Source organism: Rhineura floridana, chromosome 4, assembly GCF_030035675.1.
Source record: "Rhineura floridana isolate rRhiFlo1 chromosome 4, rRhiFlo1.hap2, whole genome shotgun sequence".
NCBI classification, from domain to species: Eukaryota; Metazoa; Chordata; class Lepidosauria; order Squamata; family Rhineuridae; genus Rhineura; species Rhineura floridana.
This window is the reverse complement of record NC_084483.1, coordinates 105,277,430-105,388,826: the sequence shown is the minus strand read 5'-3', so window position 1 is coordinate 105,388,826 and position 111,397 is coordinate 105,277,430. Positions and strand designations below refer to the sequence as shown.

Sequence of the window (111,397 nt, the reverse complement as noted above, 5' to 3'; positions counted from 1 at the left end):
ATTCTTTAATAAAATACTATTCATGCCTTCAAAGTTTGTTTAAGAAATCTGTTGTAGTGTTAGCACTAGAGCATAGTATATACCAGTGGTTCTCAAACTTTTTCCCCACATACCACTTGAAAATTGCTGAGGGTCTTGACGGAACAATTCATGAACTTTCTGCCTGCTTCAGCCATTTTAATGTGCTGTGAAAGATGCTGTATGATTTTTAAATGCATTTTTACAGACATGCTGTGGACCATGTGAATAAAGCTTGCAGACCACCAGTGGCCCATGGAAACCCCTGGTATATACAGTGCCTTCTGTTCAGGGCTAGTGCCAGTGGACTGCCAGGTAGGGCACTGACCAAGGGTCCCTGCGGCCCAGAAGCACCTGTAAGGGCCCCTCCTTAGGCTGTGAGGGTAGAGCTCCTGTTCAACGCAGGGCCCAGTGACCCAATGCTGCCGTGGATCATGGAGAGGAAGTTCCATCCTCCCAGAAAACAGCCCCAGGTAGGCAGCACAGATCTAAATAGGCCCGCCCATCCCATATACACCCCATGTTGCTTCATCAGCCATCACCCAAGATGGCAGCGGAGGCGCCTCTAAGGAGTTGATGCCTCTGCCACCATCTTGGGTGATGGCAGGGGTGAGGATGCAGCGTATTAGTGCTCTGATGCAGTGATGCAGGAGGTAGGTGAGGCATGTGGGCCTATTTAACCCTGCTTTGGGCAGTGGTGTTGGGGAGCATGATTACATGGGCCCGGGGCAGTTGGGTGAACTTCTATCAATGAAAGAGATGTATAGCACAACAGCTTGCACACACCTAAATAAACAATTTTGGGTAACTTGTAAATTTGCATGTTTCAACAACTTGAGCTGGTCTAATAAAATTACCATTTTAGTAGTTGCTTGCGGGTTCTATGTATGTTAAAGGAAGAAATATAAATACAGGCTGTATTTTTTAAATAAAAATAGAAGTTGTATTCTTACTTATAACAAGGAAAGCAACTGGGATTTGTTGGTGAAGAATCTCTGCTTCAGGCAGCTAACTTAAACACTTTTGGGGGCTAAGCAAAAATCTGGGAAATATTTAAAAATAAATATTATAATTATTTGCTATGCCAAAATGCATTCTTTGGGGATTAGTTGATTGGTTTCTTTCTTCAGAGTCACAATGAGTCTTCGTGTAAATTTTGTCCCAGTTAGAATGATGTTCATGTTACTGTAAGTAAAGATTTCCTCTTCTCAGGTGCTAGTGGCCAGACGACATAGATTACCTCTTTTGAAACAGATGAACTTATATAGGAAGGAAGATTGATATGCATATGACCTATCCAATTATATTAGTAGAAAATGTGATGTATAGAATATATGTTTGGGATGTTCCTCACTATACCTCTTCAGAGCCAAAACTAAATGCACCTCAAGCTATATAATATAGTTCATAGTTATTCACTGCTACATTTTAATAAGCAATTTTATGTCTGGTGTGTGTGTGTGTTCCGTCTCTCACACTATAGTCTTAAATGTGATGGCAATCAGATAAGAGTAATCAAAGAAGGAAATAGGATGTTGACAGAGCTTTACAATCCAGGTGTTCCTAGAGAGCAAAGCTTCCTTGAGCTGCCATACTTTTTTTCGGATTTTCACATTTGGATTCTGAATGGCAGTGAAGATGCTTGCTCTGTGACAGCTCAACTCAACTTCCTGTCAGATCAGCATGGACAGCTGTGGCTTTCAACAATGAGAGGCATTGTTAAATCCTGAAAGTTAATGTGATTATGCAAATCATGTACTAACTACCAGGGCTCTCTTATACCGTTCACAAATGAGCACATTGTCCCATTTTGTTATGTGCATCCAGTCCTACTGGTTTGGTGGTATTATTATATCTGTTGGAAATGGTCCATGTCAAGGCTGTTCATTGCTGATACTAGGCTGAGCAAACCAACTGTGACCCACAAACAAGAATTTTTGGAGGACAGCTTGAATAATTCTCTCCATTAGTTCTGACTGACTTCAGAAGACCAAGAGCAGTAGAAGGAACTTTATTTCTTTATTAAATGTATATCCCGCCCTTCCTCCCAGAAGGAGCCCAGGGTGGCAAACAAGTAATAAAACACTAGAAACATGCTTTAAAACATCCTGAAAAACAAAACATATTTAAATGGCTGAATCTGGTCCAAATATAGACTCTGAACAGTTACTGGTTCCTGAAAATGTATATATGTGGAAAGATTTCCTTCATTTGCACATTTCCTCATTTGCACCATTCTATTAATAGGAGCTGAATTCCTGGATAGCTGTGCTTCAACAGTTTGATCGCTGACGAGCAAGTTCCATGGCTGGCCTTTTCTGACAGATTTTTCGTCACATGTTTGCAACCTCGGGAATGACTCCATAGAATTATTCCACAAATGTAAAATACCCTGTTGGAACACATTGTTACTTCCTAAGAGCTAAACATTCCACTGAAAACCAGTATTCAGTGCCACTTCTGGCGGCGCAGGGTTGAAAACTGTTTCACATGCTTGATGGAGGTAAGGGAAGAATGTTGGCATTGTTACATTTTATTTACATAGCACTATCAATGCACATCATGTTCTACAAAGTATAAGAGGATGAGTCACTGTCCTGAAGAGCTTACAGTATAAAATTCTAAAATTTGACATGGAAGAAACATGGAAAAGACGGAAACAGAGATGGGACAAGCAGGGGAAGCATATGCATTTGTTTCAGTTATACATACTAAGGCTTAGAGCAGAATCCTCAAGCAGCTGGAAGGTTGGCTGAGGGGCTGTTGAAGGTGTCTTAAATGCTGCTCCATACCAGAACCTTCCCCCCAGTATGTTTGCAGAAAGTTCAGTGGCCATAGATGTCCTTCTGCCAATATTTCACCAGGAGAGAGAGAGAGAGAGAGAGAGGGTGCTGGAAGGGCATGTTTGGGGCAGCCAGGGATCCACAGGTTCCTAAGCCCCCTTGTTCCCCCATCATTTACCCCAATCCTGGGGTCAGTGTACTTAATTCTCTCATTCATGATGCTTCTGAAACTCACAATGGTCAGTTCATTGGTCGAATTTGTTAGGTTTGAAAATGCCTAGATGTGTGCTGAGCCCTGTTCTCCAACAAACTTAAATATACTTGAAATTCAAGCTGAGATTGGTGACAAATTAATTTGTCGTTTCTGCACATGCGTGTTCTGCATGACTAAGCATCAGTCATTGCCATCTTTGCTGAAAAGTTGCTGTAACCCTTTACTAGCTTAAGGAACTGTAAAAGTCCCTTTTCAGATGCACATGCATGTACTTATTTTACTTCTTCCTGCTGGTTCACTATTGCTGCCTTCAATTGCTCTAGCAGTTCAAGTTGCAGGCAACCCTGTAGTGGAGGGGCACTGCCCCCCTCAGAGCTATGCACCCCCTAGAATTTTTTGGGGGAAGTTGCCTTTTTAATTTGTGACATGACCGACAATGACAGCCCCATTAAAGAATCGCAGCTTGTTTTAAGAACAGGAGCAATTTAAAAATTTAAAAACAGGACCCTCTGAAAAATTAAGTGAATAAGGCAGGGCAAGTGACAACTAAACAATGGGCCACAGACTGGAAGCATTCAATATATATCCCAATTCCAAAGAAAGGGGATCCGAGCGAATGCAATAATTATCAAACTATTGCCTTAATATCCCATGCAAGTAAAGTAATGCAAAAGATTCTACAACAAAGGCTCTTACCATATATGGAAGGAGAAATGCCAGACGTCCAAGCTGGATTTAGAAAAGGAAGAGGTACCAGAGATCATATCACAAACATATGCTGGATAATGGAACGGACCAAGGAATTTCAAAAGGAAATTACCCTGTGTGTTATAGATAACTAAAACTATGGAATGCTTTAAAAGAAATGGGGGTGCCACAGCATCTGATTGTCCTCAGGCACAATCTATACTCTGGACAAGAGGCTACTGTAAGGACAGAATATGGAGAAACTGATTGGTTCCCAATCAGAAAGGGTGTGAGACGGAGTTTATTTTATCACCTTACTTGTTTAATCTATACACAGAACACAGCATACAGAAAGTGGGATTGGACCAAGGTGACAGAGGTGTGAAAATTGGAGGGAGAAATATCAATAAGATATGCAGATGATACCATACTATGGGCAGAAACCAGTAATGATTTGAAATGAATGCAGTTGAAAGTAAAAAAGGAAAGCAAAAAAGCAGGACTACAGCTGAATGTCAAAAAGACTAAAGTAATGACAACAGACAATTTATGTAACTTTACCGTTGACAATGAGGACATTGAACTTGTCAAGGATTATCAATACCTTGGCACAGTCATTAACCAAAATTGAGATGATAGTCAAGAAATTAGAAGATGGCTAGGACTGGGGAGGGCAGCTATGAGAGAACTAGAAAAGGTCCTCAAATGCAACAATGTATCACTGAACACTAAAGTCAAGATCATTCAGACCATCATATTCCCCATTTCTATGTACGGTTGTGAAAGCTGGACAGTGAAAAAAGCAGATAAGAGTAAAATCAACTCATTTGAAATGTGGTGTTGGAGGAGAGCTTTGTGGATACCATGGACCGTGAAAAAGACAAATAATTGGGTGTTAGAACAAATTAAACTAGAACTAAAATTAGAAGCTAAAATAATGACTACTGAGGTTATCATACTTTGGACACATAATGAGAATCCATGATTCACTAAAAAATACAATAATGCTGGGGAAAACAGAAGGGAGTAGAAAAAGAGGAAGGCCAAACAAGAGATGGATTGATTCCATAAAGGAAGCCCCAGACCTGAACTTACAAGATCTGAACAGGATGGTTTATAACAGATGCTATTGGAGATCACTGATTCATAGGGTCGCAATAAGTTGTAATTGACTTGAAGGTGCATAACAACAACAAAGTCACAACAAAAGCCTCATCTGGAAGGGCCCCCCAAGTCTGCTTACTCAAGACTTTCCCTGACTGAGGGTGGATTTTTCATTATCTCAATCCCCTTAAGTGATCCTGAAAAAAACCACTCTCTTATAGTAACATGATGCTTGAAGAGTTACATATTAGAACTTTGCATTATGGGCAGAGCTTGGAAGTAACTCGTTATTTTTAACGAGTTACTTGTAATTAGTTACAATTTTAAATAACGAGTGGGTAATTCCATTACATTTGGCAAGTAACGGAACGACTAGTAATTTCCCTACTTTTCAGCTGCAACTTTAACATTTCCACGTTAGGTTGGACGTTACTTGGGGGCGGGAACAAGGGGAAGTCAGCTCCTGGCTGTGATTGGTTAACACAAGACATGTGCCTCACACTGATTGGACCTCTGCGCAGACTGTCTCTTCCCTCGTGATCTGTGTTAGGAGGCACGAGGGAAGAGGTGAATAGGCAGGGCCTGCTAGCATCTGAGAGGACAAAATGGACGCCGGAGGAAAAAGCCAGGGCAAGGACAACGGAGGAGAAGGCAGCAGCAGAATGGCGAAGAGCTGTGGAGGTGAGTGACGATGATTTGTGTGTGTGTGTGTGTGTGTGTGCGTGTGTGTGCCCCCCCACGGCCCCTTCCGCCCCCGTGGCATTTTTGCCCCCCCACCCCCCGCAGCCCCTTCTGCCCCTTCTGCCCCTCCCACTGCCTCTCCTTGCCTTGCTGCCACCCCCCCCATCAATCACAAGGCATTTCTGAAACTTCGGCCTACTCAGAGCTTGGAAAAGTTACTTTTTTGAACTACAACTCCCATCAGCCCTAGGCAACATGGCCACTGGATTAGGCTGATGGGAGCTGTAGTTCAAAAAAGTAACTTTTCCAAGCTCTGGCTAATTCTCTTCCTTCTCCCCCTTTTTGAACTCTCCCCCTTGTTCCTATGCATACCTGTGTGCTGTATTTATCCAGACAGAGCACTCCTGCCTTTTAAAATGCCGGCTAGCTTTTTATTGTATATTTATTTGAACTCCATCTTTCTTTTTATTTGTATTTTTGTCCTGTTTAATCACAAGACTGAATTGTATGTGGGACAAAAACTGTCTCAGTAATAATAATAATAATAATAAAAATAAAAAATCATTAGGCGTATAATAAATGGCTTAAGGCTGATTTTTTTGTTCTTGGCAGAGATGAGGTGAGAAGTAGGGTCCTTGCAGCTCCTCCTCTCAGTCCCCCAGCTCTCAAACTCATGCTCTGTGAGAAAGAGAGAGATTCCCAGTCCCAGAGAGAGATAGACTGTTGACAATCTCTGCTAATATCTATACAAATGCACATAACATGCATCACCTGAACTCACATGATCTAGAGTTACCTTAGATCTTGCAAGATTTGCAAATGAGAAGCAATAGGGTTTTATATTAGTTCTGATTGTCTATTGGGCTATCATAGGTTATATGTTTTTTTCATTTTCTATGGCAAAAACTCCAACTTCAGTGGAATTTATGTGATGTGTTCTAATCATTTGAATTTGGCTAATGAATGCTTTATTCTTTCATCAGAACTTTAGCAGTAGTACTAAAATATTAATAAAAAAGAAGAGGGAAAGAAAAAATACTTTACATACATCATTCAGCTGTATTGCTAATTATAGATATAGATATAAAAGATAAACGGCATTTTGTCAAAAGTATTTTTGTCTACATTTTATACCTCATCCTTGGTTTTCCAAGCTTGGCATGGAATGCTTCTCATACAGAATTAATTTGAAATGCTGCATATTTATTATCATAATCATCATATTCAAAATAAAAAATATGTGTACCGCCTTCAAGTTGATTCCAATTTATGGTGACCCTATGAATAGGGTTTTCATGAGGCTGAGAGGCAGTGACTGGCCCAAGGTCACCCAGTGAGCTTCATGGCTATGTGGGGATTTGAACCCTAGTCTCATTTTGTTCTCACAACAACCCTGTGAGATAGTAGGTTAGACTGGCCCAGGCAGGGTTATTCAGTGAGCAAATAGAATCTCTTTTAATTGTGCTATCGACCTGCTTACTTCCACTCTGACTGGGGGATCTTGCAGCATGGGGAAGAGATGGGGGCACATCACAGCTGAAGTTCACCCATATAGGAGCATTATCTCTTGTTTCTTACAGAGACGCCTGTTGCAGGTTTTGCTGCTGAGAGCAGCAGTCAGTTAGTGCGGCCACTTGAGTCACAGCTTGTTGATCCTGAGGAGGCAAAACTAGAAAGTGAGGTTCAGAAAGAAGGCCCTGTGCATGAGGAGGAGGAGGGCATGAAGCAGTGCCAGTTGCCCACAGCCACATCTGCAGAACAGCAAGTACCATGGTTTGGCTTTGAGAAAGCTTGTACATTTGTGAGCCAGAGTGGGGAAAATGTTGTTGTACGATGCAATTACTGCCTTCCAAGGATCAAAAATCTGAGACCAGCTGTTTCCTCCTCATCCAATGTGAAGAAACCTTTTGAGGTAAGCCTTTGTCATGCTGGTCCTCAAAGAGTGTCCATTGTCTATTTATGTTTCAATTGTGAAGTTCCTCTTCCATTTTTTCTTGGATTCATGCTTTGTTCTTCTTCCTCAGAGGGCACACCCTGAGAAGCTGAGAACAATTGAAGAAGCAATAAAGGCAAGGAGACGTGGCCTTCCTGAACCAATGCATGACACCCCTCCTCCCAAAATGCTGAAGCAGCAGCAGACAACCCTTGAGAGGTGGGGATCTGGCAGGGAGCCTGTCACCCAGAGCAATCTCGACAGGAGAATCAACTGATTTCATTGTAGAGGAGACATTACCACTTCAGACTGTGGACAAACCATCATTCATTAATCTGGTTCGCATTGGACTCCCCAAAGATCTCACCATCATATGTGCCAAGACTCTGAGAGACAGAATTGAGAAGAGAGCATGCCACATGAGAGAAACTCTTGCAAACCGAATGGGTGCGGTGGTATATATAGCAACCACTGCAGATTGTTGGACCAATGGCAAGAAGAGTTACTTTGGGGTAACAGCCCACTGGATCAACCCAACTACCCTGAAACGTGAGGTCGGGGCCTTGGCTTGTATGCGTCTGAAGGGGCGCCATACATACGATGTCCTTTCAAAAGCACTGCATGATGTACATGTGCAGTACAGGATCCACAACAAAGTTATGTGCACTACTACAGACAATGGCTCCAACTTTGTGAAAGCGTTCAGAGTTTTCATGGCCAAAGAACCACTGGAAGCTGCAGGCACCAGTGACGATGATGGTGATAACCAGGAGGAGGAGGAGGCTGAGGTGGAGTTTGTGAGATCCTGGACACAGGACCTGAGGCAGAGGAAGAAGCTGCAGACTCAGGAGAGGATTTTGTTTTACCACCACACCAGAGATGTGCTAGCCACACCCTCAACCTTGTGGCAACACAAGACATAGAGGCCATGCTTTCTGACTCCTCCAAAAGTAGTCTTCTTGGTCCTTTCAAGAAACAGTTTCGTTCCTTGATGGGAAAGTGCAGCAAGTTGTGGTCCAAGCAGAACCAGTCAGCCCAGATTGCTGAGTATATCCGTGCGCAACGTGGTGTGTATCTGAAGGTACCGAATAAGACCAGGTGGAATTCCACCTTTGATGCATTGAAGCAACTACATGAGCTCCTGTCAACTGTGCCACTAAAAATGCATGCCATAATGGACCGCTGCTCCTTGTCCAGGATCACAGCTGCTGAGATTGAAGTGGTACAGGAATACACAGAGATTATGGAGCCACTAGCCCAGTCCCTAGATATTCTGCAACAGGAGAACGGCATGTTCATGGGGTATTTGCTACCAACGCTCTGCAATCTGGACCGCAAGTTAGAAGGACTGGAAAACAAACCTGAGAGGTACACATACTGTTTTCAGCTGCTGAGAGGTGTGTGCGAAGCCCTAAGAAAGCGGTTTGCAGCTATCTGGGAGGACAAGAGGCTTCTTCTGGCAGCCTGCCTACACCCTCGCTTCAAACTAGATTGGCTGGAATCGTGTCAGGCCACCACCCATACCAACAAGTAAGAACATTAGGGAAGCCCTTTGGGTGGATTACTCCAAGGGAAATGTTGTCTCAAGGGAGGCATCAGAGGGCTTAAGGTGGTAGGCAGGGGCTGGGCCTTTTCTTCCTGGGGCTCCTCATCACAACCTTGGGTTGCTGCAGGTAATCCTTAAGGGTCTGCTGTGCTGCCCCATGAGTGTGGTGACTTGGTCACCTTCCTACCTTCCATGTCATCATCCACAGGCTCAGGCTGGACCCTGAACCAGGGGACATGACAAGCATCAGGAAATGAAGAGCAGATGATGGTTTCCTAACATATATGTGTTAACATATCCTCTCTCTTTCTTAGATACACAATGGAAGCCTTGTTGAAAGCTGAAATAAAGATGGGTGTACTTAATGAGGACAGTGATCAGTCTTCAGATAAAGACCAGGAAGGAGATGACTTAGCAGATGACTTCTTTAACTTTCTGCCCCAGGGCAAGAAGTCAGCAGTGGACGCTGCTGAGGAGGAACTGGTGAGGTACCTGAGGTCTCCCAGCAGGGAAGTGACATCACTCCATGGCTTTCCACGTGTGCTGCAGTGTATTTTGCAGCACAACACAGGCATGCCTTCAAGCACCGCAGTAGAACGCCTGTTCAGTACTAGTGGCAACGTAATGACTGTAAAAAGACATTCCTTGTCTGACATGCTCTTTGAGCATCTTGTTCTTTTGAGACATAACAGAAACATATTATAAAAGCATTTCAAGTGTAAAATTTGATTTCAAGAGTTGGGGTATCTTCATTGCTTGGGGGGATGTGAGATTCTGTTATGCCATTATGTTAATCTTATGGATAATTTTTTTTATTCTACTACCCCCTGTGTGTGTGTATTTATTTTTAATATTGTTTTAGGCTTCTTAGATGTGCAGCAGCCAAGGCCAGCACCTTGTAGGAGTTTTTTTAAAAAAGTAACTGAAATGTAATTGTAGTGATTACTTTTGAGAAAAAGTAATCAGTTACTTTCAGAGCAATTGTAATTGTAACGGTAATTACTACTTTTTGGGCCAAGTAATTGTAATTGTAATTTATTACTTTTTAAAAGTAATCTTCCAAGCTTTGATTATGGGCTAGAGTTACATTCCACCCCTTGAACTTTCCTTTGCTGTGCTCTTCATTTTCAGTTTCAGTTGTGTTCTCTATCCGGCCAGCAACAAAGAAGTATGTTTGCTTGCCTGAGAGCCTGCAGTAAGAAGAGTTTGTTTATTCTGCACTTCCTATGATGGGTAGAGCAGTAATGGGTGCTTCTTCTAAAGGGTAAAATAAAGAGATAACTTAAAGTGATCTGCAAAAATATCTACTCTATGTTGCCCTTTACTCTTTTAAAGCACTCACTATACTCACAGTCACAGTGGTGATTTTTTCTTCTTTTTCTCGAATACTTGATGGCAAAGGATTAAAACAGCCCCAGAAAAATAGAAACACTGCTGTGCACGATATAGTTAGCTGGCTGGCTGACCACCTAGGCTGTAATTCAGGCCTCATTTCTGATTTTCCCAGTGTGTGCAGCTTAATATGAGACCTTTTCAGGGTTCAGTGACTCACAAGCATTTAGCAAATTTGATTTTTCTTGCATTTGAAAAAGAAAGTACAGCTAACCTTAATTTTGATAATATATATATATTACTTTAATTCTAGAAAAAAATTGAAAGCTGCAACTGTTGTAAAGTATGCTTTTTAGGTGCTATACATTTTTCTCTCTCTGAAAAGATGTACTGTGAACCTACCATTCAGAAAGCTTTCTTGCATGTTGATCAAGCATTTTTTTTAAAATTAATTTTTATTCAAATTTTCAAAAACAAAAAACAACACAAAACAAAAACAATTATACAAAAAAAAATGTTGACTTCCGATTTGTCGCAGATCAACCATAGGTCTACAATATATAACAATCCTGTCTCTAAAATTATATTACAAAATCACTTTCCTCCAGTAGATATCTTAATTAATCATCAAATCTCATAAACATTACTTTATTCTTTCCACAAAAAGTCCAAAAGAGATTTCAATTCCTTGAGAGATATATCTTTCAATTTTTCTCCAAATAAACATATCGCTTAATCCATCTGATTCAAATCTATTAGGTCCAATAATTTAAATAGCCATTCCTCCATTATCTATATTAATTCCATCTTCCATCTTCAATAATCCTGTTAAGTCCAGTAATTTCAGTAGCCATTCTTCCATTATCAGTATCCCATAATAATCTTGTTGTCATAGCCATAATCCAAATAAACATATCGATTAATCCATCTCGTCAAATCTATTAGGTCCAATAATTTCCATAACCATTCTTCCATTATCAATATTAATTCCATCTTCCATCTTCAATAGTCCTGTTAAATCCAGTGGTTTCAGTATCCATTCATCCATTATCAGTATCTCATGATGATCTTGCTGTCATAGCCATAGTCATATAACAAGAGTCTGATGGGAATTTCCCCCTTCACAAATATGTCCTTGCCATCAATTCTGAATATGTTTCTGAAATATTGTTGTAAAGTCACTTCTCTGCTCTTCTTTTTTACAAAATGCACTGGCTCATCTCTTAGGAGTTTTTCCATTGTCACATATTTGTAATTAATTCCATAGATTTTTTCTATGTCAAGCTCCATCACATCATTCCAGTCAAGAAAATTATCCAAGACGTTGATAACTTTATCACTAATATCTTCATTAGTTTCTTCAGAGACAACGTTGAATTCCAAACAGTAAACTTTATTTCTAACATCCGTAAACTCCAGATCTTTTTCCAATTCCTCATTTGTTCCAGTCTCCATGGCTTGTATCTTCCCTTTAATTTTTCTTTTCTCATCTCTAATCCCATCAAAATCCTCTTTCACAGAATCCCCTATTTTTTTAAACTCCTGCATCATTTTGCTAAGTTCAATTTTCATCTCCTGTCTGCCCTGTCTCAGGGTTTGTTTCATTATCTCAATCTCACTCATTATTTTCTGAAACATAATTTCTTCCATGGTCTCAGTCACTTTCCTGGTTGTCATTCTTAAAACCACAAAAACAAAAAATTATTTCAGCCACAATTGGGTTAATGTTTCAGGCTTGCAGACATCAATACAGCCTGCCTTATCTCTTATATATTCAGGAAAACAAAACAAGTTTAGTTCCCAGCTTCAAACAGTTAGTGGCGTCGTGAGTAAGCAGATTCGTCAAAATGAAATAGACCAAAAAAAAAAGATAGCTCCAGACATAATACTCCAAAGTTCATAAATCAAATTTATTAATTTTTTTCCCTCCTCGAAATAAAAATCGCTCTTCCGTTAATATCTTTAGAATGCACTTCCAGGCCCGCTTTTTGCAATAAAAACAAAGATAAGCTTTTTTCGATTTCTTTCCTCTTTAGTTTCGTGAGTGAAAGAGAAAATTTTTAACTCACCCAGCAGTTCTTTATAGCTGATTCATTGACAAATCTCTTTTTGGTGCAACAATTTAAACCAAGTTAAAAAAAAAATGGAAAGAAGGATGCTTGCCTGTTAGTTCGTTTTTCTTTGAAGAAAAGGTAAACGTGTCGCTTAATCAGCAAGAGCTTTGATGGAAGTCCATCCGGCATTCGCTGACTGAACTTTCTCTCATAAATTAATGAAATCCAGTCCTCCCAACAAAAACAGGCTTTGTGGTTAATCTCACGTTTCTCCCTGACCGGGAGAAAGTCTTAACCAGTCCAAAAAAAAGCATTCTGACTGATTTTAAAGCTGAAAAAGCTTCTTCTGAGACAAGGGCTTGTCTCAGAGGCAGCACAGGCTAAATCACCCTTCCCGGAAGTCACATGTTGATCAAGCATTTTTATAAGTTTACGAAGGGATGTCTATTATGCAGTAAATATAGTACAAAGGCCTCAATCTCATTGACTTCAACAATATAGTTATGCTTATGTTCTCATCACCACTCTCCCTAAATGCTTGACTATGGTTGCATTGCAATGTGCTCTTACACTATTTCTAAACCTTTTTTAGGTTTGTCATGATGCAAGACTAAAACTGAAATTTTGAGAAAACAAGCTCCATGCTAGTTTTTAACTCCTTGTTATAGCATAAACTATTTTGTTTGTCTTACACCTTTTGGTATCCCCTTGTTCACTGTATCCTTAACATCCTTTCTTCTTATGAAACAAAAAATATGCCAGCTATTTAATTCCATGGTGTTCATGGTAAATTTTCTATTAAGTCGACCTTTACATAGCCCATTATGAAAGTTAACACACTCTTTGCATGGAGGAGGAGTGAGGGAGAAGATCACTTCCTTTCCCTTCCCCCCCAGCCCTCACATGTTCTCCATTAGTGAGGGGGGCAGGAGAATTGGTTGGAGCTCTGCACCTTCCCCTCACCAACTATACCACCTAGAAATGTGGCTACCCCAACTAGAAATGTGGCTGCTCCACCTAACAAGGAAAGCTAGCAACAGGGCTGGATGCAGGCATCCCGTTCAACTCTATCGTGGTGACGCATGAATACATCACATCAGAAACTCATAACATCAGATACATTCTCAAGATGCATTTTAATGCTTATGTGCAGAAGTCTCTTACTCTAAAAAATGTATACTTATAAAACCTTTAAAAATGGAAAAGTTTCATCTGAGCTGACAGTGTGACTTTCAATAATTAACAAGAGAATTTCTCAAAGGGTAAGTTCTCCCATCCCTAGTTACGTCAAAGGTTTGTTTTGCTTTACACTAATTTTGTAACCAGACACTTTCCCCCCCTGATCTAAAATAGCAGGTATTAAGATATCAAGGTGTAGGCATTCTTGAAATGGCTGATTTTATATAATTTGTCTGCAGGTAGCTCAGGTCTCCAAATCTGCCTTTCACTGTCAAAGCAAAAACATTTGTGCAGCAGTGATTGCAGTAAATGAACAAGTAGTGACAGGTGAAAACAGCTCAAGACGACCGCCACGTGATTGCTGTAATGGTTGCTTTTGTGGAGGAAGTGGATCACTTTCCTCTTGATGGATGCAAATCTCAATAGTGTCACTTTAATAATAAAAACAAGAGTTCCAACTTCTTGTAAGTATATATGTTTTGTAAAAGGTAAGAATGCCTGAGGCAAAAAGAAAAGAAAGTAGGACACAGGTGTTTTGGGGTCATTAATTTCCCAGCACTGTGTATGAGAAGAACCCCGGCACATTCAGAGAAGGCAGCTTTGGTGTCGTGCCAGCCATCAAAAGCTGACAGGGAAAACAGGTGTACCTGGAGATGACATGCACAGCATATAATAAGAACCAGACTGTAGAAACGTTTACAGTCCTTAAAGGATCTGAAATTTTATTTTTCTTTAAAAGACTAAGTGAAGAATATACTTAACATATAGGCCATTTTCATAAATAAGCACCCTGCCCAAATGCAATAAACCTGGAAGATGGCGAAAAGGCATGAGCCTGAGATACACTGTAGCTATTTGTGTATACTAAAGAACCAAAACCCTGGCTGAAGTGTGGCACGCAGTACAAAATTGCACCCTTGTGAATAAATTTAAAAGTCCACAAAAGTTTTGTTGTTATATGACTTCAAGTCAATTACGACTTATGGCGACCCTATGAATCTTTTTTTATATATATATTCGTAGGGTTTTCATGGTAAGAGGTATTCAGAGGTGGTTTACCATTGCCTTCCTCTAAGCCTACGGCACCTGGTATTCCCAGGCAGTCTCCCATCCAAGTAATAACCAGACCTGACCCTGCTTAGCTTCTGAAATCAGATGAGATCGGGCATGTTCAGGATAGTATAGCTGTAGGGCCACAAAAGTTACTCACCTGCAAAAACAAACAAAAACCCCTAGCCTGCTGGAGACTGGCAGGGGAAAGAGAGATTTGTCCCCTGCAGCAGTTTCCTGCATTTCTACATTAGACACAGGTGCAATGCTCCACAACTCCTCTGCCAGCACACTCACTCACTCATCTGCATGTCATTCTGTCTTTCCTATGGCTACCAGGCTAGTGTTTAAACACCAGGCTCTAATATAGAGATGGAAACTAGGGTATCTAGATAAATCATGGCAGGCAGGGTGGATTTCATTGAGATACACTGAAAGCACTCGTGCGGACACATGCACAAATTGCACATGGAACAATTGGATGTGTGTGGTCCTTGTGCACATTAACAATCTGGTGTGTACACAGCCTACGTAAGGCAGAGTGAATTGCAGAACGAAAAGGCACATATAAATGTTCTTGGCCCGAGGAGACTGAGGATAGCTTGAAACTCTAAAGCAAAGCAAAAAAAAAGGCAGTATCGTGGTTCCTTGTAGCTTGTAGATGGATATTGACATAAAATTGTAGACATCTACCTCAATCAAAAGATGCATGTTTGCATCTAAGTGTGCACTACTATGGTGTCCATCTTTGAGTGGAGTTGGTAGAACTTTGCCTTTATTAACATGTTTTTGGGATGAGCATTTCAGGTATTTTGTACTGTTCATTGTTTTAATTTTTTCTGGTTTTAAATTGCTTTTATTTATGGTGTTTTATCTTGCTAAATCACTTTGAGACTTCTTTTTAATAAAGTGAAGGACAGATGTAATATAATTAATACAATAAAAAATTGCCCCATGGAGCATCCCCATTCGTTTGTGTTCACAGATCTCCCTAGACTGAAATGGAGGTGTTCCATGAGTAAGTAAATACATATGCAGACAGGCCTCTCTCTGCAAAAGCACTCTGTCTGAGAAGGGCTCTGCATGCATTGGAAGCATTGCGTCTGAAACAGATCGCTGAATTGGGACATTTATGTATATATTTATTTGTGCAATAATTTGCAAACACATCCATGGTTTTTATGTGAATGTCAGTCACATGGACACAATGCTGAATAAATCTGAAGATGGAGCTACTTGATTTCTGTGTCACAGATATGTTACATTTATTTATTTATTTATTTATTTATTTATTTATTTATTTATTTATTTATTTACAGTATGTATATGGCCAATAACAACTGCAGTACATGATTGGGCTAGCCTCAAAATGGCTTAATATTGTGAGTTCTCCAGGGCAGCTGAAACATTTAGGGATTAAAAACTGCAGATTTAATACTAGGAGCATAAGCACATATTTCATTGGGAGCTCTGTAAAAGCATGTCTGATGAAGATTAATGATCACACATAGATATGGAAAGTAATGACATCACTCTCCGCACATGCTCTAATTCTCATAGGCATAGATCCTCAAAAGGTTACATGAAACCACCTAGATGATTCATCATGAACTAAGAGAACAAGCACCTCCTTTATTGCATGTTAACTTTTTTGCTGTTGGTAGTTTTGCAGTTGTGAATTGGACTAGAACTGTTTTACAAAGGACCTATAAGTAAATGTATCCAGCTCACCTACTGTACTGCTCTTATGGTCTTGTGTTAATCTTTGCAGGTCCAGGACCCACCTTTAGTCCAAACATGCATTTTGGGACCCACTTTTCAGTTTTTAACCATGTATTTGTTTGATGGTAGTCCTGTTGTCGTGACCCATCTTAGGTCATGCTGCATGGTAGTGAGTCCTGGCCCACCTGTTGAAGACCATTGCTCTTGTCTATTGTTGGCACTAAGGGCCATTGTTGGACGCATCCAGTCATATATTCTGGGACATTTCTACTTACTTAAAAGGCTCAGGGCACAAGACCATAAAATAAAGTTGTGTGGCATTTGCATGCATATTTAGGTCTCTGAGCAAATTAAGATGGAGGGTGTCTAGGGTCTTGCCAACATGTGACTTTGCATCATGCCAGCAGCTATGTAAGCAAAGTGTGTATGTGTGTGTGTGTGTGTGTGTGTGTGTGATATTGTGGAGGGGCAGGAGATATGGGGCCCAGTACAAAAGACCAGCAGCTTAGGCCTCTCCCTAATAATGCCCTTGCATAGAATCATAAAGCTGGAAGGAACCTCAAAGGTTCTCAGTCCAGCTGCCTGCCAGTGCATAGCATCCTGATAGTTTGCCATCCGGTCTCTGATTAAAAACCGCAATGAAGAAGAGCACCTTCTGAGGCCATCTGTAGCACTCTCAACGGATGGCATGTACTTAGTAAGTTCTTAATATTTCATCTACATTCTTTTATGTGTAATTATGGAACTGTTCCCCTAGTTATAATTTCTAGATTTTTGATATGTTCAATATATTGCTTGTACTAATTAAATAAGAGAGGGTTGGTTTCTTTGGCAATTCGTTTTACAGTAAACAATATTACAACTGGAGTAATTTATGGAATATCCTTAGAAACTAGTCTGGTGCTTGTGTTATGGACCTTTAGGTACTAGGTGAAGGCATTTTTTATTTTCTCAAGCCTTTCAACTTACACTAGGTATATATGTTTGGTGTTTTTAAAATACTTGCACTAGTTTATTGTCCCCTTGCAAGATCAAGATGGCGGCCGGAGGCATAACCAGGCTCTAATTTCTCCCGGCCGACCGAGTGTTTAACCAGCTATCCAGCTCTTTTTCACTGGACTGTTCACCTGTTTAATCCAATTATTTTTTTGAGGATCTAAGGCTTCCAAGGAATTTATCTGCTACTCATTTGCTAACCTTGTGAATCTTAAAAGCTTTGAAAGGCCTAATCTCTCCAGCGTCTCCGGCGACTTTCCTTATCAGCAGCTGTGCGTGGGAAGCCGAACGGCCTTAACTTACAAGCGGTTATTGGCAGTGAAAGGAGCATTATCCATCTTAAACAGGACATGAACAACATTATCAAGGTAAAACCAAAACCAAGAAAATGATTCTACTTTGAAGAACAATGCCACATAGATGTGTCTCTCTTTGCATCTGTAGTTTGGCGACAGCAATAAAGAAATGTAAAACAAGATCATCATCCCTCCCTGTTGGATTGGTCGCCTCATTTCAGAAAGGATATTATAGAGTTGGAAAAGGTTCAGAAGAGGGCAACCAGAATGATCAAGGGGATGGAGCGACTCCCTTACGAGGAAAGGTTGCAGCATTTGGGGCTTTTTAGTTTAGAGAAAAGGCGGGTCAGAGGAGACATGATAGAAGTGTATAAAATTATGCATGGCATTGAGAAAGTGGATAGAGAAAAGTTCTTCTCCCTCTCTCATAATACTAGAACTCGTGGACATTCAAAGAAGCTGAATGTTGGAAGATTCAGGACAGACAAAAGGAAGTACTTCTTTACTCAGCGCATAGTTAAACTATGGAATTTGCTCCCACAAGATGCAGTAATGGCCACCAGCTTGGATAGCTTTAAAAGAAGATTAGACAAATTCATGGAGGACAGGGCTATCAATGGCTACTAGCCATGATGGCTGTGCTCTGCCACCCTAGTCAGAGGCAGCATGCTTCTGAAAACCAGTTGCCGGAAGCCTCAGGAGGGGAGAGTGTTCTTGCACTCGGGTCCTGCTTGCGGGCTTCCCCCAGGCACCTGGTAGGCCACTGTGAGAACAGGATGCTGGACTAGATGGGCCACTGGCCTGATCCAGCAGGCTCTTCTTATGTTCTTATGTTCTTATGATTTGCACTATATCCTGCAGGATTGGGTCCCAGGAACCTTAGCCAGCCGTGGTTTATTTTTTCCATCTACCCTTTGGAGGGATATGTTGACTGCGGACTGAGGGACGTGTGGAGACCTTTTTGCCTACAGGAAGAGGAACATTGTTGTTGCTTAGAGAAAGAGAGCAGCTGTGGCTGCTACTTTGGTTCTTACATACAGCATTTGTTCCAGCTGCCCAGGGAGTGAGAGCTATTATTGCTGTTTGCTCCTGTCTTCTTTTGATTGTCATCATTGCTGCGCTTCTCATTGAACTGCTTGTACTGGGAAGATCTGCTGCTGGGCATAATGAAGATGGCGGCGTAAGAGCTCGCTACGGCTGGAGCTCCGCCACCATATGTTTCTTTTAACACCTTTTAATCACCTTTTAGCGTTATTTTTGGGATCAGGAACGCCTCCCCTCCGTTTTATAACTTGCAATAAGTTTGGCTGTATTTTAATTTGTTTGTTTGTTTGTCTGTCTGTTGTTGTGTGAATGAGATTGAGTGAATGTGTGTTTGTGTTTATGTTGTTTAAGTGTTTTGCTGTATTAGATTTATTTTAAGATGTGCCTGGGAGAACATGCCTTGGGCCTCGCAGGGAGATTTTCGGGGGCCCCAATTAACGTTGTGACGGGTAATGGGAGGTATGGCGTTGGGAGGAGAACATGCCAGGTAAGGGGAACTCGTCCCAGACAAGTTGTGTCTGTGTCTTCTTCCGGTTCTCCTCCTATCCACAGGACTGTTGGTTGTACTGTCAGCCAGCTCTCGGATCTCCAGGTGCTGCTTTTAAATGCTAGGTCGGTCGTTAATAAAAAACCCCTTATCCACGATTTGATTGTGGAGAAGGGTGCCGACCTTGTGTGTATTACCGAAACCTGGGTGGGTGAGCAGGGACGAGTTGCTCTTTCCCAGCTTTGCCCACCTGGGTATTCGGTGCAGCACTGTGGTAGATCTGAGGGCCGGGGAGGCGGGGTTGCTGTGGTCTATCAGAGTTCTTTCTCTCTCACTAAGCACCCTGTCCAGACGGCGACTGGTTTGGAGTGTCTTCGTCTTGTGCTGGGCCAAGGAGACAGATTGGGAATACTATTGGTGTACCGCCCACCTTGCTGCCCAATGGCTTCCCTAGCTGAGCTGATGGAGATAGTCTTGGAGGTATTGTTGAGATCCCCCAGACTTGTGGTACTGGGGGATGTCAACATTCATGCCGAGGCTGTCTTGTTCGGGGCAGCTCAGGACTTCATGGCCTCCATGACAACCATGGGGCTGTCTCAAGTTGCTACTGGCCCGACGCATGTATCAGGACATACTCTTGATTTGATCTTCGCCACTGGTCATGGAGATGGTGATCTGAGGGTGGGGTATTTTTCATCTACTCCATTGTCATGGACAGATCACCGCTTGCTGAGCTTTAGACTCACGGCAACCCTTTCCCTCTGCAGAGGTGGGGGACCTATTAAGTTGGTCCGCTCCCGGAGGCTTATGGATCCTGTTGCTTTCCAGAGCGCTCTGGGAGTTTTTCCAGCTGATAGCACTGGCGCTCCTGTCGAGGCCATGGTCGATCTGTGGAATGCGGAGATGACCCGGGCCATTGACATGATCGCTCCCGCGCGCCCCCTTTGGTGCAGAACTCAAACAGCACCGTGGTATACCCCGGAGCTGAGAGTGATGAAGCAAGAGAGAAGGAGGCTAGAGTGCAGGTGGAGGCGAACTCCTGACGGATGTAGTCATTCTTTGGTGAGTGCTTCCACTAAGTTGTATGTAAAAGCGGTTAGGGCGGCAAAAAAGTCATATTTTGCTGCCACCATTAGATCATCTCTTTGCCGCCCAGCGGAGCTTTTTAGGGTGGTACGAGGGCTTTTACATTCTGGCCCTCCTGATACTAAGGAAACATCGGAAGCTCGCTGCAATGAATTTGCGGAGCACTTCCAGGATAAAATTGCTTGCATCCGTCGGGACTTAGACTCTGATGTTATGACAGATGACTCCATTGAAGTGTCCAGAGCGCGGTCTTGTCCTTCATTGTTGGATGAGTTTCAGTTGGTGCAGCTCGAGGAAGTGGACAAGGTGCTTGGAATGGTGCGGGCGACCACGTCTGCCCTTGATCCTTGCCCATCTTGGCTGGTGAAGGCCAGCAGGGCTGTAACCACCGGCTGGGCCAAAGAGGTGATAAACGCCTCCTTGAGAGAGGGAGTAGTCCCTGGTAGTCTCAAGGAGGCAGTAGTGAGACCTCTTCTAAAGAAACCTTCTTTGGACCCAGATATTTTGAACAACTATAGACCGGTGGCGAATGTCCCTTTTTTGGGCAACGTCCTGGAGCGGGTGGTCGCCGGCCAGCTCCAGGCGCTCTTGGATGAAACCGATTATCTGGATCCGTTTCAATCCGGTTTTAGGCCTGGTTTTGGCACTGAAACAGCCTTGGTCGCCCTGTATGATGACCTTTGTCGGGAGAGGGACAGGGGGAGTGTGACCCTGTTGATTCTCCTTGATCTCTCAGCGGCGTTTGATACCATCGACCATGGTATCCTTCTGGGGAGGCTCGCGGAGTTGGGAGTTGGGGGCACTGCTTGGCAGTGGCTCTGCTCCTACTTAGCGGATCGTCGCCAGAAGGTAGTGCTTGGGGAACATTGCTCGACACCCTGGACTCTCCATTGTGGAGTCCCTCAGGGGTCGGTCTTGTCCCCCATGCTCTTTAACATCTACATGCAGCCTCTGGGTGCGGTCATCAGGAGTTTTGGAGTGCGTTGCCATCAGTACGCTGATGACACGCAACTCTACTTCTCCTTTTCACCTTCTTCAGGTGAGGCTGTTGATGTGCTGAACCGTTGCCTGACCGCGATAATGGACTGGATGAGAGCTAATAAACTGAAACTTAATCCAGACAAGACTGAGACACTGTTGGTGAGCTCTTTACCTGCCCAGATGGTGGATGTTCATCCTGTTCTAGATGGGGTTACACTCCCCTTGAAGGAGCAGGTTCGTAGCTTGGGGGTCCTTTTTGACCCTTCCTTGTCGCTTGAGGCTCAAGTGGCCTCGGTGGCAAGGAATGCGTTTTACCATCTTCGCTTAGTAGCCCAACTACGCCCCTATCTGGACAGTGACGATCTCGCCTCAGTTGTTCACGCTCTGGTAACCTCTAGACTGGACTACTGTAATGCGCTCTACGTAGGGCTGCCCTTGAAGACCATTTGGAAACTTCAGCTAGTGCAAAATGCGGCAGCCAGGTTGTTAACGAGGACCCGCTGGTCTGCGCATATAACACCTGTCCTGGCCCGCCTGCACTGGCTGCCTATTTGTTTCCGAGCCAGATTCAAGGTGCTGGTTTTGACCTATAAAGCCTTACACGGTGTGGGACCACAATACCTTGTGGAACGCCTCTCCCGCTATGAACCTACCCATTCACTTCGTTCAATATCCAAGGCCCTCCTCCGGGTACCAACTCATCAGGTTGCCCGGAGGATTGTTATTAGATCTAGGGCCTTTTCTGTGGTGGCCCCCGAACTGTGGAACAGCCTACCTGTGGACATACGCCTGGCGCCTTCGGTACTTTCTTTTAGGCGCCAGGTTAAGACCTGGCTATACTCCCAGGCATTTTAATGTTCAATGTGTTTCATTTAATTTTTTTTTCATTTAACTTGTTGCTGATTTTATTGTAATTTTATTGTAATATTGTATTTTAATCTTGTTTTGTTCACCGCCCAGAGAGCTATTCGCTATGGGCGTTTTAAAAATGAAATAAATAAATAAATGAATAAATAAATAAATAAAATTTATGATGGTTTTATATTGGATCTTATGTTGCCTTCAAGATTGGATTACTAAAGTGCACTCTATGTGGGGCTTCCCTTGTGCTTGATCTGGAAATCGCAGTTGCTGATGGAAGGATCTCTACTCAGAGATCTGACTGGTTGCTGATTTGTTACTAGGCCAAGTTCGAGGTATATAAAACACTTGACAGCCTGGGACCTGATCACTTGCGGGATCACCTTACCCCATATGTGTCGACTTGACTGTTTGAACCTGCAGAAGTGGCACTGTTACAGGTGCCACATGATACTCATTCTCTACTTGTAAAGAATTTATAATTTAGGGTGCAATCCTCTTGATAGATACAGGGCTGAGGGGATTCAGGATGCAGCATAGTTGCAGAAGAGGAAGAAGGATGATGGTGCTACCAGGCACAGCACAGCCAGGGAACTCAGCCGCCACCTGGATGCAGCCAGGGCCCAGCTGGTTCAGCCGAGACCGGTGGAAGGTCCAAAAAAAGGGATATTACAGGGGTGGCACTGAGGGGAGGGGGACTTTCGCTACATCCCAGCAGCCGATACACCAGGAAAAGGGTTGGCAGAAGGAAATGCACATTTCATTTCCTTCTGCTGCGCCTTACCAGTGCAGACAGCATCCTCCCCTCCCAGCGGCTCCCGAAAGGAGGTTGGATGTGGCAGCCCCTTCCACCAGCTCTGGTTCCACCAGCCTCTAACAAGTAGTGCGGCAGCACCTACATTTTGGAACTCCCTGCTTATTGACATCAGCCAAGCGCCTTCACTGTACTCTTTTTGGTGTCTGTTTTAAACATTCTTGTTGAGGCAAGCCTATGCAGACACATAGATGTTGACCTGTTTTAATATTTTTAGCTTACTGTTAATTTTTATTGTCTTTTTATATGATTTTAATTACTTGTTTTTAACTGTTTTATTGATAATTTAAATATTTTTTGTAAACTGCTTAGAGGTTTTGTTACAACTGAGTGGTGTACAAATTTTGTTAAATAAAAGAAAAATGTTGCTTTTGTTAATGCTAGCTTAGGGAGATAGGTCGGATGTATGCTGATTTGTATTGTGTGTATTTGGTCTTTGCTGTTTTTTTTTTAAAAATGTATCTTGTATATTTTTAATGTTTGTAAACTGCCCATGAACTGCAGCAAGCTTTTTCTTTTTTATTACATTTATCCTACAATGTATTTATTTGTTGTTGTGTCTTTTATATTTCAACGGGCTTTTGGAACAGAAGGTGCTTAGGACAGGGCCTTACGAGGTATGCTGTATTGCTCACGGTTTTAATTGCACTGTTTTAAAATTGTTTCTAAGTATCTTGAGTGTATGTTAATGTTTTAATGTTGCAAATAGTTTAATTTTAGCTTAATGCAGATTTTTGTATGTTTTTATTATATGTATCCACTTTTATCTGTAAGCCGCCTTGAGTTCCAATTCTGGAAAAAGGGCAGGGTAAAAATAAAGATAATAAATAAACAAACAAACAAATAAATAAATATTGTGTCCTGTCCTGGGAAAGCCTAATGACAAAGGGCAGATGTATAAATAATTAAATAAATGATACAGAAATTATGTGCCTATGACTAATGGTGGGAACAATAAATCCATGGATGAGGGAACTGTGCCCACTAGCTCCACAGCCCCTAGCTTCACCATGGTGATCAGCTGTTCTGCACAAAACTTTGAGCAAAGAGCTGGTACATGCAGAGGCTGTGTGCAGAGTAGCTGATCAAGAGATGGAACAGCAAATTCATTCCTCCCACCCCCTCCGTGCACTGATGATCCCATTTAGTTGTCTGCTCAGAGCTCAAGACATGCATTTATAAGCATTCACAGTAGCTTCTCCACACATATCTTTAATGTGTGTAGGGAAACAAAGTAAGTCTGACAGAAATAAGCTGGCTAGAAGTGAGTGACGTATGTAAGCATCTAAGGTTCACAAACCAGAGAAAAGGTTCTCAGATATGCATGGGCCTGAGACGAGGGATGGAAGAGAATTTGATTCAGTTTGCATTTAAAGGCAAGCCTAATACGCAGTTTCCGATATAATATATGAATGAAAACATGGTCATCCTTTGAAATTGGCACTTATCTTAATTTTGCAATGTAGTTCTGCAGCCATGCATGTTCTCGGGTAAAGCGTGCATAAAAATACATGCATTAATGAAAACAACATACAAAAAACATTAGACAAATTGCTTTTTAAAAATTTATGTTAGGCAAAATCGCATATAAAAATATGTACGAGAAGTTCGCACTAAAATGCTGATGAATATTCATAGGGATTTTTAAAAAATTCACAAACTGATGTGATATGGAGTATAGAACATAGTACCGGAAAAATGAGAAACTGAAACTTGCATATTTGCCCATCTCTACCTGAAAAGAGGTCAGGAAGTAACACCCACCTTCCATGTTCTTAAAAATAATAATAATAATAGTAAAAAGATCTGAGGGAGGACTACTTTGTCTCCTCAGGCGTTGGCAGGAGCCCCCCTTAAAGTGTCCTGTCAGGTCTAATGCTGCTTGGAAGACAAAGCAAGCAGCTCCTCCGTCACTTTGGAACAGGGACTTGACAGGCTGTGGAAAACGGCACCCCTGAACGGGATGTTACAGTACCTCAAAGCAGAAAAAGTGAAGCAACATCTCCCTGCTCCTCAGGGCACAGAAGGAAGTTGGGCAAAGCTGGAAAGGTGAGGACAGTTTTATGCTGGATGTGAAATGGAAAAGGAAATCAGTGAACTGAAATAAAGGGCAGAGAAACTTGTTAAATACCTAGTCAAGAAAATGAGGACTTTGTAGCTGTGATGCCTTTGGAGCCAATCCATGGCCTCCTCCTCCCCTCTTCACTTATGAAAAAGCTCCTACTTGCATGAAGATGAGCTTGTTTGTAACCCTAATTATTGCCATATTGGGGAGGTGGGGTTTTTTTTGGGGGGGGGAGGCACCTGCAGTGAGTTTAACCCTTCCTTCTCCATGCCCTGTGCCCTCTCAGAAAATTGCCCTCTGCATGGCAATTAAACTTAGGAAAAGCGAAAGGGACCTTTTCTTCTACCCCTAATTGCGATGAGGGGCAGGACATTTTTGGCGAGGAAGGGATGGTAGAGAGAGGATTGAAAGGGGTTGACAAAAGAAAACGAGTGGCCTATAAGTAATTCTGGCCCACCCACTTTGGGCTTCAGCCACATCCACCCTGACTCACATGATTCTCACTCTGGCCTGAAAAGATGATAAAAAGACTGAAAGTTTTGAGAGGCACATGGATTTGTAGGGGAGCTGAACTCTTTCATTTTTGCTTCTTCACTTCTTAATCACTTTCCCCTGTTGCTGGGGGAGGAAGTGGCAGGCAGAAGCAAGGTTAACCATCACAGACCTCCATTTGTCACCTTCAAATTGTGTCTCCTCTGCCCCTTTTTTTATGTTTGGCAGAGGCCTGAGTCTTTGGTGAGCATCGAGCTTTGTCCACCCCCAGGGTTGTTGCAAAGATAGTATTTATCTTTATTAAAGTATTTTGTGCAATAAAATAATTTAATACATCATACAGCTAACAGTGGCTGTATACTGTAGCCAGCATGGATTTTTCACATTCTGCCATGTTAAATTGAAAATATCCCCAATGCCATTCTGCTGCTTCCCATAAGCTAATTTCAAAGCAAAATCTTATAAAGCTTAACAACCCCCTAAGTTTTCATGGTGATACATAAAACACTCAAAGACAATCTATAGTTCAAAGTGTAAAACAAGTGAAAAAAATTCCACACCTTTCTGGACTTTTTTTCTGTCAGTGGTCTCATAATTTGTTGAAATTAATTAAAAAACAGCCATATTCACAGAGTACCTGTAATTCTATTACTGACCTTGCCCCATACTCTGACCTTCATCTTCTCTGCAGTTTAAAAGTTAAAAAAAATGCCTGGCTGATTTTTAATTAAGAAATTTAACATTGGCATCTATGATAGCACAGGCATGTTCAGTAAGAACTGTCAGTGTTCTAAAAGCCAGACTAACAGCTGTTTGGCTTGGCTAATCAGGGGACCACATCCACGCCAGACTTTTATTCCACTTTAAATAGTCATGGCTCACCCCAAAGAATTCTTCCAAGCTACACAGGAAGTGGATTGGACTGTGAAAGACCCACCCAAACACTATTTGCATTTTTACAAATTTGTAGGGCAGTACAATATCAGGTCTCCTGCTCCCCTGGTGCATTCGCTATAGCTGCCCAATTTCCCTGCTTTTTACATAGAAATAGCTGTTGGCTATAGGTATTCTTAACCTGCAAGGTTTTTTTTGCCTATTAGTGAACAATAACAATTGTAGCAGCAGGCATCTCATAGCATGTGACATTTTCTTGCAAAGTTCAGGATACCTTTGCTTGTTCAGAGGATTGTGACAGGCCAATGTGCTGAAGCTTTGACACATCTCACACTTGATTTTAATTGTAAGATGAACGGTATCAGAAAACCTTTTAGAAGCAATTTTGTGATTCAAAGTGCAGTTCAAATTATCTGGACTGATGGCAAACACTGAAGAATGTACGGAAGACCACATTTCTAAGCCTCCTTCCAGTCCCCTTCAACCTAGGTTAGCCAGTGTCTGGATGAAAGCAATGCATTTTATGATACTCATTTGACTGTTTTCCCCTCAGGTATACATGCCCAACCACAAAATGCACATGTGCCAAGTATGAAATGTACTTGGGTTAATGTTTCATTGTGTTACTCTTTAAAATGCATGTGAGGTGCTGATTGGACTTTGGCTTGTATGTATTTCACATGTGGTGCAAAATACACCCATGTGCCTTTCATACCTAACCAGGTGTATATGTATTTTGAACTATGATAAGCATACTCCACAGGATATGCATTTTTAATTTTATCTAGGAAAATTAATTGCTAGCATGTGGTCAGACATTCCTCCCTGTTGAACCAGGAGAGATGCAAGAGTACTGATCCTGGACTCAGGCACCAAGCTACATTTTGCTGTTCTGCACTGCAAGAGCCCCATCCTTTCTACACACAGACATACTCACACTGAATGGAAAAAATGGCACAGAAAGACCTTTTTGTTTAAACAAATCAACCTTAAACATCCTGATTCCCCCCCCCCATAGACTAACTCTTGAGAATCCCCCACTTGATGGGCTCCTTAGACAGCCAAGCCATAGGACAAGTTCCATTGGTTCCCATTTCTTTGCCAATGCTTGATGATGAGGGCCATATTGTTATTTTGCAAGACCTGCTCACTGAACAGATGGATGGGGCAAGATGACTTTTGTTAAAACAACATGATAAAATTCAGGCACATTTAAACAAATGAAAAGTTTTTACAAAATGACACACTTTATTTATCTACAAGGCAGTACAGTGTATTATAAAAAGTTAAGTGCAGAAAAGGCTGCACCTAATTCTGTTAAGGCAGCAAAGTCAGAATCTATTATATGAAAAAGAAGCAATCTTCTTTTAGTATTGGAGAAAGTTTGATATGGCAGTCCAAAAGACCACAAAAAATTATTGTGTGTGTGGAATCCACGCTATGGACTATCTAGACTAAACATGAGACAAAAGAAGAACAAGTAAGATTGTGATCTCCCAAACGCTTGAAGTTTGCATTCTGTGTTGTGGCAAACTCATGAGCATACATACAGATAGGCACATAAAATCTCCCAAGAACAGTGTTTTAAAGTATTGCTTGTAAAAACAAAAGGGAAGGGTAAAAAGCGATAATGTTTCAGAAGTCAGAAATGATAGTGCATAGTCAAGTTAACTACCCTCCCCCCCGCCACCCCAGGTTTCTCTTTCTTTTAAAAACCTCTATGGCCCTTTAGTAGCCCATCCACATGCTGTACATCTGTAGCACCCCCCCCCCAAAAAAAGAACAAAACCCAGTTTCCATTTGGCGTTTACAAAATTAAATTACTGAATAAAAAATATAATTTGTTCTCATAAAACTATGTTTCATACCATAATAATTTGTTTAAAGCAAGCTAATTAAAAAAACACACACGTAAACACACGTAAACAGTCTACAGCTCTAATAAGAACAGTACTTCAAATGGTGTAGCTGTGTGAGCTTTCGCAATCTAGCTGCGTCCTCGGCCTACACCTTTAGATTAGCATTTGCAGTAATGCTTTTCTTGCAGTATTTCATACCAAGACATTTGTTCAGACTTAAGCTACTGATTGAGTGCCAGCTCTTAAAAAAAAGAAAAGAACGCAACCTCGAGAAGCATCTTCACTGGTATGGGAACTCATGTGGCAACTCTTCATTGAATTAATACTGGTGCATTTTGATCTCCCAAAAAGGTTTTTGAATCATTTAAAAATCACTGTTTTTTGTTTTTAAAATCTGCATTCACATTATTAACAATTAATTGCATAAAATTCAAAACCTAATAATTTAGGTAAGCATAATCAATAAACAGAATTATTTTCTTCCTTTCTTTTAAGTTGGGTAAAACCCAACATAATATATATACATACATGCTTTTGTGACTATATGCACTTTGTGCTGCTCCCAAATGTTGTACCACAACCACAACAACAAAAAAGGCTTTTCTCCCATGTAGAGGAATTTTAAATCCTAATCATCTAGAAGTGTTTTGAAAAGAAAACATAATGCTTATTGGAAGACTCTTTTACATGACCAGAGTTCGAGTTGAGAATGCATTCATATGTTTGCGTGCAGGATCCGAGAAGGTGAGCTGATCCTCTGTCTTCCCACAGAATGCCGAGTCCCATGTGTTGCTCAAATGCTAAGAATGAAAATAAATGCAGAGGAAAATATTAGAAACACGATTTTAGAAGCTATGGCACAATCCAGTCCCTCCTGTGCTATCAGCACTCCTGCTCCTCCACTGGGCTGAAGACTTCTGTTAAGATTCAGAGTAAACCTGAGGGCAGCAAATCAGAGCTTTCCTAACTGGTTATGAGGAATAAGCAATTGCTCATTGCGAGGAATTCCAGCCACTTGAATACCCATGTACCATTCACACAAACCCCTGATGGTGCAGCATACATTCCTTGCCAGGTAAACCCCAATGTTTGTGTACACCAGTAAAGTAACAACTGCCTTCTCCCAGATGAACCTGCTTAGATATTAAGGCCTTCTGAGACTCTTTTTCAGGTCCCCAAGCTAAACAAAAGACAGCTGCAGAGATGGATATGGTTCCCAGCGCGTTAAGGCTTTTTGGTGAGCAGAAGCAGACAAGCTGTCCCAGGCAGTTTTTACTAAAAAGCATAAAAACCGTTCCCATGTTAAAGAGTTTTCCCAAAACATATTGGCCATGTTTCGATGTAACACTAAGCATAGTTAGGCAAATTAGCTTGCACACAAGTTGTGTGCTTCTGCATGCAGCCCAAAAATTCGTTGCATAGTTGAGTGGGAAAACCATGAGGCAGCTGGCTTTGACCCTCTATGGCTCATTCCCCACTCAACGAAGGAAGAAGCAAAGTGGGATCATTTGGGCTGTGTGCACCAGCTAATTTACCTAAATATTGTTTATAGCCCGCATTAGATCTGAATTCAGCAATTGGCAACAATATATACCTATAAAGCTGCGTTTTGTGTTTTTACGATGGCTGAATTTGATCCTCTACTTTTGTGCCTTCTTCAGGTTTCTCCACCTTCAGAGATGAGGTGATTGGTGATCCAAAATAGGGCCTTTTCAGTGGTTGCTCCAGTATTAGGAATCCTCTGCCTATGGGTAGACTCTTCTTTTTTTGTTTTGCACTACCAGCTGAAGATCTATTTATTTGTCCAGGCTCTTTACAGCTTGTGGGCCATATTCAGCTAAATTGTTGCACTAGAGGAAGCCAGCTCAATGATTTCTGCTAGCACACAGCAATGCCCCCCTCCTTGCAGCCCCCTAATCTGCTCCAGGAGGTCGGGAGAACCCCCAGAACACCACACTGGTGCAGGAAAGGGGAGATCATTCCACTGGGGAAGCAGAAATGCTTGCGCTGATGGAACGATCTCCTTAGTGCTATGTTGAATACAACCCTATGTGTTTAGATTTGTGCTTTTAATCCAAGTATGAGTATGCTAGTTGTTTTTCATGCCATTTTATGCTGCTCTGCTGTTTTAACATACTGGCATTTTTTAAAAAAACTACTGCTAGCCGTAGTCACCTTGGGCTAAAGAGTGGGTTATCAATATGCTAAAGGAGGGAATGAATGAATAAATAATGCTAAAAATATTCCCAAGCAACTCAATAGTAATACGCCTCATTAAGCATTATAAAAGGGATTTAACTGGCAACAACCCCTATGTCAGCAGCAGCTCACACAGTGGGGCAGAGCCACAGCAATAGCCTCTTGACAGTAGCATCATTACCACTTAGCAGGAGGAGCAGGTGAGCTCGAGACTGTGTGGGTGCCCCAGCAGGAATGCCAGACTGGGTCCATTGGTGTGTGCACACAGCCCTGAACTTGTTTGCGCCTCATAACTTCCTGGTAAGTGACAGTTGACACCGCTGCCAGGAGGCTATTGCTGCAGCTCCGCCCCACTGGGCAAGCTGTTCTTGCACTATGTAGATCAGTTGCAACCCTCTAAGATGTTGCTGGCTTCAACTCTCATAATTCTTGACTGCTGGCCATGCTGGCTGGGGCTGATGAGAGATGGAGACCTACAACTTCAGAGGGGAGCACAAGTTCCCCAGCCCTCATGTAGATAGTTGCTGGACTTGCAGGCTGCAGGTAAAACTGCTTTGCCCAACTTGCTTAGGCTAATCAGAAACGAAGATTCACACATCCTGCTCTCTGGACTCAGTTAACAAATAGCTCAGTATTTTCAGATAACTTCATTCGTACATTAGTACATAGCCAGAGGTAAATGTTCCATTGTGAAAGGTAGGGAAAAAAACAGACTGTTGACAGAAACACGTTTCTTAACCATAATTTAAGACCATTTTCTTCTTGTGGTATTTACGAAGGTTAGAAGCTCTCCTCAGCACTGTGCTGCACAGAGATAAACATATGTGTACCCAGGGCTGCATCCCAGTCATTTGCTTGTTCCCCAGACATGCAAACTATCTTTCGGTGCCTCACGCTAAAAGCAGGGCAAAAATTTCAGCACGCCTTGGAATTTGTCAATACAGATTTGTTGTCCTGTTACCCATTTTTATGTACTATATTGCTGCCAGAACAGGTAGTTTTTATACATAAACAGAACAAAGCACACAACGTCCGATTTCTTTCAAAATTCTAAATACAACGATCTCACATCATAGTTCTCAGAGTGTAAATTTACAAGGGAGTAGACAGTGAGCAAAGGGCAAAATCTTTGTGAGGGGGAAGGGGGGGACTTGTACTCAACCATTTGTCTTTGTGACGAGCTTATGCGAGTATAAAAGGAAAAAAGGAAGATCTCTGCTAGTTGGCATCCTGTGCTCACAGCAGCCCACCAGACACCTATGGGAAACCTGCATGCAGGACCTGAACGCTACAGCGCAGGATGGTGAGAGGGATGTTTTTTACAGCATGGAACTGTATTTCACATTTTATTCCCTGAATGTGGCCAACAGCTCCTCTCTTCACAATACCATCCATTTATCAAGTTTTACTATCAAGAATCATATAGAGACATTTGTGATGGGTGTTCCACACTTCTAGATCCAAGTTGTTCTGCACATTTGCCAGAGGTCTAAGCCTGAACACACTGCTTCTGCTACTGAGATTCAGATGCTAAGCTTTGGGGGCAGCGGTCATTTTGGCTGCATAGTCAAAGTGCTTGAATACCAAACATGATTGGAATGTGAGTATCTGCGAATTAGAAATGTAGGGCACCCCTTCACGGACATGCTACCACAGTGTTACTGTTTCCTCTGGTATGACTTCAATAAACAGCTTCACCCTCTTTGAGGAGCTTGGTGCAATTTCAGTCTTCACTGTAAGTCCAACAGCTCCAGCCTGCTCAGGGAGACTGCTGGGATGATGGCAGTACTTTTGCAAAAGAAGTATTAAGGCAAGAATGGCTTTTACTGACTGCTAGGCGCTGGACTGACTTGTGCTGTGTGGCAGATCTCTCATGGCCAGAAACCCAGGACAAGAAAAAGGAAAGTGTTTGCAGAATCTCTAGCTTAGCCAGCTAAAATGGCCTCCAGGGAAAGACAGCATGCTCCTCTATTTTAATAAAGAGAGCCTTGATAACTCATTAAGGGACTTCTGAGGAGACACGTTTAGGATTGTACTGTAAGTAGCCAGCATATTAACTAGTCTGAGTGGTGGGAGGAGCATGGGAGATGGGGGAGTGTCCCCCCAATCATCATTTAACATCTTAAAATGATGGAATCAACTAGCAACAGAAACAAACGTATACCAAGTCAGACACTGGTCCATCCACCTCAGTACTGTCAACTCCCAGGGTGGGGAAAACCTTTTTCAGCCTGAGGGCCATATTCCCTTTCATAGGCAACCTTCGGGGGAGGGCATATGCCCATGGTGAGTGGGGCTAGATGCAAAAAGTGGATAAAGCAACAGATGCGACTCTAGCCTTTGTACAATACGCCACATTCCAGCCACACACAAAAGTCAGAGGTTTCTACCCCCCAACCTCTCCAATGAAGCAAGCAAGAAGCCTGCTCAGTGAACAGCTGGGCCACTAAGGGGCATATATGGGGGGGGGGGAGAAAGTGTCACCTGGGGGAAAGACCACATTAGGAGGACTGGAGGGATCCATTTGGCCGCTGGGCCTGAGGTTCCCCACCCCTGGTCTATGCTGACTATCAGCAACTCTGTAGGGTTCAGGCAGGGCGCTTTCCAGCCCTACCTGGAAATGGTGGGGATTGAACCTGGCATATCTTCAACCACTGAGCTATGACATTTGCCCTAAAACTAGTCACAAATGCAGATGATATGTTTTGAAAGGTGGCTTAGAAGCCCCTTAAATAAAATAAAATAAGATAAAGCAGTTACATTTGTCTGAAGTTGCTTAAGCTCTGTGGATGTGCCTGACAAAATCTGCCTTACACTATGGGTTAAGGACAACCCTTTAACTCTTTTCAGTCTCTTATTTGTTTTGCAGATCACAGGGACTAATGAGAATGTAAGTGGCCCAGACATATATTATCTTAAATATTTTGAACAGTTTTAGTTTGACTGTTTTGCAAAAGTTTTAATGTCATGTATGTACCCTGCAGCATGCATTGGGTCCATTATTTTTGTAAAAAGGGGAGGTAGAAATTGTTCACATAAATAAACAAAATATGCTGATATAAAACAGAAAGTGATAGACAGATGCTCTTGTCTGGCTACTGCTTCTTCTCATGATAAGGGACCATAGACCATATAAACAGCGGCATGTTCCATTATCTAAAATATGCAGAAGTGGGTAGGGATCAGAATTCATTAAAAGCATACAGTGACCTGACAGTAGCCAAAGATAGTCACACCCCATTGCTCACTACAATACTCTGGGATTCTCTATGTGTGTAAACAAAGATTGTCTATGAGAACACGTCCAAAACTACTTTGGTCTAGTTTGGATGATGTTCTTCTTTACACAGTCCCTAAGTATGGTGGACTGTGATCAATCCTTCCTACCCTGCTCGAGAGCACCTCTCCTTCCTCTACACCCTCAAATGTCTGTGCATCAGCCATTATTTGAATAGGGTTATATGCATCAAATCCAAAACAAATAGACCCAAACAGCATATCTGTGTCTGGTAATACAAGAATATTGGGGGGAGAGGAGAGAATTGCATTGCCTAAAGTTAGAAGCTACCTGTGCTCTGCCAGTTTTAGAAGCTGTTTTCACAGACATACACAAATGTCCTCGGAATTCGAAAGGCCCCACTTCCATACTTGGTACATACACACAAAGACAGGCACATGCATTTCTAGACCACGATGAATAAGTTAAGTTTTCATCCTGTGCTGTTGTTTTACTGAATTATTTGTTTTATAAACTGACCTACAGAATGCCGATTGGTCACTGAAGAGCAATTTTAGAAATAAACACATCTCCCAAGATGTCATGGTATAAAAGAGAAAAGCCACATAAAAAAAGCCCAGAAGACTACTCGTGTCATGCCATCAGATTGACATCCGTGTTGTTGATGCTAAGGAAACTTTGGCTCCTACACAGAAAACAAAGCCCAACATACATATTGGAAGAAAGGACAGAACATCAAGTTCAGAATCAAACTTTACTAAAGACTGAAACAGAAGATGTAGGAAATACTAATACAATCCTCTCTCCCTTTGAAGCAGTGACCAGAGCCTGGCCTACTTGCAAGGGAAGATGGCATTTGGAAGCTGCTACTGCTACGCAGTGACCTAAGGAGGAGACCCTGTGTAATGACAAAGAAAGCTCCTTCCCACCTCTCTCCCTGAGCAAATAATCACTTTCATCGGTGCCTCAAAGGGTCTCCTTCTTAAGTTGCTTCACTTCCGACGTATCACAGCCCCTAGCAAGGACTTTTATGGGATTTGTTTCACAGGCAGGCTTGGCCAGTCAACAGAGGCATGCTTGCACAGTGCTAATCCAGATGCCCCTCTGCCTTCCCCCCTCATAATGCTCATCAGTAAGAGCAAAGGACCCTACTTCACCTAGGTTGCTACTCATCAGCAATGGCCTCTTCCGACATGCCATATCCCTCAAAAGCTGCCACTGGTCCACAGACAAAACTCACTACCATTCATGAAAAAGTGTTGCACAAAAGACCAATGTTCAACCTAGCAAGCTAGCTGTGACTCCTGTTCCATTGGTTTCAAGGGGATTTAGCTCTGGCTACTTTTTTGCTAGACTGAGTCATGGGGTTCTGAGTGCATTGCTAAGAGCACTTAGTCAAAAGCCAGCAAAAATCACTGGCTGCCTACATGTTTTGGATAAAGACGCTGAATTATATGAGACTGTGATGTCTGCTATTAATCTACTGCAAATACTGCTAAAGCAATAGTTTTGTTCTTTCACACCAGACTTCTACTACCCATTTTAAAAATGAAAATAGAAAGAAAGTCATCTTCTATATGTTTATATTAAGTTAATATATAATTATCAAGTCATGGTGTATTTTCAGCTATGTCACTCTTGGTTCATTTTGCTACATCAGTAATCCTACCAGCACATCCTTCTTCTAGCAATGCAATTATCTCACTTATCCTGTAACGTGCCTTCTGTTGCCCCAGGCAAGACTGAACAGTAAACAAATTGTCAAAGCTTTAACTGGGATATCCAGTTAAAGCACTTTAAATAAAAGTGAACCCTCTAGGGGAAACAGAGCAATAAGACAAGGCTGTGCAAAGGTGCTTTCCTCCACCCACTCACTGTAAAGACTGATTCACACATTTTGCTTCTGTGTAAGCAGGAAACACTCATGAGTGAAACAAGTGTGAATATGCAATACATGTGTTAAACTGTAGGTTTCTGCATCCCACATGTAGAATACACATATTATACAATTTATACCAGTTTTTGGGAATTCCACATTCAAAACTGGTGGCCTCCACCTGGTCTGAAATATAGGAATCACATTTTAATTAGAGTCGGATTTTACCTCAGGCCAAGATAAATACCTTACCATGATTACGGCATTGTTTTCAGTCACTCTGTACTTGAACAGATGCAATTAAGTAGAACACTGACCTGATTATTTTACAACGAAACAGGCCATTGGAAACAAAATGGCTGCCAACCAGGCCTCCTGAAATTAACAGTAAAACTATTAAAAGTTCAGGATTGCATCCATAGTGAGACCAACAGATCTCTTTTCTCTTCAATAATTGTTAAGATGGCACAAGTTACAAACCATTTATTTACTCAGGATTTGTTTTACAGTAGTGTTTAGGTGGGAAAAGCTGGCCTCTGTGCCTTCTTGTACTGTATCTGCATGGAAGCTTTAGACAGGACAGAATCCCAACAGCCCAACCCACTCCAAAATATGATCAGTTTGCTGTAACAAAGGAAACATATGGATGTTGGAACAGACCACACAAACATACGGCCAGAATCCCTCAAAACGTTTGCTGTTACATGGGAAATGCCAGTACCACCCCTAGGCACCGGGACACGGGGCAGTTGCCCCAGGCCCCGCACTTTGGGGGGGGGCACGCTTGGCGATCTGCACAGTGGCGTACCAAGGGGGGCGGGGAAGCAGGCCGCCAGGGTGCAAAAAATAAAGGGGTGCTGCCGCCAGAGGAGGAGGCAGCAGCCGCTCGACGGGGATGTGCTTGCTGCCGCCTGTCCCGCTCCTGCCACCACGGTCAGTCTTGGCTGGGCGGCGCCAGCGCTCGGGCGCTTGCTGGAAGTCCGGGGGCGCTATGCTGCAGCTGCTGTAACGTGGCGGGAGCGGCGACCTGGGAAGGAGCGTGCACACCGCGGCGGGCTGCAAATGAATAGGCGGCTCGCTGCAGGTTTCAAGACGGCTCCCTCCCTCCAGCGGGCAAGCTGAGGGGGTGTAGTTCATCGGCAAATGGAGCCCAGCTGGGCGAGGAGGGTCCTGGTGGCGGGCACCAAGCGAGCCCAGCATTGGATGGTGGGGTGACAGCCAGGCCCAAGAATCAGCAACAGAAAAGGCAAGCAAAAGCCTATATCTAAAACAGCCCCCAACAGACACCCAACCTGTAACAGAGCTTAGAAAAGTTACTTTTTTGAACTACAACTCCCATCAGCCCCAGCCAGCATGCGCTGGCTGGGGCTGATGGGAGTTGTAGTTCAAAAAAAGTAACTTTTCCAAGCTCTGCCTGTAGATAATGTACAAAAAAACCCCACAATTGTTGTTTTAAATCAAAGTGAAAAATAAGAGAGCTGGATTTAAAAAAAAAAAAAAAAGCTGAACTCTTATTAGATGTCCTTCTCCACAGAAGGAAGACATTCATATCTGCAAATCCCAAAGTCATAAAATTGCAAAATGGTTTAGTAAGTATGTAATTGCTTCCAAAGAAAATGGTAAATCTCCAATTGGTCTCCAGATGTGGGTTTATCACTTCCCTGTCCAATTCACAGAGTGGTTTTAAAAGCTATATTCTTTTTTTAAAAATGGACAGTACATATTATGCAGTTGCTTTACTAGATTTTTATATAACTCCTAATAAATAAATGAACTCCTCTTTAAATCTTTTTTATTAGTCTATTAAGGAATGCATTTAATTTATCCTTTGTTTGTTTTCCTTTGGGGTATGTACTGTATGTGTGTTCTTTACTTTGACACAATCCCTCATCTTACTTCTGTCTCATAGGTGGGCCACAATATGTTACTAAGGTCACAGGGCATGGCCTGGAATAGCACGGAGCTGAATCCTGACCCCTACTTTTATAAATGACTTTGCTTTCTCAATATGAGGCCGGGTTTTTTTCTGTCTCATTTGCAAAAGGAAGAAATTTGATGAAGAGTCAAGGAGGGGTTGGGATGATGCTTACCATGGGGTCGCCAGTAGGGATGTGGGAGGAATTTGATTCTGTTTGCATTTAAAGGCAAACCTACCTGATTCACACTTTCTAAGACAATACACAAACAATACACATTGAGGATACACTCTGCAAAACTAAAAGAGGCTTTCTCCAGCTTAAAAAGGCCTCAAAGTTTATTTAAAACACACACACACACACACTTGGAATAGCATAGTGGATCATCAGAGTGCACTGACTGATGGTGTGTAGACAATCATAGCATCCAGCCAACATCAATGTAAATTTAGGCCAATTTACACCTGGAGTGACCTGGTAGCTATTTCTGTGGTTCTTCCTCATATCTGGGTGATGTCATGGTGGGCTTTATCTATTGTTAGCTCTATTCATTGAAAATAATCAGCATGACTACATGTGGCTCATTGGTTCTATCTTGAATATACCTTAGTTGTCTAACATCCATGAGTGTCTCTGTTGTGATCACTATATTTTGTGAAGAATAGGTCTAGACAAATTTGGAGTGTGAAATTTTTCAGTCTAGTAAAGGGATTTTTTTGGGGGGGGGATGCCCCTTGAATCCTTGCCATTTCACACCTCCCCATCTGTTCACTGCCCATCTCAACAGATTGAACTTGGGCACAGTCTATCTTAAGAAAAGGTTTTTCTAGTCGGCTACATGGTCAAGCCAATCAAGGGTCATGACACCAGTGTAACCAATCAGAGTTGGTTACATGAAGGCCTATTTTTTTCTTGAAATATCTTCTCCCAGGTGTGGGCTTTGGACTCTCACTTCTTCTTTCCTCCCAGACATTATGTAGCAGAATAAAGTGGCTAGTTCTTAAGCAAATAAAAAAACACCGGGCAGCTTCATTCCTTCAAGGGATAGATAGCATATGTTGTTGTCGCCTCCCCCCCCCAAGCCAGGGCTAACTGGGGCGAATGTCTTCCACCATTTCACGCTCCTTGGGAATTTGTAGGTCAGGCTTCTGAATTTGCACCACAGACAGCTTTTTCCTTCCCAGGAATGGTCTTGAAATGATACTGTTTTGTAAGCTATTCATAGCTGTCTCTGTTACATTGAAAGAATGTGGGGGGCCCCAAACTATGCTTTTGCCCCGGGCCCCGCACATGCTAAGGGCGGGCCTGGGTAATGCCCTTGCCTACTAGAGGAAGTAGAAGGATCAACTTATGCAAGGAGAAAGTGGAAATGCCATGCCAAGGGCTAAAGTGGGAACAGTGTAACGGATATAATAATGAAAAACAGCAATCACAATCCAGAAATAAGTATCTATGCATGGATATGCAGCATAATCACAAAAGTCATGTGCCTGGAGAAGGTGGGAGGCAGAAGAAAATCAAACTTCCTCCTGACAGGTAACACTGCTTGCTACCTTTTAGGTTATGGAGGGGAAGAGCAACATGCAGAATCAAGTCCTCCCACCCCCTTCCTCTGCTCCTGTCTAGGAACAAGATGGCCTGACTGGCCTCTCTGATTGCCTCATTCAGAAGCAGAAAGGAAGGAGCGTTCTGTTAGTATAGCCATGCATAATCTTCTACTGAGGATACATATTCCTGGTGGTCTGGAATGGGAGCAAGCTCTTTCACCGACCATTTATTAGCTCTAGGTTAACAAATAAAACTCTAATGCAAAATTCAAGCTAAGGTAATAAGCCAATTCTATTTCATTTACTCAAGGAATAATTGGTCCTCTTTGCTTAAGTAGAAGTAATAAAATGCTCTACCTATTTGTTAGCTCAGCTCTATAGAAGTAGATGTGATGTAAAAAAATCTTACACACTAGGCCAGAGGGAGAATTATTAGCATATGAGCAATTGTTGTCCAATTTATCTCTACAGCTATGTAAGGAAGTGGCAAGGGACCATGCTTTATGTCTACCAAGTCACACATTAAAAATATTTCCTGGTGTATGAAACAGTATTTCATAATTTCAGACAGAGAATAGCATAATCACAAGTACTACATGAAACTCATCTCCTTAAAGTGTACCTCCAGGATCAGAGGCAGCATGCCTTAAATGGGGAACATTTTCTACGGGGAAGAAGAACTGGAAAGGGCTATTGCGCTTATGTCCTGTTTGTGGGCTTCCCATAGACTGCCGGTTGGCCACTGTGGGAAATAGAATGCCAGACTAGATGAACCTTTGATATGATCCAGGAAAGTTCTTCTTATGTTCTTATTACCAAAAACCTTTTGCATTAGTAACTAACCTTTCTTTTTTATTAAACATAGGAAGTACCCTTACACCAAGTAAAACCATTGGTCTTTCTAGCTAATAGTGTCTACGCTGCATTGGCTCTCTAGGGTTTCAGAAATGACTTTTCCAGCCCTATCTTTTTAACTGGAGATACCAGGGACTGAGCCTGGTTCTTCTGCACAGAGCACATCTTCTGCCACTGATATAAGATCCTTCTCTAGGGCTTGGCTACTTTTCCACTCTTGACTTTCCATTGAGCTATCTTGTGGAATTTAGCTGAAGTTCATACTTATAATAAAGCCAATCATGCCAAATGAACTGTCCAAGGAAACTGATATGTAGAACTAGAACAGTATGCTTCACAAGTATAAAAATATGGCCAGCAGTCGCAACAGGAGGGGAGAAATAGCCTCTTTGCCTTCCATGCTGTTTACATTTTGACAATACACCAAATATCTTTCTTTCAGGATGCAGAACAAAAGAATGCCATGTTTGAACTACTGTACAAAATGTCAGGTCAGCTATTCTGTGTTCCTTACAGATTCTTGTCTGTTGAATTTCTAGTCAGCAAATAACACTGCATTCAACAGTGATGTTCGTTTGCTTCAGTACTTAGTCGAGCACACCTCCAACATTTTATTTCTTGAATAATAAAGTAAAGCTTTCAAGTTTCATAATCAATGGACTCTGTAAACTGCAACAGATACTTCCTTGCATCTGAAAGTATTTTATATTATTGTGTAAGGAGTCATATACTGCAAATTGTTTTTTGAATTTTACCTGAAGCGGGCTGACCGATGACCTATTTCTATGTAATGCAAATAATTTATGAGTGTTGTCCTCTTCTTCTGATACAGACATCTTCAAACCACAACTGGTAAGTAGATTCTGGAGAAACAGTAAAACAAATTGTGACAATTAAAAAGGAAGAATGAATATATGTGGTGGCCCCCGAACTCTGGAACAGCTTACCTGAGGAGATACGCCTGGCGCCTATGGTACTTTCTTTTAGGCGCCAGGTTAAGACCTGGCTATACTCCCAGGCATTTTAATGTTTAATGTTTAATGTTTTCATGTTTAACGTTGTTAGTTAATTTGCTGTTATGTGTTATTGATTTTATTATACTATTGTATTTTAATCCTGTTTGTAAACCGCCCAGAGAGCTATTAGCTATGGGCGGTCTAAAAATGAAACGAAATAAATAAAATAAATAAATAAATATTGAATGAATTATTTTAATCAGCAAATAATATTTCAAGGATTCAAAAAGGTAACTTGTGTAAAAGATAATGCTGTATTTTGCCATTTACAATCTTATCCTAGCACAGTTACTTGGAAGAAAGTTCCAAATGGGATTTTTTCCTGTGTAAATTTCTGATTTGGCTGTTATGATGTCATACCACGAAATCTAATTGGCTATATAGAGCCATGGAATTACATTCACAACATGATCCTCAAAAGTGCCAGGAACAACAAGAGGCAGGCAGTTAACTGGGAAATATATGGAGCAGCTGGTGAGAGGGGCAGCAAATGCCAGTGAACAGGCAAGAAAAAAGGATGGATATTGGGGCAGGAATGATCAGGAAACATTTCACCCTTCAGAAACACTAAACCGCATGCCTTTGTTGAGCACTAAGCCCCTTTCAACTTAGTAAAACTTATTTAGGTCTGATTAAAGAAGCATAGGATGGGACTGTCAAGATTCTCAAAAGAGAAATCATAATGATATTAAATGATATATAAGGCTTATTTTCAGCAAACTATTTATGCTTAACTTAATGCTAAACACCTAAGCAGCATGCTGAATTGAAAGAATTAGAACAGGGGCATGCATACTAAACTGGGAATTTCCTTGTCCTTTGGTTGACAGTACTAACATGTAGTCTGACTCACATAGCCCAGTAAAACTGGAAACACATGAGGCTAAATCTGGTAACAGTAACTTTACTGGAACAGCAAGAAATAAAAGTAAAATAGCAGTAAATTGGCTTAAGTACAAGTATGCAGCAAAAATGACTTGCTGATTGGACTACACTGTGCTCTAATCCCATTTATATTAAAAACTACATTATGCCATTAACAAAGGATGCTGGGCAAGGAAAGTAAACATTTGATTGCCTAATAATTCTACTGACTTCAGCAAACACTTCAGTGATCCAATTATGAAAAGAACTTTGGCTCAGCTTTTTACATATCTTAAAATGTACTCTGTACCAGCACAGTGCTTTTATATATAAAATATAATGAAGAAGTGATGGTCTTTAGGGGGTTGGGGACTGTTATAGTACGATCCAGCCCAAGTTAAGCACTTTGGTGTCCTGCTGATTTTGAAGGAAGAATTAAACATGGCTTGAGTTATAAACAAAAAGATTTCAACATGCACACCTTGGGTCATGCATTTTTGTATCACCTGCATTTTAGAAGGGGGTGGGGAGCAGGTATGAGTAAGCAAGTGGCTCCATCCAAGGTCTTTTCTTTGGAAAAAGTTTCCTATCCCTTGCTGGACAGAATGCCCAGTCTGTAGGCAAGATGCCATAGTCGCATGTTAACAGGGCCAGGGGAAATGAGCCAGATGTAAGTGGCTTCTGAGCTATACCCTGCTTACCCCTGCTTGCAAATATGCAATGCTACAAAAACAGGTAAGACAAGATTCATGTTACTAATACATACCGGCACATCTTCCACAGCAGATGTATGTGTGAATAGCTGTGTATTCAACCCTTCCCCTTCCCAATGGTTTGAACAAAAGAAGTTTCCTACTTTGCCTGTTGGAGAATCCACCTGCAAGCAGAAAGTGGAGCCATCTTTCAAATGGCAACAATTGACATATTTTATGCCTGCTTAGCTGAAAATGTTTCTGGATGAGCTTGGCCTACACCAGAAATTAGCTTTGTCAATGTACATTAGTTCTTGAATAGTCCATCTCTGAATGACATAACACTAAGTTTTTGCAATCGGGATTCATTAATTCCATTTTTAAAGATAATTTAAAGAAACATTTAAGCTCCTGGAAGTATAGAAGGCAGATATGTTGTTACACTGGCCATCAGTGAAAAATAACATGAGATAGCATTGTGTAAAAAGATTTCTAAGGCTTCGTTGATTAACTTTCTGGTTCCTGAAAATTCCACTGAAAACCAATGGGTCCATTTAAGCATCCTGAGCTATATAGTGCAATATATTTTTCAAAAACTGGTTTACAAGGCTGGATGTATTTTGTTGTATGCAAATGACTACACTTCTGTAAAGGCCAAGACCATCTAATCTCATCTGACAAAACTAGGCACCAAATACATACTTTTACCATAGCAGCAAAGACCTTCTCTGAAACTGGAAGCCAGAATTATCAGTGCTGTCTCTGTGACATATTATGGTTCATCTACTTTCCTATATTGTTTTTCATGTATTTCTATGGATGCTTCATTCAATATTGTTTGCTTCCAAAAATTTAAGATTTAGGAAAGCTTTAAACAATTTGATTCAGTTCTAGATGATCTCAAAAAGTAAAGCATAGCAAGTTCTTTTCTGAAATCAATTTGCCAAAACTGGTTTCTTGCCACAGTCAGTGAATTAATTTAGAGACATTTCTGGGCAAAGTAAGTTGAGTTTAATAAAGTGGTCTTAAATAAATATGGTTTAACTTGCCTCTTGTTTGATTTTCTTCAACAAAGGAGATCCATTTTCATGTAAGCCAGATGTAATGCCAGATTCATCAGATTCTTGTTTGATAACATCCTGCAGATCATCTACAAGGTGAGCTGGTGTCTGAGGCTAAAACAGCAAGACAAATATGCACTGAAACAACATGAAACTCCTTGTAGCATCCTCTTATAAATCCCATATATATCATGGCTTTTCTCCTTACCAGCATTTTTAAAGGTCCATATTTGAATTCTTGAGCTGCAAGTGCATTTTTAAATGGTGTGGGTGTTCTTGGAGAGCTCTCCAATATTGATCTTTTGATAGCTGGAGTTCTGAAGCTGAGGCTGCAAAGGGGAAAGACAAAGAGAGAAATTAGAAAGTAGTTTGAATCTTTTTTTACTGTGATCCTGGTTTAGAATACTGCAAAGTTAAATGGCTTATTTGTGTTCTGCAAAGTCCCCAGTTCCAACCTCCCATCTATACTATGGGGATACACATCTCCTTCACCTTCAACTCTGGCCAGCACAAGCAGCAGCGCAAACACCACTCCACTGCTCTCTGGCCAGCGTATGGCTTGCTCTGCCCAAAAACTTAATATGGAAGAGTGCCATTTAAATAAGTTTTCACTAATATAGGTATTTATGGTGGATAAAGAGTGCATCTATGTTATAATAAGGTTATATGCACAGAAAGTGTTCCACTGTAAGATGGTAGCAATAAGACATATCTCTAAACAGCTGCATTGACTGTGTGGTCCCCTCACTAGCTCAAAAACTATGATGCCACCACAAAACCACCCTACTTATCTGGCCACCACATTCATGTCAATATAAGAGGCAGCTCCAAGTGTGCAAAGTGAAGCTGCCCCCCACTGAAATGAATGGGATGCTCACAGACACAGAAGCTTTATGTGCACACCAAAACCTGACAAACTCTGGATCAGGGTGAAAGAAATCAATGTGCATGCTCATAGTCAATAGTTGCTGTTCTAGTAATATGGCAAAAGTGCAAATTTTTGAAAATAAGCTAAGAGGAATTACATATTATTTTCCTTCTGCGTCTTAAATGCTTGGTCTCTGTGAAGAGGTGTGACAGCGACTTTATGAGTACAGAGGGGAGTGGAAGTTAAAGTAGGATTGTCAAGGTCCAGACTTTCTTGGCTTGATGATGTGTTCAAGAACTGCAAAGATTAAACAAAACAAAACAATGTAAAGTACAGATTTGGCTTCTTAGACAATCTTGTTGAGCAAATCCAGAAAATTTGAAAAAAAGAAATCTGAAGATAAATTAACAGGAGTGCTTCTACTGACTCACAGTGAAACTGTGTGCCTCAACAGTAGTGTCATATTGTGTGGCAGTAAGTATTTTGGTTGCAATAATCCCAAAGCAAAGTTTCGCGTTTTTAGTGCTTGGCCTATACAAATATATTCCTTACGTTTTGTTCAAAGATTATTTATAGAAACTAATATTTGTTTTACCCCACTGCACTTATTTACCTTTGCAAGGAATGTCTAATAATATGAACGAACCTTGGAGCTTGGTCAGTGAGGAATACCCACCTAAGTCAGAGTAGATCCGCTGAAATTAATGGACTTCAGTAACTTCATTGATTTCAATGGGTCTACTCAGAATATGACTTATTAGGGTATCACCCACTGAAACATGTGGCATGAAATATGGCAATTAGATTTAAAAATACACGCACAATTCCCATTTTATACAATAAAAGTGATAGTTTTTACTTTCACAGTATAGCAAGTACAGCTTTTAAAAATTATTACTTTGATGTAATGTTTAGTTTACCAAAAAGGGGCTGCTACTGAAGAATTTAGGAAATAGACTTCATTGGCTGTAAAGATTGTGATTAACGCAGTAGGCTGTTTCAGACTCTACATGTTTAAGCAGAAATCTACAAACCATTTAACTCAATACACTTGTAAATCTGCTTAGCCCATTCAACGAGATGAAGATAGCTCAAGTATATTCACTGAACTGGTTTGTAGATCACACTGTATAGTTCCACCCATACCATCAAAAATGTTTTCATATCATCATTAATCATTTAATGTTGATTTTAAAAAAATCACTTGTTAGTTTGTAGCATAATTTGGATCCCATTGTCTTAGTCTGAATTTTGGGAGAGTCAGTGTACAAAGGATTGAATAAAAGAAAGGTTACAGGAAACAGAAATGTTAAATTCTGTTAGGTGAAAGAATTAAAAGCAAGAGCAAAGCAAAGAAACCACCAACCCCTTCAAAACCACCAAGAATGAGACACATGGGAAAAAGCAAATTTATCAGTTAGATTGTTGGCAGTCTAAACTCAATGGTGAAGAGTAAGAGCTATGAGTAAATTAAAAATGGGAGTGCAATCAATGAGTGCAACAGAAATTAGTCATTTGTTCCAATGATTAGTTTCGCTATGCTGTTAACATCTTGCTGACTTTTGAGGATTAGTAACATCTGTGCAAAAATCTTGCTCTACCTGCGAGGGAGAGAATGGCAGGCTTTTGACAGGGGAGCACTTAGGAGTTGAGCTGCTGACATCAGCAAGTATGAAGGACTTATTATGGCCACTGGCTAATTGGCTGGGATGCCCTCTCTTTGTGCGCAGAATGACCAACGGAGCTGTGCCGCATTTTGAGCCAGTCAAGGACTTAGGCAACACAAGGGATTCCTGACTCAACATGGTTTTGCTCAAGTTTGAGAGAGGGTGTCCTTCGGGCCTACATGCACTGGCCTCTGTTTGATGAAGCTGTGGGGCTTTGCCTGAGAGAGCTCGGCTAGGCGAGGTATCTGCTTCTTCAGAGAATTCAAAACTGCTGAGATCACCCCATGATGAAGGATCCTAAAAACAATGGGGGAAGCCACGAATCTATGAGACAATGTATGATGCCCCCTCATAAAAAGTATAGCACTAACATAGCAGCTTTAATAAAAGGGAAACAAAGTAAAGAAAAAGCAATTTTTCTTTTAAGTCAGTTTGACCCAGTTCCGATACCCCAAAGCGTGAACATTAAAAGCAAACTATTCTAATGGTGGATTTTGAAAAGCAGCAACTCTTCTTCCCTCTCTTACCAACAGCTCAGTCAGTCTGTTAACACAGAAATGTTCTGTGTGACCCATCTACTTTAACAAGGAGTCAGGATTCTTTAGTGAAAAGGGTAAAGCAGAGTATGTGATGCTGTTATATTGAATTTGTTTCAATAAACTTTTGGCTTCACCCTATAGTGCTTAAAGATCCCTGTGTCAAACTTAGTTCTACACTAAGGTTTTAGACTCTTCAAAAATTTCTCGAAGTTTTCAGTGAAGAAAACCAATAATGCTATGAATGTTCCACAAAAAAGCAGGAATTCAGGAAGGTATATAGAAGTGTCCATAGCCACAAAAATGTACAGTTTGATTTCACTGTTTAAGGCACATATTTAGAAATAATTTTAAAATTCAATTTTAAATATGCCAGCTCATATAAAATAAATTTATTCTTTGAAGATTAACATATAAGCAACTTGAAAACTGTAACAATAATGGTTCTATACATACTTATAACAGACAAATGTTGATCTGTACTTGAAAAATACTGGAACCCACAAACAACAAGCTAGGCTAAACACCCTGGTTCTGCCATGTTTACTCAGAAATACTAGCCTATTTATTTCAACAGGACTTACTTCCAAGTAAGTATAAATATGACTAGGGTTGTATGTCTCCTTCCATTTGCTTAAAATATTGGTAAGCAGGTGGCCATGGTGAAAATTTATCCTAGATATCAGATTTTCCAGTAAAAAACAAAGAAACAAGCAAGCACACACAGACAGTACATAAGAAAACAAATTTATAAAGAAATATCATATGTCTCCAGCCCTATACCAGCCACATCTTAGAAGATGATCATACTACTTACGGAATCTATCAGCTGAAGCGTTTCTGCAAATTCTAAGAGATTCTTAACATTATCCAGGAAGTTACTCTGATGAACGATCATGCACCTTGCAGGGGATGCACTTTCTTCAGGCAAACACCCATGGTCCACTGGTGGAGATGGAATGCAATGAAGATGCTCCGCCAAAGAGGAAATGGGTGCACTGTTACCACTAGTTCTGGTACTGTCCACAAGTGTGGTGCTGTGCCATCCTGGGTAATCTGACGTGTGGTTCTGTGGCTAAAGGAGGGGGGAAGTGGGGGGAGAGGGAAGAGAGCACAAAGAAGGAAAGAGGCAGAAGGAACTTAGCAATGAAATTGCACAAGGTGTCAGATGGCTGTTGAAGGAAAAGATAAAAGTGGTTGCATCATCTAAGCACTTAATGCCTATGAAACAGTTGTCAAGATGTTTCCTTTCATCAGTGCAGCAACAGCTTGTTTGAAAGGGTAGCCAATTTATAGCTTTCATTTTGGCATTACCTCATCTTGTGCAACAACTCTGCATCCTGGATAAGTATCTATAGTATAATAAGCAATGCAGCTACGTGCATACACTGTTCCTCCTAAGTCCATAAAGTGCATGAATCTATTTTGTTGTTGTGGGAAGTAAAGAATGCAGGATTTCCCTAGCGCAAAATTCAGTCTAATCTGTACCTAAAGGATTAGAAGTCAAATTCTGCATCACATTTAAGGTCACTGGTAAATTTTCTATTGATTTTTGTGGATTTGGATAAATACCAGAGTTGCTTTTTTTGTTTTGTTTTATACCTCCCCACCTTTGTCCTATCTCTGCCTAGCACTACAGCTTACACCAATGCGAAGAAAAGGCTGTAAAATCAACGTGGTTAGGAAAACAGAAGAGCAAATTAACAGAAGTCTCTTTCCAGTACAACCATGCAAGAGAAGACATTGCAAAACGTCAACTAAAAATTAGAAGTGGCCACACTAACATGTCATGCACACAGTTGGCTTATCATTAAGTAAAAAATTAATTAATTATTAATATGAATTAATTATACATAGATGTTTCCTGCTGGCTATCACCTAGGTTTTTTCCCCCTTTTTTCTGCATTTCCCATATTAATTTATTATGTCAGCTGCTTTGCTATTTTTCATAACCAACACACTGAAATACGTAAGTGTGTGTATATATTAAGTGTATGTATGTACATATATATAAAATTCAGTAATAGCCAGCTTTGGTTTCATACATGCGGTTATAGAATAACTTTCCTCATAGAGGAACATTACCAAACATGCAAAAAAAATTCTCAACTTTACTTGGGCTGTGATTCCTAAACCACTTGGTGGGGGCAGTCGTCTCCCAAGCCAATTAAAGGTGACCTATTCCTAACTTGCAGTACATGTGCCACAAGTGGCACAGGCAGCACGGCTTTCTGAAATGAAGTAGACAGGCTTCGAGATGTGGCTAGTCCACAAAAACAGGTCTACTTCCATGCAGTAGTGCTCACAGATTTAGCAGACTGGAGACAAAACCAGTCCAAGCTTGGGGTGAGGTTGAGGGGTTGAGTATGTAGTACTCTTTTTAATGGCACTCCCTCATATTTTGGGGGGTGATTTGTGCTACATTTGCTACAATGGCTTGAGGATCACAGCCCAAGGGTGCAATAGCTGAAGGTAAGAAATACAGCAGGGGGGGGGAGTAAGAAGCAGGCACTACATTCTCATCATACGCAGTCTCTTAAAGTTCTCAGAGACAAAGATTCCCCTTCAGTATGAAATCTGGTGGGGACTATTCTTCTGAAAAGGTAATAGTGAGTGGCCACCATTACTATCAATTTGTACGTAAAAATAAATATGCTGGAAATTATGTACTACTGTAATTTGGGAATGGGAAAGAGAAACAAATGCTTATGGGGGACGATGTGATGTTTTGTCCTGTTCAAATGGAAATATAGAGCCTTGATTAGTGTCAGGAGAACAGGGCAAATACAAGAGGGAGAGGGAGAGGGAGAGGGAGAGGGAGAGAGAGAGAGAGAGAGAGAGAGAGAGAGAGAGAGAGAGAGAGAGAGAGAGAGAGAGAGAGAGAAGCACTGGGGTAAAGCTGCTATCCCTCCATCCAAGCACACAGTGACATTCTTACTGGTAATGCCTGCTGCCCTTTCAGTTCATTCTCAGTCGACATTAGTAGCAACTCTAACTCCTTTATTCGTTTTTCTTTCTCAGGGTCTTCATCATTATAGTGTCTCTGCAATTAAGAGTTAAGGGAAAAGAGAAGGTAAAGGCCTGGTTGGATGCTGAAATGACAGTGATGATGATGATGGCTTGCCACCTTGCAGAATCACAGCCAAATTAGCCCAAGAGGCTCTTCCACTGTACAAAATTCGGTATCTCTGCTGAATTGTTTGCACAGATATTTAAGTGAAGAACATGAAACCTGTTTTCTTGATGCTTCCTGTACACCAATCAGGGAATCTAAGAAATCATTCCAGACATTGGTTAATATAATTATAGTTTGCCCTGGTATCTTTTACTTAAATGAATAAACATTTCCTCCATGGTCCAATTTTTTTTCTACCAGTGCAAACATAACAGTGGGTACCTGCTAACAATGGTAAGGTAAGCAAATCAGATGCCATCCTCAGGAACGAGTGCCCCCTCCTTTTCTGGAGCAACTTCCACCCTCTCCCACTTAACTGCACTTCATCTTACCAGTGGTAACTGTGATGAAAGCTAACCCAGGTTTCTCTAAAACCAGGAACTGAAATCTACTTCAACTGTGGGCTTCCGATTTTTCTATAGGGGAAACCCTGCTTAGCTCTTATTGCTGTGAACAATGATGACAAACTGCTTAATCATCAAAGTGGGGGAGAATTTGCTCCAGGGAGTGGAAGAGCTGTGAGGGGAGAGTGTGCATTCTCAAGGCTGGCACCCAATCTGTTGGAAATGTGGTTATCCAGCATTGTTGCACAGGCCCTTCTTCATCATCTGCTATGTTCAATACATAGCTGTAGCTTTCCCTGATTTTTTTTTTGAAGGTAAGGCATTTGCATCTAACTTGCATATGAAATGTATAGCAAATTGACCCTTGAAAATATTCTTAAATTTATCTACCTGAATAGCTGCAGCAGCTGGCTGGGGAACATTAACAATATTTACATGAAGTGCTACTGGATATGGGATCTGAGCAGAGACCTAGACCAAAAGACAAAGACAGCCCAAATTATTCATGCAGTTTACATACTTCCCAATAATGTGATGGGCTTAAACATCAAACACACTATGTACTTCCTATACCAAACCTTATTTCCTTGAAATAAAATGGATATCTCATTTCAAATGTAACCATTTCAGTAACCCTTTAAAATGGGAGTTCTCAACTGACAGTGTAGTAAACATCCATTAATCAATTAAAAAACAACCCTCCACCACCTGTAACTGTTTTTATTAATTACTAATTTTTAATTTTTTGTTAATGTATTAATTTGCAGGCATTTATTGTATTAATTTTTATGGGGTTGCTTTGATTTTCTGTATTACATGAGTGACTTACTCTTTTATTATTTGAGTTTTCATTTGTATATTTTATACTCCCATAAGTCACCTTGGGACTTGCTTGAAAAACATGCCTAACAAATTTAATAAACCACAGCAACAACAAAACAGACAGATGGCATCATGACCGCTTGTGTTGGGTTGATGGCTAAACATTTCAAAGTAGAAGGAGATAAAAGGTCCACAACATGATTTTTACTTCTCCATGAAAGCAAAATAAAATAAAAATAAATCTTGTTTATGGGCTTCCCAGAAGTACCTAATGGTCACTGTTGTAAAATGGATGCTGGACTAGATGGGACTTTTGGTCTGTTCCAGCAGGCATTTAACAAGACATGTTCTCCCATCCTTTAGAACTGATTGGTGCATTGTAATGCAGACCATGACCCTTCAGACCCACCACATAGACGGTTTCCCCATACATTTAACAATGAGAGAGAACATAAGGAAAGGATGGGGAAGCTGTACATGCAGTAGATCTGATGGCTTGTGGACTGTGTTATAATCTGCCCATCAGTTCTAAAGGTTGGGGGAAATGACTAGTTAAATTATCTCACATGAAAACACAACATGTGATGCTACTTCTTATGTCTCATGTAAGAACGCTTAACTATACGTCCGCATTAGTTTCTGCTATCAAGAACAGCTAAATGGTGCTAAGAAGACACCTCAAGTGATGTAATACAAAACTAAAAGGATAAGGAACATGTGCTTAAATTTCATCCATGTTCTAATGTTTGACATTTTGTATTTACTGGCAAAATTCTGAATGGGTTCTCCCTGTATTATCAAATTTAACCATGTATCATAAGGATTACAGTATTCTGTAATAAAATAATTACATTTTACATATATTTAGATATGGGTCCTGCTGGGCTTTGGGATAATTAATACTATAAATTTCTTTAGATTCACATAATCTAATAAATGATGACCATGTATTCGTAACTACTTATAGTATATTAGCTATAACTACTTACTTGACCTGCAGCCAATTTGTAAACCACTGGAAGTCTAGAACAGGAGAATGCTACAGGTTTAGACCCCACAGAGAAATTACAAAAGCTTAATGATTACTTTCAACTTCTTGTTAAAATTAAGATATTAAAAATGCTTTCCCACAAAAATATGAGAACAGGCAAGTCTAGCTCACAGCTACATATTTACATCACTGTTATAGGAATCCAATTTTTTAAAAAATATTGAGCCAGCTTCATGGATTTAAAATTAAAAACACTGGGTGATATCCAGTGTAAAGCTATTCAAATAAATTGACTTGTACTACTTGAATTTCAGTGATTTAGTTGCATATCACCCATTGTTTAAGAAAAGGTGAAGCCAACATTATGGCTGTAATCCTAATTATGTCTACTCAGAAATAAGCCCCACTAAATTCAGTGAGGCTTACTCACAGTTAAGTAGGGTTAAGATTACAGCCATTGTGTCTCTACTGACAAATTCTAACTAGCATCCTGCCCAGCGCCAATAGGAGGTCTAGGAACAGCTGATGCTGCAAGGTGAGTAAATCTAAGCAGGTATGGTCTTGATTAGTCGCTCAGACAAGAGACCACTGGGAACCTCATGCAAAAGTAAGATATAGCATAATATAGGTATTAAAAGTAGCCTCCTTTTCTCCATTTCTGCCATGGCCATGGATGGCAGTTACAAGATCTCAGTTACTGGGAGTTCTAGCTGTCAACTGATTGAATTGTTTCTATCAGCTTACATTTTGTGTCTCAGAAATATGGTAATAGGAGTAGTCACTGGTAGCTGGGGTTGGGGTGGAGGCTGGCAGCTGCACCGAAGGTGGAGTGTGGGCAAAGCCCATCAAATGGTTATTCTTCGGAAAACTTGTGGCTACTGAAGGCTGGCTGATTTTGGAAGACTCTTGAAGATAACCTTCCTGTTCAACCTTTCGCCGCATTGTAGAATTCCAGTGGTTCTTGATAGCATTATCAGTTCTGCAGAAAAACATAGGCAAGTGAAGGGGGAAAAAATGTACAAATACAATTTTCAGGCATAATTAAGGTTAACTGGCAGGAGACAGTAGTTAACATACAACATTTCCATAATCACCTAGGAATCTCCTTTGAGCTTTAATGGAGCTTTTATTGGAATACGTCATTATGCTCACATGGCCTGAACTTCTGCTGTAAGTTCACAACAGACTGGTTCTTACTGTTGTCAAAATATGCAACTATCCACACTCCATTTCAACAGTGCTCCACTGCTTTAATTGACAACAAAAATTAAATAGGTAAAACAGTGACATACATAAAACCAAGTCTCCTTGCATTCCTGATTTCAATTTTGAAGTCAGCTCCTAGTGCCCTTCTTTTACTTATATTCCACCTGGAGAAATTAATCACTTCAGTTGTATCTCATTCCTGATCTTTGGTGTGCTAGACCCTTCAGCTTTTGAAATGCTACCGTTCCAAAAAGACTGCTGCAACATTCCACAGTTGCATGGAGACAATGCTAAAGGGTCACCCTCTAAGCAAACCTCCAAGCAATAATCTAGAAAATTGAAACCTGATACATGGTCAGTTTTGCAAACAGGTTTGCTCTTCTTAGATTCAGGCTTTGTATCTGGTTATCTCAAGATGGAGCTCATTTGAAGGCTATATGCATGAGTCCTTAATCCTAAACAGTTTGTGAGCTCTCTTTTTAAAAACACCTCAACAATAATGTGTGGAATTCTCTCCCCAACCTATGCTAGTGGATTTAACAGCTTTAGGGAGTGGAGGATTTAGATTTGGGAAAGGGCAAGAACAAGGAAGCATTAAACACTCTCTCCTAGAGCATCACTTTCCTTCAAAGCAGTTCCATAGGGCTGTTAAGTTTAAAAAGTGGGAGATCCTGATCACAAATCTCCTGTATCCAATCTAGTGTGGATCTCAGATACCTTCCAAAGTCTTGGGACGGAGCTTGTTAGGGCTTGTATGACCCTGATGTTCATACTCAGCAAAAGGAAGACTTTTTTCAAAGAATAAACAGATTATTGTTTTGCCATGTTCTTCAGAGGACTCAGATTATGATAAACATAATAATAATTTTATTCTTTTTGTAGTTATTACTTTATAATTATGCTTTCATATTATGCAAAATAAAGTTTCTGTTCATTACATGGTGCTTTGTGCATTACAAAGCAGTAAAAACAGGAAGTACTAAGTCAGTTATGATTCCTCTTTCCTCACTTCTATGGGAACATGGGTAGTGGGAGATGGCTCTCTCGATAGAGGGATCAAAGCACTCTCCACATGACAGATCAGCGAGTCCCGCACAACCCTTATTATGGTAGAAATGAGGAAGACCTGCTTCCTTCCTTCTTTGTAACATCTATGAAGTGTTCCACACGATCATCTGGTAAGATTTTCTGGGTCACCAGGGATTCACTCAGCCGTAAATAATCTGAAACAAATGTTTGCCCCGTTCCTTCAGAGAGGACCTCCAATACCTTCCTGACGCTGCATGTTTCATTGACCAGATAAAATTTAGAAAACTTCCCCTGCAATTAAAGCTAAAAGTTAATAGCTATAGCTTATTATCAACTTATAAAATACAAAACACTTTTATCTAATTAGCTTAACCCTGCACTCATATAAATTTATTTACTAGTAGCCAAAATTTGACCTTTAACATGCACTATATTTGTTCTGCTGAAGATGACAAAAGGGAAAGAGTCTCATCAATCTCCCACCTCCACCCTAGCCTCTCCTTTAAACTGCTATTCCTTGTTATTACCGTCCAGGCAGCAACTTTGCAATTTCTGCCCATCTGTTTCCCAATTTCTTGTGTGCTTGGTAAATAATTCTATCTTCTTCTTCTGTCCAGGAGGTTTTCTTAACTTCTGGATTCAAATGGTTGTGCCATCGTTCTCTGCACTGTTTCCCGATCCTTCCCTTCAAGTGCTTAGCGATGACAGACCAGCGCTTGGGGCCGTATTTCTGCACAAGCTCTATCACCTTCAGAAAAGCACAAGAAAAGCCACCTCTAGCTTTTAAGTGTTATACCAAATTGCAATTATTCTCTTTTGCTTCATAGCATTTTAGTGCTATGATGTGACTACAGAAATCATAGGTGGTTAATCATATGTTTTCACTTGATTAAGGCTGCAGTTCTAACTCAATTTACCTGGAAATAAGCCCCATTAAATTCAACAGGACTTACTTCTGAATAAACATGATTAAGATTGTACCGCAAGGTGCTGCACTTCTAAATAATACTTACTGGTGAATAAGCCCTATTGAACACAATGGGTTGTATCCAACAAAGCTATCCCATTAACAAGGACTTTTGCCTATGCAACGAGACTTCCTCTCCCTGTGCGTCTCCCTGCAATCTGTTCTGGGTTTTCCCTTAACCCTCCAGAACAGATTTGGGGGGGCAGGGTGATGGGCATGCACAGAAAGTAACAGAAGTCCCATTTGATAAGCTGAAGTCCTTGTGCTAACAGGGTAACCACACATTTATCATGAAACCCAATGAGACTAGTTTTTGAGGAACAGAGGTATGTTATAGATTTGCACATGTATAAATAATTCTGAAAGAAAAAAATGTATTTGCTTTTGGAAGACATACACATGCCATAGAAGGCATCATCTTAGAAGATGTATACCCTGCTATACAAGAGGAGGATTGTCTCTTCTAAAATGGTGTCTGTCTGTGTTTTTCAATAAAGTTTTTTAGAAAAAAAGTATTTTTAAAAAATTCAGCTGTAACTGATGCCACCTTTTTAATTGTTTCAAAGGTTTTTAACTGATAAACACTGTAGTCCTAATCAAGAGTCTCAAAAGCACTTTTCTTGAGGAGTAACAGAAATAATAATTTATTATTGGCAGTAGTAACAAATAACAATAGCACTTTCCCTAAATTCCTTAACTACTTCATATGCATCGTTTCAATAACCCTTAAAACAGCGGTTGTAAGTAGGCTTGTATCAATTGGAAAGAAAAACAGGGGTAAAAATGGGCTCAAATATTATCAGGGAAAAACAAAGGCAGTTGTGTAGAAAAAAAAGTTTCCTACTTATGTCTTAAGGCACTTCTAGACTGTCACAATTTTCAGGTGCACATCAAACCCACTAGAATCAGTCTTTTTGCGATAAGGAAAGTAAAGGGACAATACATGAGAAAGTGAAGGATAACCCTTTCATGGAGGCAAGAGCTTGAGGGAATGTTGTCTGATCTCCCCACAAACAAATAAGAATGAATTTTCAATAAATAGTCAATGTTGTCTAACCTCCTTGCAAGCAAATCAGGAACAATGCTAAATAAAGAGATCATTTGGAAGCAACCCTCGTATATTTATCCCCAAATTAATGATGGGCGGATTGGGATTGAAAGAGTTTGGCTTGCTTTTAAGGCTATCTAATGAGATAATGGTTAAGACCTAAGTCAAGGACTTCCTGGTTCATAGCTCAGTCTCTCAACCACTCTACACTACACCACTCATGTGGACAGTTCACTTTAGCATTAATTAAAGTGCTGCTGGATGACAAAAGAAATGTTAAGGGTTGTAAATATCATTTATAATCTCAGTTTATTTCCACGTTGTTGTATAATTAAGTGCAGATATTATTTCAGCACAAATGGATGTAGGTTGGCCACAGCCAACATTTAATGCTGATGGAGTAATTACATTAAAATCATTTTGTTACTTACCCGTTGATCTTCTTCTTTAGTCCATGGACCTTTAATAAGCTCTGGATTTAGTACCTTCTGCCAACGATGCTGGCACTGTACATCTGTCCGATTCTAACAGCACAAAAAAACCCCAACCAATTATTACCTAATTGTTACAGCTGCAAGAAAAATTGCAACTTTGTTAAATAATGTCTTACAGATGTACTTTTGAGTCTGTAGTTTTGCACTATAAATCAGCATACGTGCTTACAGCACAAGTAATCTTTATATTTTATTGCTTACACCACCATCACACAAAGATAACAAAGATAAGGCCACTGATAGATATAAAACTGCAATGTGGATCTTCAGAAGGAAGAGCTGGATACTTTGACTGTTTCATCTGCACCTTTTCATAAGTTATAGCATTTTAATTTTCGATTGCAGCTAGCACACAGATACAAGTATAGTTGCATCCTAACATACCCACTATTAGTTAAAAATAAATATATAATAAACTTTACCGGCTGCATATCAACAACTGCATCAAAATACTGTACATTTAATAAGCAGCAGCAACAACCATAGATCAAAGCCCGTATCTATTCTGCACTGACACTTTTTTGTTCCATTGATATATACATGATGTACCAACCATCTGTTGTACATAGAATTCCCCCCAAGGTTTTTAACATTTTTCTTTCCTCCATTTCATGAGAAGTTAAAGAAATACATTTAAATGTGAGCATACATGGTGAAGTCCTGCAAGCCTCCCAAATTGCTATAATTGTATTAAGTCCCCCTCTGTAATTCTGAAACAACCTCCTCTGCTCTCACCCACTGATAAATGTGTGGTTATAAACAGAAAATGAGGCCTACTTACAGGAAGGAAATTGGCAATAACTTTCCAATCTTCTGTGCCATTCTGCTCCACAAGTTTCTTTAGCTTTTCATCCTAAGACATTTCAAGAAAAGGCAATGTGTGTTCCAAGTTACTTGCTTTTTGTTTTTAATCAATACTATGCATTACTGATTATCACTGCCACTTTGCTATTCACAAACATGGAAAGGGAAATCTTTAAATTGGTTGTCCTACATATGTTGTACATTTTTAATGAGTTGTTAGCAGGATTTTGCAACTTCACTGAAACAGTGCATTGTTTTATATTTTGGAATTTTGAACCAAGATTGGAAGTCTTCACAATCAGCATACTGTATGCAGAAATTTGCCACAGAAGTCAAAGCAAATCTGAGTAACTGAATTCATTAGACTTCTTAAAAATCACTTCAAAGTATCTTGATACATGAGACAGCAATCCTATGCACTTACTCAGTATCACAGGCTACCTATAATAAGTTAAGCTAGAGCTTGATATCAAATGTATGACCTAATATATTATTCACGAATGCTTAGAACTGCTTAGTACACCATCAGACTGGTATAGTGTCATGATCTGTTGTGTTATAAATGAATATTGAGGTACTATCCTGGATGACATTATCATTATGTACTAATCATATACAAGAAGGGGGTATCAGCAAGTTTGTGGAAAACCTAAGGTTTGTAGAATTTAAAAAAGATTGGGGAGCAGGAACATGAGGAAAAGGGAACTCCAAAACTTCACAATAAGGACTGAGCATACTCAGTGGCAATGGAAAGCTGACTAATTGCTGAAAGGAGGTGGGGTGAAAAGAACAGAATGAAACTTGAAAGATGGCATGGCTAGCTGGCATCCTGAACAGGAATCCTCCGCACTGTAACATTTTGTTGCAGATCCCACTTGCTACCTTTATATTCCACCTCTCCTGCAAGAAGCACATGCCTGTGTGTATTTTATCCTTACAACAACCTAGCAAATTAAGTTAGGATGAGAATGACACATTATGATACATGCAGGCCTAGCAGCAACCCTGTGTTGAGTTGTCCTTTTCATTCTATGTACAGTAATGAAATTTATCTGTGGTCTAATGTCACTGCTCCCCACCCTGCATCATGGGCTAAAGGTACACCAATGCACTATGTGATAATGCCAGTGGACTGGTAACTTTTACTGAAAGTTATGAAAGCGGAGAATTCAACGTATAGGTGGTTTTGGCATCATTATCATAGCATGTAGTTTCACCCACAGTGACTTGACAAAAGCCACTCAATGCACTTCACGACTGAGCAAGGATTCAAATGCAGCTTTCACCATTCCAAGCTCAACACTCTATAGAATTGGGTCAATAGTGTTTTCAAACATTATCCCAAGCACATGGAGAACGTGCATGTAGAAACACTTTTCAGTGACCTCCACTTGCAGTTAGGGTGTAATGTTTCAACTGACCCCCTTCCTGACCACCATTATATTAAAGTACATGCGTAATTGGTTTGTTGATTGAGCAGCAAGACAGCAATCTATTTCCAAGTAGTCTTAATCTATTTCTGAATAGTCTCACTGACAACCAATTTACTAATCTAGCAAAATTGTTTGAGAACTGCTGTCTTGTCCCAAAAACCTTTATCAAAAGTTTAGGGAGCACAACACTAGGCCAAAAGGCTATTTAGGAAGGTTCAGAATACTGCAATAAACAGCCTAAGCATTTACATTTGGGAAATGACCTGCTAATGTTTACATAACAACATCAGGTCATCATGTTAATCAAGCCAAAACAGTATTATAAAAACTGGATGGAAACTAAATCTACAGTCATTAGAGTGACTTAAAATAACTGAGGCTGCAATCCTTATATCCACATACTTGGGAGTAAGCCCCACTCACTGGGAGTTAGTTCTGAGTACACATGTATAGGATTGCATTGCAAAGCACTCAAGTTCTTACATTTAGACTGCAATTCTATATACAATGTTCTACCAATAATATCTATTAAAAGCAACGAGACTCAATTCTGAGGTACAGAGCTGAACGGTATAAGATTGTACTGTTAGCTTTCCAAAAAGGAGATAACATTGAAAACAAAACTGGGTAGAGACTTCCGGGAAGGGTGACTTAGCCTGTGCCTGCTTTTGAGACGGGCTCCTGCCTCAAAAGAAGCTTATTCAGATATATCAGTCAGATTTTTTTTTTTTTGACTGATTAAACTTCTCCCGGGTAGGGAGAAACGAAGAGATTAACCTCAAAGCCTATTTTTGTTGGGACGACCAGATCTCATTAATTTATGGGACGAGGTCCAGCCGACGAAGGTGGGACGGATTTTCAACAACAAGCTCTATCTGATAAAGCGAACGTTCATCTTATCTTCTAAGAGAGAACGCACTAACAGGCAAGCACCCTTCTTTCTATATTTTTCTTTTACTTGACTTAAATTGTTGCTGTTTAAAAGAGATTTGCCAGATTGATCGGTTTTTGACATCTCACTGGGGAGCCATAACTTCTCTCTGCTACTCACTAATTAATAGCTTATCTCTGTTTTTGTTGCAAAAAGCTGTCCTGGATTTGCATTCTAAAGATATACACAGAAGAGGGATTTCTATTCCAGATTTTTATTTTGAAGAATATTATATTGTCTGAGACTACTCTCTTTTTGGTCTATTTTATTTTGACGAATCTGTTTCCTGACGACCGCCATTAATTGTTTCGATCCTGGGAACTGCATTTTGTTTACTTAAGCATGGAGAGATAAGGCTGTCTGCTCTGTTTATACTGTGATGTCACCAAGTTTGGAGTATTAACCCAATGGTTGCTGAAATAAGAAGTGGTTTTCCTATATTTTTCTTTTAAAATGGCAATTAAGAAAGTGGCTGAGAAGCTGGAAATAACTATGTTTCAGAAAATAATGGATGAGATTGAGATAACGAAACAAAACCTGCGACAGGGTTGTAAGGAGCTGAAAATTGAATTGAGTAAAATGAAGCAGGAGATTAAAGATATAGGGGTCCCTGTGAGAGAGGTGACCCTGGAAGGGGTCCCTGTGAGAGAGGAGACCCCGGAGATTGGAACAAACGTGGAACAGGAAAAAGATTTGGAGTCTATGGACTTTAGAAACAAAATCTATTGTTTGGAGACACAGGAGATTAAAGACATAGGGGTCCTTGTGAGAGAGGAGACCCTGGAGACTGGAACAGGGGTCCCTGTGAGAGAGGAGACCCTGGAGACTGGAACAGGGGTCCCTGTGAGAGAGGAGATCCCGGAGATTGGAACAAACGTGGAACAGGAACAAGATTTGGAGTCTATGGACTTTAGAAATAAAATCTATTGTTTGGAACTCAATGTTATCTCTGAAGAAATTAATGAAGATTCTAGAGATAAAGTTATCAATGGCATGGATAATCTTCTGGACTGGAATGATGTGATGGAGCCCAATATAGAGAAAATCTATGGAATTAACTGCAGCCATGTGACAATGGAAAAACTTTCAAGAGATGACCCAGTGTATTTTGAAAAAAAGAACAGAGATATGATTTTACAGCAGTATTTCAGCAACCTATTCAGAATGGATGGCAAGAAAATATTTGGGATAGAGGTAATTCCCATCAGACTCTTACTATATGACTATGGCTTTGACAGCAAGATTATTATGGAATACTGATAATGGAAGATTGGATACTGAAATTACTGGACTTAACAAGACTACTGAAGATGGAAGATGGAAAATGGAACTAATAGGGATAATAGAACAATGGCTACTGAAATTACTGAACCTAACAGATTCTGATGTGATGGATTAATTGAAATGTTTATTTTGACTATGGTTATGACAATAAGATTATCATAATTAGTAATGAGATGGATTAATCGATATGCTTATCTGGAAAAAAAATTGATAGATATATTTCTTAAAGAATTGAAACCTCTCTTTGACTTTTTGTGGAAAGAATAAAGTAATGTTTATGAGATTTGATGATTAAGTAAGATAACTACTGGAGGAAAGTGATTTTATAATATGACTTAAGAGACAGGATTGTTATATATTATAGACTTATAACTGATTTGATCTTTGACAAATGGGAAGTCAATATTTTACTCTTTATTTTTTATTTTTGTTTTTTTTTTTCTTTTTTTTCTTTTTGTTTAACTATTTTTGATTTTGTTTTTTGTCTTTGAATGTTTTATGATTTTGTCTTGTATGTTTTATGAAAATCTGAATAAAAATTATTGAAAAAAAAGAAAACAAAACTGGGTAGTAAATAAATAGTTCTTCAGTATCTTAGCTCTTCGATTTCTAAAGAGTTGCTATTCTAGAGGTGCAATTCAGTTGTTCAGAAGCAACAGTTGTTCCCACTGGTTTGGAGTATGTATTAAACAAGTGGGGCAGTATTCAACTAACTTTTTGTGCTAGCACTGGGGTTAGTGTCAGCACAGTGGGGTTCCCTCCTCCTACCCCCCATGCAGACTGTGCTGTCCCCCAGATCTACCCTAGACGGCTGGGGGAACTCCAGAGCAGATTCTGGGAGCTCGGGGGGGGGGAGATGGCTCCATTGCGCAACGGAAAAATCCTTGCACTGATGGAACAATCTGCTTAGCACTACATTGAATACAAGCCACAGTCCTGAAGTCTTTAGTAAGGAATCAACCTTACAACAGCATCTGCCTTTCTTTATAAGCGACTGATTGAATTGGGCTGCAATCCAATACACACTTACCTCGGAGGAAGTCCCATTGAACCCAATGGAGCTTACTTCTGGGTAGACAGGTATTGGATTGCAGCCTTAGTAATTTCCAACTCTTTAACTGCCTTGTATGTATCACCTTCTTATTAGACATTGCTGAAAATCAACAGAATGGAAGCAAGCCCCCTCTAGCTATTCCTACAACACTTGGAGCTTGATAGCCCATGTATAAGGGGTCAATAGTTTGTGCTCAGTCATGTGCTGCAAGATGTTGCTGTCTTTGTTCCTCATGCAGTAACCGTTAGAAACAAGAATTGGCACTAACATTAAACAAACAGAGCGAAAGTGTGACTTGTAAAATGTTCATACTTCGTCATCTTATAACCCAACCGTATGAAACACTGTAATCCATCCACAAATAAATTTATATAGCAAATAACGTTCAGTAAGGTCTTCAGTAAACTTCGGAACAGGTGGGTAACCCCAGTTTTCACACCTGTACTGCATAGCTGACCAGTTGTCACATACAGATCTTTACCTACAAATGGCTACAAATACAACCTCAGTCACAACACAATAGGAGGTGGTGGATGCATCCCGCCCAAGACCCTTTCCCTTTCCACATGAATCAATGGAGTGATTACTGCTCTGTTGACTTCAACAGAGAAAGGTCTACAATCATGGAAACCAATGGGAGATGCACATTGCCCATCATCTTTACCCCAGAAGCTGTAATCCTCAGGATCCCAGGAGTGTGTAGGGATATGAATCCATCAATGCTTCTCATACATCTTCCTCTTACTGCAGCCACTTGCACTGTTCCTGTTTCTCCCCCATCTGTTCTCATCTCCAATTCTATGCCACAGTGGCTGCACCAAAAATACCTGATGGCCATATGGGACAAGCTACTTGGTAAGCAATGAAGTTCACCAGAAAAGGCTTTCCCAGCAAGGCAGAACCTCCACAGTAACTTCCTGAAAGGTACGTCACTGCGGTTTACCAAGAGGAGGGGGGAAAGGTGAGGTGTCAGGGAGATTGATGCAGGTTGTCCAGAAGGAGCACCAGATTGGCTCCGCCAGTGTGCCTGCCTTGCAGTGACACAACAGCCAGAAAGAGAACATTGTGGCCCTATCCCATCAGGTGAGCTGCTTCTGAAGTGAACTAGTTATATCTGTCATTTTTAAAATAAGATTTCCCCTCAAAATGTGGTGTTTGGGTTATATCCAACGAAGCTTGCACAAACAATCTTTCCCTCCCGCCCCCAGCAGTCTGCTATGCCCCCCCCAGTGAATTTAATTGGGTATTTCCCTTTGTTTTTAGTGTATTTATTTATAACAAAAAACCCTCCCTTCTAGTCACAGGCCTATTCAAGGCAGCTTCTGAGAAATTTTAAAAATGTTCAGTCGCATATTTATTAGCAAGAATCAGCTTCCATTCTTGTGCTTAGGAAGTCCCTGACAAATGAGTCTAGAATTTTTATCCACACCTTTCATGAGCTCTGCTGGATCAGATCGGAGGCCCATCTAATCCAGCACCGTTCTTACAGTGGACTGATGCCTATGGGAAGCCCAAAAGCAGGACATGAGCACAATAGCACTCTCCCCCACTTGTGCTCTCCACTATTCAGAGACATGCTGCCTTTGATCCTGGAGATAATATTACCATCATGACCTGTAGCCACTGATAGCCTTATTTGCAATTAATTTTGTCTAATCCACCTTTTAAAAAATCATTCAGGTTGGTAGCCAGTGTTGCACCTTTCAGTAGTGAATTCTACAGCTTTAATTATGCACATCACTTTGTCTGTCCTAAGTTTTCAAGACATGGGCCACTGTTTACCTCTTCCCGGGTCCACCGCGTTTTTCCTAAATGACGTTTCCCACTCTTGGGCAGCAGGCCATCATAGTCATGGTCATACACCTCCAGGTCTTCATCCTCATCATCACTGCTGTATATGCTGGGCAAACAGAACACAAAGACAAAACAGGACAGAATGTGAAAGCTGTTTAGAACAACAGGAGTTACAAAAATCAAGGAAAACACAAGAATCTTTTAAAAGGTTATAAGGGTAATTGTTTGGAAACTTGCACAGCAAGATTTTGTTCTACATTCTGTTCTAGTATCCTGAACTGGTTCTGCTGTTTTTGGTATCCACAGATACAAGCAAAAGATTGGCAACTTTCTTATTACTGTGCATGTTTAGACCTGCTCATACTGTTAGATCAGTGGCAAATTACACATTTGGCAGCTGTTCAACCAATGATGGTTTCAAATTAAAATACAATGTTTACGACAATAAAGAGAACGGAGGCTGTGTCCTTGCCCAAGTACATACTCAAAATCCTTAACTTATGCCAAATCATTTGAAGAATGCTCTATGCTTTCACACAGCTGATTACGAAGCTTGCATATTCAAGTCCCAGATGATAAATGCTAAAGGGCTAGGTATTTTTAAAAGGAAATATATTCTGCACAATACTCTATCAGATTACGAAAAGACTAATAGCCTGATCCTATATACACTTATACAGAAGACCTGCTACATTCAACTTGACTGATGCCACGTAAAGCTGCATTCCTCTGCACACTTACAAGGAAATAAGTTCCATTGAATTCAGTGGCACTTGCTTCCAAACAAACATGCACAGGGTCAGGCTGCACAAACGCATAGTACTGCAGCCTAAAAATATCCGAGGGCAAAGGCTTCTCAAAACAAATGAAATGTAAGGGCATCAAGTGATCAGTTTGTTTTGTAAATGTATAGTAGTATCAACAAGCCCACAATTCATGGCCAACTACAGCTATAACTTGAAGACAAATGTACAGTCTGAAATCTTCATGGCACTGAAGTGAACAATCACATTACTTAATTATAGTTTTCTTGTTTCTAGCCCATTTGATGTATTTTCACCTGCTAACTGATTGCCCTGGGATTTCTTCAAAGACCACAATGAATAGAAACAATCACAGATATCTAGTTTAACTTACTCAGTTCAGTAAAATTAAAACAAAGTGTTTTGCAACACAAATTGCCTTACTTCAATTCTATTGTGCAATGTTTTATTTCCAACTTGAAAACATAAACATAACTTTTGAAACCTTCGCTTACTGATTGTATTTGCAGTAGAAAAGAAAATATGGATGGTTTAGGGCTAATTATGCTCATGGGGAAAACATCAAATGAAATTTAAACATTTGCTTATTAAATCAATCCTGACTAACACTGGAACAAGATCTAATGGCTGAGAGCCTCAACTAGTTACACAAATGAAGAGCCAATGGGGTCAGTGGGATTACTTAGTAGCAGTAGTTTAGGGGCTATAGGTTAGCTGCTCTACCACCACTTCAAATAAAGGTGAAATGATTTTTCACCTCTAAGGATGCACCATATGCCAAATGTTCTACAGATAAAAACTGTATTATTTTTATCTGTAGAACATCTGTCATATGGTGCTTGTCAAAGACATTATACAATTATATGCAAAAACAGCAGTTGATGTTGAAATCTACACAGATACATGTGCTGAAACTGGGAGCCCATCATAAGCTAAATGCAACTTTAGGCTACCAATTCCACTCAGAACTTAATATCTACTAGGGATGGGGTTCACTATCTGATTCCGTTCCGTTTTTCAATTAATCAAATAGGCTGCCAGTTCCTATTTGCTATAAATTGTGTTCTGCTAGTTATTGCGACTCTCAGTTCTTTTTTCTTTTTTTTTCTGAAAAATTACATAATTTTCTGTTATTCCTTGTGCTACTCTATATAATGTATACAGCAGATTACAAAATTATGTAATTCTCACCGCACTTTTAAAAAATAATAATAATAATAATACAGTGTCGCTAACAGCCGTGAATGCACGCAGAGTGGGAGCCTGTTTGATGATGAGACAAACTTGCAGATTATCCCAGAATTTGATACCAAATCCAATTTTGCGAATATTCTACACCATCCCTACTATCTACTATCACTAAACTATCATGCCATTCATCAAGTAAGCATTGCTAGGACTATGTGGTTTATGGAGAAAGGTAGACACTAGACATTCCATCTGATCCAACTTAACTTTTAAGCATGCTTCTGAAGGTGGTTTGTTAAGATTAAGAAGGATCCCAATTAATGTCTCTGCAAAAACGTGGCCTAAGGCCAAGGAGAAGTTTGGGAAGGGGTGCAGTGTGTAAGTTTGAGTCCCACACCTGACCTCTTAACTATGATTCTAGGCATCCGTCCCCATCCTGCTGGCTTCCAGATACTTTGGACTGCAACTGATTTTAGACTGTACAGTTTTTTGTACAGTTTTTATATACTATGTTATACTATATTGTGTTATTTCTTATTGTATTTTTAATGTTCACCGCCCAGAGAGCTGTTGCTAGTCGGGCGGTATATAAGCTTAAATAAATAAATAAATAAATAAACTTAGGTCACCTGAAACAAGAATTCAAGCTCAGTCATAGCACTAGAGACAAAACCTACCTCCAAAAGACTCACATCTGTTGCTAGACTGTACAATTTCAGAATTCAGATATTGTAATTATACCTCATTCAAATGTTCCTATTTCACAGGTGGGGAACCTGTGGCTCTCCAGATGTTGTTGGACTTCAACTCCCATCAGCCCCAGCCAGAATGGTGAATAGTCAAGGATGATGAGAGTTGTAGTCCAGGCAACATCTGAAGGGCCACAAGCTTCCCATAACCACTTTAAGTGCTTCCTTTTAAAGGCTGCCCTTTTAAATACTTTTAAAAATCCCTACCATGCCCTAGAAATGGTCATGGCACACCTTCTTTGTATGTGCAGTAAATAGTTATCTGGGTAAGTATTAATATTTAGTCTCCAACACTCAGGCTGAAGTGCTACATTTCAGCAATAGATGCATTTTTCAGTGCAGCTGGTCATGCAACTTGGCTGTTACTGGTGGCCTTGGGTAAGATTCCAGCTCTCCGCCTCAGCTTCCCATGTGTAAAACTGGATCAATAGTGATTCCCCCTACAGGGCTTTAAGGATTCCAAAAGTGCTATATAAGAAACTAACACCTGAGGGTACAGTCCTGCAGCTTTAAAGGCACTCCATGTTACAAAAAAACGTGATTGCATCACCATTATTTACCAGAGGTCAGAGTGGTCTGCCCTCACCAGTGCATCTCCATATTATGCATTTGTACGGATTTAATTGTAAGCTGCTTTAGGATGCAATCTTGGCTGAAAAACAGAATACAACTGTAAGAAATAAAGAAAAAGAGTAGTGACTGTGTGGTGGGGCACAGCTGCCCTCTTGACATCAGCATTACTGCAGCTGACCCGAATGGGGCTCTACAGGGTGGCAGTGAGATCAGGCTGTGCAGCAAATAGGCAGAAACACCAGATAAGTTCTGCTGGAGTGCCTGCCCAGCCTTGACCTTGCTGTCCACCACCCAGGTAAGCTGCAGCGATGCTGGTGTCAGGAGGACACCTTCATGGCTCTGCCTCACCACATGGGCCACTACAGAAAACAGATGTTCTATTGGGTTCAATTTTTAAAAAATGTAGCTTGGCAACTCCAATTGTCAGTCACACACTATAGTCCTCTTTGGACATTCAGGCTGTGACCAGTAAACACCCAAGGGAGGGTAGTGGGAAGGAGCATATCAGATCCCTGCACACTTTAGAACCATGTTTTCCAGAGCTCTAAAATACCCAGGGAGCATCTGTGAGTACAGAAGACTCCCTGGGTTGCAGAGAGTCACCCTCCACAAGTTAGAGATCAGTAATTATTATTATTATTATTATTTATTTAATTTATTAGTCGCCCATCTGGCTGGTTGTCCAGCCACTCTGGGCTACGTACAAGATAAAACAATACATTAAAACATTAAAATTTAAAACCATAACAGTAAGAAACCTAACCCACCCCAAAAGCCTGCCTGAAGAGCCAGGTCTTCAAGGCCCGGCGGAAGCGTATCATAGAAGGGGCATGGGGGTGGAGGCAAAGCTGGCATGTTTAGAGAACACTTAAAGGCCTGGTTCACACATAACACTAACTCAGGCTATGGTTAATGTTAACTATAGTTAGCAAGCCATACTTAAAAGTTGAAATATCTGGCAAACAATAGTTTAAACCTTAGTTTATTACATCCCTCTCTCTTTCAACCTTAAAGATGTACCTCTTTACTCTGGCCTTTCAGAAGAAGAAGAAAAAGAAGAAGAAAGAAGACAAAAGTCAGGAAGAACTGCTCTTCACTGCAGCTCTGTAGCTTTTGAGTAGTGATGGCTCCTTAACCATGGTTAATGAGGAAGTCCAGGTTCACACATAATACTAAGCTATGGTTAATTTTAACTGCAGTTTATAAATCAGCTATAAGCCTTGGCTAATGTACAACCTTTAACCATAATTAATAAACCGTAATTAAGCTGCTGGGCTTACACATAACACTAAGTCTTGGTTTAATAAACCATGGTGTAGAGTTACATGCAAATCAGGCCAATGGAAATGTCTGAAGACGGCTTTACTGATTTGACCACTGATCACAAGCATGTCTACTTAAAAGTCAGTCCCATTGAATTCCCACTGATAGCAATCACATTTACTAACAAGTAAATGCCACTAAAGTTATATCCTTTTGCTCCAATCCTGCTAAAGTTATCCCTATCTAAAGCAGCAATCCTTCGCACCCTTATCTTGGGGTAAATCTCATTGAACACATTGAGAATGCTCCTGAATCAACAAGCATAGGATTTTGCTGCTTGTCCCATTGAAACCAATGGAACAATTTTAGTTGTGAGTAAAGTCTCCCTGATATCAATAAGACTATCATGACTACTTTTAGCTGCATCTCGGCCTTCGGCCTTTATGATTAGGCCACTATTTGAATGTCTACTAGCCCTGTCCTATGCATGCTAAGTAGAAGTGACTCCTGCTGATTTCAGTTGGGAGCAAGCAATGAAACTTAGGGTGCTTCCACCCATGGACTTACTGTGGGATCAGTTTTCCACATGCATGCAAGGTTGCTGGGGTTTTTGGCAACACCGTTGTCACTAAAATGCCAGCCCATACTCCCCTGCCACCGCTGTTTAACCTGGATGTCAGGGGGAAACTGCTAAGTTAGAAAAGCCTGTTGCCAATGTCCCGTTTACCATACAATATCTGTATGGGGCTCTGCAGGGGACAGTGAGATTGAGCAGACTGCAATACATTATTAAGCCCCTGTCTGGAAGCACCCCTTTGGCTTTGACAGTAAGAGTGAGAGCACTGCAGTCTCCACATTTCAAACCACCTCTGTAGCCTGTTGAGCAGCCTTGCAGCTACTCTTTTCTTTTTTTCAAGTAAGTGTGGCTCCAATAACAGATCCACACCGTTTTCTTCCTTCCTTCCTGGAACCAACAGTGTGATAACTGTTCAGTGTCTCAGGCTTGAGATGACGTGTCAGGCTGAAGGAACCTAAAGGGTTAACAGCACCCCACCTGCTAAGTTTTGCACAAATACTCCACTCCTAAACGCTAGCCTTTTTGTCAAGGAAACCAAGTTGTGCAACCGATTCAAACGGGAGAGAGGGAGGGAGGAAGAGGTGGGAGGGGCGGGGAGGAAGTGATTTGTTACTGGCACTTACTACTACTATCACTGACACTGTGATTGAAGAAAAACTCCGACCCAAGGGCAGCCCCTTTCCTTGCTCTGACGCGATTCCACCTCCAGCCAGGTGCTGGAGAGCAAGCCAGCCTGAGGGGTTTCTTTTTCTTTCTCCCTCCTCTTCCTCTTCCTCCCTCCGTGCCAATAGGGGATTTTATCGCCTCCTCTTGCAATCTCCCCACCCCACCCTGGAGTTCAAGCGACCTACCCTTTCCACTTGCAGTTCCATTCTGCTTCACGCGCTAGACAATTCCTTCCCGTACAGAATGCATGATTGAAAAGGAAATGGCCTGTAATGCATGATTACCATCATTTAAAAAGAAAGCAAAAACAACTCCACACCAGATTTTTCTTTTTAACTTCGGCAGGGTTCAAACTCTTTCCACCCAAACTCCCTCAGGCTTTGCAAAAGCGAAGCTGAACTACGCCCGCAACTTTCCCGCAGAGTACCGCAGATCTGCAGGAAGCAAGCGAATGTTGGGCGGTGAAGCATGTGGCGGCGGCGGCAATGCCCTGGCACGATAGAAACGGGGCAGCCCAGAGCGCACAACTAGTTCCGCTGAAATCTCTTTTATGACCCAGGCTACAACTTCAGCAGCGGGCACAAGCATGCACGCATGCATAACCCATGCTGATTTCTCTCGTCCCCCCATTATCCTTCTTTCCCCAGAGATCCGCAATAACCGAAAGAGAAAAGGGAAACTTTAAGGTGGGACCCAAAGGTAGGACTTTGCTTTTTGTGGCAAGGCCAGCCAAGGGGAAAGGAGGAGAGCGCGGGGCAGACCACGAGGAGGAGAATAATCACTGGTCTTACACTGTGAAAGAGAAAGTCAAGTTCTGGCTCCACGTGGAGCGACTGTCCCGAGATAATTAGAAAACAATCCTGCACTGCGCCAGCGTTTCTTCAGACCACGAGGCACTGCTTTTCCTTCCAGTTTGCTGCACGCCACCCCAGCGCAGGGGGAAAGGAGCAACTCCGGTAGCTTGAGCCACCTCCACTCTTCCAAACCACAATGTTCCCTAGCCCTGGACCATTCCTTAAGGGTCCCCCCCCTTGCACAGACGGTTATCCTGCAATATATTTTTTTCTCCTAAGAAAATTCCTCCATAACACTCGCAGGCGATCCTCGCAAGATCAGGGTCAGTATTAGCAAACAAGTGACAGTTCTTGACAAGGACCCCTTCCTTACTCTCTCCTCTCATTGCATCCTCTCCTGCCAAAACTGTTCCACGCGTTGCTGCAAAGAATGCTCGAGCTCTTGCTTGTGAAGAACGGCGTGTGCGTTATAAACGCCTCATTGCACAGCACTGTTTTTGGGGCATTTTCGTTGTTGTTAAAAGAGGGGAATCGGAAGAGCGTTGGGTTTGGAGTCCCGAAAAACAATGCTGGGCAAATGCATAAGGAGGAGCTGGGTCTCCCTTCCGCGCAGCCTGTCATCCACCTGACACTCACATATTCACCGAGAATGAATGAGACGGAGAATGAATGAAAATGGGGATCGAGTACCTGCAGCCAAGCCGCTCCGACATTTTACTCCCTTTTCTTTACGTACCGTATGCCATTTGCTCGCTTCCTCCAGCCCCTGCCGACCGCGGAACCAGGACGCTCATCGCGCTCGCCGGATCGCTGCGGGTGCTCCTGGCAAGTCGCGAAACGGGCCTTCATGCGTTTATATCATTATTTAGGCCCACGCGTACAGCGTGTAGCCAAGGAGAAGAACACCCACCCACCCCGCGCGCGCGCGCACTGGACGACCTGAACGGCTTATTGCAAAGATCCGATCCTTCCAAACTCGTAAGATTTTAGACGAGCGTAAGCGGGGGAGGGGGGGATGTGGCTAGCAGAGAGGAGAAAGTAAGCTGCTAAAACTTTTACTGATGCAGCCTGGCGTTTTATTGAAATAATGCACCACTTTCATGCACGCTCTGACAGGTGTGCAAAACAACTGGCACAGCTCTCTTCCTCTTAAAAGCCTATACAGGATCTCCGAATCTCTTCCTCTCTGACACTGTAAACCGTCGTCCCCCCAATAATCCTACCGCTATGAAACAAGACAAGACGTACACACACACATAGAGAGAGACAAAAATGCATTGGAGTTGCAAAGAGCTTTGCTTGTTTTTTATTCTTTTACCTGTGCCTAGATCTCCTGGCCATCCTTGCATTAGTCACTGGGGGAAAGGCGAAAAGTGGGTGGACGGATAGGGGAGGAGAGGGCTTTATGCTGCTGGAAGAAGTGCTTGGCGTTTCTTGCCGCTTAAGAAGAGCTCCGCCGTAAAGTTCTCAGGAGCAGCAGAGGGGAGGAGGAAACAGGTTGAGATGAAAGAGTAAACTCTGTAAACAGAGATGCCATCAAACAAAGGGCTTTTTGGACACTCCCCCTCCCGCCAAATCTGGCGCCCCTGCAGTGCGCAGGCGCCTCTCCAGCCGCTGGCCGTGGGTCTTGCTGGCACTGAGGAACTCCTTCCCCCCATTCTGCTCTGTGTGTGGCTTCAAGCCCGCGCGGCTGAGGCGGCGACAGCCCGGAGCTAAACTCCAGGGGGAGAGAGAGCGGGAGAGGCGCCTTTTGCTGCGCGGCCCCGCTCAGCGGAGACGTGTCCTACTGACACACACTCGACAACCACTTCCCCGCCGAAACAGATGAACAGGGGCTAACTCGTGTGCGCACACAAGCGGGGTCTGGAGGGCTGTGAGACGCCATGCCAGGCTGCGTTCGAGGGGCCCATGTGGCGTTCCCCTCACCCACTTTGCTGTTCCCATAAGGATAATGGTTGGCTAAAACTTTCTCTGGCGCTCTGCCCGTTTGGCTTGCCAAAGAAGAAACTCTAAGCTGGAACTTACTATTTGCCAGGTCCACCTGTCTTTTTTTGGAGTGTGTGTAGGGGATAGGGTTGCCAGCTTTTCTGACGGTTTCTGTGCCTTTAACAGCTGCCTAACAGGCAGGCATCCAACAGATGCAGTGCCATTTTCCCTGTCGAGTAAACTCCCTATCGGGAGAAACCGTATGTGTAGAATTACTGTGGTACTGGTAATGCTATCGGTTATAAAGGCACAGAAATTCAGCCAGGAAGAAAGGTGGTGTCAACCCTGTTTCAGCTTAGTGAGAGGAGATTGCAGCAGGCTGTGCTTCGTATTTAGCTGCTGACAGACTGCTTCCAGTGTTTTGAAATCATACCTTCCATCCGGATTGTTACAGCCCAGAAGTGGCCTCTGCTACAGTGCACCCGTTGCACATGTGCTAGTTGTAGATGAACAGTGCAAAAGTATGTAGGTATAGAGTTTCTGCATATATCTATAATGCAAGATAGGAATTGCAAGATAATTGCACATCCATGTTTCTGCACTATATGCATACAAGTGTGACCTGTAACAAAATGTTGCAGTGTAGAATACTCATTTTCTGTTCCCCCACACTGCCAGCATTCTGTAGCCGTTAAGAATGCTGATTGGGCTGTTTGGGGGCTCTTTGCCTCCTTAGGTTCCCTCCCCCCTTAAGATTTTTTTGTACTTCTGCAAACCTTGGGGCTTCCCCAAGCATGCTGATACATTCCTCTTGTTTTTCAGTGGCCCTGTTTTGGCCGCAGCCCTGTTGGCATTTACCAGATTAATTCAGTGTTGGAGGGAAATATATGGGATGTGTGTACCCATTATGTATCCCCATGAGGCACTCCTGGCCCACGCTTTTTTGCTGCCCTGAGCAAGTAAAAATGTTACCACCACATTTGGATCTAGTCTTATTATATGCTAAGCCATATAACAATAGTATCAAGAGTAGACCAGTATACTAATGTCTTTGTGTTATTCGCTTTTAATGTTTGGCACTTGTTTACTTCCTCATATTTACAACTGTGGCCAGTGAACATCAGAAGTCTCTCAGTTGTGTCTCCTAGGGCTCATCGAGACGACTGCAAAATGTGTGACGCGCGCTATGCGTGTTTATTATTTTTCGGTCGTCCAAATGACATTGTGTGCTGTTACGCATTTTCGCGGGTTAAATCCGCTCCTTGCAATACTGGCAAAAATGCGATTTGCTGTTTAAAATCGGGAATAACCCACTTGCCTTCAGGAGCTAGGATGCAATACGGTGGACTTTACAGCTGATGGGCAGTTCTTGGGCGTTTCCCCTTGCCCCTTCTTATTCCAGCCAATCACGTATCTGCACTTTTGCACATGTGTGAGAATAAGTCCAGGAAAATTGAAGCAATCATCGCAATGGTGGGGTGCTGGGAGGGTGGGTCTGCAACTACTGCACAGATGCATTTTATTTTTTGCCAGCCGCTGTGGGTGAGATGTGCAATGCACAGCAAGTGAGAAAGGGACTGCTGGTCAGTTTCATGCCTGCCAGAAAGCTTTGTCAATTTCATTCTACTTCCTGGGTTTTTTGTTTCAAATCATTTCGCCATGTGAAGGAAAGGGAGAAGGAGGGGGGGTGTCACGTTTCTTGCTCTATGGTTTTCCAGTCTCTATGGTTCCAGGTGGCGGGGACACTGTAGCAAACCACTCATATGCAGGGCAGGGAATGCCCATTACTTTCAACGGGTAGAACTGGGGGCAGAAAAGCCCATGCATCTCAATAGGTAGACCTGGTGTCACAACAGCCAATGCTGTTAAAAAAGCTCCACTGGTTGCCAGTCTGTTTCCGGACACAATTCAAAGTGCTGGTGATGACCTATAAAGCCCTATACAGCTTAGGTCCAGGCTATTTATCAGACCATATCTCCCTGTATGAGCCTGCCCGGGCCCTGAGATCCTCAGGAGAGGCCCTTCTCTCAATACCCACATCTTCTCAAGTACGACTAGTGGGGATGCGTGAGAGGGCCTTCTCGGTGGCTGCCCCTAGGCTTTGGAATTCCCTTCCTAGGGAGGTAAGAATGACCCCCTCTTTGCAGTCCTTCCGCCGACAAGCAAAGACCTTCCTATTCCAACAAGCCTTTGGAATTGAAGGCTAAGGATAGGGCGTGAAGGGTGCTGCATTGCTAATGTCTATTATATCATTTTTAAACTAGTCTGAACTCTTTTAGCTATATGTGTGTATGGTTTTAATATTGGAAATAGTTTAATCTTATTTTAATGTAGACTTTGTATGTTTTTAATTATATGTATTTTTTATCTGGAAGCCGCCATGAGTTCCAGTTTTGGAAAAATGGCGGGGTATAAATAAAGATGATAATAATAATAATAATAATAATAATAATAATGTGTTTCAATGAGTAAACCTGGTGTCCGGAAAGTCTATGCATTTCAATGAGTAAACCTAGCATCTGGAAAATCTATGCATTTCAATGGGTAGACCTGGCGGCCCAAAGTCAATGCATTTCAATGGGTAGACCAGGCCACCAGGTCTACCCATTTGAAGCCTGCTTGCTTTCTTGTTTGTATTTGTGATATTACGCTTAAACGAACATACGCTTTTCTGCCTTTATGGATATTCTACATTGTGGGAATCACAGCACAGTCTGGTTTTTCATGGGATAGAAACATAATTTGGATGACCTGCGTTTTAACAGTATGGAAACCCCGGGAAAACTGAACCAATCATAGCCATGGGTTCTTGTTAGGTTATGCTGTGCGGAAGCGGAAATATTCATTTGTGCACACGCAGGGCGTTTCGAACCACCCATTTACCATCCAATCATGTATTTTCACTTGTGCGCATGTGCGTTAACGTGCTATGGAAACCCGGGGAAAACTGGACCAATTTGTGTAGATTTGAAAAGACAATGATGGATATACTCGTTTTTTCTCAATAGCGCAAATGCAGAAATAGACAACCACACCAAAGTATGCCAAGACATCCCACCTTAATAGCTTTCTTTGAATAAATTTCCACTATTGCTCATGAGCAGGAATGTCAGGGTGTTGCTCCAACATCCTAGACATTACACGTCTTTACTCTATTAACTTTGGTAGAGAAATCTGGTGGCTGAATGTGGGTTTTGTCACAGGGAAGGCAAACTTTCATGCTCATACGTTCAAGCGCGTGCACATTGTTGAGTGGATGACAAGGGGAGAGCGTACGTCATTTCTAGAGATGACATGTTAATTGCTTTTTTGGAGAAATAAGTGGAATTGACAGCATGTGTACCTCCTTAAATATGCATAAAGGAAGAAAAGCACACAGGCGGTTTATCGAAATATCGCAAATAGAAGCAAAAAAAAAGAACGATTGCTATATAAGTGGTTTGAAGGTTTCTTTTAGTAAAGGGAAGACTGGAACGCCTGTTTGCATTCCCTGCCCCGAGCCAAGAGCGGCTACCCACGTGTGGGGGGGGGCTGTTTGCTTCCCTCAGGGAAAGCATTTCTGTGGAGGAGCTGGGAGCCACAGATGAGCGCTGCAGAGTGGAAAGCGGAAAGGAACTCCTTCACGGACATTGGAAAATTTTCACGTGTTCAAGCGCATGTGAGATATTGGGCTTCGTTGCAAAGGAGGAGAGGAGCATATGTCATTTTTTGGCGGACCAATTGGGTGATAGGGGGTGGTTCTACAGGTGGAGCCGGGAAAAAAACGAAAAGAATGTACTGATCTTCCTGCTGCGTGTGTGGCCGCAAAAAAGCATTTTTTTCCATTGGGAAACAGCAAACAAAAAGGCAAAGTGAGGACTATCAGATGACAAACTGAATATGGAAACCGTGGATTATCCCGCTCTGTTTGGATAAGCCCCTAGTATGCAGCCAATGAGCTGTTAAGCTGTTTCTGTGTGCTTTCTCCAAAGGCACAAGCAATGGATCTTCAAGACATTTACATAGATGAGGTGGGAACCCTAGATGGAAGCCAAATTTACCTCTGTGGTTGAGCCAGCCCTGCTGTGAGATACATAAAAGTAATTGGAAAAGCCTCTTTGTGAGTTTGTAGGGTATTTTGTAGTGTAGACACTCATGCACTGTATCCATCCATGGTCATGTTCGCATGAACTGTTTACTTCCATTTTATTTTTAATTTATTATTAAATTTATATCCTACAGCTTTCAGCATGAATGCTTTCTGGGTGGCTAACAAAAAATAAAAAACAAAACAGCAGAAACCAAGATGTAGGACACAAGAAAGGAGAAACAAAAAGTGAACACTTAGCAGTGACTTTAAGAGAACAAAAAAGATGCAAAAGAAGCCTGGAAGAATAAAAAAAGGTCTTTGCCGAGTGCCAAAAATATAAAGGGAGGGTCATTCCGAAGGTGGGGTACCATGACTGAAAAGGCCTTCTTTCCTATCGCCATCCATTATATCTTAGAAGGCAGGAGTATCCAGAGAAGAGACTCAGTTGATAATTTGAATGATTGGGCAGACTGGTGAGGAGGAAGGTGTTCCAGCAAGTACACAGGACTTTAAAGATTGAACACCAGTCCCTTGAATTGAGCTCAGTAATAGAGCAAGAGCCAGTAAAGCTGTTTTAATACTAGAAAGATAATGATTCTGCCATCTGGACCCAGTTAATTGCTTAGCAGCTATGTTCTGGAATAATTGCAGCTTCTGAACTGTGTTCAAAGGTAGCCCTGTGAACAATATATTGCAGTAGTCTTAACTTCAAGATTATCAGAGAATGAATGACCATGGCCAGACATATTGCCATCCAGGATGGACTACAACTGAAACCTAAGTTGGTGAAAAATGGTCAAAGCTAGATCACTTGGGCCTCCGTGTCAATTTAAAACTCTTTATTGTTTACAATAAAAATGAATTTATAATATCAACAAAGTAATCTGGTATTACCCATATATACAGTCATTCTGTGATGTGTGATAGATAACAATTTAAGGCAGGGGGCAGGGAGGAAGCCAATAAGATTTTGATATGACTGCATCAACTGTTTTCCTAGGAAATGTTCCAACACAGTGTAGCCTGTACCTGTACCTGATTCCAGGTGGTATCCAGGTGATCTGAATTCCATTTTGGACTTTTGTGCTGGAACAGTCAGAACCTTTTTTTTTTTTAAGTTTGAACTTTCCAGCAGTATTCCAGATATCCTGAAGATCATTGTCCACCTCAAGCTGACTGCTTGTTGAAATTACTGTATAGTGTACCTTTGCAAGTAAATTTATTTGCAAGTAGGCAGACTACCTGTTTTCAGTGAAGCATCTGTTTCCCCTCATTATTCCTAGGAGGATCTTTGCATCTGTGTGCAATGTAAAGAGCAGCATGGGAACAAAGACGGCTAAAGAGAGATGACAAATCAAAATGAATGGAGAGGCAACTGAGGAGCTCTGATGCAGTCAATATCTCGATGATATAACACATTATAAGAAACAGACTGCTACTAAAAATGGCGGCCCTGTGTCAAGTTCACCACCACCACCTCTGTACAACTTGCCACATGTCCTGTAATCATTAAGCTGTGTGTTTCCCTGCTCCCATTCTACATAACAGACTGATGATGATGATGTGAGGAAATGCTTAGTGTAATGACAGGACATGGATGTACATTATACTATATAGGGGGAGAACTTCACATTCTGCAGAGTGGCTGTTTTGGCCACAGTCCTGTGTCTCATATAATGTGTATTTCTACCCTGAGATACTAAACTTAGGAAGAAATAAGAGTACAGACTGTTCTTTTTTAAAAAAAGTTCAATTCTGTGTTGTTGTGGTACCCCCATTTTGGGATGTCCTTCCTAGGGGCTGATATTATTTTTGGTGGTAGGTTAAGACCTATCAATTTGCCCAGACATTTTTGATTATTTTAGACAAAAATACCTTATTTGTTTCTTATTTTTTAGCCTGTCTTTTATCTTATTTATTATTATATTCATATATGTAAATAGTTTTATTCACTTTTGTATACCACCCTGAAATATTTTAAGAAATATTTTGAATGAATAAATTAATGGATTAAGTTTACTTGTAAAGGAATCTCACTGAATTCAATGCAACTTGCTGCCAAGCATAGTCAGAGTAGTAAGCTGCCTTATACTGAATCAAACCATTGGCCTATCTAGTTCAGTTTGTTTACACTGGCTGGCAGCAGCTCTCCAGCATTTCAGGCAGGGGTCTCTCCCAGCTTTAACTGGGAGAGAATTTAGGACCTTCTGCATGCAAAGCAAATGTTCTACCACTGAGCTAAAGCCCAATCCAACAAGTGTTCACAGGACTCCAGTCAAAATCCTGTTTGTGCGACAGAAATTGGGTGTTTCCTGCTTTTCTTTGTCCAGAGTCCTTCACATGTGATGCGTCCTTCCCTGGCTCTCCCTGTCAGGTTCCTACCTGCTCGTGGTTACTGCCTGTCTCTAGGCACCACCAGGGACTCCACCAGTCCGGACCGCACTCTCTTATGGTTTACCTATCCGCTCTAGCACAGATCTCAACAGATCCCCCTGCTAGGCAACCACCAGTAACGTCCCAATACTAGTATTCCCAGAGACTCTGAATACTGGTATTGTTATTCTCTTCACCGCTGCCACCATTTGTTACAGTTCCCCTTCAGCCTTGGTCATTACCTTACCCTCCCTTCTGGTCTGTGAAACCCCAGCCAAGGATCAGGCCTTTGGTAAACCAAATTAAGTATTTATTAAAGATAACAAAGCTAACAAGATTAACAAGATTTCTTCTTAAGGCACATAAGCATATGGTTTTACTCAATACTAATCCGAACTCCACCTCCCTCCTTCCCTCTCTCCTGGCAAACAACTCTCTCAAACCACTTTACCACTTTACTACCATACTAGGAAACAGAACCACAAAGAACTCATGACTATCCCCACTGTGCATTATCCTTCAGGAGGTAAAATAGCATGATATACTCCTGTTCTTAAAATGTGTAAACAGTGCAGAAGTAGATCATACATCTTTCAAAAACACCAAATAGTAATTTCATCTTAATTACAACATATTCTGTAGGAGCATGCACACAAGGAAACTGGTTATCCACGAACATCTTCCGGAGCTGAATCCGGAAATGTGATCACCCTCCCAAAAAAATCTAGAGGCCTCTTCTCATGTTCATTTGGGAAAATTTGTGTGGATAATCAATTTCTGTTCTATAACTTGTTCACTTGTTTGAGGTCACTTTAAGAAGTGAACCAATATTTTACATCTCAAAAGACCCTCCATGTAGATGAATAACATGCAACATTTGGAATGGGGAGATGTAATTTCTTATTTACAAGCCTGCAATGTGGGTGATGATTTTGATTTCTTACCTGCGCTTCACCTCCCCAAGGTAGGTTACAGCAAGTTAAAAATACAATATTAAAATCAATTTAAAACATAAATGTGCCTGCTGCATTTCTGTGAGGAGGAAATTCCACAGTTTAGGGGCTGTCACAGAGAATGCTCCATCCCAGGCTGCCACACACACCCCAATTTCTGAGGGTGGTAGATACCAAGAGGGCCCCCTCTGCTGATCTTAACACCCAAGAGGGTCTATAGAGAAGGAGGTAGGCTTTAGATATTTGGAGCCCAAGCTGCTGCTTATGTATCTGAGGGGTGTGTGTGCAATACATGTGTGGATTTGCAAGTAACTAAAGGTACCTACCAATGCCTTCAGCATTTTTCATATGTCCAAACTTTTATATTACATGCCAGCTTTACTTGTGTACAAGGATTTCTGTGTGTAAAATTTGTGCATGGTCAGAGCTTCTTTTTGAGTTCATACATCCTCTCATTTGGATTACTGCAATGTGTCATATATGGGGTTGCCTATGAAAATGATCCAGAAACTTCAACTGGTCCAAAATAGGGCAGCAAGATTATTGTGTACTGCCTTCAAGTCAATTCCGACTTATGGCGACCCTCTGAATAGGGTTTTCATGAGGTTGAGAGGCAGTTAATGGCCAAGGTCACCCAGTCAGCTTCATGGCTATGTGGGGATTTGAACCCTGGTCTCCCAGGTCATAGTCCAACACCTTAACCCTACATCACACTGGCTCTCTGTAGCAAGATTATCAACAGAAACTGGCTGATACCATCGTTTTACATTGGTGCTTTGCCAATTGCCTTGGCTTCCAGACTGTTTCCAGGCCAAATTCAAAGTGCTGATATTATCATTTAAAGCTCTAAACCGTTTTGGGCCAAATTACCTACAGGATTGTCTCCCCAGCATATGTATTTGCCAGGTTCTAAGATCATCATCATCAGAAGTCCTTCTCCAAGTAGCCTCACCACATGTGGCAAGGCAAGTGACTATTTAAGACAGAGCATTTCTGTGGCGACATCCTGTTTATGAAACACCCTCCCCAAAGAGCCTTGCCTACCATCAGTGTTGTTAAGACCTTTTTATTTTCCCAGGTATTTTTTTTTAAATCAGTGTTTTTTAGGCATTGAGCAACTACCAGTTTTATTCTGATTTATTCCAATGATGTTTTAACTGGTGTTTGATTTTATTACCCTGTGGTATTTTTATATTTTATGATTTAAAAGGTTTTTTGTGCGCTGTTCAGACAACTTATGGTTAATGGTTGGTATAAAAATGCTCTAGATAAGTAAAACTAATTTGAAAATGCATAACGGCTGTGCATGGTACACTTTTGTACTCACTGCTGTGGACATGTCTCTGCACATACAATAGGCTTGTGGGTATATTATCTATTATGTGTGTGCTTCTCTTTGAAACTCTGAGTAATTGCATATTAAGGTAGCCAGATGCAAAAGTAGATAAGAGCTCTGGCACCCAGGCTAGTTGGGCAGAAGAAGGCATTTCAGCAAGGTACACCTGCTGAAATTTGTTCTTTAGTGCAACTGTTGAAGGTGCAGGAGTCTCGTCTAGGGCCCTGCCATACCCAGTGTGAGGTAGCAGATTTTGGTGTTGTGAAAAGGCAGCACATTGTTAGCTACTGCTAGGGAGGGAAAAGGATGCTTGTGGGATTTTTCTGCTTTGGCTGGTTTGGGGTATTATGCACCCAGACTTGGGTGGAGAATGGGGCAACATTTGCTACTGCACCTCAGGCAGTACAGTGTCTTGGGCCAGCCCTGGTCTTGTCTGCTTTTGCATCTGGTCACCCTATGGTATAGTGCATTTTCTTCCAGGAGGTTTGCCTTTAAACAGTGCAATCTTATTCAGGAATAAGCTCCACTGAGTTCAGTGGGACTTGCTTCCACATAAACATGTATAGGACTGTTACTGCAGCCTGTGCAAGTCTGTGGTATTTGAGTAATATTTACAAGTAGAAGCCCCATAATAATCTGCACAAATATTACAGATGTTTGGCTTCAATTGTGGATCAATGGTACTCTTGTATGTAACTTTCTTACATGTTCCTACTTTGTTAGTTAGCTTGTTGTTGTTAAGTTAGAGGCTAGTAGTTAAAAACACAAGTAATTAGGAAGGGATTGTGCAGTGTTGATGAAATAAGGTATTATTTTGCTTTACTTTTTCAATAGTCTTGCTGGATTTTTACTCTTATTTTTCTCTGCTTATGACAGAAGACCTTTTGTTACTTTTGTCATAGGAGGATGTCTAATAAGATCTCAAATGGCTCAGAAAATACTTTTTAAAATACATAAATGACTCACATTTTGAAAGAAATTGGTGAAATATGCAAAGTTCTCAGTTTAAGCAGTATAGCTCAGAACACAGCACCTTTTAAGTGGTTTTAGGCTCTATTCCTAAGCATACTTGCATGAAAGTAAGTAGTTGCTCTGATAATCATTCTTCTCAGTAAATGTGTTTCTGAGGTATTCATTTCATTAAAGTCAGTGAGCATAAATGCTTTTTGTTCAAGTACACTGTCAAAAATAAGTCTTTTAAAAATATTTTGGAATTTGACTCTAGCTTGATCTCAACAACTGTATTGGTACTGATAAGAAATAATTAGGCCCATTTGATAAGAAAAGGGCTTTTCTGGTATCTCCTGTTGAAGCTTTGTAGTAATTAGAAGCTAAAGAGCAAACATAGATCCTATAGTGCAGGGATGAGGAACATCTGGCTCTCCAGATGTTGACTCCAGCTCCCATTAGTCTTAGCCAACATACCCACTTGTTAGAGATGATGGGAATTGTAGTCCCAGAGCATCCAGAGAGCCACTGACGCCCCATCCCTGTTTTCATTATTTAGTGACATTGCCTACTTCTCTTTCTGGTACATTAGGACAGCAAGACTTTGCCTAAAACAAAACAACATGGTGACAGGCATGGCATTCAGAGATATGAACATATTAAGAGCTACTTCACATGTTACACAATTCTATATGGAAGGGAGCAACATATCATCCATCTGTAAATTGTAGTGTGCAACAGTCCTACACATAGAATTTCACTGTTGGTATATGACTAGGGAAGTCATGATTGGCTGCATCATCCCAGCATGAACATTGTAGACACATGCAACAAAACCACCACATGTTGGATTGTAATACGTTACAATCATGTTACATAGGAATTTCATGGTATGGCCTGGCCAATGCCCTGAATGAAGAACACAAAATGAATGTAAGATTCAAAGACATTATTAAGAGCATGCCTCAAGCTGCAGCCCTAAGAATACGACATGGGAGTAAGTTCCACTGAAACCAGTGTGCCCTGTCAATAAGTAAGTGTGTTTAGAAATAGCATGTAGGAGTGCTTTCCAGGCTTTCACTCTAGGTACATTCACTAGAAAAGCCAGCATAGTCACCATTAGGATCATTTGGTTACAATGCCATATTGTAGTGCCTTATGTCCTGCTTTGCATCTAAATATTTGACAACTGGAAGCAAGGATTGGAGGCCACAGGTTGAATCACGGAGCAGGAAATGGAGCAAGAGCGTAACTTTGCACAACTTTGGTAGCCAGTGCTGTGGTCACAGAATGATTGCGGAGGCAGTAAGGTATTTCACGTGAACCTCCAATCCTATCCCCATCTCCGCCATTCCCCTCTCTATGGTTTGGGGAAAGGGGGTGAATTATTATACCGTTCTTACAATTTACTAGCAACTGTGCTTACAACCTACCCAGGTATTGGCTCAGTATCTCACACTGCTTGGGGCTTGAAGGTCAGATTTTGTTTCATTTATTTCTGTTAGTTGCTTTGAACATCAATGCAAGAACTTCTCCAAAGCTTGACAAAGAAGAACAGAAATGACAACTGTTTTTCTCACAACCTACAATTCTCCTGTTTTCCTGTTCAGAAACACTTTCTTTTAGATTCACCCCTTTCCCTCCATGCCTGCACTTTCTAAAATAATTCCCAGTCTTCATATCATGCATTTAGCGTGGAGCCAGTGTCGCATAAAAACTGGAATGTCAGATGAGGATCAGGGAGTCCTGGCTTCAAATCCTTCCTCAGCCATGATGCTCACTGGGTGCCCTTGGGTCAGTCGCTGTCTCTCAGCCTAATTTACCTAACAGGGTTGTTCTGAAGATAAAATGGGGGATGAGGGCCATGTGGGCCTCCTTGACATCCTTGGAGGAAAGGTGGGATGGATAAATAAGGCATCCTAACATCTGGCTCCAAAGGGGGTCATATGGCTGACAAAGAATCACAACTCTAGTTCTACATACGCAATGGCGTTTTATGTTTTTACACTAGTCAGCTACACATATGAGTAGTATTCAATCATGTCGGCTAGACCCAGCCAGCTCTAGACTTTCAGAAATACTGCAGAACACTTACACTAAGATATTGGAGTGACTAACAAATGCTTTTGCTTTATTAACCTGAGAAGTTATATTTGCAGTTATTTAATAAAGGCTCTGTGGCATGTTCCCCATTACTAATAAAAGTGAAAGGTATATATAAGTGTCTGTCTCTTGGTTGTTGACAGCCTCTCTTTCAATTTGTGCCTGCTCATCAGGGATGCAATGTTTAGCTGATCAATCAGATCTATCATTTAAAACTGTTTAATCAAGTGAAAGGTGCCCCCAATTAATTGGATCTTTATTTATTTATTTATTTATTGCATTTGTATACCATCCCATAGCCGAAGCTCTCTGGGCGGTTTACAACAATTAAAAACATTAAAAACAAATACACAAATTTAAAAATATATTTTAAAAAAGCAATTTAAAAACACACGCTGAAATGCCTGGGAGAAGAGGAAAGTTTTGACCTGGCGCCGAAAAGATAACAGTGTTGGTGCCAGGCACACCTTGTCAGGGAGATCATTCCATAATTTGGGGGCCACCACTGAGAAGGCCCCCTCTCTTGTGGCCAGACTCCCAGCTTCCCCCTGAGTAGGCACCCGGAGGAGGGCCTTGGATGTTGAGCATAGTGTACGGGTGGGTTTGTGTCGGGAGAGGCGTTCCATCAGGTATTGTGGTCCTAAGCTGTGTAAGGCTTTATAGGTTAAAGCCAGCACCTTGAATCGAGCTCAGAAACATACAGGCAGCCAACGCAAGCGGCCAGAATCAGTTTTGTATGTTCGAACCGTCTGGTCCCTGTTACCTATCTGGCCGCTGCATTTTGCACAAGCTGCAGTTTCTGAACCATCTTCAAAGGCAGCTCCATATAGAGTGCATTGCAGTAATCTAAATTGGAGATTACCAGAGCATGGACAACTGAAGCCAGGTTATCCCTGTCCAGATAGGGGCGTAGCTGGGCCACCAACCGAAGTTGGTAGAAGGCACTCTGTACCACCAAGGCTACCTGAGCCTCAAGTGACAGAGATGGTTCTAGGGGAACCCCCAAGCTACGAACCTGCTCCTTCAGGGGGAGTGCAACTCCATCCAGGACAGGTTGGACATCCACCATCCGGTCAGAAGAACCACCCACTATGGATTGAGCCTCAATTTATTAGCCCTCATCCAGTCCATTGTCGCAGCCAGGCACTGGTTCAGCACATTCACAGCCTCACCTGAAGAAGATGAAAAGGAGAAATAGAGCTGCGTGTCATCAGCATACTGATGGCAACGCACTCCAAAGCTCTGGATGACCACACCCAATGGTTTCATGTAGATGTTGAACAGCATGGGGGACAGAACTGATCCCTGCGGAACCCCATACTGGAGAGTCCAGGGTGCCGAGCAATGTTCTCCAAGCACCACCTTCTGGAGCTGACCCACCCAGTAGGAGTGGAACCACTGCCATGCAGTCCCTCCCACTCCCAACTCAGCCAGTCTTCCCAGAAGGAAACCATGGTGGGTATTGAAAGCCGCTGAGAGATCAAGGAGAATCGACAGAGTCACACTCCCCCTGTCTCTCTCCCGACAGAGGTCATCATACAGGGCGACCAAGGCTGTTTCTGTGCCAAAACCAGGCCTGAAACCGAACTGAAATGGATCCAGATAATCGGTCTCATCCAAGAGTGTCTCGTTCAAGGACCTTGCCCAAGAATGGAATATTTGCTACCAGCCCATAGTTATTAAGATTTTCTGGGTCCAGGGAGGGTCTCTTCAGGAGTGGTCTTACTATCGCCTCTTTCATGCAGCCAGGGACCACCCCCTCTTGCAGAGAGGCATTAATTACTTCCCTGGCCCAGTTGGCTATTCCAACCTTGCTAGTTTTTATTAGCCAAGAAGGGCAAGGATCCAGCACAGAAGTGGTTGCAGGAACCTGTCCAAGCACCTTGTCAACGTCCTCAAGCTGTACCAACTGAAACTCATCCAAGAAATTGGGACAAGGCTGTGCTCTGGATACCCCACTTGATTCACCTGCTATAACACTGGAGTCTAAGTCCTGGCAGATGCTAAAGATTTTATCCTGGAAGTGCCTAGCAAATTCATTACAGCAGGCCTCAGATGACTCTACCATGTCCTTGGGGCCAGTGTGTAATAGCCCGCGGACAATTCTGAAGAGCTCCACTGGGTGGCAGATTGATGATTTGATAGTGGCAGCAAAATATTGTTTTTTTGCTGCCCTCACTGCCCCTAAATACAGCTTACCATAGGCACTTACCAGTGTGTAATTGCATCCACCAAGAGTTCGTCTCCATCTGCACTCAAGCCGTCTCCTATATTGTTTCATCGCTCTCAGCTCTGGGGTGTACCCTGGAGCCGTACGAGCTCTACACAGGAGAGGGTGGTCAGGAGCAATCATGTCAACTGCCCGGGTCATTTCTGCATTCCATAGTTCAACCAGGGTTTCAACAGGAGCACCAGCCCTATCAGCCGGAAAACTCCCCAGAGCCCTTTGGAAACCATCCGGATCCATTAGTCTCTGGAGGCGGACCAACTTAATAGGTCCCCCGCCCTTGCAGAGGGGAAAAGCTGCTGTAAGTCTAAACTTCAGCAAGCAGTGATCTGTCCATGACAGAGGGACTGATGTAAGGCCCCCCACATTCAGATCACCCTCTCCATGTCCAGTTGCAAAAACCAAGTCTAGAGTATGTCCTGCTACATGTGTTGGGCCAATGGCATATTGGGACAGTCCCATGGTTGTCATGGAGACCATGAAATCCTGAGCTGCCCCAGAGAAGGTGGCCTTGGCATGGATGTTAACACCACGAGTCTGGGGGATCTCAACAGTACACCCGAGAGCACCTCCGTCAGCTCAGCTAGGGAGTCTGTTGGGCAGCAGGGTGGGTGGTACACCAACAGAATCCCCAGTTTGTCCCACTGACCCAACACAAGGTGCAAACACTCCAGACCAGTAGTCACAATGTTAAGTATTTTTAATATAGGGACCTACAAAAACTGCAGATGGCAGGCACCATCATAGAACAGGAGTATCCCCTTGTTCACATATAGGAGGGAATGTCTCTTTTACATAACTGCCTATTGTGACACACAGACAGATGACGACAATGATAACAGTAGCAACAACAACAAGAACAATAATGTATGGCTTCTTAAAAATGATTGTTAATTGATTGAAAAACATATAAAACTAATCAACCAAGGTATCCTTAACTGAGTGACAATCTTAATACATATGTTTTATCATAATCTAAGTTGAGGAACATAGTTGAGAAAAAAGATTTGGAGTTATGAAAATTAGTTTAGGCTATGCATTTCCTGACAAACCATATAGAAATATTATTCAGGGAAATACATTGTAGTTGGAATCCAGATTATGTTTGTGCTTGGAAAATCCAATCTAAACCCATGATCTGCCTGGCTGAGCGCATTTGGAATAGGTGGATCTTAAACAGTCCCAGCTGAACAGGGGCTCAGCTGGAGCTACACTGGCAAAACTCCCTCATTCTGGTTCAATTGGGTTTCAGACAGGGTTCGGGTGGTGGAAAGTAAGCTGGTGGAACTTACACCTGGGTAAGTCCCCAGAAAGGGGTGCTCTAGAGGCGTGGCTTTATTTTTTTTAAATGCACCTATTCCAAACCTCTTTCAGCTCAGTCTCATGACCTAGTAACTCGGTGGAATGTATGCCAGCAGAAAGGGTGGTATAAGTCAAACTCTGTTTTAAAGGCTTGTCTTCCCTCTGCCAGGCTCAGCCGGCAGTAGCCCCACTGTTGAATCAAGTTTGGAATGGGGGTGGTTTACACTGGCTTAATTTAAGACGACCTAAGTTCCACCAGCTTCCTATACTGAGGATTGTTCTGTAAGTTGCATTCTTAACCCCACTTACCTGGGAGCAAGCCCCATTGAATTCAATTGATCTAGCTTCTGAGTAGACAGTAGGATTGAGCTGTAAATGACTTGGAGCAGTTCCAGCTCCTGGTTTATTTCATTATTTTATTCTATTTATTTTCTCATATGTTATTTGAATCTGCCATCAGTGTTATTAGTGACTTTTCTTTGCATGAAAAAATATAAGTGGTAAAATACGAGGTGTGATTATGATCGTAAAAGATAAAATTTTGATAATGAGATTGGAGTCACTGACTGTAGAAACACCTTGGAAGATCTTCTGGCCCAACTCTCTGAACTAGAGTATGATCTGTGCAACTCAAACATTTTAAAATACCTTATTATTATTATTATTAGTAGTAGTAGTAGTAGTAGTAGTAGTAATAGTAGCAGCAGCAGCAGCAGTAGCAGAAGTAGTAGTAGTCTCAAAGAACACAACACAAAAATGTTTATTATTTACTTATTTAACAAAATGTATATACCATTTGAATGTAAAGAGCTGTAAATGGTTTACAAAAAACATTAAAATTATCAATAAAATGGTTAAAAACAAGTAATTAAAACATATTTAAAACATTTAAAACAGCTACTAACTAAAAAGATTAAAATAGATCAATATCTATGTGTCTGGAAAGACTTGCCTAAACGAAAAGTCTTAAGCAGCCACTAAAGGAATTCAGCGAAGGCACTTGCCTGATGTCAGTAGGCAGGGAGTTGCAAAGAGTAGGTGCTGCCACACTAAAAGAACAATTGCTTACAAGTGTGGAACTAGTATTATGTGGCACTGGTGACAGTGCCTGTTCCACAGGGCGAAATGCTTGAGGGAGCACATATGGGATAAGGCGGTCTCACACATAAACTGGTCCCAAGCTGTTAAGGGCTTTATATGCTAATAATAACACCTTGAACTTGGCCCAGTAATTCAGTAATGATTAAGAAAAAGTCAACTACAACAAGAAAAATTAAAGCAGACTCACAATGCAACAATATCAATAGTGTCAACACAGCAGGACATAGCCTTGAATAATAGCACAATGTCAGCAGTAAGACTCTAGTCTACATTTTACATGCCCCAAACCTGGGTGAATAGGCATGTCTTTAGTTGCTGCCTTAAACTTAACAATCTGGGGACTAGCCATATTTCCCTTGGGTGAGAGTTCCATAAATGTGGTACTACCACTGAGAAAGTCCTGTCTCTCATCACCATACCCTGGGCCATGTCTGGTGGTGGGATCACAAGCAGGGCTTCCCCACAAGATCTTAGAGCATTGATTGGTTCATACTGGGAGATCCACTCTTAAGCGGTTTAGTAGTATTAATATTTGTGTCTACACTACAAATGTAAACCAGGTTTTCACTGTTAGGTGTTTTATTCAAGAAATCTAGGGAGCAATACTTTCATGAATGGCTAAGTATACTAAAGCTGCATACACACAACATTTTATTCTAGAATGGATGGGTTGTTTTTTCTACCTAGTCCAAACACCATCCAAAACTATTGCTCAGAGGGAGTAGAGGGAGCCATAACAGGTTTTAACTGGTTTCAGATTGCTTAAATTAGCAATGCAGACAATTCCCTAAAATATTTAATTTAAATGCCATGTTCTCATTGATAATACACTGTGCCACAAAGAGAGCAGGTGCATGTTGCCAGTACTGCTTGAAGAGTTAGACATAACGATGTCACATACATGTTTGTCACTCTATAACTGTGAAGCCAAGTGACAATGTGCATGAGTGGAACAGCCCATCACAGATCAAATATCACAGCCAAACTTTTCATCACCTCAAGTGCAATATATTTCCATGTCTACCATTCATATGTTCAATTCTGAGCAATCAAGTGATAATGTCATCCAATAATGATACGGTAGGTGATGTGTATATGTGTGTGAATCAGCTGTACATGTGTGTGTAGATGAGTACAGTGCTGAGGTGACAGGCCCCACCCCATGCATGTCCACTGTAAGATCTGAAAAGATTCCTGCACATGTATGGAAGTTTGGACTTCTTGGACATGTGGAGAGAGCCCACACATGTATAGCTCTACTGATGGGAGTCTTTTCAGACCTTACAACAAAATGTGCATAGGCTGGGGGAAGCCTTGCATGAGTGAAGAATGACTGAAATGGCTAGTGTGACAGGCAAGGTGAGGTACAATTCATAGAATCATAGAATTGAAAGGGGCCTATACGACCATAGAGGCTAACCCCATGCTCAATGCAGGAATCCAGCTTAAAGCATACCCAACAGGTGGCTGTCCAGCTGCCTCTTGAATGCCTCCAGTGTTGGAGAGTCCACCACTCCCTAGGTAATTGGTTCCATTGTTGTACTGCTCTAACAGTTAGGAATTTTTTCCTGATGTTCATTTGAAATCTGGCTTCCTGTAACTTGAGCCCATTATTCCATGTCCTGCGCTCTGGGACAATCGAGAAGAGATCCTGACCCTCCTCTGTGTGGCAACCTTTCAAGTACTTGAACAGTGCTCTCATATCTCCCCTTAGTCTTCTCTTCTTAAGGCTAAACATGCCCATTTCTTTCAGTGTCTCCTCATAGAGCTTCTGTTTCTAGTCCCCTGATCATCCTCGTTACCCTCCTCTGAACCCATTCCAGTTTGTCTGCATCCTTCTTAAATTGTGGTGTCCAGAGCTGGATGTAGTACTCAAGATGAGGCCTAACCAGTGCTGAATAGAGGGGAACCAATACTTCATGTGATTTGGAAACTATATTTCTGTTATTTTGCCTTTTTTTGCAGTCGCATCACATTGTTTGCTCATATTCAGGTTGTGATCAACAACAATCCCAAGATCCTTCTCACATGTAATATTGCTGAGCCAAGTATCCCCCATCTTATAACTGTGCGTTTGGTTTCTTTTTCTTAGGTTTAGAAGTTTGCACTTATCACAGTTAAATTTTATTCTGTTGTTCTCAGCCCAATGCTCCAGCTTATCAATGCTCTTTGAATGATGCTTCTGTCTTCCAAGGTATTAGCTATCCCTCCCAATTTTGTATCATTTGCAGATTTGCTAAGCATTCCCTGCATCTTCTCATTCAAGTCATTAATAAAAATGTTGAAGAGCACTGGGACCAGGACTGAGCCCTGCAGTACCCTGCTCGTTATCTCTCCCCAGTTTGAGAAGGAACCATTGATAAGCACTCTTTGAGTATGATTCTGTAGCCAGCTGTGGATTCACCTGATTGTTGTTCCATCCAGCCTACATTTAGCTAGCTTGCTAATCAGAATATCGTGGGGCACTTTGTCAAAAGCTTTGCTGAAGTCAAGGTATATTATGCCCACAGCATTCCCACTGTCTACAGTTACCTTTGAGGTGTTGTGTTGCTCTTCTTGAACAGCCTGTAGAAGTGTCTTTATGGGTTTAGATAATACAGAATAGGTAGGTGTAACACACCAATAATGAAACTTGGGGAAATACACTTACAAGTTAATATAAAACTTGTGTGAAAATTATTTTCTCTTAAATGTATGTAATGCTGTATTTACAGTAAACCACACCATATTCACACTTCTCTGTGAGAGCCTCATTGACTCTGTAATGTTCTTTTCACTCCACTAGCTGTCCATTTAATAAATTTATGTTGATGGCTGCATTTCTGTTCTTCTGTATTGCAGATAAATGTCACTTCTGCCCCAGCTATCTGGATAGATATTGAGATTTTACTGATTGTAAGAAACGTATGCCAGGAAAGAAACAGTGTAATCAGTTCTACTCTCCCAATGGGCCTTTGAAGTTCTATTTCTCAAACAGCAGCCCCACATGCCAAATTTTAGAAACAGAGCTAAGTTTCAAAAGAACTTTGTGATGGCATCTGCTGGTCAAAGTGGAAAAGTCCAAAATTCCACAGGATGAGTTCAAGCCCTCATTTTGCTTAAAGTACCTCTTTGGACCTCAGCCAAAGTTTTCCAGTATTTCCAATGTTCCTTCAAAACGGCAAAAGAGCAAAGGAGGCCCTAACTCAGTGGTAGGGTATCTGCTCTTCATTCAGAAGGCCCCAGGTTCAATCCCTGATCTCTGCAGGTATGGTTGGGAGGAGAGGCCCTGAACTGCTGCCAGTCAGTTCAGACACTACTGAACTAGATGGACCAATGGTCCGGATCAGTATAAAGCAGCTTCCTATGTGGGAGACCTCAGAGCAGGAGCAGATGGTGCGGTGGCGTAGAGCTGCTCACCTGGCCTCTGGGCAATCAGGCTGCTGCAGCTTACCAAGAGATGGGAGGAGCAAAGAGGCAGCAACGTTGCACACCATCCATTACTGCCTCAGAGCCTGTTCTAGCTGGATGGTCTTTCCTGACCAAGGGCCAACCGACATCAACTATCCTGTGGGAAGGATCTCGATGACTTGTTATGCTTTCATATTGTTTCATTATATTTAGATTATACTTGTAAACCACCTTAGAAGAATTTGTATCCTTAGCAGGAGGAAAGAAATAATATAATGTATGAGTAAATAAATACATGATCACCCAGCTGAAGGCAGCGACAGAAATGATTTTTCTATCAGTCCATTCTATAACAGCTTGGTATTATGAATTAATTACAATTTTATTTGTAAATAAATTTTATTTAATGAATGACATTGAAATATGTGGGGGTTCAATTCAATTAAGAGACATGGACTAGATTTCAAACCTATCCCACACCATCAAGAGGAAGACTGCAATTAAGAATACTAGTTTTAAGGGCAGCAAGCAAACATTTTAAATGTGATTTCCAAACTGAGCTAGACTTTCACTAAACGTAGGATAATTAGGGTCAATTTCACTTTATAAATACTTATTTAATAAACTGGAGGAGGCTACATAGGGGTGGTATAAACCATCAATCTGCCCAACCCACCCCTTCCTTTTTCTACGAGAAGCATGTTCAGTTGACCTCTTGTCCAGTTTTCCATCTCAGTTTTTCACTGGTGGTGACAAGCATTCATCGTAGGGATGGGCAGGGGGATGAATTCACAGAACTTGAATTCAAAAGTGAACTCACCTAATTCAATCTGGATGGATCATAACCCAAGTCAGGTCATTCTACTTTAGAATCCGTAGTCCTGCTGATCTCTTTATGAGGTGGTCTGAGGGCTACAACACTGCCTTTACCTTTAATTTTTTTTCCTTTTAAAAAAACTCCAAAATAGTTCATCCAGCCACCCACAGTCTGGAGCACTTATTGCATGGGGCTCTTTGCTGCCACATGCTTTGAATTACAACAGAACAAACCCAGCTGGGAGTGATGTGATTTGATGACATTCTGTTGCTCCCCGAAGGAATTGTATGGGGGGGAAAATGAAATGTGACAGTTATTCTTTCTGTACAGTATCAAGTGGTTCCTCAAATAATGGGAGGAGGGCAGGAGAAGCACATGGCTGCCCCACGTAAAAAGGATAATTGCCTCATTTCATCATGCAATTCCAATGCACCATAAAGAGTTCTACAATCTGATTTTCCTTCAGAATAGGTTTCAAGCCTACATTTCCCTTGCATCCGAGATTGCAATGTGAGGTTTAAGGCTGCAATCCAAACCCATTTTGGGCGGGGCTGGGATGGTGATGGTGGACTGGGCAGTGGCTTCCCTTCACCTCTGTGATGCCAGTGTCACTCAGTCAGTGCAAAGCTCCCAATTCGGACCATGTGGGCAGGCAGAAGTATCTATAGCAGGATCTCTGCTGATAGTAGGTGATAGAAAGCTCCCCAAAAGGGTGTTCTGTGGATGGGGATGAGCTGGACCTACTTTCTTTACTTGACAACAGTGGGATAGATCAAGGCCTGAACGTTGTACCAGTCTGGCACAGCAATTTGCCTTCTCCTCCCGACTTCCACCCCGGGTGGCGTGAACAATGGGGCTGCAGATGCACCAGTGACTGCTGCTCTGTCAGGCCCTGCTGTGTGTGTGATATAACACACACACACACACATGTACATATACACATACGCATGTAGATATGTGTGTGTTATGTGCCTTCAAGTCAATTACGACTTATGGCGACCCTATGAATTAGCGACCTCCAATACCATTTGTTATAAACCACCCTGTTCAGATCTTGTAAGTTCAGGTCTGTGGCTTCCTTTATGGAATCAATCCATCTCTGGTTTGGTCTTCCTCTTTTTCTACTTCCTTCTGTTTTTTCCAAGCATTATTGTCTTTTCTAGTGAATCATCTGTTCTTATTATGATAACCTCAGTTTCATCATTTTAGCTTCTAGTGATAGTTCTGGTTTAATTTGTTCTAACACCCAATTTTTCCCCCCACAGTCCATAGTATCCACAAAGCTCTCCTCCAACACCACATTTCAAATGGGTTGATTTTTCTCTTATCCACTTTTTTCACTGTCCAACTTTCACATCCATACATAGTGATCGGGAATACCATGGTCTGAATGATTCTGACTTTAGTGTTCAGTGATACATCTTTGCATTTGAGGACCTTTTCTAGCTCTCTGATAGCTACCCTCCCCAGTCCTAGCCTTCTTCTGATTTCTTCACTGTTGTCTCCATTTTGGTTAATGACTGTGCCGAGGTATTGATAATCCTTGACAAGCTCAATGTCCTCATTGTCAGCTTTAAAGTTACATAAATCTTCTGTTGTCATTACTTTAGTCTTTTTGATGTTCAGCTGTAGTCCTGCTTTTGTGCTTTTCTCTTTAACTTTCATCAGCATTCGTTTCAAATCATTACTGGTTCACATGTAGATATATTAATGATAAATAAGTGATCTGGGCATGGAGCTATTTGTATATTATTCTCACTGGTGTCAGCCAAGAAAACAACTGCATTTAACAATGAAACGGAAGCAGTTTATATTTCTTGAGAGAATGCATAGTTATGGTGTAGAAGAAAACCAGGAGTGTAGCCAAAGTTTCTCTTTGTGTGCAGCTAGGCATTAGTTAGTAGGAAAATGTCCATCACTATGATGGGGTGAACTATGTGTGAGGAAGGCAATCATGTGTACTGCAAGGGTTTCTGGGGAATTCTCTCTCAGTGGATGCTGGCTCAGCCATTGCTGGGTACATTTTGTCCTTACCATAGAATTCCCAAGTCCAGCATTTGTTATCCCAGTGAAAGTGAACAGTAACCATTCAGTCATATGGGAGAAAATAAAGTCAAGACCTTTAAGAGTGAGGGCTAACCCCTGCTCCATAACTATTGAGAATAAAGCTTGCTCTTATTTGCATATTCCTCCCTCTTCAACTTCTCAGCCAGTCCTGTTCTGTTAACTGGTTCTGCTTAGAACTGGCTCTTTTATATGTTTTTATTCTGAAAATTATTATTTTGAAGACTCTTCTGAAGATATTCCCTAACTAGCCAACTATTTCCTTTGTGTTAAAAAAGAGAGCTTTGTTTTTTGTTTATTTTTTAAAAGCTAAATATTCATATTATATCAATTTTGTGCTACTGTTCCAGTTCCTTTCATTATGTCTATAATGATTTTATATTCTGGGTCATGTTGGTTTCGGTATCCGTCTTACTTAATGTTTTATGACTATGTGTTTCCCATATGTTTGAGGGAAGAAATTACCTCTTTCTTTTCCTAATCATGTTTTCACTTGTTCTCGCAAATGACTGCCAAGTTTATAATGAAAGCTGTGTGTACTCCTTTTCCTCATGGAGCTATGTAGGGTTCTTCAGGTCCTTCTTTCTGTGAAAAGTGGGCCATCTACTGTTGGCTTTGAGTATGGGCTTTAAATATGACAGGTACAGCAAAATAATCAGGTTGTGTGCATACACAAATTAAATACATAACGTATGTTATTAAAAGGAATGAGATAAACAGATCTACTGTTTTTATATATGTCCTCCCCTCTTTTTTGAAGGAGAACTTGACTTTTGTAAATTCAATAAAATCCATGAGCTGCTTTTACTATCCTAAAAGTATCCAGCTTAAAATATATTCTGGAAGGCTGCACCATAGCTTTTGGCTTTTCCTGAACATTTATTATCTAGTATCTTCCAGAATGACGTTATAGCTGTGTCCCACTCCAACGATGATAGCTCTCCTGCTATCATGGAGAACGATGGTCTCGGGGAAGGAGGGCATCCAGCTGAGGAAGAGGGAAACGATCCCTTAGAAGGGACCCATTCCTTGGGGGATGAGCAGCTATCCTCTTGTGCCGAGGATATATCTCCAGGGGGTGGAGGGATCCTTGTAGTGGGTGATTCGATCATTAGGAACATAGACAGTGGGGTGTGTGATGGGCGTGTAGACCGCAAGGTGTTTTGCCTGCCTGGTGCGAAGGTTGCGGATATCGCCCGTCGTTTAGATAGTTTGGTAGACAGTGCTGGGAAGGAGTCAGTGGTCGTGGTGCACGTTGGCACCAACGACATGGGGAAATACAGCCGTGAGGTCCTGGAAGCAAAATTTAGGTTGCTAGGTAGGATGCTGAAAGCCAGGACCTCCAAGGCGGCTTTCTCTGAAATGCTACCGGTTCCACGCGCAGGACCAGCCAGACAGGCCCAGCTTCGCAGTCTCAATGCGTGGATGAGACGATGGTGTCGGGTGGAAGGGTTTGGATTTGTTAGGCACTGGGGAACATTTTGGGACAAGCCGGGCCTGTACAGAAGGGACGGGCTCCACTTGAACCAGAATGGAACCAGACTGCTGGCACTTAAAATTAAAAAGGTGGCAGAGCAGCTTTTAAACTGACTGAGGGGGGAAACCCGACAGGAGCTGAGAAAGGTCCGGTTCGGAATAAACCTCCCCCCTGGGCTAAAAACCAAAGAAATGATGAAATTTTAAAAGGGGTAGGCCTAGAAGTAGGCATTGTGAGAACAGGGGCACAGGATATAAATTCAGAAGAGCAAAATTACCACAGGCCAAACCACAAGTGCCAAAGACACTTGAAGAGAGACACTGCTTACAAGTGCCTGTACGCTAATGCTAGGAGCCTCCGAACCAAGATGGGAGAACTGGAGTGCTTGGTCTTAGAGGAGAGCATTGATATAGTGAGCATAACGGAGACCTGGTGGAATGGAGAAAACCAGTGGGATACGGTTATCCCTGGATATAAACTATATCGGAAGGACAGGGCAGGACGTATTGGTGGCGGAGTCGCTCTATACGTGAAAGAAGGCATTGACTCCAGCAAGTTCGAAACCCCAAAAGAGGCAGATTCCTCCACAGAATCGTTGTGGGTGGTGATACCATGCCCCAGGAGGGACTTAATACTGGGAACGATCTATCGTCCCCCTGATCAAAATGCTCAGGGAGACCCTGAGATGAGATATGAAATTGAGGAAGCATCCAAACTAGGAAATGTGGTAGTAATGGGTGACTTCAACTACCCGGACATAGACTGGCTGCATATGTGTTCCAGTCATGACAAAGAAGCAAGTTTCTAGATATTCTAAATGACTATTCCCTAGACCAGTTGGTCATGGAACCGACCAGAGGGACGGCAACCCTGGACTTAATCCTCAGTGGGGACCGGGACCTGGTGCGAAATGTAAGTGTTGTTGAACCGATTGGGAGCAGTGACCACAGTGCTATTAAATTAAACATACATGTAACTGGCCAATTGCCAAGAAAATCCAACACGGTCACATTTGACTTCAAAAGAGGAAACTTCACAAAAATGAGGGGATTGGTAAAAAGAAAGCTGAAAAACCAAGTCCAGAGGGTCACATCACTCGAAAATGCTTGGAAGTTGTTTAAAAACACTATATTAGAAGCTCAACTGGAGTGCATACCGCAGATCAGAAAAGGTACCGCCAGGGCCAAGAAGATGCCAGCATGGTTAACGAGCAAAGTCAAGGAAGCTCTTAGAGGCAAAAAGTCTTCCTTCAGAAAATGGAAGTCTTGTCCGAATGAAGAAAATAAAAAAGAACACAAACTCTGGCAAAAGAAATGCAAGAAGACAATAAGGGATGCTAAAAAAGAATTTGAGGAGCACATTGCTAAGAACATAAAAACCAACAACAAAAAATTCTATAAATACATTCAAAGCAGGAGACCATCTAGGGAGACAATTGGACCCTTGGATGATAAGGGAGTCAAAGGTGTACTAAAGAACGATAAGAAATTGCAGAGAAGCTAAATGAATTCTTTGCATTTGTCTTCACAGTGGAAGATATAGGGCAGATCCCTGAACCTGAACTAACATTTCCAGGAAGGGATTCTGAGGAACTGAGACAAATAGTGGTAACGAGAAAGGAAGTTCTAGGCTTAATGGACAATATAAAAACTGACAAATCACCGGGCCCGGATGGCATCCACCTGAGAGTTCTCAAAGAACTCAAATGTGAAATTGCTGATCTGCTAACTAAAATATGCAACTTGTCCCTTGGGTCCTCCTCCGTGCCTGAGGACTGGAAAGTGGCAAATGTAACGCCAATCTTCAAAAAGGGATCCAGAGGGGATCCCGGAAATTACAGGCCAGTTAGCTTAACTTCTGTCCCTGGAAAACTGGTAGAAAGTATTATTAAAGCTAGATTAACTAAGCACATAGAAGAACAAGCCTTGCTGAAGCAGAGCCAGCATGGCTTCTGCAAGGGAAAGTCCTGTCTCAGTAACCTATTATAATTCTTTGAGAGTGTCAACAAGCATATAGATAGAGGTGATCCAGTGGACATAGTGTACTTAGACTTTCAAAAAGCGTTTGACAAGGTACCTCACCAAAGACTTCTGAGGAAGCTTAGCAGTCATGGAATAAGAGGAGAGGTCCTCTTGTGGATAAGAAATTGGTTAAGAAGCAGAAAGCAGAGAGTAGGAATAAACGGACAGTTCTCCCAATGGAGGGCTGTAGAAAGTGGAGTCCCTCAAGGATCGGTACTGGGACCTGTACTTTTCAACTTGTTCATTAATGACCTAGAATTAGGAGTGAGCAGTGAAGTGGCCAAGTTTGCTGATGACACTAAATTGTTCAGGGTTGTTAAAACAAAAAGGGATTGTGAAGAGCTCCAAAAAGACCTCTCCAAACTGAGTGAATGGGCGGAAAAATGGCAAATGCAATTCAATATAAACAAGTGTAAAATTATGCATATTGGAGCAAAAAATCTTAATTTCACATATACGCTCATGGGGTCTGAACTGGCGGTGACCGACCAGGAGAGAGACCTCGGGGTTGTAGTGGACAGCACAATGAAAATGTCGACCCAGTGTGCGGCAGGTGTGAAAAAGGCAAATTCCATGCTAGCGATAATTAGGAAAGGTATTGAAAATAAAACAGCCGGTATCATAATGCCATTGTATAAATCTATGGTGCGGCCGCACTTGGAATACTGTGTACAGTTCTGGTCGCCTCATCTCAAAAAGGATATTCTAGAGTTGGAAAAGGTTCAGAAGAGGGCAACCAGAATGATCAAGGGGATGGAGCGACTCCCTTATGAGGAAAGGTTGCAGCATTTGGGGCTTTTTAGTTTGGAGAAAAGGCGGGTCAGAGGAGACATGATAGAAGTGTATAAAATTATGCATGGCATTGAGAAAGTGGATAGAGAAAAGTTCTTCTCCCTCTCTCATAATACTAGAACTCGTGGACATTCAAAGAAGCTGAATGTTGGAAGATTCAGGACAGACAAAAGGAAGTACTTCTTTACTCAGCACATATGGAATTTGCTCCCAGAAGATGCAGTAATGGCCACCAGCTTGGATGGCTTTAAAAGAAGATTAGACAAATTCATGGAGGACAGGGCTATCAATGGCTACTAGCCGTGATGGCTGTGCTCTGCCACCCTAGTCAGAGGCAGCATGCTTCTGAAAACCAGTTGCCGGAAGCCTCAGGAGGGGAGAGTGTTCTTGCACTCGGGTCCTGCTTGCGGGCTTCCCCCAGGCACCTGGTTGGCCACTGTGAGAACAGGATGCTGGACTAGATGGGCCACTGGCCTGATCCAGCAGACTCTTCTTATGTTCTTATGTTCTTAATGTGGTAAAACTCTCCTGTTAGAACTGGCTTACATCAAGCAAGATTCAGATGGCAAAAAATGGTTACAATTAACTGTATGTTATATTCTAGTAGGTATTTTATCCTATAAATAGATACACTTGAGCATATATTAGGGATGAACGAATCTGTCGGTTTGGTTCTCTCCGTTCCTCATTTATTCAATCTTAAATTTGGTTCTCACATTTCTGCAGCAATTTACATTTAAAAAAATCTCATGAAAATTCTTCAACATTTTAATGCAAATTTCTCCTAAGAAACACATTTTTGTACATATTTTGACTAATGTACACATTTCTGCAAGCAATTTTTCCTAATTCAATGCATTTTGTGTGTTATTTTCACAAATGTATTCATTTTTATGCACACTTTCCCCTAATACATGCATTTTTGTAAACATTGCTTGGTACTTCAGATAAGTATGAATTTCAAAGGATGACTGTGTTTCATAGAATGTAGAGTGGACTCCCCCTCTTCAGATGCACACCTTAATGTGGTGAGGGGGTTTGAGTGTGTTGAAGAAGCTGAGAGCAATGCCATCAGGAGTCTAGACCAAGAGGCTAGACTCCTAGCAGGGGCACCCAAGGCGGAATGGTCAAAGCTGAAACACCAGACTAAGATGCATCCAAACTCAGAGGAAGGGAATGGTAAACCACCTCTGAATATCTCTTACCATGAAAACCCTATGAACAGAGTATCCAAAATGCAACACGAGATAGTGCTGGAAGATGAGACCCCTGGGTCAGAAGGCACTCACTGAGCTACTGGGAAGAACAAAGGACAAGTACGAGTAGCCCTGTGACTAATGACGCAGCTGGGTCAAAGCCAAAATGAAGCCCAGAGGCTGATGCACACAGATGCAAAAGGAGAGTCCGGAGTTGTACGACGCAAACAATAGGAACATGGAATGTAAGAAGCATGAACCAAGGAAAGTTAGAAATTGTCAAGCAAGAAATGGAACGCATCAACATTACAATACTTGGTGTGAGCGAACTAAAATGGACAGGAATGGGACATTTCCAATCAGGCAACTACAAAATATTTTATGAAGGAAATGAGAAATTAAGAAGAAATGGGGTTGCTTTAATAGTGAGAAGTGATGTAGCAAGAGCAATTAGGAGCTACAACGCAAGGTCTGAGCGAATGATATCAATGAGATTAAATGGGAAACCTATCAACATAACCATAATCCAAGTATATGCTCCGACGGCAAATGCAGAAGAAGAGGAATTGGAGAGATTTTACGCAGAAGTACAGGAAGAAATTGATCACACACCAAAACAAGATGTGCTGATAATCATGGGGGACTGGTATGCAAAAGTAGGGAACAGAGAAGAATTAGGAATTGTGGGGAAATGGGGCCTAGGAGACAGAAACAAAGCAGGAGAAAGACTTATTGAATTCTGTGAAGCCAATAATTTGTTTCTTGTGACCACATTTTTTGAACAACCGAAAAGACGACTATACACGTGGACATCACCAAATTGTCAATATAGGAATCAAATTGATTATATAATTGGTAGCAGAAGGTGGAGAAGTTCCATACTTTCTGCAAAAACAAGACCAGGAGCAGACTGCGGTACAGATCATGAACTGGTCATATTGAAAATCAGAGTAAAGCTAAAGAAGACCAACAAAGCAATCATAACGCCAAAATACAATTTAAATAACATCCCAGAAGAATATAAAGATCAAATAAGGAACAAGTTTGAGGCTTTAAACTTAGTTGACAGAGAATCAGAAGAACTATGGAATGAAGTCAGAGACGTTATCAGAGAAGAATGCAAAAAGACAATAATACCTCTAGTTAAAAAGAGAGAAAGACCCCAATGGATGACTGAAGAAACTCTTTAAATGGTTAAAGAGAGAAGGAAAGCAAAAGCAAAAGGAGATAGAAAAACAGTCAGAACCCTAAATGCAACAATACAGCAACTAGTACGTAGGAACAAAGAGCTATTACAATAGTTATTGTATAGAAATAGAAGAGGACAACAAAAAGGGTAAGATTAGAGAAATGAAAGGGAAATTTAAACCAAGAGTAGGGATGCTGAATAATCAACAGGGGAACACATTGACTGACCAAGATGAAATAAAAGGAAGATGGAAGCAATACACTGAAGAACTCGATAAAAGAGATGCCAGGATGACAGATTCATTCACGGAGGAACCATATGATGAAGAACCAGAAATTTTAGAATGTGAGGTGAAAGCTGCTCTTAAAATACTTGGAAGAAACATATCACCAGGAATAGATGGCATACCAACAGAGTTGCTACAAGCTACTGAGACTGAATCTGTCCAAATTTTGACAAAAATTTGTCAAGAAATATGGAAAACTAAAGAATGGCCCACAGACTGGAAGCATTCCATATACATCCCAATTCCAAAGAAAGGGGATCCCAGGGAATGCAATAATTATCGAACTATTGCCTTAATATCCCATGCAAGTAAAGTGATGCTCAAGATTCTCCACCAAAGGCTCTTACCATATATGGAGCGAGAAATGCCAGACATCCAAGCTGGATTTAGAAAGGGAAGAGGTACCAGAGATCATATCGCACACATATGTTAGATAATGGAATGGACCAAGGAATTTCAGAAGAAAATCACCCTGTGCTTTATAGATTACAGCAAAGCCTTTGACTGTGTAGATCATGAAAAACTATGGAATGCTTTAAAAGAAATGGGGGTGCCACAGCATCTGATTGTCCTGATGCGCAACCTATACTGTGGACAAGAGGCTAGTGTAAGGACAGAATATGGAGAAACCTATCGGTTCCGCATCGGAAAGGGTGTGAGACAGGGGTGTATTTTATCACCCTATTTATTTAATCTATACGCAGAACATATATGGAAAGCAGGATTGGACCAAGAAGGAGGTGTGAAAATTGGAGGGAGAAATATCAATAATTTAAGATATGCAGACGATACCATACTACTAGCAGAAACCAGTAATGATTTGAAACGAAGAAGCCACAGACCTGAACTTACAAGATCTGAACAGGGTGGTTCATGACAGATGCTCTTGGAGGTCACTGATTCATAGGGTCACCATAAGTCGTAGTCGACTTGGAGGCTCATAACAACAACAACAACAACAGAGTGGACTCCCCCAGTGAAACAAATGGAGAAAATATTCTGCATTAACCTATTGAGTTCCTGTGCCAAGAAAAGATAGCTGGATTAGGACATAGATTTGCTTTTGTTAATTTCCTCTGTGGTAGTGTCGGGAGGATGAGCTGGGCTCCTGGGGGGTTGTCAGAAGAGGATTCAAATGGCTGGCAGAGGGAGGAGGGAGGAACTTACCCTCTGTGGAGCGAAGCCGAAACAGAGGACATGCCAGAGATAGGGTCGCCTAGCAACGGGGAGCCTGAGAGCCTTGAAGTTTTAGAATCCCCCCCAGACATTCCCAGGCCCTCCCTTCTCCGCAGCTCAGAGCAAGAGGGAGGGCTGATCACAGCAGAAAGGCGGAGAGATGGTTTACCCTCAGCTCCTCCTTTATCACCCATAGGGGAATCGGACACTTCAGAAGAGGAGGAGGTGATGCCTCCCCCCTCACCACGCACACGCAGACGGTTGAAAAGACAGGAGAGAAGGGGGGGAAGGCGGGCAGTACCTGAGGGGGAGTTAAGGAGGAGCGAAAGGTTGCGCGCCCGTTTAGCCCCTTCTTAAAGAACAGGCGGGAAGCAGCCCCTTGCTCTGTCAACTTTCTCCCAATGTTGCAGGACCTGTATCCCTGTATTGCTTCATGAGAAAGCGCAGTCTTTGTTGGACATTACTCTAATAAAACACGAATTAACTACAACCTCTGGTCTGGTTCCTGAGTCGCATCCTGGGCCTGACAGCTTGACAGAGCCACCTAAATCACCCTCAACGCTCTCTTCACTTGACTGGGACAAGATGTCAAAGGGAGCAGCGGGGGGGACGAACCCCACTTCTGAGACGGAAGAAGTGAAACTCTTGAGGACTAAGGTAGCTGAATTGCAGACGGATGTCCAAGCCCTGCTAGCAGCAGTCAAGGCGCTGAAGACGGATAATCAAACCTTGAAGGCCACGATAGACCAGATGCAAACAGCCCCTCCAGCTGCCGCAGTAAAGGTTCCCATTGGATTGCCCCCAAAATACGCGGGACAAAGTGATCAGTTGGCAACTTTCGTGGCTCAATGTGAGTTATATCTGGATGTCAGGCACATGGAGTTTCCAGATGATGGGGCTAAAGTGGCCTTTGTGATTAGCCTCCTGGAGGGAGAAGCTGCAAAATGGGTGACTCCGTATCTCGTGAAAAAAGATACTGTCTTAAGAAGGTACAGAGGATTTATACAGGAGATGACCGAGATGTTCCAAGACCCGCAAAGAGCTGAAACAGTAGCGCGGCAACTAGGCGCTCTGAAGCAAGCTAAAGGGACTGTTTCCGAGTACACTAACGCTTTTAAAATTCTGTCCCAGGAAACTGGTTACAATGACGCCGCCCTGATGTTTATGTACCGGAGTGGATTAAATGCTGAAATCCTGGATGAGTTGGCCAGGACCTCCCCCCCCGCTGACCTACCAGGGCTCATCCGGCTATGCCTACAGATAGATCACCGGATGGAAGGAAGGCGCCTGGAAAGGAAGCAGGAGGTCCCGAGATACTCAGCCTCGGCATCTCGCAGCAAGACCCTTCCCTCTGCAGGAATGGCAGGTAATGCAGCTGAGGGACAGGGAGGGGCTAGGCCAAGACTGTCGGAAGAAGAAAAGGAAAGATGCCGCCGAGAACGTTTAAGCTTTTATTGTTCAAAGCCGGGCCACGTGGCCAGAGACTGTGGACTAAAAGGGGGGAAAGCTGAGCCATCGGGAAACTAGAACACCCAGTCCACGTGCAGGCTGGTGGACTGGGGGCAGCGTTGTATAAAGGCCCCCCAACGATCCAACCTCCCTCAAAGGGGGTGTTGGTCTTGCCTATTCGGATTACAACTTCCAGAGGAGTGGTGTTTAATTCCACTGCCTTAATTGACAGTGGAGCCTCCACAAATTTTATTGATGTAAAGTTAGTCAAGTGTCATGGAATTTCCCGGTGGAAACTGAACGCTCCCCTAGCTGTGGAGACTATCGATGGGAGACCCCTGAAGTCAGGAGGGGTGACACAAGCCACGGAGGAAGTGAAACTTCAAATCCCCGGGCACGAAGAGTTCATTTCGCTATACGTGTCAGATCTCTCGAACTTTGAGGTGATTCTGGGAATGCCCTGGCTAGCAAAGCATGAACCCAAAATAAGTTGGAAGGAGGCGGTGGTGTGGTTCACCTCACAGTATTGCCAGGAGAACTGTCAACCTGAAGGAATCAAGAACACCTTAGCGGGGGCAGTGCAAGAGATCGAGCAAGTGATCCTGCCGCCAAAGTATGAAGAATTCAAAGATGTGTTTGATGAAAAGGAGGCAGAGACTTTACCCCCCCACCGCCCTTACGACTGTGCGATTGATCTAGTGCCAGGAGCCAGCATTCCATCAGGGAGAATCTACTCTCTCACAGAGATTGAGAGGGAGGCCCTGAAGGAATTCCTGGATAAAAACCTGAGACGAGGATTCATACGCCCCTCACAATCCCCTGCTGGAGCGCCACTATTGTTTGTGAAAAAGAAGGGGGGGAACTCAGACCCTGTAACGACTATCGCGCATTGAACCAGATCACCATCCCCAACAGCTACCCGCTGCCCCTGATCTCAGAGTTGTTGGACCGACTGCGCTCTGCAAAAATCTTCACGAAGTTGGATTTGAGAGGAGCGTACAATCTGATCAGGATGAAGCAGGGAGATGAATGGAAAACAGGGTTCTTGACCACTTACGGACAGTATGAATACCTGGTCATGCCGTTCGGACTTTGTGGAAGTCCAGGAATTTTTCAAAAATTCATGAATGACGTGTTTAGAGACTTGTTGGACACATATGTAATCTGTTACTTAGATGATATCCTGGTGTTCTCAAAGAACCAGGATGACCACGACCAGCATGTGAAGATGGTGTTGCAGAGACTGAGAGAAAATCACCTGTATGCTAAATTAGAGAAATGTGGATTTGACCTCAAGTCTCTAGACTTCCTTGGATATCGAATCTCAGCGGAAGGCATGGAGATGGACCCAGGGAAAGTAAGCTGTATATTGGACTGGGGCCAACCTGTCACCAAAAAGGATGTACAACGGTTTTGGGGGTTTGCCAATTATTACAGAAAGTTCATTCCAGGGTTTTCCAAATTGACAGCTCCTCTGACTGACTATTTAAGGGGAAAGAAGAAGTTTCAATGGACAGAGAATGCCACCCAGGCCTTTGAGGAGCTGAAGAGAAGGTTCGCTTCCGAGCCCATTCTGCACTTTGCTGACCCGACCCGCCCTTTCATCGTGGAAGCAGATGCTTCAGATTTTGCTATCGGGGGGGTCCTTCTGCAATTAGACCAAGAAGGAAAGGAGCTGCACCCCTGTGCGTACTTCTCTCGGAAGTTAAAGCCTGCAGAGAAGAATTACACAATTTGGGAGAAGGAGCTGCTGGCCATCAAGGACTCTTTTGAAAACTGGAGACAATACCTAGAGGGGGCCCCTCATCAGATCGAAGTGCGCTCCGACCACAAGAACCTGGAAAGCCTCCAAACTGCCAGAAAGCTGAACCAGAGACAAATAAGATGGTCCCAGTTCTTCACCAGGTTTAACTTCAAGATCACTTACCAAGCCCAAGCCAAAAACCAGAGAGCTGATGCCTTATCCAGACAGCCACAGTACAAAGAAAGTGAATCCGAGGACCAGCCTCAGTACGTGATCCCGCCAGAGAAATTAATGTTGGAATCATGCCAGTCTTCGTGGGAAGAGGAACTCAAAAAGGCACAACAAGAAGATGCAGACGTACTAAAATATGGGCAGGAGACGGGACAAAGTCAAGACTCAGAAGTAACCTTTCACTGGAGGAATGGACTATTATGGTTCAAAACAGCCAGATATGTGCCAGAAGGAGAATTAAGGCTCAGAATCCTACGCCAGTGCCATGATTCCATCACAGCGGGACACTTTGGGATTTACAAGACCATTCAGAACGTGGCCAAGGACTTCTGGTGGCCTAAAATGCGTAGGGATATTGAAAGCTATGTAAAGTCCTGTTCTGTCTGTCTGCGGACAAAAACACAAACAGGAAAACCAGCAGGACTGTTACAACCGCTACCTGTCCCACATGAACCCTGGAAGGATCTCTCCATGGATTTTATAACTGATCTACCCAAATCCCAAGGAATGACAGCCGTTTTAGTCGTGGTAGATCTACTCACCAAAATGGCGCATTTCCTCCCTTGTGCAGGGGCCTTAGAGGCTAAGGAAACGGCCAAGTTATTCATCAAAGAAGTCTACCGACTGCATGGGTTGCCAAACAGTGTAGTCTCAGACCGAGGAACTCAGTTCACAGCCAAATTTTGGAGAGCAATGTGGAAACAGTTGCAGACGGAATTAAAACTCTCCTCTGCCCATCACCCCCAGACAGATGGGCAAACGGAACGCTTGAACGCCGTTTTGGAAAGATATTTAAGAAGTTATGTGTCCTATCAACAGACTGACTGGGTATCATATTTGCATTTTGCAGAGTTCGCCTACAACAATTCTCTACACTCCAGCACTCAACAAACCCCATTCTTCGCGAATTATGGATTCCATCCTAAAATCTTTCCAAGCAGCTCAGAAGGAATGCTGGTACCGGCAGCTGAGGACTTCCTAAAAGAATTGCAAGCGGCGCAACAAACACTGAAACAGCAGTTAAACGAAGCCAAAACAGAGTACAAGCGAGTTGCTGACCTGCACAGGAAGGAGGGCCCCCCCCTTCAACCAGGAGACCAGGTATGGCTGTCCACCCGTTTCCTCCAGATGCCGGGCAAATGTAGAAAATTACAAGACAAAAGGGTGGGTCCTTTTGAAATAGAAACTCAAATTAATCCCGTGGCGTACCGGCTGAAGCTACCTGACACGTTTAAAATACATCCTGTGTTTCATTGATCCCTCTTGACGAAAGCTGCCCCTCCCAGTGAGCTGCGGCCGGAGGAGCCTCCTGGGTCCCCACTCCTGATAAATGAGCAGCTTGAGTTTGAAGTTGAGGAAATCTTGGATTCCAGGATCAGACGCCACAAGCTGCAGTATTTGATTCACTGGAAGGGCTATGGAGTGGCTGACAGATCATGGGAAAATGCAGATGATGTGCATGCTCCAGAGTTAGTAAAACTTTTCCATCAATGTTTTCCTCACCGCCCCAAGCCAGACAGGGGGAGGGGGGCACAGCTTGAGAAGGGGGATGGTGTCGGGAGGATGAGCTGGGCTCCTGGGGGGTTGTCAGAAGAGGATTCAAATGGCTGGCAAAGGGAGGAGGGAGGAACTTACCCTCTGTGGAGCGAAGCCGAAACAGAGGACATGCCAGAGATAGGGTCGCCTAGCAACGGGGAGCCTGAGAGCCTTGAAGTTTTAGAATCCCCCCCAGACATTCCCAGGCCCTCCCTTCTCCGCAGCTCAGAGCAAGAGGGAGGGCTGATCACAGCAGAAAGGCGGAGAGATGGTTTACCCTCAGCTCCTCCTTTATCACCCATAGGGGAATCGGACACTTCAGAAGAGGAGGAGGTGATGCCTCCCCCCTCACCACGCACACGCAGACGGTTGAAAAGACAGGAGAGAAGGGGGGGAAGGCGGGCAGTACCTGAGGGGGAGTTAAGGAGGAGCGAAAGGTTGCGCGCCCGTTTAGCCCCTTCTTAAAGAACAGGCGGGAAGCAGCCCCTTGCTCTGTCAACTTTCTCCCAATGTTGCAGGACCTGTATCCCTGTATTGCTTCATGAGAAAGCGCAGTCTTTGTTGGACATTACTCTAATAAAACACGAATTAACTACAACCTCTGGTCTGGTTCCTGAGTCGCATCCTGGGCCTGACAGGTAGGATAAAAATCTATCTATCTATCTATCTATCTATCTATCTATCTATCTATCTATCTATCTATCTATCTATCTATCTATCTATCTATCTATCTATCTATCTATCTATCTATCTATCTATCTGTCTGTCTGTCTGTCTGTCTGTCTGTCTGTCTGTCTGTCTGTCTGTCTGTCTGAATCATGTACTCTTTTAAAAAAAACTCTCATGGCATAAGGCAAGAGATAGTTCATTTACAATTTATAGCCATTTACCTGCAGGGTCAGTTGTTTCAATTTGATTCTAAAGAGGAATATCACTTTAAAAATTGTATCTTGGAACTCTGACTCTTTCACATCTTCTGAGTCATATCTGGACAGTGAGCTGAGAAAAACATGCCTAATAATGCCAGTGCTAAACAGCCAATGTCAATGTAGATATTCTGCCTCTTGCTCTTCATTATGAATCACCTAATTCTTGAATTGTTAATTTTAGTGATGATGTCCAGGCAGGAACAGCTTAGCTAGATTTTCTAATTTCTGTACCAGAGTGTCATAGCTTGTCTTCCGGATACTTGTTTTGACTTGTATTGGATGTGGTCACGATCAGTGGAAAAAATGACAGTATCACTGCCCCCTCCCCTAAATAATTCAAAGCCTCAGAGTTTTGTGTGTGCATGTGTGTTTTAGACATAAAGCAAATACTTCTATAAGATTATCAACAAGAAAATATATTTTATTCAAAATAGAAAATATAAAGCATTGAATTACTTTTTGAAGATGTACCCCTCCCATCAGTACATTTCCATCCATTCACATGTGATTTATTGACTTGAAGATTACATAGTATAATTATTCTGGTTTTGACAGCTGTTCAAAAAATAATTTGTGGGCTTCTGGGTTTTAGTCTAACTAAAACCATGACCCCAAAAAAGGACAAAGTATTTAAGGGGATGTCATGTGTAGCTGGACCATTCTTTTGCATAGTCTGTTCAACATTTCTCACTGCCAAAGAAATAAACTGCTATTCTGCTTTAAAAGAAGCTAGCCTCTTCAGCAGGAGAGATAGCTGCAGCTACAACTACAGACAATTCCAGCGGTGTGCCCTTTCGTATATATATTTGTTCCATCTTTGGGTAATGGCCATAGTGCTTTAACTCTAATTAATTAATTGGTTGATTCATTTTCAAGAGTGGTGGGGCTAGATGAATAAAGCCTGTTTATTTTGTGTTTTAACTGTGTTTTTATATCTCTTGTTTTTATGTGAATTATGTTGGGTTTTATTGACATATGTTTTCAGCTGTATTTCATGGCTGTTGTAAAGTGCTATGAGGGCAATATGGCCAAAACGTAGCCTAGAAATGTAACAAACAGATAATGCTAGGATCAGGTGCTTTTATTTATATGGGGTAAAATGGAGATAAATTTATTACACTGAAATTAATGGAAGTACTTCACAGAAAAGTGTATCTGGGTTGCATATGGGAGCAATTCATTTTGTGATTCATTATTGTATCACCTTTTTAAAATAAATAAATAAAGAATTGCAGTTAAAGAGAATGGATGGTGTATTGCTCCATGACCATAACTGACCAGCCTTGCTGGTTGTACTTGTAAAAGGACACCCTCAGTTTTCAGCTCGTCCCTGTCAAAGAGAATGTGCCTAGCACAGTAATCTCTTCAGATCGAGAATGAACTTTGGTAAGTGTGCCAACTTTATACAAGCAAATGTGCAAAGGAAAAATCCCCTTTAGCCTTTTCACATCCTGGTAGGGGCTGCCAGATGCTTCCAAGTTCACATGCGTCTCACTGATGGAGTGTTCACACCCTTATCAATGAATCAAGGTTCTGTTCATTGAGCCCAAACTAGCAAAACTATGACATGCGTATTAGGGTAAAGCACCTGACCCTTTGGTGACACGTCCTTCACATGCTACATTTATTTTTGTTTATTTAGAGATCTTATTTAGGAACATAGGAGTCTGCCTTAGATCAGATCAGACAATTTATCCATCTCTTGTCTACTCTGACTGGCAGTAGCACTCTAGGGTCTCCAGAGAGGTCTTTCATATCACCTGCTATGTGATCTTTTCAAATGGTGTCCCACCACCTATCAGAGATTGAAGTTTGGATCTTTTGCCTGCCAGACATGTGCTCTTACCACTAAGCTATAGGGACATTTGCATGTTTCATGGGCAGAAAAAACTTGTTAGAGCATTTCTGTACCTAGATGCTTATTTGTTTTCTATAGTAAGGTGAAGTAGACCCATCAAGCTCTGGCCCATTTGCCAAACCTTGGATGCTACTAGCTTGTTACAGGAACAGCAGCTTCAGTAGCTTTATCATATTGGGTTGTCTAGGGTACCTGCAGTCTTGTGTAGGTAGGTCTATAGTGGCTGTGCAATATATGCATAAAGAGGCATACACATAGCAAGAAAATGGTGATTTAGGCAAATTATTTTGAGTGAAAGGGTTGATTTCTGGGCATTTTGTATGACCACTGAAATGCAGAGTACATTGTACATACTTTACCTTTTGCTTGATGTCCTCAGATAAAACTGCTGAATTTACATCTAGATTGCTGAATGATAACTAAGCAGTGGCTGCTAGGAGT

The 111,397-nt window shown here is 41.8% G+C and overlaps 1 protein-coding gene and 1 pseudogene across 5 annotated transcripts; both read right to left on the bottom strand.

The window, feature by feature from the left end:
- Window positions 1-14,605: 14,605 nt before the first annotated feature.
- Window positions 14,606-14,724, bottom strand: LOC133384659 (5S ribosomal RNA; annotated as a pseudogene).
- Window positions 14,725-28,094: 13,370 nt separating this feature from the next.
- MYB (MYB proto-oncogene, transcription factor) lies at window positions 28,095-72,002 on the bottom strand. Of its 5 annotated transcripts, none has more exons than XM_061623916.1 (16): window positions 71,782-72,002; window positions 63,878-63,995; window positions 57,371-57,442; window positions 56,527-56,619; window positions 54,608-54,828; window positions 52,590-52,824; window positions 50,423-50,503; window positions 49,452-49,556; window positions 47,331-47,588; window positions 45,912-46,274; window positions 44,468-44,607; window positions 43,651-43,771; window positions 43,431-43,556; window positions 42,456-42,566; window positions 40,565-40,672; window positions 28,095-28,978 (listed from the first exon to the last, which is right to left on the bottom strand). In XM_061623916.1, the coding sequence occupies exons 1-16, from the start codon at window positions 71,802-71,804 to the stop codon at window positions 28,862-28,864; spliced, it is 2,292 nt and encodes a 763-aa protein (XP_061479900.1). In that variant the 5' UTR covers window positions 71,805-72,002; the 3' UTR covers window positions 28,095-28,861. The 5 variants fall into 5 exon arrangements, with proteins under 5 accessions (XP_061479900.1, XP_061479899.1, XP_061479901.1 ...); XM_061623915.1 differs by lacking the exon at window positions 71,782-72,002 and adding an exon at window positions 71,200-71,397; XM_061623917.1 differs by lacking the exon at window positions 71,782-72,002 and adding an exon at window positions 71,154-71,205.
- Between the last annotated feature and the right edge of the window lie 39,395 nt (window positions 72,003-111,397).

Bases quoted from the DNA above. Each gene is read 5' to 3' on its own strand.
- MYB (XM_061623915.1), bottom strand. From the start codon at position 71,312: ATGAAGGCCCGTTTCGCGACTTGCCAGGAGCACCCGCAGCGATCCGGC. The intron at 43,772-44,467 runs GTAATTCCTCTT...TCCCCTTTGCAG, and splicing joins ACGCAGAAGGAAAATAATAT to CCTCAGCTTCAGAACTCCAG. The intron at 43,557-43,650 runs GTAAGGAGAAAA...TTGCTGTTTTAG, and splicing joins ATGGACCTTTAAAAATGCTG to CCTCAGACACCAGCTCACCT.